The sequence below is a fragment of the Saccopteryx leptura genome, chromosome 2, assembly GCF_036850995.1.
Source record: "Saccopteryx leptura isolate mSacLep1 chromosome 2, mSacLep1_pri_phased_curated, whole genome shotgun sequence".
In the NCBI taxonomy this organism is placed as follows: Eukaryota; Metazoa; Chordata; class Mammalia; order Chiroptera; family Emballonuridae; genus Saccopteryx; species Saccopteryx leptura.
Genome location: NC_089504.1, coordinates 377428216 through 377571055, shown reverse-complemented (window position 1 = coordinate 377571055; position 142840 = coordinate 377428216). Strand labels below are relative to the sequence as shown.

The 142840-nt window shown below is 49.8% G+C and overlaps 2 protein-coding genes across 5 annotated transcripts; one reads left to right on the top strand and one right to left on the bottom strand.

The window, feature by feature from the left end:
* Nucleotides 1–65454: 65454 nt before the first annotated feature.
* B3GAT1 (beta-1,3-glucuronyltransferase 1) lies at nucleotides 65455–96094 on the top strand. 4 transcript variants are annotated; one of them, XM_066365282.1, is made up of 8 exons: nucleotides 65786–65796; nucleotides 86385–86480; nucleotides 86643–86789; nucleotides 90486–90994; nucleotides 91612–91908; nucleotides 92646–92746; nucleotides 93377–93406; nucleotides 93875–96094. In XM_066365282.1, the coding sequence occupies exons 2-6, from the start codon at nucleotides 86477–86479 to the stop codon at nucleotides 92730–92732; spliced, it is 1044 nt and encodes a 347-aa protein (XP_066221379.1). In that variant the 5' UTR covers nucleotides 65786–65796; nucleotides 86385–86476; the 3' UTR covers nucleotides 92733–92746; nucleotides 93377–93406; nucleotides 93875–96094. The 4 variants fall into 4 exon arrangements, with proteins under 4 accessions (XP_066221381.1, XP_066221379.1, XP_066221382.1 ...); XM_066365284.1 differs by lacking the exon at nucleotides 93377–93406 and having other exon boundaries at nucleotides 65455–65796; XM_066365285.1 differs by lacking the exons at nucleotides 93377–93406; nucleotides 93875–96094 and having other exon boundaries at nucleotides 91612–91667; nucleotides 91751–91908; nucleotides 92646–92733.
* A 1932-nt stretch (nucleotides 96095–98026) lies between these two features.
* On the bottom strand, nucleotides 98027–142551 carry GLB1L2 (galactosidase beta 1 like 2). Its single transcript, XM_066365287.1, has 20 exons — nucleotides 142399–142551; nucleotides 128868–128915; nucleotides 128240–128437; nucleotides 126537–126605; nucleotides 125775–125870; nucleotides 123004–123112; nucleotides 119946–120038; nucleotides 117053–117134; nucleotides 111336–111406; nucleotides 107819–107903; nucleotides 106357–106494; nucleotides 105714–105794; nucleotides 105207–105313; nucleotides 104155–104295; nucleotides 103795–103866; nucleotides 103115–103193; nucleotides 100476–100563; nucleotides 99975–100086; nucleotides 99387–99503; nucleotides 98027–99105 (listed from the first exon to the last, which is right to left on the bottom strand). Exons 1-20 carry the CDS (start codon nucleotides 142482–142484, stop codon nucleotides 99019–99021), a joined length of 1959 nt encoding a protein of 652 aa, XP_066221384.1. The 5' UTR covers nucleotides 142485–142551; the 3' UTR covers nucleotides 98027–99018.
* Between the last annotated feature and the right edge of the window lie 289 nt (nucleotides 142552–142840).

The window sequence follows — 142840 nt, the reverse complement described above, 5'->3', positions numbered from 1 at the left end:
AAACTTAGGCGATAGACTTCTTGGAACAGATGAGCTACTAGGAGGTTCCCCATAGGCCCATAGGCCATAGGGGAAGGAGAGAGGTGGTCCAGGCCGGCCTGCAACAGAGGCAGGAGACCAGCACATTTCCTCGGGTGCTGGAGAGAGGAAAGGGTGATTCAGGCATCTTACATGGCCCTAAAGAATAGGCATTCTCATGGACACAGCTGAGACCCCAACAGCAGGGAACGCACGTTCTTTCTCCATCCTTCAACTTTTGGGCCATGAGCACAAAGCTTACACCAGGGGAGAAGTGAGCTAACAGATGGGAAAGCAGTCCTGAGAGGAAGACTCGGGAGGGAAGAGGAAAAGGCAGGCACAGCACATTCTCAGGGACTCCTAAAGACTCAGTCTCCTGAACCCCGGACCCATGGTTTCTTTGGGAAGAGCTGGGGAGAGAGGGTGGGGGAGTGCCTCCTCCTGAGAGCAGGAGGGTCAGGGCTCTTGCCAGAGCCTTTGCCTGCATTGGGGGCCCTCCCCTTTCTCAGCATGAAATGACTTCCTCTTTTCTTCCCTCTTGGGCACTGTCTTTCTCCCCCTATATTCAGTTCCCTCCTCCCGACTACATTCCGAGCCCACAGCTGGGAGTGATGCCAGAGGGGCACATGGCCCGCGCAATGGCTTGCCCTCCAAGTCCCCTTCTACATCCATTTCCTTTCCACCCTTCCTCTCCTCCTCCTCCTCTTCTTCAACATCCTCCTCCTTCTTCCTCCTCTGACCCTCCCTTTTGCAAAGATTGCACCCTCTGCTGCTTGTGTCATCCCTTCTTCTGGAATTCCCCCACCACACCACTGCATTGTATCCACTTGTGACCAAAGCCCACTTCAAATCCCAGCCCCTCTCAGGTTGGTACAGTTCACTTCCTCCTCTGTCCTCTGAACCCTGCACTGGTGATGGCTCTTCCCAGAGCAGGGTCAGATGACAGTGTTTGCGCCCCACCCTTCCCTGAGTGTCAGCTCCTGAGGACCGGGTCAGGGTTTACTGGTCTACCCCCAGGGTGTCTGGTGCACTGCCAAGCAGAACGTCACAACCAAGCCAGCCCATGGGTTTCAGGAGCTTTCTTTGCTGGACAGTTCTCTGTCTCTCTTGCCATTTTTCCCCCCTCTTTGGCAATAATTCCTTAGAAGTGCATAGTCATTGCTCATCTTTACTCTGAGAGGAGAGATATACAAGCAAAACACCAGAATGGAAAACTCTCAGGTCCCTGGAATCACAGGGGGTCAATTTAACTTACTTTTTCAATAGCCCTTTTCTTCTCTAAATACAGTATCTGATAAAATGATGGAGGGAAGATACCTTTTCCCTAAAGGCTTTTATGAACCAGAATGCCAGAACTGATAACATCTTTCAGAAATCATTTAGTCCCAAATGCACAGTTTATAGATGATGAAGCTGAGGCCCAATGTGGCCAAAAGATGCACCCATAGCCCTGGCCGGTTGGCTCAGCGGTAGAGCGTCGGCCTAGCGTGCGGAGGACCCGGGTTCGATTCCCGGCCAGGGCAAACAGGAGAAGCGCCCATTTGCTTCTCCACCCCTCCGCCGCGCTTTCCTCTCTGTCTCTCTCTTCCCCTCCCGCAGCCAAGGCTCCATTGGAGCAAAGATGGCCCGGGCGCTGGGGATGGCTCTGTGGCCTCTGCCCCAGGCGCTAGAGTGGCTCTGGTCGCAACATGGCGACGCCCAGGATGGGCAGAGCATCACCCCCTGGTGGGCAGAGCGTCGCCCCTGGTGGGCGTGCCGGGTGGATCCCGGTCGGGCGCATGCGGGAGTCTGTCTGACTGTCTCTCCCTGTTTCCAGCTTCAGAAAAATGAAAAAAAAAAAAAAAAAGATGCACCCATGATCCCACGGTACAGTCAATATCAATTCCGATGCCATATACACAGGCCTCTGTTCTAGAATGCTCTCTCTTGCTCCACTCTCCAGTGGAGACACATCGTCACCAGGGGCTTCCCTGTCTCAGCTTTGCCCTGTCCTCCACACCTTTCTCTCCCATCTCATTGTCTTTTAATAAGCACAAGATACCTTTATCCTTGCTAAGTACATAACTGAGAGCAAACAGCTCCTAGTGGCCCCTTCTCGGTGAGCCTGGGTTCTAATAAGGGCAGATACTCAACCACAGTAATAAATCCTGAAGGTCTGATGCCAGTACCTTGGCAGCTGTCCTGCAGGGGGGTTTCCTTGGGATCCATTTAATCATGGCACAGATTGTATAGATCATGTTGCATATTATGTAATGGCATGGTGGTGCTCGATGCCTCCTTCTCCAGCTGTCTGAGATGAAGACTGTTGGTTCTAATTCCCTGAGCACTAAGGCCCTGGGGAAGATGGTTTTTGGCAGGGAAGCCCTCTGAAATCTTGGCAATGCATTAAGTTACCTCTATGGGCAACTGAGGGCTGCAGACTGTTGTTAACTTCAGCAAGAAGCCACCACTGGAGTGGAGGCACCTATGGCTTTGCCTCTTCACCATCATCATTTTCAAAATCACTATGGTGCCATGCTTCAGCTTCCTTCTGTTTCCCAGGAGCACCTCACAGAGCCCCCCTTAAGCATCTACAGGGAGAATTCCACTTCAATGGGAGAAATGGTTCATCGGAAAGTCCGGGGAACAGTTAAACTAGATCTAAAGCTGAGCCCACCAAGGAGGATGGAACCACCAAATTTCACCCACAGACTTGTGCTGCTCTCTCTTCCCTGCCTTCTCTTTTAACAGATGTGTACTAAATCCCATCAACAGCCACTCACCAGCCTGAGCTACAAACAAGCCAAGCTTCATAGAGAAGTAGGGGATGTTGCCCCTAGTTGGTGTGGAGACTGAAAGAGGGGAGAAGCAGCAATCACAACAGTGGCTTGAACTCTTAGACAGTCTGGCCATCTTCTTCAAATGACCTAGTGGGCTGAGGAGGTGAGGACAGGAATGGAAGACAGTCTTCCATCACGCCCTGGGCAAATCTTCTGAGCCTGCACATGATTCAAAGGAGAACTCCAATGAGAGCTCAGGGGAGAAAGAGGAGGAGACAGAGCAGGAAGTACACTCAACCTAGACGCAGGTAATTAGGTTCAAAACCCAGCTCCTTCACCTACTAACGACATGATGGTGGCTTAACCTCTCTGTGCCTCTGTTGCCACATCTGTAAAACATGGGCAAAGCATATAGAGTTTGTTCTAAGCACTAAAGTGAGATGGTCTATTCAAACTGTCCAGCGCAGTGCCTAGCTCCAAGTAGGCACTCAACAAACATTAGCCCCTCCTTTCTTCCAGCTGAGGAGGCTTCTTCCCCACCGTTACCTCCCAGCAGGCAAGCACAAACTCCACACTTCTGTAGCTCGATACAAACCAGTGCCAAGGAGCACTTTCCAGCTGATTTCCCTGACCTACGCTAACAGAGACAAGCTGAGGGTTAAGTTGTCTGCATCCCAACACCCTCATGCCCAGAGATCCCGCCCTCTCTGAGGCTGAGGACAGGGTTCCCAGCCAGGGCTCAAGTCACATCTCATCCCTGGTTCTCTAAGATTTTGCATTGGCAGGCAAAGAAGGGACTCCAAGTCCAGAGGACATAGGGCCTGGAAAATCTGTCCTCCATTCTGGTTCCCTCTCTCTGCATCCTCAACACCAGGCCAAAGACAGAGCAGAGATCTGAATGGGCTTGTCCAGGGATTCTGGTCTCTTGCAGGATGCCTGCAACACCCTGGCCAGGCAGTCAGGTCCTCCCCAACGTAGTCCTGGCCTTCCTTTCTCACCAGCACCTGTCCCAGGGCTCTTGCACACAAACTCCGGTCCCTTGATATGGCAGACCGCTCATCCCAGACTCGCCCATATCTGTCTTTGCCCAGCCTGTGTCCTCAATCGAGGGTGCTATTCCTAGCTTCTCTGACCCCTGAAATTTTTAATCCACAAGTTCTCCTCTCTAACTTCTCTGATTCCCACATCAGCAACGATCGCACCATCCTGAACGCTCCGATATTGCTATCTACACTCCCAATATAGCACTCGTTGGCTTTACTTCTTCACGCATCCAAAAATATTTTCTGAAGCTTACTGTGAGCTGGATTTGATGTCAGTTGTGCACAAATCCCTGCCGTTCCCCACTGGCGTCGGCATCCCTGTTCATCTCAACACCCTCCCCTCCCAGCACAGGACCCATGGGCTAGAAGGTGCTCAGTAAACGGATAAAATACCTTTTACCCCATCAACTCAGTCTGAGCCATGTATGTGTTTGCAAACAATTTCTTTTTATCCTTAGGAGGGCTCAGAGCTACCAGTTCTGCCCTCACACCCAACTGTGAAAACCACACTCTGGAAGCCTTACAAACAGAACTCAGGGTGACAGCAGCATGGAATAGCCTCACCAAGTGGGGTTTTATCAGAGCAGTCTTCCCAACAAGGCACTGAGGTGTCCATGAACCTAGGAAGTTAGTGGACCTTGATAATGGCATACACACTCCCATACCGCCTAATGCTCAAGCCCAGCAACGATTGCACTGCTCAGTTTAGGAGTCTTTGCCCCTTAAAAGCAAATGCCTTGATGTGTCCAAGTGCTGGAACAGGTGGTCCTACACAGTTAAGGAGAAAGCAGTGAGCTGGGAGTCGTGCCCACCCCGCCTGGCCTGGGCCGAGCCAGCCCACCCCTTGGTGAATAGTGCCTCATTTATCAGACGAGGGGCCTCCTGCTGCTTCCAGGCCTTTCCTCTCAATTATTCCAGACTTTTCTGTTTTTTTATTACTGCCTTATGTTTCAAAGAATTGTTTTCTGGGCTTTCTTTATTGCTTTGTCTCCCATATCTTTAAGCAAGTCAGTGGATAGTATAAGTGTCCATTAGAGTTGCTGATTGGTATGAGAGAACCACACCAAGCCACTGTAATTCAGACCCAAATTAGAGACTTTGACATTTCGGTCAGCCTTTGTCATCTTAACATGGATCTCAGCACAATTTTTATTAGACTTTTTGAAATATTGGCAAAAGATCCCAGAATTCCCGTTGCTATCAAAGGCCCGGAGAAGTCTGGAAGCCCCAGGTGAAGGAGTTTCCCTGGAAGCCACAGCCCTGAGCTCAGAGCATGAGTGGCAGGAGGTGGAGGAGCTACGTGATCTTCCCAAACCTCCTTTCCGAACAGGCCATGGGGAGCAATTGAAAGCTTTTATGAAGGAAGTGACCAAGTTCAGATCTGCATTTTAGCTAAATTACTTTGGCAACAGAAGGAGGATGAATTGTTGATTGATTAAGTCTGCAGGGCCAAGACATCGGATGCAGTGGGGTGGTGAATGCCAGAGGAAAAAAATCAAAAGCTCTGGCTTCCAGCCCAGTGTCCCTAGGCTTTGGCCGCATGAAGTGCGGTGGCAGCAGGTAAGCGTGTGACAGCTGAGGGGGAAGCAAGCTCATCACCCACTCAAACACCAGGAAAGAGTCACTGCGGAGCCCTGCTCGGGCCCTGGCCCTGGGCTCCCAGGCTCTGGTTCACAGCGCTCCTCTGCCCACCCACTTCCGTGCTTGCGCGGTGAGTGGGCACCAGCTCTGCTCATGCCCCTCCCACCTCCCCCATGGGGCGGGACCTGTGCTCACTTTCCCTGGGCTCGCAGACTGGACATCTCTCAGGGACCCCTAGGGTCCTCACCGTTAGACAGAGGAAGGCCTGAGGGGCCTTGTCCAAACAGGAAAAGTTCAGGCTCGCCACCACAGCTTAATAACTTCATCCCCTAGGAACTTCCTCTGCTTACAAAAGGAGAAGATTCTACAGCTGAAGATCTAAATGGGTCTATTAGTTGAAAAAGACAGACATCCCAACAAAGAGCTGCAGAGATTGAGACAAGTCGAGCCCCTTCCCTCTGCAGCAATTGGCCATACCTCCCTGTGTGCACCCGTCAGAGCATCCGGAAACGCCCCAGACCCCTGGATAACAGTGCTCACCATTCAGTGAAGGGATTTGGTGGTTTTATTTTCTTCTTTGTACCTCTTGGCATTCTATTTTATAATCATTTGCGGGGGAAATGATTTATATAGAAAATGACACTGTTCTCTTCCTAAATAATGCTTTAAGGTTTCTTTTAATTCCTTGTACCTAGGAACTGTTTTCCCAGGTCTAGGCATGAGGCTTTCTGCTATAATGAAAGCTTCCTTCCCCACCCCCACTGAGGACAAGGCCCCAACCAGACAGAGGACACCAGGGAAGTGGGAGTTCCCCCACTTGGCTGCACCTGTAGCCCACCCACGACCACAGGACTCCCAGCTTTGCTTCCTTCTTTCCAACAGCCAGGATCATGGCCTTCTCAGCCTCAATATGTCCCCCATATGGCATGTCTGGGTCATCCTCGCAGCTGCCAAGCCAGCCAGAGCTCACCAGAGGAAGTGTGTCCCCGGTCCCTTGCACTGTCTGTTCTGTGGGATTGCAGAGGGAGACTGTGAGGAGCACTATGGCCCCAAGTGCTGCAGCCCTGGTCAGCCATAGTGCTTCCTGGGATCAGGAGGGTCCCCATGTTCTTTGTACCAACTTCCATGAGGAAAGGTGCCTAGACCCTTAGACAAAAGGCTGTATTTTCCTTCTTGATCTTCTGGCTCATCTCAAAATGGTACTCCCTATGGGGACCTCCTCACATACCGGGCTGGCTACCTACTCGGAGTCATGGTGGGGAAAAAAGAGAGAAGATAGTGATATGTTTGTGAAACGTTAAATGGAATAAAATATTTTAAAATCCCAGACTAATACATGTCACATAATTGCTGAGTTAATAGAAACTTAATGCATTTACCACTATTACTATTATCATCATTATTATTTTACAGTTATTAGTGACAGTTTGAACCAGGATTCAAAACCAGGTATTTTAACAGCCAAGCCCTTGTGTTTACATTTTATAATTATACTAGTTCTTAACACCTTGCCATTAGCTATGAAGAGACTCAAAGCACCAGAACAGAGGCTAGGAATATCTTGTTCGAGGCCAAGCCAAGCATCAGGAGGGTTCACCGCAAGCAGCAGAAAGAGCTTAGAGAGAAGTCACCAAGCTTTTACCATAAAGGGCCTGATAATAAACAGTTTGGCTTTGAGGGCCATGCCATCTCTACAGCAGCTGCTCAACATTGCAGTCACGGCTCAGGGCAGTGACAGGCAGTATTTAAATGAATACACACAGCTGCATTCCAATAAAACTTTATTTACAAAGACAGGCAATAGTTGGGCATGGCCAGAGGACTGTGGTTTCCTGGTTTCGCGGGCTGCTCTGTGAGCAGAGACATGAAACAGGCCGGGAGGAGTGTCTAGTTCTGTAGTCATGATTCCTGAGGTGCTGAGTGGGGGATGGCGGTCCATGACTTCTCCTGCTGTCCTCTTTGTACTGTTCCTGGGGCACTTAGGACAAGTTTTATCCAGTCCACACATCCCTGGCATTGGGCACTTTCATTCATCACTTCCCACTTTGTCTCATCTCTCTAACTACTGTTCATCTTTCAATTCTAGCCTAGACACTTACATATCACATATTTCAGAAAACCTTTCTGGCCCATGCTTGGGTGAGGAGCCCTGGCCAGTGGTTCCCCATCACACTGGCTGTCTCGCCATCAGGCTGTCACAAACATTGTGCATAGGTGTTGAGAGGATTTGGCATCATGGCGTGGTCATTGCACTCAGAGATAATCAGGTGTGTCTCCTGGGAAAGGTAAGCTTTACACCAAAAATCAGTTAAGAGGTGGAGCTTGGCTGGGGTCTCAGGGCCAGAACTGGGATGCAGATCAGCCCCCAGCCCCGGTGGGTGGCATCTGCCCATCTCAGCTTTGTGGGAACCCTTCCAGAAGGAGCTGCCGTCAGCAGGCTGTTAACCTCGATGATGAAAAGTACAACTTTATGAGCAACAGAAATTGGCTAGAATCATTAATTTTATTCATAATAGAAAATTAATGCCTGGGATGACTGAGCCAGTATCAATGAGGATCTTTGGCTTCCAGTAAGAAAGGGAAAGCATGGAGTCATTTCCTGATGTTGAGGGAAGTAAATTTTAACTGTATTCTATTTTGTGGGAGGAATATTGTGCTTTTCAATCCTAGGAATTTTGTTTTTAACTGGAGGAAGAACGAAAGACGCTCATAACGGCCGATTCTGGCTGGCCCCTCTCCTGCTATTCATTCTCTCCCCTTCCACATGTCCCTAGAATGAAGGGACGTATTGGTGCCTTGGTCCTGTCTCCAGCAATTGGGGAGCTTTGGTCAAGGCTTCTGTGGCATTTGTGCAGCCCACGGGGTCCAGCCTTTTCTCACATTGTCTTAACCTATCAAATACCATCTGGGTCTAGAGGCTGAACCTTGGAGAGTGGAGTGGGAAAAGGAAAACAGAAATGGAGGATAGAAGAATGGAAAGGGGGAAGGAAAGAGAGAGGAGGGAATGAAGGAGAAAGGAAGGTGGTAATAAGTAGCATTTACTGAGAGCTGAGCACATTAGGGGCTTCACCTCTTTTACCTCCTTGAATTTTTGCAATAATCCTTTATGATGAGAATAATTTCCTCTACTTTGGAGTGGGGGGGGGGAGGTAAGTAAAGTCAGAAAGCCTATGATTGAAATCAGGCCTGTGTGATTGCACCCCATGCTGGCCTTCTGCCTGTCCCTGCCCCCCACGCCTGCCCTCACCACAGCCCTCCCGCTCTGACTGCACTGTAGCACCCAGGCCCTTCCAGGAGACAAGGAGACAGTGGCTCCAAGCAAAGGCACTGCTGGGTAGTATCATCACAGGCTATATCATCAAGGGGAAGCAGGTCTCCAAAGAAGAGCAAGTGCAGATTTGTAGGAGCTTTGTACCATCCACACAAATGTGACCAGGTCCCTCTGAGGGGTTGGGACTGCAAGGCCATCATTCTGTGGCCGGTTGCACCCCATCGGCATGGCTTTATGCTGGACATTTGCACAGACACAGGAGGTAACAGCAGCTGCTAGACATGCTGAGATCACCTCCGGTGGCGACTCCAGGTCACAGCAAGCCTCTTTGAGAGGTCCATGGAGCAGCCAGAAATGGTGACTTTGGGAGAAGGAAACATGTTTGTTTGATGAGGAACTGTTTCCCAGTGTCTCCTATCAAGAGCCGCTAGGACCACGCCCCAGATGTGTGGAGAAGCTTTGAGCCTGCCTTGTTGAATGTGATGTTTAGGTTCTTCGCTCTTGTTCTCATAGACCATTTCTCTTCTGTGAGCGAATCAGTGTAGCATTCAAATCCGGAAGGAATGATCTTGGATTCCCCTTGTAAGCCACCAGGAGCTTAAGAAATTGGTTGACAATTTCCTGTTGTCAAATTGTTTTAACAGCATGAATGCTTCCAATTAGAATCTCCCTGGTGCGAACTGGCCTGAAAGCGTTTACACCATCCTTGTGCAAGGAAGACGACAAGCTTCTTTGTGAAAGAGTGAGAGGAGCTACTCGTTCACAATGTCCCTTCCAGGTGTGTGCTCACTGCTAGCAAGCAGGGTGTCAGGCGGCTTAACACTTCAGCAAAAGATTCTGAAAAGGATCTCTTCGATTATGGCCATGTCACAGACAGGGCTGATTCCTACCCTATTCTCAAAGCCCCAGGGAATGCTCTTGCAAACATATAGCACTGAGAATCATCCTAATATAGCCTTCTTCACTTAACTCTCATAGGGCTCATTAAGGTCATCTCTGTGCCAATCTCTCCATTTTTTTCTGATGGATCTTAAATGCCATTTAACCCTCAGGTGGCTCTTCTGACCATAGGATTTGTTCTCTGCAGTCTTCAATCTATTCTGAAAGGGAGAGTGTACACCTTCAAATGTCTTGAGCCCACTATGAAAACAATATGGTGTACAGAGATATGGTATAGAATTGGGCACCTGAAATCTGTGTAGTTATGGTAGCTAGTATCACACTAATAAAAAATAAATAATTAATTTTGAAAATAACAATTATAATCTGGGAATTTTGAGTGCCCACATTACTTGGAGTTAACTGATCCTTGTTTTAAAATGTACCCAGGATTTGTTATAGTCAGGCATAGGAAGGCCAGCAGAACAGGAGATTACCATTGAAAAGACAGTTTGTTACTCATAGTTTCCAAGAGGAGGGCACATGCCACGCCACACAGGGTCACATGGGGAAGCTCCAGTACCCTCAGGAGTGAGAGGGAGCCAGAGGAAAACAACAGGGACTAAACTCTTTACTGTGGTTATTGCAAGAAGGAAAAGCGAGGCAGAAGAAGCAGCTGAGCAGGCTGAGGACTGGATGGTTAGACTTCAGGCAGGCTCTGAACTATGGAGGTGGTCTCTAGCTGTCAAGCCCTGTAATGACTTAAGATAAAAGGATAGTGTCCCGGACTGGTGTAACCTGATAAAAAAAATAACATAATAATAAAAATAAATTTAAAAAGAAGGTAAGTGGGAGCCTGGACTCTGGATTTGTTGGTTTGCATATCAAGGATGTGCTCTAGACAAGTTATTTGCCCTCATTAAGAATTAACTAACCCTGGAGGAGCAGGATCCACAAGGCTCCAAGATACCCAAGCATCATAAAGTACAGAAAACAAGACGTGACTCATACAGCCCTTTGCAATTGCTTGCTATCTTTTGGTCACATTTGCATTTGAATTATAAAGTATTTTGTTAGTGATGTTATTAGTATTAGCATGGCTATAGACAGTCTTTCTGTCTACAGGCTTCCTTTGCGTCCTTAGCAATATAATGGTTGATTTGGTCAACAGGAAGAAATAGATTGCTCTCTACCTAAGTCTTGGCAAGGTAGGCCTGCATCTTCTCATCCTGTGATTCTTGAGAGTGCAGGTGGAGGTAAAAGTGTGCGGTTCTGCCCTGGAAGCAGTCCTGCTTTCAGAGAGCTGTTGGTTCTGTCTGGAAAAGCTATTTCTCTGTATTGCCTGATGCTGCAGGTAAGAGACATACTTTCAGCAAAACCAACACCCATTGATTCTTGGATCAAAGGAGGGATACAGAGAGAAATGAGATGTAAGCAATGGCCTAATGACAGGTTTGGTTCCTCAGACCAGGAAAAGCCAGCCCACCCCTCTTTCGGCCCTTCATTTTCTTTGCTGAGAGAATTGGAGGGGGAGGTGGGACTCCTCTGTGTCTGAACCTCAGGAACCTGGATGGCCAGGAACATACCTTTCACACACCTCATAGCAATGCTTTTGACCCTGGAGATCACATTTTCCCTCACAAACACGTCATCACATGAACATTTATGAAATTTTCATTATTTCAGAAAATAACACTCAACATCCTACGTTTATTTTGTCTTATCTGTACCTGTCACCTAAAGAATTGATTTCACAACCTGTAATGGATTTAACCTACAGTTCAAAAGATTCAGTTCCAAGGAAATGCAAAGCCTTCCAGAACACTCAACTAGAAACCATGGCCAATGTCTTTCTGGCAGTTTATTTTAATTAAAAATCTTTATTGTTTGTATTAAAGGGATACCTTCTGGATGCAAAAATTCAAAAAACATGAAATTTGCCTCCCAAAAGGAGAGAAAATAATCTCCCACATGTGGAGAAATCTACCATTTACTCTTTCGTGACTCTCCTTCCGGAATATCGCCTTGTACATGCGCACGTACGCATGCGTATAACTTTCTACTAACAGTGTCATGCCATACAAGCTGTTCTATGATCTTGTTTCATGCAAAATATTATTTAAGTGTTTTCACTCTAATAACCATCATTAAGAGTTGCTTCATTTTATTGTAAGGATCTTCCATAATTTGCTCTACCAACTCACTATTCATGGGCATTCTAGCTGTTTACATTGTTTTATTACTATAAACAATACCTTTGTGTGCATCTTTGAGGATTTATGTTTTTACATGACTGTAATTTTCTACTTACAGTGAACCTGGAGGCAGAGTTTGTCTCAATGGGTAAGTACATTTACATTTGACACTTGTTACCAAGCTGCCCCAAAATGTCATGACAACCACTACTAACAACATTTGAGATCATCTGAATTCTCACAACATCTCTAATATTGCATTTTGGTCGTTTTTTTAGTTTTTTTAATATGATAATGGGAAATTATCTCATTGTGGCTGTAATTTGCATTTATTTAAATTTTAATAAAGATAAAAATTTTGCATAGGTTTATTATGCATCTATATTTCTTTTGTGTGTGTGCGCATGCTAATTACTTGCTTAAACACTTTACTTTTCTATTCAGTTGTTCTTTTCATTCTTGTTGACTTGGAAAAGGCAGTAATGTTCAGTGGTTTAAGAGCTCCAGCTTCAAAGTCAAACTGCCCAGGTTCAACCTTGCTCCACCTTTTTCAAGCTGTATACCTCTGGGCAAGAGTAGACCTCCATGTATCTATTTCTTCATTTGTAATGTTGGATAGTAATAATATAATATGCTCTTCCTGGAGTCATTGTGAGGATTATATGAGGTAGGGAGCCTAACATACATAGGACAGTGCTGGGCACAGAACAAGCATTTAGTAATATTATGTTAAGGATGGGGTGAAATTCAAAATCGTTTGACAATTGTGTAATTTGGGCATCAACCAATTAGGATGAAAATCAGCTGCAGCCTCCAATAGTCATTAATTGGCAAATCCCTGGCCCCAAGGTTGCTGGTGAGAGAGAACACACATTCAGAGGCTAGGGGAAGCAGCTCTTTCTCAGCTGGTACACAAGACATTAGTATTCTGCTTGATGTTCAGAGGCACCGCCCTGGCTGGGGGCTCAGCTAGCAACATGCCACCTGGGAGGCAGGAGGCTTCCGGTTGCTCAAGTGTCTTTCAGTTTCATCCATGCTTTCCTAAAGTTTTCAAATTTTATGTGATCAGATTATCATTCTTTTTTTTTTTTATGCTTTTGAAAGTTCTCACTAAAAGATTATATAAACATTTACCCACATTTTTTTCTAGGATGTTTCTGGACTCTTTTAACATGGAAAATCTTTAAGATGAATTCACATTCTCTGTCGCTGTTCAGCTTTTTATTTTTTTATTTTTTTTTATTTTTTAACAGAGACAGAGAGAGAGTCAGAGAGAGGGATAGACAGGGACAGACAGACAGGAACGGAGAGAGATGAGAAGCATCAACCATCAGTTTTTCGTTGTGACGCCTTAGTTGTTCATTGATTGCTTTCTCATATGTGCCTTGACCGTGGGGCTACAGTAGACTGAGTAACCCCTTGCTCAAGCCAGCGACCTTGGGTCAACCTGGTGAGCTTTGCTCAAACCAGATGAGCCTGTGCTCAAGCTGGTGACCTCCGGGTCTTGAACCTGGGTCCTCTGCATCCCAGTCTGACGCTCCATCCACTGCGCCACCGCGTGGTCAGGCATTGTTCAGCTTTTAAAACTCATTGTTATTGCCAGAAATCATACCCTTTGGATTGCAATTTAATATACATATGTGTGTGCATACATACACACACACACACACGGCGGGGCAAAATAGGTTTAGAGTTGTGAGTACACAAACCAGAGTTTATTCTTGTATTATTATTTATTAATTATTGCATTATTTTCCATACAAACAACTATAAACCTATATATATTTATGTATGTATTTGCATATATAAATATACCAACAGTAAAGAACAAAAGATCTTTAATTGCTCCACGTTGCTGTGCTGCCTGCCCAAACCTCCATGGACCATAGAAGAAACTGGGCCCAGGTAACTCTCACAGCTCCCTGTACCCTTCTCCTTTCCCTTTTTTTGTTTGTTTTTCTCCCTGTCCCCTTCTCAAGCACAGGGTCTAATTACATACTTGAAGGCTTACTTGATTAATGGCTGTCTCTCCCACACACTTGAGTGAATTCTATGAGGACAAGGATAAGACAGCACCACAGATATTTATTGAATGAATGAGTTAAAAAGGAGAGAGGGGAGAGAGAGAGGTCAGCTTGTGTTTCCTAGTCTTTGTAGTCTCTGCTTTTCCACACCTCCAGTCCATCACTCCATTTCCCAGAAATAAGTGCTCCAACACAGATGGTTGAATTAAACTAAACAGAGTCGAATTAAAAAGGGTTTGTTTGGCTCCCTGATCACAGAGCACAGAAGCACTCTTATGACTGACCTCCTAGGCAGTCTCAAAGCCCAGTTATCTCTCTTATTAGGCTAGAAGCTCCTTGAAAACAAGAACTATTTATTATCCAGTGTTAGATCCCAACTCTCCTCATACCAAGTTGGAGCTCAGAAGATGTTTGGTGAGTGGAAGAGGAACCCTGGACACCCCATGGTGAGCCTCAGGCAGCAAAACTGCCTGAACCCCACCTCCAGGGCTCCCAGCTGTTAAGAGATGGCTCTCTCATGAGGTTTCTCTCCCACCCCAGTCACGTTACCTATGCCTATTATTGGATGTGTAAATTACTTTCGATGAAGTGACAAAGACTCAATTATAGAAGGAAATCTGAAGTCAAAGCTGTCACATCAGAGAATTCAGGCCTGACAAAGAGATGACAACAGCAGCTCTCTGCAGGGCAAGAGCCCCAGAGTTGAGCACCTGGAGGAATCCCTTCCCTTGGTCCCCAGGCCCCCCCTTTTGTGCCTGGAGAAGAACTGAATTCATTAGAGTCTGTTTTCATCTCTCTATTTGTGGGACCTGTGGCAGGCCTGGGCCCTGCTGGGCTTTGCCTGGCCCAGTGTCCTGGACCAACTGTGAGCAGGGGCTAGGAGCAGGCGGAGGGCCCTTTGCTGCTTCCGCCATTCTGGGGGCCTTCCAGGAAAATGGATTCTAAGGGGACCCCTGGAGAACTCTGTCACATATGAGACAGCCAACCTCCAGAGTAAGGAGGCCCTTCTTGGAGGTGATCACTGCTTCTGGCTGCATCACAGTTGCTGGGTGTCAACACTAAGCCAAACAGTAGTGATAGAGCAGAAACAAGACTTGGACCTAGCAGCAAGGTGACCACACCTCTCTGGTGCTGACCACAGGGTGACCGAAATGGAGTCCCTCTCTTCTCCCTGCTTTCCATTACTGGAAAGAACCAAGGACTCCGAGTCAGTGCTGACCTGGCACCTGCTGATCACCAATAGGCTTAGGCCAGGCTCTCCCCCCACCTGGGCCCTGTTTTATATTCCCTGTTTCTCCCATTCTGCCGGCAAGAATTATGGCCCTCACTTCGTGCTCAAAAGTCTTCCAAGGCTCCCTATTGCTATCAAATGCAGTTCAATTTTCCTAGGCTGTCATTTCAAAACCTTCCTTCTTCTCAGTTCCCAAAGAACTGCTTGATCTCATTACCCCACCCCTCTGTGCCTGCTATGTTCCAACCACTGCAGACCACTTTTCATTCCCTTAAATAATACTTATGATTCTCATCAGATTTAATTGTCCCTTTTATGTGGAATCCCATAGCAAATTTTATCTCTACGCTTCTTATATTATGTTATTTTATATATATAGTTTACATTTTTATATTTTATATTTTTATATTACTATTGTCAAATGCTAGAATTATTTCCCCTTCTTTCAGGAGAAATTCTGGCATAATACATTTCCCAAAAGTCTCAGCCTAATAAATGAATGGGGTGGAGGAATAAAGAGGGAAAAGGTGGGTGTCTCTCAAAGGGCCCAAACAGAAGGGGATCGGTTCAGAGACAGGAGCCAGTTAGAGTTATTAGAGATCCCCGCCATCTGGGCTGTTTTCGAGCTCTTGGCCTCATAGCCGTGGGGCTGAGCACCGAACCAAGAGTGCGGCTCCAGCGTCAGTGAGACAGAGAGGGATTCATTCTCAGTCCGGAGGCGGTTTCTCCCAGCCGATGGAGAGGAGGGTTGGGAAGAGCCCTGCAGTTCCTCTCAGCCCCGTCACTGAGAATTAAGAGGGCACCGAAAGGGCTGATTGGAAGGCCGAACGTACCTGAAGTCCATCTCTTTTCCAATGTCCTGGCTGTCTGCAATACTAGCCGAGACTACGAGGTTCTGGTTTCACACAGGAACCTTCATTTGCTATGGTTGCAAATTAAGGATTTCCGCAGTTTTTCTTTCAGGGTGTGAGCGAGCTGATCTGCCCAACTGACCAAATCTAGAGTGTATGTGGTCTCCTCTTCCATCCTGGTCCTCTTAACTAAAAGACAAAGATCTCTGTTCACGCAGTTCATAAACATAGAGTGTCTGAAGGGAGACCAGAATTTTTTTGAAAATAATCTGAAGGTAATTATAATAGTCATGAACAGATTCATTAGTCTTTGGCAAGCCAACTTGAATTCTGTTCCAATCAACAGGCTTTGGGAAAGCCTTAGGAATCGCCCAGTGAAGTTTCTTAGGGCTTGCCTGAGCCTGGTCATATAACCAGTCAGGGCGTAGATCTTTCAGTTATTGTTCTAGAGACCTTATAGGACCTTCCCACTCAGCAGTTGTCAATCAATGCCCAGCCTGGCCTTCACCCACAAGTATATGAACTAGCTGATAGAAGTAAGGAAACCAGATTGATAAATTTGAACGACTGTATTAAATTCCTCAGTCAATCTCTGGGGATCCTCAGCTACTTTAAGAAAATCTTTGACTATGGTTCACCTTTCAGCTTTAGTACCGGGAATATAAGAAATTAGGGGTTTAGTATTTTGGTCCTCAGAAGGCCTGATTTTAAAGAGACAGGCTGTGACAGGTTCAAAGGAGGAAAGAGGAAGCAGGAAGAGATGCAGAAGAAGAGGAAGATGCCCCAGGAGGTGGAGCCGGAGACGGGGAGAGGACATGAGGCTTCAGGAGCCATCTTGTCTCTCTTTAATGGTTTGTTTGCCTCAGTTAATCTAAAATTTTATTTTGCAAAGAGACAATGTTAGGTTCCTGCTAACATTTGGGAGCTTCAAAACGCCAATGAAAATAGCTATTCCATTTAGTTTTGACGATTTCAAAGCTATGGTTGTCCAATTTAGTTTTAAGAAAAGTATGTTTGGGGAGTTCAAAGTTCCCCATAATGGCCATTGGTATCCTAAATTACTTTTGGTCAAATCTGTCTGTTTAGTTAGAAATGTACATAAAAACAGACCACAGCTTCTAAACATAAAATCAGCTGAGGTTCATGAATGGGGGCACTCTCAAAATATTTAGATAACATTTTTCAGAGGCTTCCTCTCCAGAGCAAAAGCCTAAACAGACTGCAGGCCAAATGCCAGCACAATCCCTTTAGGAACCGTCCGATTTTCAGAAAGTCAGACCAAATGCTGAACAGCACGATCTATAGGAACAATCTGATTCCACGAGGAATTGGACTGAAGACCAACACAGTTCCAATGAAATAGCCTGATTTCAAAAAAGTCAAGCCAAAGTGCCAACCAAGAACTTGTGCACAAAACAAGGTCTTAACCAGAAAAGGTTGAAGCCCTGAGGTAGATCCTGAAGGGAGCTTGGAGGGCCACAAAGCACGGAGAACAGAAGCTCGGATCCAGGGGACAGACTTAACCTCCAACATGAGGTGGTAGTGAGCTCTCAGCTCTGTGGACACCACACCTTTCTACTCACCAGCTTAGGAGTTATCAAGGGTCTTTTCTGAGTTCCTGTATGAGCCACTAAGTAATGTTGGTCTTAAAGAAATACACAGGCAGATATTTTCCAGCAAAATGTGTTTATTTGGAAATGACAAAGAACTACAATTTGGGACATACAGTCTGGTGGCGAACCACGTGCTAGTCCAGAGACACAAAGGGCAGTAATATTCTTTCACAGTCTTGGGAGGGACTGTTGGTAAGTGAAGAGGTCACTGTAGAAAAGTGAATGTTTGAAGAATGGAGACTTTTCACTGGCTGAGTGATGGCAATCTCTCATTGGCTGAGCTGTTACTGGATAAGGAGGAATCTTTTCTTCCTCCTGTTGATGGTAAAGTAATATCACTTCCTGTGCAAGACGCAAGGTAGGTCTCTTCCTGTTGGGGCCAGTAATGTGAGTTGGGTGACATACAAGTGAGAGTTCTTTCTTCCAGTTTCCCAACTCCAATTACATGGGGTGCCTCTTTATTAATTTTCACACTGTATTTTATTTTACCCACTGTATTATGCAATCCTAGAGGACATTACTTACACAATTTAGCTCAGGGATATGTACATATTATATCCTCAGTGAATATTTCTCAAATAAATGAATGAATAAACTTAAACTACCTTGTTCATATCTACAGTAAAGGAATTGCAATGAATGCCTCACAGAGTTGATGCGAGGGGCAAATGTGGCATACTGAATAAAAGTGCTTTGCAACTTGAAAATAAATATTCAGATGTGGATGACTACTGAAGTTATCAGTTATAGCCTCTCTCCCTCGCTGTGTCCTCTGGCGGTAAGGATATTGTGACAGCAGAGCTATGGAAGACCTTAGGTGGAAAGGAGACATTTAAAATTCAGCTTTTGATTCCCCTGGCCAGGTTGGTTAGAGCATCATCCGTACATCAAGGCTGCAGGTTCTATTCCTGGTCAGGGCACATACAAAGATTCAACTAATGCATGCATAAATAAGTGGAACAACAAATCAATGTTTCTCTCTCTCTCCTTCTCTCCCTCCCTTTGTATCTCTCTAAAATCAATTTTTAAAAAAACACAGCTTTTGAGTCCCACTGAAACAGTGGGGTTTTTTGTTTTTGTTTTTTCAGTTTGGTTTGGTTTTTCAAGCAGGTTACCTTCTGAATAATTTTTCTATCCTTAAGATTACAGTCTCTTCCTGCATATCACTGAGGCCTCTGCCATGTCCAGGGGTGTCTGAAAAATAGACAAACTAGAGACCTGAAAAAGAGAAATGGGAGCAATGTGAAGACTACATCCATAGTGCTGGAGGTACGAGCAAAGTTTCATAAAGGATGACTGGGAACCTCCCCACCACAAGGAAGACTGCCTCCCCTCTGTACACCACCAGAGGGGGCTCTCAATTCCCCACCTTTCTTTCTAGCCAGCATTGTCTTCCAAAGACCCTTTGAGGGGGACACGGGGGAGAAGGGATGCATTCGAGGGGACACTAGAATCTATGTAAACACAATAAATTAAAATAAAAAATAAATAAATAAATAAATTTTTTTAAAAAAACAAGAAATATATAAATAAGTGGAGAGGTTATGCAGAAAGGACTAGTCAGCTTGAACTCTTCATGGATGGAAGGGAAGTTCCAGATATGAGGTAAAACAATTTAGCTGGAGGATGGAGCTATTTCTTCCCTCTTGGAAACTGCTGGAATATCCAGCTAGGAAAACCAGGCCCTGCAGTACATTTCTTCATAATAATAATAATAGAAGCCTTTCCTTAGCTGGGGAATGCTCATCCTCCAAGTGTGAGGCAGGGACACCTGCTGTGCCCAGAAATCTCTGGGAACACAACTGAAGAAGAGCTAGGGGCCCTGGCCGGTTGGCTCAGCGGTAGAGCGTCGGCCTGGCGTGCAGAAGTCCCAGGTTCGATTCCCGGCCAGGGCACACAGGAGAAGCGCCCATCTGTTTCTCCACCCCTCCCCCTCTCCTTCCTCTCTGTCTCTCTCTTCCCCTCCTGCAGCCAAGGCTCCATTGGAGCAAAGATGGCCCGGGCGCTGGGGATGGCTCCTTGGCCTCTGCCCCAGGCGCTAGAGTGGCTCTGGTCCTGGCAGAGCGACGCCCCGGAGGGGCAGAGCATCGCCCCCTGGTGGGCAGAGCGTCGCCCCTGGTGGGTGTACCGGGTGGATCCCGGTCGGGCGCATGCGGGAGTCTGTCTGACTGTCTCTCCCCGTTTCCAGCTTCAGAAAAATAAAACAAAAAAAAACAAAAAAAAATAGAAGAGCTAGGAGGAAGTCACAGCTTCAACCCCTGGGAGCCCCTTGTTTATTTGGGGATGTGGACAATTCCTTAGGCTCATGTGAGGAGCACGACACTCACAGGCACAATGAAATAGCCATCGGGTGTCCAATAGATACTGCCAAACTGGAGTAAAAAGAGGTAGTCACATCATAAATGCACTATGTGCCTCCCCTCTTAGGTTGCATTAAATTGAATCTTACTGGTGAACACCTATGAAATCAGATGTGCCTTACAATTGAGATCTAGGGAAACTTGCCAGACAGCAGGTAGAGAAATAAGTCTGAACAAAGTTGTCATTGCCTGTGTGTGTAGGAAGACACAGAAAAATACAAAGCATCCATCTACCCAATAGATATTTTAATTGGTTGTATGCTTAGGACACATCACATGTGGAGTATTCTCTTTAAATATGTATCCATAATTTTCACCTGGAATGTCTTTAGGAAGTCTACCCCCATGACAGACAGAGCATGGGAGGGAAAAGTGATCAGACATCCTGGAGATAACCATTCATTTAGCTGTGATGCTTGACAGGCACCTGAAGCTGCCAAGCCTCATCACAGACTGCAGCATTTTCAGAGCTGGGGAGGGAGTGGTGGGGACCGCGACACGCGTCCCCAGGGGCTGTCATTCAGGAGTGGGGCAGCATCTGTCAAAGGCATGAGACTCATTCTCCAGACAGGCGGTTTTACTTCCAGCGATAAATGAGTCAATATAGAAAAGAAAAAAGAAAAGAAAAGCTGAATTTAACCACATAGCAAAAGCAGACAAACCCTGGTATTTTTCAATAATCTCGAAATTACATCAGCCATCCTGAAGTGGTCCAGAGGTCCTCGTCCAGCGTGTCCTGGGAAACGCAGTGGCCATCATGAGACTGCAGAACTGTTGACACAGCTCCCAAGGTAGAGAAGAAAGTTCACACTCCACATGTAACAAAAGCAGATCCACACATTAATCCTGGTCCTTCCTAAAGAACACATGCCGTGGCTTGGATGATATTTGATTAGTCAAAAATAAGCGTACAGTTAATATGGTACTTCCATTTTCTCCTACAATGTGAGAAGATGGCATATCATCATCAAGTATGCAATTTCCTTAGACTCAAGAAAATACAGAATAGTATTTAATATCGATGAAGCCCCGGAACCAGCCATGGTTCTCGCCCTCCAGGAGCTCACAGACCCATGGGAGGGACAGATGAGTAAGCAGGTTATCCAAGAGCAGTGTGCAGGGGTTGGAATGGAGATGCACAGGCAGTCTCCAGAAGCACCTGGCAGGGACACCCATGCAGGTGCTGAAGAAGCTGATGTCCAAGCCAAGCTTGGAAGGCTGGAGTTGGTCAAAGCAAGAGGGGAGAAGAATAACAGGCAGAGGGAATAGAAGATGCAAATGCCCAAGAAAAGAAGAGAGTACGGCATTTGGGGAGGAGCTACCAGGAGTTTCATTTGGCTGGAGGCCTTGGCAGTGGAGAGAGATGGGAATGATGTTGTGGACATCAGTCAAGTTCAGATCTTGAAAGGTCCAGAAGATTGCCTTAGACTTTGTCACACAGACAATGGGAAGTCACTAAAAAATTTAGACCAGAAGGATGATGTGAACAGATGCACAAACGGAACAAGAGTTCAGGAATCAGTTAGGAAGCTGATGCAATAAATAGGCAAAAAATTATGGTGACTGGACTGTGGTTGAGATGGAGAGGAGTGAACAGATTTGAGGTTCACTGAGGAGGTAAAACCTGCAGGCATTGAAAAGTGATTGGCATGGAGGGCGAGTGGTGAAAAGATGCCCTCGGGAATAAATATAGAGCAGCACTCACCAAGATTAGGAGAAACAGGCTTGGGAGACAGTATATGTTTCAACCTGCTATTTGTCCTACCTGTGGCTTGAAATCCATTTATTCAGACAGCACAGACTGAGCAGTACACTGTACTAGGCCCCGTGCTGCTCACGGGGCCAGAATAGATCAGCCCCTGAAGGAGTTCTTGGGATCAGAGGAAACGCAGCCCTTGGACTCTGCTTTCTGCTGCCAAGCTAACCTCAACTGGCCACCCCTTCAGGCTGGGGCAGCTTCCCTGCTGTCCGTCCTGGTAGGCCCAGGGTCCAGGCCCATTCCCTCTCCTTCATAATGCAGACCTGGACTTTCAATGAGCTTCCGTGCCTTGTTAGTTGGCTCTGAGATCAGTCAATTTGAAGGAGAAAAGGCTTCTGTGACTCCATAAATATGTTTGGGATTCCCCACCTTCTGTCCTGGACTGTAGGTAACAATTCCAGAATAGGCATCCCCAGTTAACGTGGACCTGGGCAGCGAGGCTCTCCTCCCCTGCTCTCTCCATCCTAACAGTATGAGAGCTCACACCCAGATGTGCACCTCCCTCCCACAGCAGGGATACAGTATCTCTAAAACTCATGGCACCAACAGATTGTCTCCTTGTTCACTCATCACCCTCTTCCCTTATTCCTTAGTTTGGAACCTCCAAGGCCCATGTTTAAAGTAACAGGATTTCAGATCTGTAAGGATCTTGTGTAATCTGAAGCAACTTTTTCTTCCACACATGCACACGCAGAAGCTCCTACGAGCCTGCCCCAACCTTCTTTGCCTCTGAGGCCAATGGACTTTCCCACCCTATAAACCAGATGTGCATTTCTTTCTCTCCCAACAGGGTCAGAGGGCATTCCTGGGAGTTGTCTAATGATTATCTTGAGTCATCCTATATCCACGTGTTGACGAGGCCCCTCCCAGTTCCCCTGCAGACACAGTGCTGGCCAGGGTGTCACCAAGCAGACAGGCTCTCTGCCTTTGGATGAAGCGTGCTGCTCGGTTACTGCAACAGCTACAGCAAGAGCGTTCAGGGCCAGTCCGCTGGTTTGGCTGGAGTAGATTCCCAGTCCCCCAGCCCCTTCTTTGGCCTCCCTGCGCATCTTCCGCTTCTTCAAGTCTCCCAGCTAGGGCCCCCAAACACCATGGCCAACAAGCAGCCTCCTGCTTTTCTCCCTCTGGCTGAAGTAAGACCTAAGGAGGGCTCGCCGACAGGGCGGCTCTCCCCACATAGGAGCCGTCTCCTTAGGAGCTGCCATCAGGGGCAAAGTGAATTTTGCACCTCTGCCCCCAAAAAAGAAATGGGTGGGTGAAGCCTTCTGAAAACAGCTCTTTCCTGGTACTCATTCAGTGGAGCTGGCCAGGGGCTGAATGAACTTCTAGCTGCAGTCTGAGCATCTTCGTGAGGTTGGAAGAGAGGGTTTCCAAAATGCAGAACAAAGCGGGCCTCTCCAGACAGCATTGGAGACGAGGAGACAGAGGTTGTTGATGTTCAAGATCAACCTACAAGGCCAAATCTGAGCTTGTTCTTTGGCAGAAGCCTCAGTTTGCAGATCAGAGTCCCTCGCAACGGAGCCTAGGCTGCAGGGGGTATTTCTGTATTGAGATGCCTTTACACAACACAATTTGGGAATGGCCCAAAATGAAATTAAATGGCAGTTCAGTTACACTTTAATCACTACAAGCCGGCGGAGATGCCGCTGTAATTACGACAAAGGAATCTATATTTATTGTCTTCTGGGGATTTGCATTGAAGATGCAGTGATCTTTCTGCAAGGCACCCAATTTGTGTGTAAAGTCCTAGCAAGGCATTGCAACTGTGAGTCACTCAAGTGTGTCTGCCTTCTGCCTCACAGAGCCAGGAGCTGGGAGACGGAGCCCCTTCCCCTCCATGGTCTTCTCTAGTAGGGCCCTGGTCTAGAGGATTCGGGAAGAGCCAGAAATCCAGCCCTTAGCAGAGGGGAGCAGGGTGAGGGCCGAGCCACTTTACATCAGCTTGTCACGAGCATGGAGAGACTGGGTTGTCCTTCGCTATTAACTATAGAAGAGAAACAAACCCCTGATAATGCTGATGTGAAGACAAAGACCCTCACAGGCTGTTCCAGGATTGAGAAAAAGGAAGTTCTAAGTCTCTTTGATTTTCTTTGCTTGTGCCCATGTGTGACACATGATTGAAAATGTCTGTCATTGAATAGGCATTCATAAAATGCCTACACTGTGCCTGACTTGGACTAAGAAAGTGTGGGAGGAGGAGAACTTGGCCACCATGGTGGGTAAAATGCCACCCAGCAGGGGGTACAATGAGAGCTTAGCCACATAGGATCTCAGAGGTTCTGGGGCTGTGGCATGGGCCCAGCAAACCAACCAATGCCACTGCTGCCTCCGGACCTATGCAAGGACTTAGAAAGAAAGTAGCTGGGAGAACCAGCATCCTCAGCCTGGCCCCATCTGACAGCTGGGATGGAGTGAGAAGTAGCTAATGAGGGGGTAGGTTTTCAACCACCAAGCAAACTCAACACCATCACTGCTTATCCACCTCTGCCCAGGGATAAGAAACCCACTCAGATTCACCCCTGAGAGACCACTGGGTGCTTCTTGTGAACTCCGAATTCAGTGACCCGCCCTGGAAACTTACAATCAGCCATTACTGGAAACTCAGTTTGTCAAACAGCTGGCTGCCTGCACATGAGGACACTGGGCACTTCTCCCTCAGCCAGTGAGGAAGCAGAGCTGCCATGAGGGCTGCCTGTATCCTGTGCGGCATTGTCTCAGACTCAGTGGGCAGCAGAGGAACCACAGCAGGCTGCGAGTTAGGAGGCCGTGTCTGCAACCCCTTTAGTCTCTGAAAGAGGAAAGAATTGAACTGGATGCTCTGAGATCACTTCTAACTCACACATTGTGGCTCAGACTTCTACTTCCTCCACCCCTATTGCCATCTCAGCGCCCCCCCTCCAGGTGTGGGATCCCCCCTTTGCTGCTTGGGCACTGGCAGTTTCCCTTCTGTCCCTCCTCCAACTCCTGCCCATGGACAGGTAGAAATCCCACCCCCTTAATGTGATTAAGCCCTCTGAAACCATTTGGCTGGATTATTGGCCAAAGAGTGTTAAATAGGTATTGGACGCAGAACACTTGAGACATCCAGGGTGACAGGAGACAACAGGCTGTCTGATCTGTTGTTCAGCAATAGATTGTAATTCTAAACACGATGTTCATTATTCCACTGTGTAGATTCTAATTAACTGTCAGAAATGCATCGTTGAGGGGATGATGGATTATGCTAGGGAAACTATTAATACAGCTCATTCACCTCTGCCCACGTGCAGTCCAAGCTCAGAGCAATTGACTCTGGAGGTGCTGAGCTGCAGTGAGCTGGCCACTCCACACCTGCCATGTGAAGGGGATCAGCACCACCACACCTGCGTAGGCAGCAGTCACAAACCCCAGCCCGCCCAGGTCCCAACTGCAGCAGACATGAGGGTGGCATCAAACAATAGCTCCCTGAGTAGTAAAGGATGCCTACAGCCTGAAGCAATGGGCGCAATTCAGCAAAATAGAAACTACTTGAGATAGACATATGGGTCTGTAAGTGGCTCTGCCGAAACCAGTTACATGATGATGGGGAAGATGTGGTGTTTGGAATGAGAGTCACAAAGTAGACTCAACATACCACCTAAAACACTGCTACAAAAACAATCTGCATTGAGCAATATACAAAACACATATCATAGAGATGTACACTGAAAACCTGTATGATCTTATTAACCAATGTCACCCCAACACATTTAATTTTTTTTAAAAATGTTTTTAAATAATCTGCATTGAGAAAAGTAAGTCTTCTCTACCTAGAACTCTATAAGGCTGCCCTTCTCCTTTGCTTTATATTAGTCATATTTTTCAATTCTATCCAATATATACTAATAGATCGTATTAGTCTGGGTTCTCCAGAAATATAAAGCCAACAGGAAAAAGAAGGAGAGATCTCTTTTAAGAAATTGGCTCCTATGATTGTAGGGGCTGGCAAGTCCAGTATCCATAGTGCAGGACATCAGGTTGGAAACCCAGGTAAGAGTCGATGCTGCAGTCTTGAAGCAGAATACCTTCTTAGGCAGGAAAACTCATTTTGGGGTCTAAGGGCCTTTTCCTGACTGAATCAGCCCTCTCCTTGCCCCCACATTATGGAAGATCATTTGTTTTACTTCTTTATAGTCAACTGACTGCCAATGTTAATCACATCTACAAAGCACCTCCGCCACGACATCTAGACTGGCCCATGACCAAACCCCTGGACACCATAGCCTAACCAAACACAGAAAAAATTAACCCCCGCAAAGAAACTGATAAGCCAACCTGAACTCATTGAGAGGAAAGAAAACACAATCCCGTGACCATGTCATATGAGAATCACTTAAAAGAACCACCAATAGCTGTAATTTACCTAATATTGTATTTCACTGAATCCAAGACACCAATAATTATATTGTATTTTTAATGTTATGTACTGTTTATTAAGAAAGAAAAGACTTCCAGTTAAGCTAGAACATAATGCATCCTTATAATGTAATTTTTATTTTCTATTTATTTAAACAGCTTTGTAAGCATATCTGGCAATTTTTTTATTATATATTATTTTACATATGTCAAAAGAAAAATACCAGTTAAATAAACAGTAAGATATTAAAACTTCTTCCCATTCAGAAGCCAACTCTTCTGTATCACGTCTGATGCGGATCTGGCAACGTTCGGGTACCATCTGTGCCGTCATCAGCATGGCTGGTGCGAGATTTTTAAAGGAAACTATACGAGAAGAGAAAGCCTTGAAAAGAAGGTTTTGCAATAATGTAGTGCTGACCAGCTTTGACTTTTGCTTTGTGAAGGTTGCTAAACTTTCTTTTTTCTTTGCTTTTTATTTATTTATTTTTATTTTTCCAAGTGAGGGGAGGGGAGATAGATAGACAGACTCCTGCATGTGTCCTGACCAGGATCCAACTGATAACTCCCATCTGGGGCTGATGCTTTGCCCATCTGGGGCCATGCTCACAACTGAGCTATTTTTAGCACCTGAGGTGGAGGTTCCACGAAGCCATCCTCTGCACCTGGGCCAATGCACTAGGACCAATCAAGCCATGGCTGTGAGAGAGGAAGAGAGAGAGAATAAGAGAAAAGGAAAGGGGAAGGATAGAGAAGCAGATGGTTGCTTCTCCTGTGTGCCCTGACCGGGAATTGAATCTGGAACATCCGCACTCCAGGCCAACGCTCTACCGCTGAGCAAACTGGCCAGGGCTGCTAAACTTCCTTAATTCATCATCTCCCACAACCGTTTAATTCTTATGGGTTAGGAAAAAAATCCACCTATCTTGTCCCCTGGGTGGTTTTTCTAGGCCACTGACACCCAGTCCACAAGTTTGGAGGCTGGAATATTGGATGCCACACATGGGCAATGAACATGGTGTTGTGACTCACCTAGCTAAAGCCACCGTGAGTTGTGGCACTTTCCTATGGCCAAGATGTTGAATTTGGGAGCAAATGCACCTTTTGAATCAGTGAAACACATTTATATCCAATAATTATTGGCTCTTGCGACATGGCAGTCACCATCCACAAGCCCCTGCTCATTGCCAAATCTAATCACACAACAACCATGTTGAAGTGGGGCTAGCACCAACCCACTTACAGATGACATAAACAAGCTTTAGAGAGGTTAAGCAATTTGCTAGGTTTACGCCCACCGGGAAGGAAAGTGAGCAATAACCTAGGCGTGCCCGATGAGAGACTAGTGCTCACTCTCCCCAAGCCTCTCAGAGGAGATATTGCCTCTTGGAGGAGAGGATAGTGGTCCACCGCGCTTTAAGGGCTCTCCTGTGAAGAAGTCCTGATGATCCCGTTAAAATTGATGGAGGAAGAGATCAGAACTTAAGAGTGGAACCTTACAAGGAAAGAGTTGAATCTGAGGTCAGTGGGTGCCCCCATCACTGTACTCAGATGTGTGCAATCTGGGACAGGTCTCTGCATTACTGTCCCCTGGAGTGGTGATAGGATTAAATGAGGGCACATGCAAACGAATAACATCTGCCACACCAGCATAAAACAAGCTGAGTTAACATGTATTTGCAGTTCTGGGAATTGCTTTCTACGTTTCCCTTTCTGGGCAAGTAGCTCCCACCCCAAATGAGAGAATACTTCACATCAGTAGTAGAGGAAGAAAATCAGCGTCTCACCTGACAAAAAGACCATTCATGATTTATTCCCCTGGATAAACACTATAAAATCCTTATTGATCTTAAATATGTTTCTGGACAAATATATGATATATATTTCAAAACATGGCTGTTTAGAAATTTGCTCACTGATAATACAAAGTTTCTTTTTCTCTTACCTTTAGAATATCAATCACAGGGTCCTCTCTCTCTCCAACCTGAACTGACCACAAAGAAATTCTTGGAGGGGTCTCAGACTGAACTTTTATATGAACAGAAGCTCATATGTGTGGTGGTCCCCAGCATCTGGCTGATAAGCCTGCCCCTCTCTATTCTTTAAATGTAGTTCCAACATATAACAAAGTCTTACTTTAAAATTCAGTAGATTTTTCCCCTGACCATGGACTCATAATTAAGCAGGGTCTGCAACCCAGATATCTATGTAAAATGATACCTGGAGGAGTTGTTTAAATCAGGACCTTAGGAAGAGAGCAAAAGCACTTGCTGGGCATGCTCATGTTCTATAAGGAGAAGTGTGTAACAGCTTATTTTATAAGGTTATGTACAGCAATGATAAAGACAACCAGTGGTTTCTGATGTTGGCCCCCAGTTCACTAAGACAATGTAAATGCTTCTTTTATATTTGTTGAAAGTTCTCTTATGCTCGCATATTTGGCAAGATAGTCTCTGATCCATTGAGGACCCCTTCTGGGAGCCCACACAGTCTGCACTGTGCTAACAATGGCCCTTCAACATATAGACCCAAAGCGCAGCTGTTAGGTGCCATGGCTTTATCAACCGAGATCCGTCAAAAGCTTGGTCTAAGCCTGACCTGTGGTGGCGCAGTGGATAAAGTGTCGACCTGGAATGCTGAGGTCGCCGGTTCGAAACCCTGGGCTTGCCTGGTCAATGCACATATGGGAGTTGAAGCTTTCTGCTCCTCCTCCCCTTCTCTCTCTGTCTCTCACTCCTCTCTCTCCCTCTCTCTCTCTCCTCTCTAAAAATGAATAAATAAAAAAATAAAAATTATTAGCCCTGGCCGGTTGGCTCAGTGGTAGAGCGTCGGCCTGGCATGCAGAAGTCCCGGGTTTGATTCCCAGCCAGGGCACACAGGAGAAGCGCCCATCTGCTTCTCCACTCCTCTCCCTCTCCTTCCTCTCTGTCTCTCTCTTCCCCTCCCGCAGCCGAGGCTCCATTGGAGCAAAGATGGCCCGGGCACTGGGGATGGCTCCTTGGCCTCTGCCCCAGGCGCTAGAGTGGCTCTGGTCGCGGCAGAGGGACGCCCCGGAGGGGCAGAGCATCGCCCCCTGGTGGGCAGAGCATCGCCCCCTGGTGGGCAGAGCGTCGCCCCCTGGTGGACGTGCCGGGTGGATCCCGGTCGGGCGCATGCGGGGAGTCTGTCTGACTGTCTCTCCCCGTTTCCAGCTTCAGAAAAATACAAAAAAAAAAAAAAAAAAGATTCTCATTTCATTTAAATCACTGGTCTGAAAGCCAGAACCTGATTGCTAACCTGTTCTCCATAATGTTTTAAACAAACACAGAGCACATTTCTGTGGCTAAGGATGCTCACTCCCTGTGATGTGTAGAGAGAAAATGCAAAGGGAAAAATGCAAAGGTAACTAAGTAGAAGTCTTTGAACCTGGGTGTCCTGAAGACTTGGTTCCTCCTGTCTTTCCCTGCCAGCCACTTCAGAGGCCATGGTGGGAGGGTCCCGGGGAGGTAGCTGTGGTGTTACTGAGACAGGGAGGAGCATGGCAGGAATAAAGAGTTCCTAGTGTCTGATTACACAGAGAGGCCGAGGGGGAGGAGGTGCCATTGAGCGACCTTGCAGAAAGCAGTGTCCGCAGTGTGGTGAGTGTGGGAGGCAGAGGGGTGAGGTTGAAGCCTGAGTAGCCAGGAGGGCCAGAGGGAGACCAGCAGCAGATAAGCCAGCAGGAGCAGCAAGTGGACGTCAGAACAGGGAGCAGAGGTTGTTCACAGAGAAGAGGGGCTTGGGGAGTGTGTCAGAGGACACGAGCAAGCAGAGAGAGATGTGGACGATGCTGAGTCCTCGCTCACCCCCTGTGCCAGGCCCTGCTGCCCCCAGCAGGAAAAACCTGTCTTCCTCTCCACTGTCCGCGCCATGCATGCCCATTCCCGACAGCATGTCCAGCCTAAATGGAGGGACGTGCATTTAAATACTTGCAAGTGAAAATAGAGTGAGCGAAACATAAAAGGGAGGTGAGAAATGGAGATCTGAGATATAAAACAAGGGAAATAAGGGTTTTCACTGAATAATCTCAATTTTCTCAGTAGAGTAGGAGAGAAATGTCATCTGCTCAAAATGAGACAGATGGAGAAAGTGCTGGAGGACTAACTAAGCAACGCGGAGAGGGAGCTACAGAGCCGCCTCTGGGAGCAATCTGCTAAGCAGGGCTTCCCAGTCAGGGACAGGGAAGGGCAGTGCACCATGGGACTGTGGGCACCAGCCCTGGACAGAGGACCAGGCAACCCCTGGAGGCCCAAACAGCCCAGAGGGCTTCTCAAGGGTGGCTCGGCACAGTGGAGTCACGGGCATGGGACATGCAGCATGTGCTGCTCAGTGTGATGTTCTGAGTGTGGCCGTGGAGGTGCTGGTTACAGGACACCTGCGCCAGCAGCCCCCGGTCCTGGGCAACAGGGGCCCACGGGGAGATCTGTGTCCCATCACCAGGGCATGGCCTGCAGCCAAGGGGCAGTCAGTTGTGGTAAGAGCAGGAGGGGACCAGCAGGGGCCGCTGGAGGCAAAGGTCCCCCACATCCGTGTCTACCTACTATTTGTGCCGACCCGCCTTCAACAGTGTCTGAACTGGCAGGCCGAATGGTGCGTGCACAGTCATTATTTCAAAATGCTTGATATGAGAAAGGCCAATAAAAATCCATTCAAATTATTACAAGAAATTCCAACATTGCTCTTTACCAGGGAAAGAAAAAGAAGAACGATGTGAGCCTTTTAATATAATTTCAACTGTTAGAAGTGTTTGAAGACTGATTAAAAAATTGTTTTAAAACTTTAATCACCTACTTGGGTGAACCAAGTTTCTAGTCAATGGTGCCGACTTGGAGTTTGAACAAATTACCAGTAATTCTGAGGCATAAATTGCATTCTAGTTACAATAAACATCAAAACTGATATCTAAAAAAGGCTACGCTCCTAGAAGCCAGCTCAACTTTCTCATTTGAAAATTGTTATAAATTTCTAGAACTCTTATACAAAGTTATTCCAGGAGATCCTCGGATTACAACACAGTTCTGTTCCTACGACAGTGACGTAACCTGAATTTTGGTGTAAGTCGAAACACACCCTAGCCTAACACAAACGGAACACGTGTGCTTTTAACAGTCCAAAACGGGTTAGGTAAACATACTGGGGGATGCCAACTCCCACACACACACACGGCGTTACTGCATACTCTTCCACCACGCACAACCAAACTAGCTCATCCACGTAATCTATAAGTACGACACAAATGACATAAGCTGAAACACTCACATCTCAATATTTTTTTAAGTTTTCATGGGACTGAGTCATAAACTCGAAATGTTGTATGTCGATACTGTGGTAACCCAAAGACCCTTATTTTATTAAATTGCGTATTTTATCATTTCTCATCAACCTTAAGTAACATAAGAAGAATGTAATGAATATTTTAGCAGGCCCCACATAGGTGCCCTCAAACCCCTCTAGCTTGCTCCAGGGCCCCGGTCAAGTATTATTGTCTCTGTATACCATGACATGAGGAAGCAGCGAGGTCAGAGCAACATGGGAAGGGATCAAAGAGAAATGAATAGAGCAAAATGCATATGTGGTGGGCCAGTCTAGCCACAAGTCAATAGTTTTCCCAGTAAAGTTGTGTGTACAAGGAGCAGGCCCTCAGGTGGGATCAGCATGGGGGTGCCCAGAAGGAGGCTATGGGGGACAAGGCCCCTGAAGTGTAATCCAAGGCACCATGAGTCTAGCTGGGCTAGAGGATAAGGGTAGTGGGGGGGAGGGCCGTTTAAGCTACCTGGGAGTCTAGATTTCAGTTCAAATTCAATCCAGGTGGAATTTGTCAAGATTGACCCCATAGTCACTGGCTTGAGCCCAAAGGTTGCTGGCTTGAAGCCCAAGGTTACTGGCTTAAGCAAGGGGTCACTGGCTCAGCTAGAGTCCCCCCAGTCAAAGCACGTATGAGAAACCAATCAATGAACAACTAAGGTGCTGCAATTTCCTATCTGTCTATCACTGTCTGTCACTCAGTCTCTCTCGCCTTAAAAAAACAAAACAAACAAAAAAAAACATCATCTCCTCTCCTCTGCAAACTAAGTTCCAGCCTCACGAGCCTACTGAGACTTCTCAGGCAGGCAGGTCTGTTCAGTTTAGGGCCTCTGCCTGGAAGGCCCTCCTCTTACACATGTGCATGCACAGGGCAACCCCCTTTCCTTCAAGTCTTTGTCTGAATGTCACCTTCTCGGAGAGAACTTCCCTGACCACCCTTCGTAACATCGCCACTCCTCCCCACCCTGCCCTGGCATTTTCTGCCCTTCTCTGTTGTTTTCTTTGCCTTTACCACCTTCCAGGATCCAATATATTTCCTTTTCCATCTGTTTATAATCCCTTTCATCTTGTTAATAAGCTCCATAAGAGAGCTATTATCTGTCTCGGTCTAACTGGACCCCCAGAGCCTAAAACAGTCCCTCAAAACAAACAAGCACTCAATAAGCATTTGTGGGGTTCCAGTATTCATGCAAAGTCATTTTTCAAGCAGCTACTATCAGGGCCTCCGCTTTACACATGTCCCCGTCAGAGTATGCTTTCCAGTCCACCTGGTGGGAGAGGCCCTGGACACTGCTCAGGCAGGAAGCACAGAGACAAAGGAATAGGACATCCAGTGGAGGTTGGTACCAACCCAAGTAATAACAACATGGCGAGGCAGGCATGCATCCATGGAAGTTCAACATATCGTGAGATCATACCTCACTTCATCATCTCGTGTCTATGGTGACATCACAGGCCATCGTGCATGTCCTTGGCCTTGACAGGCACACGCAGTAAAGAGCAAGCCTCCCCCACGAGGCCCAGAATGCAGGCGTGTGATGATTCAGAAAGGTTTTTCTAACAGCAGTATCTTGAGCAGCCCAATATTCTTGCCACCTTGTTGCAGAACTGGGTTAGTCCATCTCAGACCGTCAGTCACATGCCACCCATCAGCTAAGAGCTGGGTGCCCACGTCCCCTGCTCCAGCTCACCAGAAGCCAGGGGCAGTGAGCTGGAGCCGGCCATGGGTGGTGGCTGCCTCCCCTGTGCTCGTGTAACTGAGCAGACTCAGCCTGATGAGAAGAAGGGTATTTGTTACCAGTTACGAGGGTGTCTCTCCTCTTGGCTTCCAAACCCACATTCCCGCTCTCTGGCCCCCCCTGAAGATGCAGCACGCAGCTAAAATGAAAGCAATTAATCGAGGCCTTTTTACTGACACCAAAGCTTTTTATTCCCTGTGTAGTATCAAGCTTAATTATTTCATGGCATGGACAGCCAACCACACGGCCGCTCCTCAAAGGGAAGGATGCTCCAGATCGGCTGCATTGCCTCAAGAAGCCCAGAGGCCAAATGCAAGTTTGGACACACAGGTGCCTCTCAGTGCCTTGCCCCTATGCAGCCTGGGAGGGCTGTCATCTCTGCCTGAACTGACTGTCCACTTGCCCCCACTACACGGACCAGTTAAGATTTCCTCCTCCTTAATTCAGGACGGTGAGGGCAGCAGAACCTGCTGGACTCTGCTCATTCTGATCCTGCCATAAATGGGTTGCTTTCAGGGGCGTTAGTGAGAGAAGAAGGCGGAGCCATTACCAAGCTTATGGTCAGTTCCCCATGTGGTCGGTAGGTGCTCCATCCCATAGTCCCCATAATCACCAGGCACAGGGCTTTAGTAGTGAATTAGCACCAACTGAACAGAACTCCTGGAGTACTTATGGTCACATCACACCCTGCACTGCCAAGAAGGATTTTAAATAGAATCCATGCACTCAAGCATATGTGGACAAACTAGTTGAGAAAATAAGCATCACTCACATGAACACATGCAAGTGTGGGTGGGAGGCACCTTAAAAGCACACAGTGGGCGATTCAAAGAGTCTGGGGACCAGAAGACAGAAGCCACAGTAAGCCAAGGTAGTCAAGGGAGGCTTCCCAGAGAAAATGAAGAGGAGCTCTGCTTCCTGGATAATCAGGACTTGCCAAAGCGCTCCAGTGGGTAAGGAGAGGTGAGACGTGCACAGGTAGGGCACACATGTGGGGTGTCAAGGGAACAACCAGCAGACCCCCTTCGCCTAGGACAACAGACTTACACAAACAAAATACAGGTAGCCTCACCAGGCGGCGGCGCAGTGGATAGAGCGTCGCACTGGGATGCGGAGGACCCAGGTTTGAGACCCCGAGGTCGCCAGCTTGAGTGTGGGCTCATCTGGTTTGAGCAAAGCTCACCAGCTTGGACCCAAGGTCGCTGGCTTGAACAAGGGGTTACCCGGTCTGCTAAAGGCCCACGGTCAAGGTGCATATAAGAAATCAATCAATGAACAACTAGGGTGCCACAATGAAAAAATTGATGATTGATGCTTCTCATCGCTCTCCATTCCTGTCTGTCTGTCCCTATCTATGCCTCTCTCTAACCCTCTCTGTCTTTGTAAAATAAATAAGTAAACAAACAAAATACAGGAAGCAGGTTTAAAACAAAGCAACCCAGAGGGCCAGCTGGTCAGCATGCCAACCCAGACCATCCATTCAACATCAATGTGCCCACAGGACCGTACCACTTCCAACCTTAACCACTCAGGAACACTCACTGACTAAGCACTTTTCAGTTCCGAGTCATTTATTCAAACCAGCAACCCCATGGCCTAGACACCATTTTATACCCATTTTACAAATGAGAAAACAGAAGCCCAGACAGGGAAAGTGACTGGGCCGAGCTCACACAGCCAGTAAGTGTTAGAGCCAGGTTTTGAACTCAGGGAGTCTGGCCCAGGCCCCACCAGATTGCTTTTATTCCCAGGGCCTTTATTTCTTTAGAAGTGTTGTCTTTTTAACTATTGCTCTCTGTGGCAGCAACAAAATAGGGCTTTAATAGAAACCAACCACCCAGAGCCCAACTGCCGCAAATCAGAACTGTGGGTCCTAGTTCCTGTTTCCATTTAGTCCTTATCACTAAGGCATGTTTGCTCCCACACTGACTGGGTAATAGCTGCTGCTGAACCCCGTCTCTCTGCCTCTTCTAGCCTTTCCCTAGGACCCCCAGGGTACCCTCCAGCCACCAGAAGATGAATACTTGACAGCGCACCACTGCTACTACAGTGATGTATTACCTCTTGCCGATAAGTGCTGATGGTGTCCAGAGGGAGCGATTACTTATCCCTCTTGAGCAAAATAAGCAGGAGGCAACTTCAGGCTCTAGATGGTTCCCAGGAGAAAACAGGCCTCGATGGAGTCAGCAGCGGCAATGTGGGATCAGACCCAGGAGAGGACATCTTCCAAAGCACCTGCTCAGTGCTCAGCACCCAACCCTTCCTACCACCTGCTACCCCCTGTCCTGGGTGATACTATCATGCACTGCTGTGGAAAATGTGGGACCTTCTGGGATGATGAAACTCTTGATGGGTTGCACTAAAAGTATCTGCAAAGGTGGTTGAGACTGAACATGACTGGATGCTTAAATGCTTTCTTTGTGTGTCTATAAAAGTGGTATCATCAGAGCACCATCTTGGGACCATTAATCTGCCTGCAGTCTGCAGGGAGCCCAAGCAGGGATTATGGTCTCAGCCCAGAGATGCCAAGTCTGGACCATGGATCTAGAAGCCAGGGTGCGGGCTGGAACTGAGAAGGCACTATCGGCAGGACATGAAGACTTGATGGGGTTTGAGATGTGAGAATAGAAAGGCCAGAAGTCAATAGGAAAGTTAGAAGACAATGGGTTTTATTTGGAATTATGATGAGTTAGAGGTACAGGCCAACCTGGGACTTAGGAGAGAAGGAAAAGCCAATGTCTGATCTGAGTTTGAGAGTAGGGCCGTGCCCTGTTCACTGTGATATTCTCAGCGGTGGGGAATGGGGTCTTTGAAATTGCAGATAAAGGGATAAGCTCTGTGTGGGAACATATGTAGAAAACAGCAGGGCAGTGAGGAGAAGTCCTCTGGGCTCCCCACACCTGGAAGACAGAAAGGACAAAGAGGCGGAAGACAGATCTGCCAGGGGAGCGACAGGGACCAGACTGCGGTCTGCTGCAAGCTCCAACTGCCACGCACGCGTCCAGTGCCGGCGGACTTCCCACCCATCAACACTGCAGAGGCCCCGAGTCAGGGGTCCCCAAACTTTTTACACAGGGGGCCAGTTCACTGTACCTCAGACTGTTGGAGGGTCGGACTATAAAAAAGACTATGAACAAATCCCTATGCACACTGCACATATCTTATTTTAAAGTAAAAAAACAAAACGGGAACAAATACAATATTTAAAATAAAGAACAAGTAAATTTCAACAAACTGACCAGTATTTCAATGGGAACTATGGGCCTGCTTTTGGCTAATGAGATGGTCAATGTCCAGTTCTATATCTGTCACTGCTAGCCGTAACAAGTGATATGACGACGCACTTCCGTAGCTGTGACATGTGCATCCCGCGTCACCAGAAGTAGTACTGTATGTGAGCGACGCCGCGCTTTGCATCCGCATCCTGTGCTCCTCTCACTGACCACCAATGAAAGAGGTGCCCCTTCCGGAAGTGCGGCAGGGGCCGGATAAATGGCCTCAGGGGGCCACAGTTTGGGGACCCCTGCACTGAGTGATGCCCTAAAATGGAAATGATCCTTCTAAGGCATATCGGGATGTATTAACTTGTTCTTCCTCTGATTCTCTGCACGGGGATGGGAAGATGGACAGTGGTTCTGTGCGGTGCCCAGAACCTCGAGCAGGGCTGGGGCCTCTGCTCTCTCTGGGCACCTCCATCACTTACCATCAGGCCCTGGGCCTTTCTTCTTCTGTGGACTGTGATGGGGTCTGCCTGGGGGGTATATATTCTCTCTCTGTTTCTTTTTCATCCTTAAATTCGCTGTCAGGCAGACAAATTCACCAGCACCCACCCCCTCCCCCTACCACCTAGACAGCAAAGCAAGAGTGGCAGTTCCCTGCGGCAAACCACAGAGCTGGGAGGGGTGGTGGTGAGCTTGGGAAGGGGAAGGCCCACCTGGATGGCACAAATGAGCTTAAATGCTTCCTGGCTGTGCCTATTGAGTCAGATGTGAGGTTCGTCATCCAGGTTTGTGAGGACACAAGAGAAGGGTCTGACTGTTAGGACCCTGTCAGTTCTCCGGTCATAAATATGAGCTGCCTGATCTAATGACTGCAGTACAAAGGCCAGAAGCATATACAAGCTCATCAGAATTTTTCTGGAAGCTCCCAACATGGCCCCCCACCCACACTCCCCTATAGACAGCTCCATCAGAGAGCAGAACTCCGGAGTCACAGCCATTTATAAAGGAGCTTAGGTCCTCACTAATGCGCTCTGTTGCCACAGGGAAGAGCAGCTGAGGCTTCGGGGAAAATACAGAGTTTAGATCCAGGCTTTCTTATCTCAATGACCCAGAGGGTCATTGAGAGGTCTGCTGTTACCCGAAGGGCTGGCTCATGGTCACAACTTTAAATATCCAGAACTTCAGAGTCTAGACCTCCTGACCCAAACATACCCTGGGAAATCTCCTGACCCGACTGGGGTGTGACTGTGGAGACGCTGCTCCCCGTCCAGGCTTACAACAAAGCACCCGGTCCGCTTCATTCCCCAAAGGCAGAGCTCTGTGTTTCACACTCTCTCAGCATCACAGAGGTGGGTCAGAATGGACCAGATAAAATGTCACTCCAGAAACCACCGTGGCTGCCTCAGAACCAGTGGCGTGCCATGCCCACTAACTGGGTAGCAGAGGTGAGGGCAACCAGCCAGTGAGCTCTGTGCTCTCGGAGGACCCATCCAGGGCTTCACCGCAAAAGGGCTTCCTCCAAGTGATCTGACTGGACCCTCAAACTATGCTCATTTGATAAATAAGGAAACAGAAATTCAGAAAGTTTCAATGAATAGTCTAAGAAATAAGGGGAAATCCCATGTTAACATAGCAAAGGGGAGCTTTGCCACAGAAACATGACCGAGGCCCAGACTTCTGCCCTCCCAGTCAGGTCCCGTCAGGGTGGAGGAAGGGCCAGCCCCCTTACCATAAACCTAGCTCAAGAATCAGCCTAGGACACCCAGGAAAGAAGGGAGAGCCAGCCCTGGCCGGTTGGCTCAGCGGTAGAGCGTCGGCCTGGCGTGCAGAGGTCCCGGGTTCAATTCCCGGCCAGGGCACACAGGAGAAGCGCCCATTTGCTTCTCCACCCCTCTGCCGTGCTTTCCTCTCTGTCTCTCTCTTCCCCTCCCGCAGCCAAGGCTCCATTGGAGCAAAGATGGCCCGGGCGCTGGGGATGGCTCTGTGGCCTCTGCCTCAGGCGCTAGAGTGGCTCTGGTCGCAACATGGCGACCCCCAGGATGGGCACAGCATCGCCCCCTGGTGGGCGTGCCGGGTGGATCCCGGTCGGGCGCATGAGGGAGTCTGTCTGACTGTCTCTCCCTGTTTCCAGCTTCAGAAAAATGAAAAAAAAAAAAAAAAAAAAAAAAAAAAAAAGGGGGAGAGCCATATGCCATCGGATGTCCCAGAATCTTTCCTGATCCAAAATGGACGAAAGTGATTTATTTATTCCCCACAATGGTGGGTAGAAGGAGGAATCGCGTGCATTGAGAAATTCAATTGCATTTCACTCAGTCCCATCAGGCTTGCTTCCTTATGTAACCAGAAGTATCTCCATCTACCTCTCTCCTGCATTCTTCCATCATCCAGTGACTGCTGTTTCCTGCTTCCTCCTCACCTCTGCAGTCCTGATCCCTTTTGCTGAGTGGCCCTGGATCTACCCTCAGGTCCTTTATAACTCAGTCACCCAACAATGCTGGACCCAAAACAAGCACGATCCAAACCCATCACAGAGGCTTGCCCCAGACCCAGGACTGGCTGGCGGCTGGGACCACCCCAGAGACAGCCCACTTTACCTTTGCCTATGACCAGGCACACAGCCCAGGGCCCGTGCTAAGGACGGAGGAGAAAGCCTGGGAAACTCTCCCTGCAGAAGCTGCTCTCAGAGAGGGAGAGGAGGGCTCTGTGCAGCTATGATGCCTCAGCAACTGCAAAAGGCAATTATCTCTACACCACACTTCTCTCTGAGAGTTGCCGGGATCAAAAGAACGGCTTTACTCGGGGGAGAAAAGAAAACAAGGGACAGAAATTGTCGGGATAAATACAGCCAGTCAGACAGCGTGGTTCTGCTGAGCTGGAGTTTTGGGGTTTTGTTTTCTTTTTCCTTTCTTTTTGTTAAGATGTGTAGTGGATCTACAGCTGAGTTCCTTGGATGTGTAAATTTATGACTTTCAATAAATTTGTGGCATGGTCAGCTATCCATTTCTTCAAATATATTTTTTTTCTTCATTGATATCATTCTCCTTTGACTGGGAATTCATAACATAAATTGTCTCAAAAAAAAAAAAAAAAGGATGCTTAGTGGAACAGCCATGGGGCAAAGACAGCTCCTCCCTCTACGATTATTATGCAGGAGAAGGGAGGGAAGAGCCACCAGCTCCTAAAAACATCTCCATAAACTATGGAGGTTGAGATCAGGCTCGGAGCTCAGAATCTTGTTTTAACAGGCAAGTCAGAGCAGCAAATATGGATCCCCAACTGGTACCTGGTTCTACTCACCCTAGAATTGTTCAGGTATTTCTATTGCTCTTGCATTCCTGTTTTCCACAGTCCACAGTTGAGTGCATCATGCAGGCAAGTAGGCGGAAGCTACTGCCACCCGAAGCCTGGGATGGAAGTCCTATTTCTTGTCTTACTTCCAGTGGGGGGCTTTGTGAAAGTTCCTTGCTGTGGACAGCAGCTGAACACCAGGCAGGGAACCCTCCCCCAGATGAAGACAGGGGTGGGATTTCAATCCAGCTGCTTTATCTACTGCCCTATATGAATAGGATTACCCCCAGAAGGAAGTTCTCTGACCAAAGAAAGAGAGAAAAACAAATCAACCACCTACGTCTCACAGACGTCTGTCTAGGATGGCAGTGTTGACAAATAATGTTAACAATAAAGTTACCCATACATACATACACACACACACACACACACACACACACACACACACACATACAGCCACGTGCCACATAATGACATTCCGGTCAACAACAAGCCACAGTAGTCTGGAAGAACATGTGGATTAGGAGGAATATTTTCCCCTCTGATGGGAGCAATACCCGTGGAGCTTGGTGACAGATTCCCTCTCACTCACAGCACCCCAGCTGTGAGTGCACAAATTACATCCCAGTTGGTCAGCCACTGACCAGTGTCAGCACAGACAAGCCTGTCCCCCCAGCACTCCATATTCAGAGGGTGTGGCAGCCCTCCCCGGTCTGGCTTCACGGTCTCCGGAGTACATTGCTGTAAATTCTTTCTTGAGGACCTAAGATCCTGTACAAGGCCACTGGTCCACAGGAACTAGCTTAACAAGTATTAGATGCCACTGTCACTTTAGTAAGGCTTTCTGTGATAGTGTGAAGACAGCCTGTCCCTGTGCTTCAGAAATATTTTCAGGCTATAATAATGAAAAGCATAGATAACTTTCATTTCTCCCATCAGTTCAATGTCGGAAAGAGTCCTTTGTGCCAGACAGGATCAATTGAAACCAAAAACAAATTTCCAAAGTCAAAATATTGATTCCTCGCTTCTATACCCTCTCCATGCTAAACACATTTTTAAATGAATATTGCAAAGGTTCCTAATCTCAGCACTGCTCCCACATGCACTAATCAAAACCACATTGCCATGATAATCCCCCATGTTCCTTTATCTCTCCATCTTCATATTTTTTTATTCTCAGGCCACCTATCACTCCCTCCTGACAGTCACTGTCATTCTGATGTACGTACGCCTTACCAAGATAATTTCTCCTTGGTATGTCCAGTCGACCCAGCCCACATCCCTGTCTGTGGAGCACTGACAGCTTCCCTGTAGGAAGGAAGCCGGGGAGGGCTGTGGGGCAGTGTTTACAAAGTCTACAGTAGTGAACACCATGTTCCAAACCACTCACCACCCACTCACTGGCTCATGGAGACCGACGTCCAGTTCTGTTAGCGTCACTCGTGGTAAGTGTCCTAGAACACGCGTACTATTGTTTTCTTTATCTTTTATAGCATACTTTATTGTACTTTTTCTTTGTTTAGGTATGTTCATATACCCAAATACTATTTTGTTATAATCATTAAAAGTACTTTGTACAATAACGTACTATATAGGCTCACAATCTAGAACTAATAGGCTAGACCGTCCTGAGTAAGGGTGCAGTAGGCTGTACCATCTCGGTTTGTAGGGGTACACTCTGTTATGTTCACACAATGATGAAATTGCCTAAAGATGCATTTCTTGGAATGTATCCTGTTGTTAAGCAATGTCTATCTCAATAAAGCATTGCATATTCATTAAGCACCTGTGATATGCACAGTACTTTCTGCGCAATATGAAAAACAAACCATAACAGCCAACCTATAACATCAAAACTGTCTTCATTCATGCATCCACTCAGCATTTAAGTGCACCACCTGTTAGGCCCCAGCTCTGAAGTAGGCACCTTGAGGAATGCTACAATAACTCAGATATAGTTTCTAACCTTACAGGAAATACATTGCAATGGATAAAAAGTGAATTATTGGCCCTGGCCAGTTGGCTCAGCAGTAGAGCATCAGCCTAGCATGTAGAAGTTCGGGTTGAATTCCCAGTCAGGGCACACAAGAGAAGCACCCATCTGCTTCTCCACCCCTCCTCTCTCTCTCTCTCTCTCTCTCTCTCTCTCTCTCTCTCTCCCTCCCTCCCACAGCCATGGTTCGAATGGTTTGAGCAAAGTTGGCCCCAGGTGCTGAGGATGGCTCCATGGTCTTGCTTCAGGTGCTAAAATATCTTGGTTACTGAGCAACAGCCCCAGATGGGCAGAGCATCATCTGGTAGGGGGCTTTCCAGGTGTATCCTAGTCAGGGAACATGAAGGAGTTTGTCTTTCTGCCTACTTGCCTCTCACTTAATAATTAAAAAAAAAAAGGAATTATTATTCACAAAAAGCCAGAGTGAAGCTGAGAGTGGGGTACCTTCGAGCTGGGCCTGGGAGGGCTCAGTAGGAACTCAACAGACAGGAAGGGGAACGGATTGCCTTCTCAGGGAAGAGAACAGAATTATGCTTCGGGGAGGAGAGTTGCAAACACAGAAACAAATAACTGGCAATAAAGGGCAGAACGTGGTATGTGTCAAGTGAGTGTTTTTGACAGTAAATGCCAGCCAAGTGAGAGAAAAATGCCTGTTTGAACTGGCGTGGTCAGGAGAAACTGGACAGAGAAGTGAGGTTTTTAACAGGTCTTATAAAATGAGTAGGCTTCTCCTGGGCAGCTGGAGAGAAAGGAGCACATTCGAGATGGAAAACAGGTCAAGGAGGGCCGCATTTCAGGACATCGGAAATCCGTGGCCACAGAGTTGGGAGTTTGTCCTTAGAAAATGGACAGTGGCGAAATGTTAGACCAGAGGAGTGGCTGGAGCTGAGGCTTGTTTTCCCCGTTAAGAAGCAGAAGATTTGAAGTTGCAGTGGTGTGACACCTGGGGCAAGCTCAGAGGGGCGAAGCATAGCCCAGAGAAGCACCTGGTACAGGAGGAGGGCTCCTTGCTGGTCAGCTGCTTAAATAACACTCTCTCCCACTCAGTCCTCCAACAGCATTCACACCACGTGGAGAACAGTCTTTATTCACATAGAGGCTTTTCCATCAAAACCAAAATGGAAACATCAAGGTCTCTTTAACACAGCTTATCTTCAAAATGTAATTTTCCACTTTCTCTCTGTGGGTGGTGAGGGCTCCTTTCTTCTTTCTGTATTGCTCTGGGCACTTTTCTACCTAACAAGATGTGCTATTTGTTTCTCTCTCTCTCTCTCCCTCTCTCTCTCTCTCTCTCTCTCTCTCTCTCTCTGTGTGTGTGTGTGTGTGTGTGTGTTACATATATGTTTCTGGTTAATTCCTTCACCTTCTTTCATCCAGTCCCTTCCCGCCTTCCCCTCTGATAGCTGTCAGTCTGTTCCATGTATCCACGCCTCTGTTTCTATTTTGTTCATCAGTTTATCTTGTTCATTAGATTCTACCTATAAGTGAGAGACTATGGTACTTGTCTTCCTCTGACTGGCTTATTTCTCTTGAAGTCTTTGGAATTCAGATGACCCCCTCTTATGTTTTGTGCTACAACAGCCCAGTGGCCGAGCCTCAGGACTCCCCAGGGGTTACCAGGGGAGACCTGGGAGGAGAAGGCAGTGTTCAAACAATCTGTGACCTGACTTGCTCAGAAGGGACTAAAGCAGAAAGCAAAGATCCCATATAACCCCACCAACCACTGCTAACATTTTAGTGTACTTCATCCTGATATGTTTTTTACAGATGTTTATACCATTGATGTCATGTTATGCACACAGTTGTTTAGCCTGCCTTTCCTTAGGCACTTCGCTACATCTCTTTGTAGCACTGTTCCCTTCCAATCTCTTGGTCTGGTAACTCCCTCTCTTTTATTCTTGGTGTCTCAGCTTAGATGGCCTTTCTTCCTTGAAGAATTCTCTGACCTCTCCCATCTCAGGTAATGGCCTCTCTTAGGGACTACCTTAGACCTGTACTTCTACCAGAGTCCTCATCCACAGTTTTCTGGTAATACGAGGGCCATGAGGGCAGGATATGTATTTGTTTTGACAGTTGTATCCTCTATGCTTAGCATAGTTCCTGGTGCATGTTAGGTATTCAATAATTATTTTTTGAATGGATGGATGAATGGGTTTCAATACTTATAGAAATCACATTTAATGATACATAATATTTTATTATAAGGATATACCATAATTGTTGAACAAATTTTTTTTCCAATTTTATTGAGCTATAATTGCCATATAACATTGTATTAGTCTTAGGTGTACAACATAGTGATTTGATATAAATATATATTGTGAAATAACTACCAAACTAGTTTAGTCAACATCCATCACTTCAATTTTATTTTCTTTATGATGATAGACATCCTTTATTGTTAACTCTCTTGTTTCTTGTCTCCCCCACTAAATTATGTTTCACAAAGTGCTTAAACTATGCACTTTCTATTCATCAATGTGTTCCCTACATCTAAGACAGTATTTAGAAGATAGCAGATCTTGGTATTTATTGACTAAATGATTTTTAAAATGAATGAACATTTGGGTTGCAATCCTAATAAACAACACTGTGATGAACATCCTTGTGCATGAAACTGAAACACAAAGGAGAATTATATAATCAAATTGTCTGAACATATGTAAAGACTTCTAATACATGTGCTCATACTGTTTCAGGTAAAGGTAGTACCATTTATCTTCCCACCAGCAGTCAGTATAGAAGGCTACTAGTATGTCTTTGTCTCATTGAAACACATGAAAAGTATATCTTTTAAATACTTGCTCATTTGGTAGATTAAAATAGTACTTCATTTTTGTTAATTTGCATTTATTTGATTTCTAGAAAAAAATGAACACTTTTATATGTTTTCCAGTCTTTGATATTTCAACCTGCCCACTTATGACCTTTATTTTCCTATTGGGATTTTAATATTTTTCTTACAAACATAGGCAAGAGCCCTTCAGATCACTTATTCTTTGTTTTTTCATAGCCATAACTCTACCACTACATTTGCCTTTTTATTCTAGAATACTTTTGATGTCAAGAATTTTTTTAACATAATCAATTCATTGTTATTTATTCTATTATTTTTATGCTTAGAATACCCTTTTTTCATTTAGAGGAAGGCACAGACTTACATTATCTTCTACTTTCAATATGGTTTGATTTTTTGCCACTAAAATAATATATTCCTTTTAATACATGGGATGAAGTGAGGTTCTAAACTGCTGATGTTTCCTAAGCAGCAAGCCATTTATTCTATCACCGCCTCTTCCCACACCGAGACGCCATTCCTCCTATATTATATGAAGAGCCCTTATCTGGGCTACCCCACGTTGTAAATCTATCTCTTCCTCTTTAACTACTATACTGTCTCAGTAATGATTTATCATATGTCCTAACGTGTAGTAAAACAAATCCCCCTCATTCAAACAGCTCTGTCATAATTCTTAGCTCTTTTTACCCATGTGTTTTTTTCAAATGAACATGAAAATTATTTGGTCAAGTCTTCCCCTCTCCCAAGAAAAAAAAAATCAGAGTTTGAGGGAAAAGGTGAACCTATGAGTTAATGTAGGGATAATTGATAGCTTCATGATATCCAGCTTTCTCGTTTTCTGTTTTTATTTAGGCTCTCCCTGCATGTGCTGTGTTGTGTCTGATGGGCATGAGGGCAGGTGGCAGGTGTGCCCACTCTGGGGAGCACTTAGCCCCCCCAGAGGCGGAGGGCACACGACAGAGCTCTCTGCCCATGCTGGCGCTGAGGGCTCCCTGTCGCTGAGGGGCTTTCTGAGTGAGATCCACACAGCAATTATTCAGCTAATTTATAGCCCGAATGAACATTTTGATCTGAAATAATTTGGTAATTGGGCCAAAATGAAGATGAGAAATAGGATACAGAAAGTAGCAACATCATGGCATAATTAAAATTAAAAAAAAAAAAGTAAATGTGAATCCAATCTCGGTTCTGCTGCTCACCAGCTGCATAACTAGAGACATTCATCACTCCCCCCTCCAAGCCCTGGTTTTTGCATCTGTGAAGTGAACTAGACCATCCTTAAATGCCTTTTGTTCTCTGAAATTCTATTAGCCAATTTGCAAACTATTGTGTTTCATTTGCTTACCACTAGCAAAAAACAAAAAAAAAAATTTTTTTGACGGAGGCAGAGAGTCAGAAAGAGGAAAGAGGAACAGTTAGGAATAGACAGAAAGGGAGAGGGATGAAAAGCATCAATTCTTCGTTGCGACACTTTAGTTGTTCATTGATTGCTTTCTCATATGTGCCTTGACTGGGGGGTCTACAGCAGAACAAGTGACCCCTTGCTCAAGCCAGAGACCTTGGGCTCAAGCCAGCAACCTTGGGCTTTAAGCCAGTGATCATGGAGTCATGTCTATGGGCCCACACTCAAGCCGGCGACCTCGGGGTTTCAAACCTGAGTCCTACATGTCCCAGTCCAATGTTCTATCCACTGTGCCTGCGCCACCTCCTGGTCCAGCACCACTAGCAAAACTTAAAAGATCCCACTCACTGGCCCCTGACTCTCATTATCTGAAATACAATTTAACCACAGCATTACCTTCCATGACCTTTAGGGTCCCACTTAAGACATCTACAGGGCACTGAGTCAGATTCCTAGGACGTCTGTCCCATACTGAGGCAGTGTATGGGAACATGTAGCTAAGGGTCCTCCCATTGGCCACTGGTCTTTGGGATCAAGGCTGAATAACAAAGGTCTGGCCAATCTCCTTTCTTCCATGGCCAGTGGAATGGACCCAGGTGGGGACCACAGCCAAAATCACAGATCTCAGGAGGTTCTGGGAGGAGCAGGCAGACGGGCAGCTGATCACCGACAGAAGGCAGCAGACTGAGGGCCGGCTCATGGCTTCTGGAGTAAGCCTCCAAACCCCTCCAAAGACTATAGTCAGATCTTCAGTGACTTCTAGGACTAGGGCCCATTCCCCAGGTCCTCACCACTGCAGAGCTGAGTTCTAATTCTGAGGCACCCACCAACCCAAATGGACAAGGCTTTGCAGAGGGCCCGCCAAGTGTGGTTCTGGCTTAAATAAGTGAGTAATACACACATACACTATATGGCAGCATCCCCTGCAAGGCTCAACTGTGTGGGCTGAAGGAAGCTACACAGTGTCTGAACCCACAGAGGAGCAGTTAAAAAGGAACACAGCCCTGTACCAGGACCAGAAATAATTGGGACCATTCCAGTGGAAGGGCAGTTAGATCTGCAGCCACATACCAGCTCACAATTCAGCAGCTGTTCAACAGGGGATGCATTGTTTAACATCTCTGAGCCTCAGTCTCTTCACTTAGAGCTTGGGTAGCATTAATTACATGAGTTTGCATGACAGGCAGTCAGCAAATGTTATTTTCTCCCTTTCCTTTCCTCAACCCAGAAGCAGAGATAAACTAGAAAGACACATGGTATATATATAAAAAAAAATTCAAACCCCAATCACTCACCTATTACCAGTGTAAATTTGATCCTCTCTTAAATCTTCCCTTCCACACTAGTGAAACGGGAATGGCAATGCCCACAGCAAATAAGGGGTCAGTAAGATGTGAACCTCTTTATCCACTGAAATGCCCCACAAAAAGGTAAGCTAAGACTCCAGTTTTTACAGACTGGAGAAGGGCACCTCTCTAATGATCACAAGCCTGCGGTTGCGGTGTGTCTGCATGGGGGGGGGGGGGGCTTCATGATAATTAGCACCCAATTCCCATCATTAGAGCGGCCCCAGCGGGCAGCCTGCGCCTGGGACAGGAGCCCTCTGCCTGCTGAAGCTAATGACGGTGTTCCTGTTAACCTTCCCCGAGGGTGTTCTCCATCACTGGGCAGCCAGAAGATGAGCTGTTCTCTGGTGTGGCTTTGCCTCTCCCAGCTGGACAGCCTCCTCTGGGCTGGAGCCACCCCCGGCGGTTTTTCTTCATTGCAATATGATTTTCGAAGAAAACAGGATCAGAGGTTTCAGATACACTCCCTGGCTCTCCGAGAAAAATTCAATGTAGATGACAGGCCCCTTGGGTCCCCTGGGCATACTGCTAACATATCCTCTTCCCCACGGGCGTGCTAAACCCTCCAGGGCAGACCATATCTTACTCATGTCTGTGTCTCCAGTGCCTGGCTCCTAATAGGCACTGGGTGAAAAACAAACTTAAACAGATCTCAACTCCACCAAAGGTCTACAAGCTGCAGAGGGCTGACCTTAGGGTGGGGAGGGAGGTGGAGGAGCAAAGCTTGGGGACACTGAGAAGAAGAGGGGAAGAGAGCGGCCGGAAAAGTGGGTGCTTCTGCAGCAAGACACTCCCCTGACCCTGGCATGCCATCCCAGGGTAGGGACAGGGGCCCCGCTTTTGCCTACATTTTGACTTCCTCCACCTACAGCAATCATATTTTCTACACCAAAAATCTGGAAAATGAGGATAAAAAAAATTAAATAGCACGTGGTGGCCCATTTAAGGAATCTCTTTTATTAAGGCAAATACAATCATGAGAAATCAAGAGAGTTTTAAAGCCAGCACCTATAACTATACCAGAAAAAGGCTTTTAGAGGGGAAGGGTCAATTAGCTTCATTGTATTTTCCATTGAGTTATAAAGAGCCAATCATAAGCAAAGTTGATTAGGCCTTTTGCAGGTTAATGGACCGGCAGCTGGTTCTGGGTCCTCATCAACCCTGCTGCAGGGGCCGTGAAGGGATGCAGACTCACCTGCCTCATGTTCCAGGGGTTCTGCAGAGAAAAAACTTTTCTTAGATCCCGTTTCAGTTGGTCAGGCTTACTCGTTTGACCCACTAAAGACAGAGAACTGGAAGCCAAAAGACTTGGGTTCTTTTCAGAACTCTCAGATAGTATGCAATCTTGGGCAAATCACTTCTAGCCTTAGTCTCTATGTCCATAAAATGGGGGCATCTTCAGTGGGTTTTTAGCACATTCTGAGGAGCACAGGCGGTCCCCTGGGGTACTTGGAAAGCCACGTGGATGTTCTCCAAGCCCTGCACCCACCCCACCCCCCATGGTTTCACCTCCCTTGAAGCAGGAATAGCAACTCTCTTTTCTATTCTAAATACTAAAGCTCATCATATGATTTTGTTTGGAAAATTCAAGTGTGTAAACCACTGGACTGGATGATCTCTAAGAGTTTTTCTGGCTCTTATTCCCACAGCTCATCTCCTCAGTGGAACTGGAGAGCCAAGCAGAGCCAGGCAGCCACATAAAGGGACATGTCTCAGGAGGAGGTGGACTTCTGGTGGAATAAAAAGGTCAGAGATGAGGTCATGTTTTCCCCCCTGAGCCAGACGGCCTGAACCAGAACCACATGGGACCTATTGCTCTCCCATGATAGCTATGTGTCCTTGGCCAGGTGCTATAGATTCTCTGACCCTTAGTTTCCTCATCTATTGCTAACTCATAAGAAAACGCCTCCCTAAAGGCTGTGCTGACACTTGGAAGCACAGGACACACGGAAGAGCCTCCCGGGAGCAGACCTCCTCCTCCCTTTCCCACTGGAAGGAAAGGACACTGGCTTGCTGCTCTTTAAAAAATGACATTCCTTCATTTAGAATTCTGGTTTTGGTTTATTTATTCATAGAGGCTTAATTGGGATATATATATATATATAACCTTGTATTATTACTAAAACTATCAGTTAATCCTGCTGTGAAGAACAGCAATTTACTTGGGAGGTTCTCAGGAGCAGTGGTCAGACCTCCAGAGCAATCTATCATTGGTCCATAAGTCCTCCAGCCTGCTAGCTTCCAGCTGGCATGCCACCATCCCTGCTGATGGGCTGTGTGCTGGGGAAGGCATGGAGCAGTGTGCCCACTGCCCCTGCTGAGCCCCACCCGTTATCCTGGGTGAGCACCACCTGCCTCACCCAACAGGAGTCCTGCCTAATAAGCATCCAAAAAAGAGGAGGTGGGTTTGGTCCTTTCCTCACGGAGAGTCACTGCTCAAGATGCTTAAGTCCCACGAGCAGCCCTGCTCACAGGGGTGTATGAGAACCTGCGTGCCCTGCCCACTGTGTGCTCAGCAGCAGCTCAAACCTCCCCTCCTCTTCACCCTCCTGGGGAGTCAGTCTGTTCTCTTCTCAGCACATGCTTTCCTCCAGGACTGGTACACCCCTGTGTACCCCAATCCCTTCCACAGACTAGGAAACTTCCATACATACAGTAAGTCTCCTTCTCCAGCTGCCAGACCTTCCTGGGTCAGCTGCCTGCCAGCCTGACCCTCTGGGCTCCTCTGTGCCAAGCTCCCCCATCTGCCAAGCTGCTAGCCTGACTCAACTTCCTATGGCCTCAGTGACCCATATGGCTGGCTTCCTGCCTCTAAAACTGTCCTAGGCTGCCCTGCTCTGCTCAGTCTCTCTCTCTCTCTTTTAATTTTCCATTGATTAGAGAGAAAGAAGAATGGGGAGAAAGGGAAAGAGAGAGAGAGAGAGAGAGCACTCACTTGATTGCTTCTGGGATGTGCCCTGACTGGGGATCAAACCCACTACCACAGTGCCCGGGGACACTGCTTTATCCACTGCGCCACCCAGCCAGGGCCTCTGCTCAGTCTGTTAACCCCACCATCCCCAGGTGTACTTGCTGCCAAAAAAACCTCAGATCTAAGAGACTTCAGGTCCAGACTCTGCCCAATTCCCTTTGAATGTTATCAAGTCCATCACCATGCCTAGCTTATCTGAAGACCAAGGTTCTTTATCACTGTCATGCTCAACTGACAATACCAAACTAATTCATTGCAGAATTACTAAGAAGTAATTAAGTTTAGACATAGCCACCGTGCAAATCAAAGGCATTTAGAATTAACAAAAAAAAATCTTAAACATTGCTCATCTAGCCCAACCACCCCATTTAAAAGACTCAAGCTCAGAGGGGGAAAGTGATTGCTAGTGGACGCAGAGCAATCCAATCACTCAGAAAGGTAACAGCGGTTCCTCTGGACACAGAAGGGCGATGGAGACGGTCTCGGTGTGGTCTTGCTTGGAGACAGCTGCAAGCGTAAATGGCAGGGGTGGAAGTGAGGGGTCAGCAGCAGGAAAATGGGAGAGATATTTGGATAACCGTTAACTTCCCTGACCCCTTCAAAGTCGGTGTTGACAAAGAACTTAGGTCCCAGGAGATAAAAGGAAGGTTCTAAAAAATTTTTTTCTAGGTCACTGTCCCTTCTCCTTCCCTTGAATTCAAGCCACCTAACATGGGCCAACACAGTGTGGCAAATGGGCCCATAAACAAAGGCCAGCCAGGTCTGGTTCCCACTTCCTACACACTCACAGAGTGCGGGCATTCAGAGGCACGTGAGAGAGGATTTGTACCTCGGAGCATCCCCGGCTTCCTAGCTGGTCCTGGGTCCTGAGCGGCACCCCCAGGGCAGTAAGAGGAAGGAGGAGGACAGCAGACTTGGCCAAAGGAACAACTTGTGCTCCTGGTCTTTCTTTTGTGAGGGGCCTCAGGGTCCGCGTGTCTGGTGGCGGTGCTGGGATGATCGGCTGTGGAACAGGAACGGGACGCCCACGTGACAGACGGATCCTGCTCACTCGGCAGCTTGCACTGAAGAGCTAAATGACACGTAATTCAGTTAAAGGAGAAGCAGGCAAACCTCATCACAACAGTTGAAAACACGAAAACAACAAATAAACATCTGCTTTGAGCTGGCAACAAGGAGGCCAATTTGATCTTCGCAGGAAGAAAAGTAGCATCTCGCGGGTGTGCGAGTGTGCAGGGAGGGGTGGCTCTCTCCAAGAAGCTGCAGCTGCGGCGGTTCGCAGCTCGGAGCACAGCGCTCACCGAGTTCCAGGAAGAGTTTGCTAGGTTAGAGCTACCCCATTCACAGCACACACAGTAGGTCTCATTGCAATAAGAACAGGCTGTACCACATACATGCCCCTCCACACACACACACACACACACACACACACACACACACACACACACACACACCCTGTGGAATGAAGGTTGGTTGTAGGGGGAAATTTTTGGACTCAGAGGCAGAAGTCTTTTTTTTTAATTGATTTTAATTTATTGTGTTTACATAGATTCTAGTGTTGCCCCGAATATATCCTCCCTCCCCCATCTTCCCCTCAACATCTCCCTTGCCCCCCTCCCCATAGCGCCCTCCCCCCTTCCCTTCCGGTTTATCCCATCCTATCATCCCCCTTCTGTTCTCTTTTCCTCTGGTCCCTTGCACTTGAAAATGCTCTCTAACATTCCCACCCATCAGCCGCTGGTGAGCTGAGACAAATAGCATCGCGTTCCCATTCGATGTGTAATAGGCAAACGACCTGTCACAGAACCACAGAGCACGGATTTAAAATGAAGGCTCCTGGAGCCCTCTCTAGAATTAGTAGATCGGAGTCTCCTGGGGTCCCCTGAGTCTGTGCTTTAGCACGACCCTCAGTGATTCTTCCGCACACAAGAGTGGAGGAAGTATCAGGGCACTGTCTCTAAGAGCAGCCGTTCGCTATGGCTGTAATAATGCTGCCTAATGAAAACAAACCCACAAAACCTCAGTGGTTTCAAGCAACAGATCAGCAGGCCATAGAGGTTGCTCAGCTTCGAGCCGTAGGTCTGCAAGTGCTGGGGGGTCCAGGCTGAAGGGGAAAACCCATCTCATAGCCATGGAGAAAGTGAAAAAGGCAAAGATCTACAGGGCCTCTTAAGGCCTGGCATCCAAATGGCTTGCTGTCACTTCCATCCCATTCTGATGTCCAAAGTGAGTTACGTGAACAAGCCCAGAATCGAAGAAAAAGGAAATATATATATATATATTGCCCATAGTAAGACCATGACAAGGGTATTGATTCAGGAAAGGGTGAAGAATTGGGGCCAACTGACCCTCAGTTTCTCACATTCTTTATCTACAAACAGCCTCAACTCTCAATTCTGTCCTCTCTATAAAAAGGGTATATTGTAATTCATGCCTGTCTATATCGTGGAAGTATGGCAAGGATGTTACATAATCATAATAAGGAAATAACATATTTTACAGTGATTTCTACACTGTCTGAAATGATGTGCACATTAGCTAACATGACTATTATTTCTCATCCAGAAAAGTGGGAGAGAGGGGTCGACTAGATGATCTCTATATTCTAACAGGTTCTCTAAATCAATGTCATACACGGATTGTGTGCACTCCCTACCTCAGCCATCTACTCACCCTGCCTGCTGTCACCTCTCAGCACAGTGGAGAACACTACAGGGAGAGAGCACATAGAGGTGTCTCTGTGGCCAGCCACGTGAGCCCTGTGCCTCCAGGACCCATCACTGTGGCACATCACTCCAACACCCCATCCTTAGTTACCATCATACCCTGCTCCTAAGGACTTTTCATCATTGGGTCGTGAGAATGCACAGATCTGGGCTGGTCAAGAGTTATATCTCTCTCAGGTGTCCCAAGCCCCAGCGCTTTTTACAAAGGTCTCTTCTGCTTGATGGATTTTCTCTGGTCTCCGCCTATTTTGTTCCAAAGAGCTCTGCCTGGTCCCTTAATCTCAGAGAAGACACAAACCAAGGCTAATGCAATACATTAATCATTCTATGCCTTCCCTTTTAACCAAGCCTTGCCCACAGCACTGGGACCACTTACTAGAGCACTCAGAGACTCTGGAACCCGTGCACCTGCAAGCCAATGTACAGGCTGGCTGAAGAAAAGCCCACGTCTGCAACACGCCCATTTCCCTCAGTTTATCCAGCCTAGCATACACCCACCTTCCTCTTTAGCATGGCCCTGGGATTTGGTTCCTCATGTGTCTCTGTGGATACAAGGATGTCAGGCCTGGGTCCTGCCACTAACAGCAGGACTGTGGTCTCAAGCCACTCCCTTTCCCCTGTTGTCCCTTCCCCTACTGGTGGGACCTGTTGAATCAGAGTCCCCAAAGTACTTCTGAGGGACAGTGTTAATGGTGCCAACATGCTTGGATAAAGACTCTCATCTCTCTAGAACTGAGGGGGATGTTGTAAAGATGAAGATGTATGTTTTTCACTTTTCCCAATATACGCCTGGGTGGAAGATTTTTGTCCGTTTCACATAGCAACCAATGAGCTTTTCCTATCTCCGGACTAGTTTTTTGAGAAAAAAAAAAAATCCTGTATTATTTCTTTATTTATTGCTTCTCCATCTGTTCTTTTTTTCCTTTTAGGAGTCTTACTATTTACATGTGAAATCTCCAGAATCCGTTCTCCAAATATCTTATCTCTTTCCTCCTCCTAATTTACAACTCTTTACTTTTTTTTTTCTCTTTATCTTCTAAACCACTAATCTACTTCTCAGGATTTGCTATCTTCTTCTTTAATTCAGCTACTGATTTTTTTTCAACTTGGAACATGTGCCTTTTAGCTCCAGAAACTTTCCGCTACTGTAGTCTCCTCACTCTCAGGGCTCTGAGTTTGTATTTACATGTGTTAATTGTCCTCTGTATCCCACCTACTCTGGGTGTCCTGGTTCTTTCTTTCTTTCATACTGAGGAGTCCTCTTAGGTGTGTTTCAATTTTCCATTTCCAAGGTCCCATGTTTATCTACCGTGTGGGCCTTCCCAAGCCCTGAGGACTCTGAGCAGTGGTGGCCTGGATGTCCTGTGAGTTCTAGCTGTGAGCTGTCAGTACTCCATCTAAGCTCCAGAAAAAACGTTCTGTGCCTGTATCCCAGTGGCACCTGGTGTAGCACTTGCTTGGCTACAAGGGTGGGAAGGGACTCAGGCTCCCCTACAGCCTCTACCAGCTTCTCCGGATCCAAGGAGACCAGCCATATTCAACTGTCCACTCAGAATCCTTCCTCAAATATCTAATGTTCATCAGAAACTTAATGTCCAAAACAGACCTCTTGGATTTTCCTAAAATATCCAATTCTTTGCCCATTATTCCCCTACTTCTTTGATGTACAAACCTAGGAGTTCTCCTTGACCCATCAATTTCTACCATCATGCACGTCCAAAAGTCTTCTTAGTTATCCCAGGTCTAATTAGCACATTTTCCTATCAATATACTTTTCTTATATCTACGGTAATCAAGCTTTCTTTATTGGGCTGTACAGTTTTAGATTTTGACTTGCTACTTCTAATTATCCAGGGTTTATGCATTCTAAAAATGTATTAAATGTCTACTGTCTGCCAGGCCCTGGGTTGGGTTTGGGAAATAATGGTGAACAAGTCATGGTTCTCACCTACAAGATGCTTGTTGTATATAGGTGGGAAGATGCATAAGTTACCAGGAAATATTGCAAGAGGGCTAAGTGCTATGTCAGGGGAAGGGACAAGTATTGAGGGAATGGAAAGGAAAAGTGCTTATGTTCTCTGATACATGTTAAGTGAGGCAATCCTTTCTTACCTCCACCTGCAGTATCTCTTCCTATTCAACAGGGCTTTCTAGTAGCCTAGGATTCTCCCTGTCTTGTCTCTCCTTCAGCATTTCTCTACTCTCTTGATTGATGCGTTCCTCCTTGCTCATGTCTCTCCTCCCATGTTTCCAAGCAGGAGTTACCCCTATTATTCTGAATCCTGAGGGGTATCACTCAGAGGACCACCTCTCCTGGGCTTCTGCTTCTCATGCAGCTGGGGACCGCATTTTATCACCTTCTCTTAACTGCTCTTCCCACTTTCAATATCTGAAGCCAGCACAGTTGAAGAGAAAAAGATGCTGCCTCAGTAAACCTTAATTCTAGCTATGGCTCTGCCAGCGTTATGATGTTAGGCAAATCTCCGGACCTACATGGGTCTCGGGTTCCTCATTCGTAAAATAAATTTTTTTTAAAATGGATGCAATCTCTTTTGAAGAAGGTATCTTCTAGACTTAGCATTGTATGAATTTATAAAACATGATTACTATTAATTTAATGGAATGTACTTTTATCTTGGTGAAAAGAAATCAAAAGATGAACATTACTGCTGCTTTCAAACTTTATTCCTGTCTTGAACCTTTGCTACTCAAAGTGAGCTTAGGGACCCATGGCAACAGCATAACCTTAGAAATTTTTTGAAATGCAGGATCTAGGGCCTACTGAGTCAGAACCTACGTTTCAATCAGATTTTAATCAGAATCAGGAGTTTCCTAAGTGTTTTAAAGCTTGAGAAGCACTGCTCACAGTTTGAGAAACATAGCCCAAAGAGTAAAAGGGAAGCAGTTTTCAGTTTCAATAGAAAAAACTTACTAATTTAGGGAACAGACCAAAGGTGGAATAGAATGTTTAAAAGGCAACAGGGCCTCTGGCATTGTATTAAAACAGAAATAGAATAGGCACCTCTCAGGATGTGCTTGGAGGAAACTGTAGGGGGTTGGATGAATGATCTGTGGTTCCTTCTAACTCTGAGGTGTAAAGGGATTAAATTCTACCTCTGTCCTTTGCCTTAGTTTTCTAGCCAGGGGGGCCAGTGGAGCCATAATGAAGCCAACTCCTCAGCTGGTTTTGAGATACCGTTACCAAGGCAGATGTGGGGTGGAAGGGCACATGGTTGGGCAGAAGAAAGTGACAGGGGCCCACCCGAGATGTACATTACCTGCTCTTCACCTAGAGAACTTTTCCGGAAGAGCCATTGAGCCTATTGCAGGCCTACAACCCTCCTTCCCTCCTGGACTGCACAAACATTCTTTTCTCCCTTCCTGGTCAAGAGCTTGGATTCTCAATTTAGAAGCTAATTCTGGATCAAATTAGTTCATCTCACAGATAGAATTAGAAGCTGGGCGATGATTTGGAAAATACAATCAATTTAGTTCAATTGTTCTTGCATGTCAGCTCCATCCAATAATGGAGAATGTGCTTCTCAGGCTCTTGTGCTGACGGGGAGCCATTATCCACGAGAGTGGGGTTAGCTGGATTGAATACAGGAACAAAATGGGCTGTATTCAGCCCCAAGCAAAGGCACCATTCAGGGCCAAAAAGGAGGCAGAAGCAGGGAGGCTAGTGATCAGATTCCGCCCATGAAAAAAAAAAAAAAAAAACAGACAAGAGCAGGGAAATCACCTCTATGAGGTCTGCAAAGATTGAATCTCACAAGACAAGGTTAGAATAAGACCCATGTGTGCCTCAGTTTTCTTAGATATAATTGGAGGGTAATGAGACCTATACCACCCAACTCATGGGGTTACATTTAAGAATGACAGAATCTATGTAAAACTTCATCTATTTGTTCATTTACTCATTCTTTTTTTTAATAAACATTTATAACTTCTAATATTTGTTAGGCATCTAGCATGTACCAAACACTGTGTTAGCTAAAAGAGATGACTTAATGGATAAAACAGTCTGAACTCCCGTGGAACTCATATAACCAAATAAATAGTATAGACGGTGGTGATAATGATGGTTGTGGTTATGATGATGTGATGATGATGATGGTGATTGATGTTGATGATGAGGATAATGATAGGCCTTTACCCCAGAAGATACCGCTGGCCAGTGCCTGATTTTAATGTGTAGTGAAGGATTGTTCTTCTCATTGTTCATCTTGGCTATGAGTTAAGAGAGATTAAAGTGCTTTTATACGAAGCAATATACATATTTTATGAAATACATTTCTCTGCCTGTTTAATTGTGGGATCTTCAAGCAAGGCAGTGAGATTCGCTGTTTACCACGGAAATAAATGGTTCGAGTTTCAGCCTTCAGCCCCAGAAGGTCCCCTGACCACTGTGCTGTCCTGGTTCTCCAGGACTGAGGGTCAGAACATGCAGGAAGAATGGTGATCATGTCATGTGGGGAGGGAAGCTTTGTTTCCTTCATGGGCCTCAGTGGCCACAGCTCTAATGCTTAACTGTCCACTGTCCCATTGCTTAAGGTTCCTTAAGTCTAATTTAGCCCATACAAATTTTGCAAGATTCACAAAGAAGATAGTGATTTACCAGAGAACAAGGAGAAAGATCATTAGAGATGGCCTACCTTAACAACTCTGGTGGTCTTCCCAAGTCCTCATTGCCACAACACTCCCGTGCTTCCCCTTAAACCTTAATCTGGAATGTGGACATTCTAGTACCTCCCTTCAAAAGAAATAATAAAGGTGCTTTAAAGATAGTTTCAAATGGGGATATGCTGGGCCTTCTTGTATACCGAATGTGGACTTCTACCTGGAGGTCTGTGTGTGACCATATAGCCAAGCCAAGCCTAGCAGAGGACTTTGTGATTGTCCTAGCTACATCACAGGCAAATGTCACACATCCAGGTGGATTTACCAGAAAACTGATGGCCCAGATTTTGGGACCTCTCTTTTGGACCTCAGAGCTAAGTTGTGGAAAACTCACTTTCAAATTCTGCTAGTGTTTAGAGAGCATTGTGATCTGATTTGGGTGATTTGGGTGATCTATTGTGCCAAGCCTTTATCATCCCTTCACGACATTAAGAACATGCCATCAATTGCCGCAGAACACTGCCTTTATCCCACTATATTGTATCGCTTTAGTTGTCCCTTTCCACAATTAGACTGTAAGCTCATTGAGGGTAGACTAAGTAAAATGGATTTCCCAGTAACAGGCACCTAGCAGGCACTCAATAAATGTCAGATGAATGAGTAAACAAATAAGATTCTATTTTTTAAATATAGAATTGAAAAAAGAGAACATACAAAACCACCAATTTTTAAAGGCATATAATCCTACAAGTTAAAAGGATCTCAGCTATCACCTAGTTAGCAGAAATGGTCATCACTGTGTTACCACCTACTCAAGGCAACATCACTAAAGGGCCATGGCCCTCTGTCCTGCTCGCCACAGATGTGGCTTCAGAACATGTCACACAGCACTTCGCACATCCACAAGCAATTTACTGAAACTGGCATGCAAAATAAAATTGGTTTGCCATCCTTGACCTAATTCAATCCTCTCATTTTAAATACGGGCCCTATTAACCTTCTTCAACCTTCCCCTAGTTATCTGCTTTTATTCAGATGCTTTATCAGCTGTCACTTTAAAGAAGATCCTGTCTTTTTCGAAGACACGGAGCTACAGGGCCTAGACACAGGGTTCTATGTGAATGTCAGCCTGGCTTCCACAATAGGATGCCTTCCTGCCAAGCCCAAGCTGGACTTCCAGAGCCCTGCTACTGCTGATGTCCAGATGCGAGAACATACGCTGCTCACGAGTGGCGCTGGCCTTGGTGCTGAAACATAGATATGTATATATGAAACTGCAAATCCTACATTACTGAGGATTTAAGGTGTTGGCTTTGCTGAATGAGGAATTAGAGACCAGAAAGCCCAAAATGACCATCCATTTACAGAAAAGAGAACTGGAAAAGTAAAACTTTTACATGTGTGGTCTAACCCAGAGGGCGCCTTAATAAGAACTCTCCCTAACTCTTTATCATATCACTAGGCTGTGGGAGGGCACATTACCAGATCCCTTACAGAGACCCTGAATGTATGCAGGCAGGAAGTAACCATCAGATAAAATGCAGTTTTTCCAGTTTCGGGCCTGGGTGCAGCCATCTCTGGGGCATGGCAGCTGATAAGCAACCACACTGGCCTGCGGGTTAATTAATCAGGGCAAGAGCTCAGGACTACCATCTTTGGGTATTACCAGCAGGACTGCTGCTGAGCAGTGTCAAGGTTTTCAAGTGGCCTTGTCCCCATCATTACTGCCCAAATTCTGAGGAGAAGCTTGGTCTTCAACACTCAACACCCTTTCCGTTCATACGCCCATGTCTCCTTCTCGCTTCCCAGAAATCTTGACAGACTCTTGCTTGCTTCATAAGGCCAACAGGGAGATGGACCTGAGCCCCTTCAGCTTCCAATGATCCATGAGGCTGTCAGAGAGTGTTCAGCGTGAGCTTTCTCTTTTCCATTCTGCCAGAACACATCGATTAGGCCACACGCAGGCAGATGGTCAAGTCTACTAACTCTGAGTGTCCTCGTCACCCACTTGGCTCAAGAAAGAAAAGAAAGAAAGAAAGAAAGAAAGAAAGAAAGAAAGAAAGAAAGAAAGAAAGAAAGAAAGAAAGAGGAAGGGAAGGGAAGGGAAGGGAAGGGAAGGGAAGGGAAGGGAAGGGAAGGGAAGGGAAGGGAGGGAGGGAGGGAGGGAAGGAGAGAGGGAAGGAGGGAGGAAGAAGAGAGAGAGAGAGAAAATTGTACAGGACTAAGGAATCTTCAAAGGCAGGAGAGAAATTTATCTCTTATATACTGAGCACAAAAAAAAGAGTTCTTTTAACACAAACTTTTATTTTGTAATGTGCCTACACTAAATTGGAAGTTTAGCTGTTACACTCTTATCTTTCTCTCCTACCCCCCAAAAAGTCATCATACACAGCATCTGGGGTGATGACAAAAAGCACTTGAAGGTCATGCCCACCCTCCTCCTGTCCTGCTTCCTGCCATGTGCAGGAGCCCGTGCCCAGGTCTCTGCCTCCCCACAGACAACCGACCTGTCTACCCAGCTCTTCTTTGCTTCAGAAGAATCCAGTAGGGCACATGGGGAAAGGCATGGGTGAAACCTAAACACAGAAACCCCAGGCTTGAAAGGACCACCAGACTGCAAGCAGGAGCCTGATCTTCCATTTCTCTATTTCAGCACCTAGAAGAGCTCCTGGCATGGTATAGACTCTTAGAAATGTGGTGGAATGAATGAATAAATTAATGAAATCAAAGAATCATTTAAAACTCCTAGCTTCTTCTTTACATCTTTCAATCTCAAAAAGAAAGAGAGAGAGTGGTTCCGGGGCAGGGAGTAACTTCTGCAGAAGCTCTGCTAACATCAAAGGTCTCAGATACGTGCCCAGCACCCTGGCTGTGGCGGGGAGTCTAAGCAGGAAATTCAGAGACTACATCCATCATATTTATTGACCAGCTCCTCTCCAGAAGACGCTAGTGCGGAGGTCAGTCATGCACACAAATCCTCAAACTCTGAAAAGGCCCCTCTTACTTCACACTGCTCTGTCCTTGCTTTCCACGCTCCAGCCTCAGTGGCTCACTTTTGTTTCTCAAATACATTGAGCCTTTTGCTGCTTTTCCAGCTTTGCCTATTGCTGTTCCCTCAGCTAGGGCCTCTGTTCTCCAACTCAGCACGCAGCTGGCCCTTCTCATCCTGTAGGTTGCGGCTCAACTGTGACCTGGTGACAGAGGTTTTCCCTGACCTCCGCTGTAAAAAGCCCCTCCAGGACTCTCCCTAGCTCTGCACCCTGTTGATATCTTCTATATCTCTTTCAACATCTGTGTTTATGCATTTGTTCACTGGCCTGTTACACCCATTGGCATATAACCCCGAGGTATTCTCATCAACAGCATGAGTTCTGGAACTAGACTGTCTGCATCAAATGTCAACTTTGTCACTTATTAAACCTGTGATCATGATTAAGTTACCTAAATACTATGCTCCAGATTCCTGACCTATACAGTGGAACCGTATCATTATAGGTAACTCATGAATAATATCTTATGTCATGAAATTAGTTAATGCACATAAAACCTTAGAACATAAAGGGCCCAATTGAAGTTAACTTTTCTAACTGCAGTTATTTACTGCTATATGTATTATTAACATTATTACTGCTACATCTCTTGTGCCCAGCACAGTGCCTGGCATATAACAGAAGCTCACATAATAGGAGCTGATGAAAAGCATATAATATTAGCTGAACTAATAAAAGCATGCACCTGTGAATATTAGCTTCCAGAGAAATTCAGAGAAAGCGCGATGGGACTGAGAGGAAGGGCAATTCACTTCCTGGGGGTTTCTGGGAATCAGGAAAGGCTACAGGAAGAAGGCAACAGGGCCAGAGCAGAGTCTGGAAGAAACTGGGGGAGCCCCTAGGGTTTGCTCTGCAATGGTCCCAGGTTGTCAGGGGCTCTGGAGGGACTTGGGGGTAATGAGCTCTGGGGAGTAGTTGGGGAGGTCAAGGAGCAATCTGGGTTGTTTTCACATCTCTAAGAGGACAGAGGATAGTCCCACACTTGTAAGAGGGAGGTGCTGCACCAAGTCACAAGGCTCTGTCCTCATCACATCTCATGCTTCCATCACGGGAAAAACAGCGCAAAACACAAATTATGTCACTTACATGGTGTAAAGCAATGCAACTGAGCCCTTCCCACAGGTGCAGAGATTGCCGAGGCGCAGGCTCAGTCCTCTAGCTCAGGAAGAATTCTAGCTCTGCTGAAGAAGGATGGAGAGGGACAGAGGGGCAGCTGGGGGTCCTAGTAACCAAAGGACCATTTCTCATTTGTTTTGGAGAAGCAAGAAGATTTGAGATCCAAAGCTCTGACCAGAAACTTCCTAATGAAGGGGCCATGAGCTCAACCACCCAAAACAGCATGTGTACACACACCCAGTGAGAGGCACTGGGGGAGAATTTATGCATGCCTGGCACACACTGCAAGACTGGGGCCCTGGGGAGTTCGTCCTGCCCTCCTCCCTTCCACTCCCACCACTTTCTGGTGAGAGAGAATCCCACGTGCTGTGTGGGGGAGAAGGGTCCCCTTGGACCTTACACTCACACCAGCAAAATCACTGCTGTGCATTGTGGGGGTGGGGCTCCCTAGAAACACAGGCCCTAACAATTACTTAAAACAGGCCCCAGACAGGCAGGCAGCAGTGTTCTGACCCCCTCTCTGAGGTGGTGAGCTGAGAAGTCAGGGTTGGTCAGGGAAGGAGGCATCATCACAAATCAGAAGCAGACTAAAGCTCCTGCTGAAGAGGCAGAGGCAGAGAGAACCCACAAGGGGAACAATGAATTGATCAGAGTAAACTAATTGTTATTCATATTAAATTAAGGCACAGTGATGAGGGGGGGAACCTACAGACTCTCCCAGGTGTGGTGTGAGTTTTGCATTGCAGATGATGGCTTTATGGGACCCTTCTGGGAATCAGATTGTAGGAGCTGGTCCAGGACTAGAGTGGGGGCAGGGTTTTCATCCTGCTTAACTGCACAATAAACACATAACAGCTTGTCCCAGAGGGAAGTATTCTTTGCATACTAAGCACTTTGGTGCTAGGCTTTGGGGGCCTCTGAGAAGAGGGGCTCACTTCTGGCAGGGGAAAAGAGAGGAGGGCAAGATCAGTCATTCAGGAAAACCCAGTGCTGTTCCAGATGTTTGCAGCAGGGGCTAAGCCACAGGGATGCACTAAATCCAGTACGTGGAAGAAAGAATTTCAGAGCTGCAGAGGCCAACGGGAAGACAAAGGAAAGGGGTAGGAAGGCAGTAGCTATGGCCCACCACCTTGTGGGGACTGGTGTATATGTGCACTTGCATCTCTGTATGTATGCAGGTGGGCGCAGGAACACACGTGTACATGCATGTCTATGCACACCTAAGGTGTAGGCAGGTACGGTTGTGTTTGCATGTGCGCCTGCCTCTGGGTGCATGTTTTGTGGCTACATAGCTGTTTGCGTATTTGTTTGCGTTCACACACTTGGGGTGTTGCCAAAACTTCCCACTAAACCTAATGGCAGGCTGTTCTATCTTCACTGAGCTTTATCATGTTAATTTTAATCCCACATTATTGTTTTAAGTTGGCTTTAAAAATTAATATTAAAAAACTTTCTAAACAGAGGCTGGGGCTAAATTGCAAGCCGTGTTTTATTATCACCATTGTTCTTATAAGAATGGTAAGGGTAAAACTTGTCACCCTTCTTGTTCCATCTGGTTAACCTTTCAATGGCTAAAAGGACAGCACCCAAGAACACCTGCAGAGAGGGTCCAACTGGCCACCGCCTGTCAGGACCGGACAGGACTAGACCGTTTGCCCAAGCCCTGGTTTTATTATTACTGAAGAGACTAGCCGTGATGGGACAGGAGTGCCTTCAGCATTCACCTGAAACTCTGGTGTCCTCATTGTCTTCCTGAGCTCACCATTGGGGCAGTGCCCTGTCCTGGGGGGCCCGAAAGAGAAATGAGTGTGAGCTTCTCATACACTTACACATATACCCCACACAATGCTGACGGTCCCTCTGTGGGTCACAGTTTCCTTGTTTATAAAATGAGGGGCTGCTCCTAGAAACTCTTCAAGGTCATTTCTGCCCTACCATTTGGTGATTTTTTTTACTAGGACTGGATGCAGAAGGAGGCATTTCATACTCCATGCAAACAAGGGCTCTGCTCCCTATCCTCTCCTGCTCCTGCACCTGCCCTTCCCCTCCCTCCAGTGGTGTGGAGTCCTAGTGGGGAGCAGAGTGTAGAGGCAAGAAAAGCCTGGGCTCAGGAAAGGCTCCCTTAGCAGAGTCTGAAGGAGCAAGGGTTATTCCACTAGGGGAAGGAAAAACAGAGTAGGGCTTGCTGTAATCCATGCTTCCTTAAGAGAAAGAGGAAATGGTCCTGCACTGTAGCAGGAGGTACTCAGGTCAGATTTGGAAGAACTTCCTTACTGGCAACGAGAGCTATTAAACACAGAAACTGGGAGAGGCAGTGAAAGGACAGCTGTCCCTAGAGGCAGTAATTATTAATTATATTGTCAAATGTCTGTGGGATGGTGTGGGTGCTTGCAGCTCCTTCCTGACCTCAATGTCTTTACCAAAATGGCTGATTCTAAAGCCACTGCCCCTACCCTCCATCCCTCAGCCACCACACACACTCAAGCTACTCTCAGGAAAGAGCAGGGTCCGGCTTGGTACTAAGCAGGGCACAGAAGATGATAGGGGAAGGGGTCCTGTGACTCTCAGCATCAGCACACAGTCCACAGAAACACTTTGCCTGGTGGTACCGCTTTGATTCAGCACTGCCCGACAGCAGGTCTAGAGCTGGTCACGGGGTGAGGGAAGGAAGCATCAGACCTTGTGAGAGTTTCAGCTACTGAAAAGCACTTACATCCTCCAGGTCAGCGGGGCCAGAACCCCAGCTACAGGAACTGGCCTTCAATGTGGCTGTGAAGAAGACACAGGGTGGCCTCCGAGTACAGGTGTCCAGGATACGGACCAACCAGGGGGTGCAAACCCTTAAAACATATGAGGACAGCTTCTAAGTCTCTGGTAACTTTGACGAAAGAGCATTTGGAAGTATCTCCATAGATGGCTACATCTGCAGCCCATACATACAAAAATGCTCACACATGTGCATACACGGAGACTCATGGTCACACAGCCCCCAGCCCACTCTGCACACATAGGCAGGAGACAAACAAGGACTCCTTTGCCTAAGGCGCCCTGGGAAATTCCTGGATAGCCTGCTGTACACTTTTGCTCCATCTCCGCTTCTCCATTGTCCCCTTCCAGCTCGCTCTCCACCCCATGCATTGCCTCCTTCCTCCTCTCTGGAATGTTCAGGGCACTGTGGGAGTGGGCTGAGGCTGGCACTCAGCAGCGTGACATGCCCTTGGCAATGCAGCAGTGCCTACAGGTGGGGCTGCCCTACAGGCTGGCACCTGAGGACCCTATCTCCACTCCACACAGGTACCCCTGCACCCTGGCAGGTACCATCTGCACCCCCACCAGTCCTCTCCCATTGAGGGGTGCCTGAAGCCAAGGAGAGGCCGCACCCTCCCCGCTCCTCATCTGCGCTGCTCGGCCCCAGAGAACCGCCCCCCAACCACCCAGCCCGGAAACAATCACCCTTTGAGAAAGGCTGCCAAGCTGGGCGCCAGGAACAGCCAGGATGGAGGCGGGGTGGGATGGGGGTGCAGGCAGCGGGCCGGGCGAGCTTTAACTCTCGAGAGCCAAGGCCCGCGCTGCGTTCGGCCGCCGCCGGCAGCCCCTGCTTCCGCGCCCGAAGCTGAAGCCGCCTCCGCGGGGAAGGGTGCTGGGGGGGTAAGAAGGGAGGTGGTACCAATCCCGGGAGGAGGGTCCTTGCCGGCCTCCCTCCCCGCGCCCCCCGCCCTAGCTGGCGAGGTTGGTACCGACCATCAGCAGCGGGTCCCGCCGGCAGCTTGCGCTCGCTCGGGGGCGGGGAGTGGGGGAGGGGGCGGGGCAGGAGGCGCTGTCAGAGCCGCGACCGCACCGGCGCAGCCGCCGCCGAGGAGGGGACTCGGAGCCGGCCCGGTCGGCTCTGCTCCGGCCGCGCGTCCCGGCTCCCTCTGCGTCCCGCCCCGCGCCTCCCCGCCCGGCCCCCGCGCCCCGCGCCCCGCGCTCCCTGCCCGCGCCTCCCGCGCGCTCCCAGGCTCCGGCCGCCGCCTCGCAGAGCCTAGGAGGAGCCGGGCCGGGCGGCGGGGCCGGGCCGGGGTGGCGGGCGGGCGCGCGGGCGCTCGGACCCCGCGGCTATGAAGTGGCCCTCGGGGGCCCGCAACCCGAGATCCCCCGGGGAGGGAGGCGTGCGTGGCCCAGGGCAGCAGCTTGGGGGCGCCGGGGTTTAGGGGCGGCCGCCCGGAATGAACCGCGCCGGGGACGATCCAGACTCTCAGCTTCAGGTCAGTGACCCCCGCGGCCCCCGCGGGCGCCGCCGCAGCGCACAGAGCCCCTTTATGCGTCCCCATCAGTACCCACGCCATGTCCTCCCGGGTGTATGCGCGCGCGCGCGCGCGTTTGTGTGTGTCTGTGTGTGTGGTTGTGCGCGCAGCGGGGACAGCTGGAAAGGGGGCCGGAAAGGCTGGGGCTGGGAGCCGCTGCCTGCTGCCCAGGGGCTTCCAAACAAAACCTGGGTGATGTCTGCCTTCCTCAGCCCAGCATTAAGGGAAGAGCTGGTTCTCAGTCGCTTCTAACAACTGGTCCAGGCTCTTAGCTTTCCTGTCCCTTTCTGCCTCAGCAGGTGGTTCCTAGTGGCCCAGATGAGTCAGGGCTAGCAACCCCGCTGCACCCCTGCTCCCTAGCAGTCACCCCAAATGGCTCTGAGGCTCCAGACCATGGCAAGTGAACTCCTCAGGGGACCCAAGCTCTGCAGCTCTGCTGGGGAGGCAGAGAGACTGAGAGGTGGCAAGGGTGGCAAAGGGTCCTTGGGACCTTCAGTATAGCAACGAGGCAGGAGGCATGACCAAGTTTATCACCCACTCCTCTGCAGCTGGGCTCATGCCTGAGGTCAGGATTCCTTTAAAGTCAGAGCACACAACTTCCAAAAAGGAAGCTGAGAGGTGAGGCAGACAGGGAGAAGGAGCCACAGGATCTAACAGTGCCCAGAAAAGGAGGTGACAGCCTGGTACCAAGCAGCTAAGGTCAAGAAACACACACACACACACACACACACACACACACACCACAAATAAATAAGATCTTGACTAGCTTCCCCTTCCTATTCCTCACCTGTCCTGGCCTGGACTCAGCCATGTACTATTCAGATGCATTCTTGTAGAAGCTAGAACTGAGTGACTCTGAGGATTTCCAGTGCCTTTGCTGAGAGATGCTAGCCCCATGCTGGTGGGGGCAGCTCTACCTGCATGAGTACCAGTCTGGGTGGTGTACCCTTTGGAACCCTGAGCTTGAGTTGTGTGGCATGCACTCTTTAAAAAGATTGGTTGGATGGGGATATCCTCACTCATACAGTACCGTGAAGTTATTGTGTGTGCGGGTGTGGAAACAGGGGACACACAGCTTCTTAAGTGACTGGGGCCGAGGGGACTGTGGCCTCACAGGACTGTTACTCCAGGGTTTTCTAAGATTTGTCTCTGTGTCTCCTGTCTCCCTACTTCTGCCAATAGCCACCACAGAGATAGAGACATTTCCCCCCAGAACCTGCTTAGTGCTGACCATTGACCTCACTGGACTTACATCGAGTCTCCCTTTATTCATATGGAACGAAGACCCTTCAGAGACTCTCCACTCTGCCCCGTCCATGCCCAGCACTCCCAGCATCTCTGGGGCTGCATGCCATTTTTCTCTACTCCTTTTGGTTGGAGCAAGAAGCTTTGCTAGGGCCAGTGGAATGAGGTGGGGGCGGGGGTAATGGAATTGTGCCCTATACAGCCCAGGAGCCATGCGGCTTGCTGTGCCCGGTTCTGTACCTGACCCGTACAGGCCTGGGCTCACTCCGTGTTCAGGCATGTTGGAAGCGCAAATGTACTGGGTTGAATATGTTCATATAAGTTTCTGGATGAGCAGGCACTAACCGATCTGGTGCAGGCAAACCACCAAGTGGGACAGCTCCAGAGACAAGCCTAGAGCCTGTATCAGAGAACAGTGCCTGTGGGGCTAGCCCAGTTCCCTGCCTCAGGCCTCTGGTTCGAGCGGGACTTCGCCACAGCCGTTTTGAGGGGTGAAAGGACCACGTCGGCTGTACTTCTCCTGGGTGTGGAGCACAGGGTAGTGAGGCAGGTTGGGAGCTGTGCAAGTGTGAGAATGCAGTAGGGTAAGGTCACAGGGAGTCGGGCTCTTGAACAGGGGAGAATGGTGGGTTAACTTGGCTGGAAAAGAGGGGTGAGCTGGCACCGAGATGCCCAAGAGCTGCCCTCTGCTGAGAACTGGAGAAGAGAGGCAGGACTGAGGAAGAGAATGAACCAGAGGGAGTCTGAGACAGGCAGAAGAGCCCGCGTGAGACAACAGACAAAAGACACAGAAGCACCCTCACAGAGCAGCACAACAGGGGGGGGGCCCAAAAGTGATGTCCGGCTCGCCCAGTGGTGCGTGTGGGATCGGCCCAAGCACCCTCCTTTCCAAGGTCCCCAGTGTCCGCAGTCATCCTCCAGGACAGAGAGACTCTAGGTGGAGCAGTCGACTCGGAAGGAAAACTCTTCTGTGGCTTTGATGAATGCAAGAGTAATTCAGAGGGATCCCTGGAGGCAGAAAGGGGACAGGGTGTGATATCAGGGATCTTCAAGGGGACCTTCTCTCCCAGGCTCATCCCTCACTAACCCTGCCCCCTCCCAACTCCTGGCCCCTGCCCCCTACTTCTCCTGGTCCTGCAACACAGTGGGATGAGGAAGAGTGTGGACTCTGAACAGACGCGGCATCTGGGGAGAAGGAAAAGAAAACCCTCTTTCATGCACACCCCAGGCCTCCAGGCAAGAAGAGCTTTGGGGACCCTGCTGAAGAGCGTTAGGGTGCAGGGAAGAAGGGCGGTGCAGAGCACTGGCTCTCAGCCAGGCCGAGGGCCATGCCTCGCTCCTCCAAGGACCAGCTGAGTGGACTTGGTGAAAATCTGAGGCCTCTAGGTCCTGGCCTCCCTAAGGCCTGGAAATTGCCAAACCCTCTTCCCAACGGGCTGTTTTTAGGTGAAGTGCTAAATGAGTGTTAATGTAATGTATTTATATTTAGTTTGTATACCTTCCCCCATATTCCTCCAAAATCTGGATGGGTCTAGAATTCAGAGTAGCAATTCCCTGGCCAGCCCTGGAGGCTCCCCCACTTCCCACACTACCCCACCCCATCTGATTCCCCACAACCCCAGACGCCTGGCCTTCTTAAGGCACACCTGGGGCATGCCTCTGTCTCAGGGACACTCGCAGTGTCCCCTTGCTGAACAACAGCAACCACAACATTCACGTTTAAATGGTGGTGAATATAATGAATCCCATTTATTAGCCGATGCTTGTCTAAAAAACTCCATGCAACTTGCAAGGACTCTAGATCTGTGGCCTCTTCTTATCCACGCCGGAAGAGGTCGAAGTGGACAGAGATCACACAAAATTCCTCTCACTTCCACAGATATTGACTGAGCCCCTACTGTGTTCCAGGCTCTGAAGCAGGGCCGGGAACAATTAGCATCAAATAATCCAAAATCAAGGTTTTCTATTTAGCTTTGGAAGGGGTGTGTGGGTTGCTGCTTTTTTTTTTTTTTCTTTTCTTTTTGCAGCTACAGCAAATTTACTTTTCTAATGAGGTTTAGCTCCAGCCAATATTAAAATGAGTCTGCGCTCCCTGTGCACACCAGCTGACAGCAGGGCCAGCAGCCTCCCAGCCAAGTGCCTGACAGGGATTAGGGTTTTGCCATTGACAAGCCCCAAAGTGGAGAGTCTCAGTCTGCATTCCCAGGAGTTGACTGGGTTCAGGTATAAACCTCGCCCATGGGGCTGTGGGTCCCACAGCTCAGAGTCAGAGCCATGGGCAGGGTCCCTCTCTTCTTGTATGTGGGAAACTTGAGCTGTATTGTTGCCCCATGAAGGAGAGAGGGAAGAGGAGCCGAAAGAGCAGAGACGAGAAAGCATAGCCCTGGGTTTTAGTGGTGGACCAGACCCGAGACTGGGGTCCTGGTTCTGCCGATATCCCCTGACTGGCGCATCCCATGACCTCTCCCTTCACTACTCTCCATCTTGCTTTCTTCTTCACAAGGCAGTTGAGCAATCTGGCCTCTGAGACAGGAGTCTCTTTAGCCTCAAGCCCCTGGGCTATTCATTTGACCATCATTCAGAACCCTGAGAGCCCAACACAAAGTATGGGATGCACTGCTTTGCCTGCCATGGTGGGCAGTTCCTTATCACATCAGCCACATCTTTAGAGCTCAGTAGACACACGTGACTAGTGGCTGCCATCTTGGACAGCCCAGGTACAGGACATCCCAGCATCACAGTAGGTTCTACTGACAGTGCTGTTCTTGACTTTACCTGGTGTAGCAAGGTGGTTAAGAGCATGGATTCTGGAGCCCAACTGTCTGGACTCAAATCCCAGCTCTGTCGCTTACTGCTGTGTGGCCCTGGGACATTACTTAACCTCTCTGTGCCTCCCATTCTCATCTCTGTAATGGGGGTAATAATGGGATGTTCGTGAGGAAGGAATGACTCATTACAGTTAATCACGGTAATCACTCAGAACATTCAATAAGCGGTAAATGCTTTGCTTAGCAAATTTTAGTATTCATTTAGTTAACAATTCCCTTAATAAACAGTTTATTAAACAACCCGCTTTATGCCATATGTGCTACTAGATGCTGGGCTGTCAGTGAGCAGCAGGGGTTCCTGCTTATACTCCGGCCCTTCCTCAGTTTCCTCACCTGCAATGAGAATGTGGCCAGATAGTAACCCCTGCAGCGCTCAGCCTCGGTGAGATAAAATGAGATGAGGAACGTGCCCTCCTTTATGAGTGAACCGTGCCAGGTAAACAGGTTAACATTGTAGGAAGTGGGTTCAACTGCAGTCTGTTTTACTGGAGCCATTTCCTGAGCCTCCATCCATTCAAAATAAAAAAAGCAAATGAGGTCGCAGCTACCACCAGCTTCTTATTGGAGGAGGTTGGAGTGGGGACTTGAGGGGCTCTTGTCTGAGCTCAACCCACCCCTGGTCCTGAGGGAAACAAAGGTAGGAGCCATTGCCCTGAGCCCACCAGGGGGGAAGCAGCCAAGAAGGACAAGGGCCCTTGCTTGGCCTTGAAGGATTTAGACATCAGCTGGCCAGCCCCAGTTCTAGTCGTAGCTGCATCAGCAACTCACTGGGAGGCAGAATCTCGTAGAGCCTGTCTCCTCTTCCGAAATATGAGGAACATAAATATATGCACATTTCTTCACCCACATTATACCGCTTACCTTGGTGAGCTCTCCACAAAACACCACAGGGGCAGGAGGCACAAGGAGGAAGGGGGCCGACCAGCCAAGTCGCTAGAAGGCAGAAAGGGCAAGAAGATGGCTCTGAGGAGCAAGAACTTGCCATCAGGAATCACAGACTACTGAGTGGACACGGAAGACTGGTCTGCAAGGCCTGTCCCAGAATTAGGATTCTTTGACTTTAGGTTGCCTCCTTCTTTTCATAAATAAGGAAACCAGTGCTCAGAGAGGTTCCACTCTTATCTTGGGTCACACAGCACTTTAGTGCCTTGTTCTAGAGTATGACCGAAGTCTCCCAACTCCCTGTTCCTCCCTGTCTGGCAAGCTGCCTGTCCTCTTGGCAGGACAGAGAGATGCAGAGGACGCAAGTAAAGCCTCCCTGAGGCTCGGAGGTAAGAGGCGGGCACTAAGACCCCAAAGCACCTTTCACCTGGGCTGGGACAGGCCATCTCTCTCCTCTGACCACAGGCCCAGGGGAACCAACTTAAACTGTCTTTGAAAGAACCACAAGGAAGGTCAGACCTTTCAGGCCACAGGCAATGCATTAAAAATACATAGAAAACCTTAATTAAATCAATGAATCATTAGCCTGCTATAGTAGGTCCATGCACACTCTGACCAGAGGAGTAAGGTCAGCCACGAAATCATCAGGCTGGGGGAGCTGTTGGGGGCCCTCGCTGGCTTGAGACTTGGTTTCTGTGGCTGCCTGGCTCCCAGTCAGCCCAGGCCTGAGGTTCCATGGGTCCCCATTAATTGATTAAGAGCACCCACAAGAGTGTCCTCAAGATTATCCTCAGCCCAGTTCCCCCAGGACCAACGTCCTGATGCCCTTAGAGGTAAGTGCCGGCTCTCAGAGCTGTTAGCACTATGTCCCCTGGGAGGCACAACTAAGGGAGTCATACCACCCTAGCCAGCAGGCCACACTAGTGACTTTTAGAAGACACCACCTTCGAGTGGCAATCCCGGGTATAGATTTAGTTCCCCCAACTCAGTCCCCTGTGCTGTTGCTGACTTCTCCCCTGCCCCTCATGAGCATAGCACAGAGCAAAGGGACAGCCCCTTGTTCCCCAGGGAAGTCCTGGCCAGCACCCACGTGGATTGACCAGCACAGGCCCAGGACCTCGCTCCTGAGTGGCAAGAGGCTCGCACCAGCAGCCTGCTTAAGTTGATGGACAGCCTCTGGGCATATTATTTTCTTTTTCCGTCAGTTTCTGAATTTAAGCTGAAGTATTACTCACCTAACTCATTGCTTGTCAATATTAACCCCTTCTCCTACTGGTAAATCTCTCTCCGGGGACAAGCATCCTAACTGTCCTCAGTCTCCATTCTTCTTATGACCCCATGACTAGGAGACACAGTGGGCTGCCGTGGGGGGGGGGGGTGTACATGCTTGCGCGCATGTGCGCGCGCGCGCGCACACACACACACACACACACACACACACACACTCCTCCAGATAAGTCCTGCTCATTCCTTACAGCACGTCTGGAACCTCTGGGAGGTGCTCTCCTAGGCAGGCCCTGTTACTGTTTCCTCACGGTGACACTCCCAAATGACAGCCAGCAGACAGGTGCACCCAGCAGCCCACCTGACACCTCACACAGGTGCCCACCCAGCCCTGCTGCAGAGAAAGCCTCTGACACCCCCAACTCAGTGTCCCAGACTTAAGGAGTATGTCACTGTTGAGAGATGACAGTTTTTTTGTTGTTGTGATGGTAAAAACAAAAAAACATAAAAACCCATAAAATGTACCATTTTAACTGTGTTTAAGTGCTTCGTGGTGTTAAGTACATTCATATTGTTGTGCAGCCATCCATGTCCAGACCTTTCCACCTTGCGAATTGGAACCTATGTTTATTAAACAACAACTTCCCGCTTCCCCCTCCCCCCAGCTCCAGGTCACCGCCGTTCCACTTTGCCTCTCTGAGCTGACTACCTTAGGTACCGGCTATAAGTGGTACCATAGAGCGACTGTCCTTTGGTGGCTGGCTTATTTCCCTTAGCACGACGTCCTCAAGGTGCGGCCATGCTGCAGCGGGTGTCAGGATTCCCTTTCTTGCTCAGGCTGGTGGTAGTTGATGGCACACGGTTTGTTTATCCAGTTCGCACGTTCTTTGACGTCAGGCCAAGAGCAAAAAGGGCTCAATACTGTGGTTCTCCCCACTCTCCCTCCCACTCAAGGGTAGGGGCCCAGCAGAGGCCCGCGTGCTCTGAGTTAATTCGGTACCAGACACCGCGAGCACACAGAGGAAGGAGCCCCATTTTATTTGAGGAGGATGGGGTGAGGTTTGAACCTCTGGTTGCTTCCTTCACTGTCCAGTGCTGACTGAACATCCTTAGTGCCTAGCCCCTGTGACAGTCCGCGGCGTGCATGCACCTGCCAAGTCCTGACATGCCAAGCAGGAGCTCAGCTGGTGGAGGCAGAGTGAGGGGAGAGCATTCCAGATGGTGACACTTGTGTTCTGTTCTAGATCACTCCCTATCCTGCCAATTGCCTGAGGCCCTGGGAGAGTAATCTATCCCCTACCCCCAGAACACCCCCTGGGGTCCAGAGCCCTGGGGGACCCCCAAAACCCCTATGGATGTGGCAAACCTGCATTAGCAGGCACCTTTGCAGTGCTCAGACTCCCTCTCAGCAGTCCACAGTGCCCCGCTGCTCGCTGTGTAGTCCACGGCCCATGGCACAGTGTCAGTGTAATCTACCGTCCAGGGGATTGAGAGGTAGGGACTCTCAGTTCATCACGTTCACACCTGCTTGTTTGCAGGGGGGGGTGGGCACTTCTCAGGCTGGTCTGTCCCACCCAATCCCCGTCAACGCCTTTCATTAACGATTTCTCATCTAGGCAGCGGGATTAGCTGATTCCACAGGAGGAACTGAAGGGACAGAGCAGAAGTAACAGCTGGAGGGAGAGGCGGGGGGCCGGGGGGGGGGGGGGCAGGAAATGATAGGACCCTGCCGATGGCCAACTGTCAGCCCCAAGGCCGTGTGAGGGGAGTCTCAGTGCCCTGACAGTTCTGGAGGCAGAGGAAGGGATGGAGAGGGGACGCCTGACCTTCGGAAACCCCAGGCCTTCCCTGGGTGTCAGTCTCTGGGCAGGGACCTGGGACTCACAGAGGACAGGGGAAGAGGCAGCGGGAGATGTCCCAGCACCAGAGCAGGCCTGGACTGTCCGCCTGAGGCAAGGCCTTTCGGTCCCCAGCTGGGTTTCTAGATCTATAAACCAGGGAGACGGGCAGTGCCCGCCCGGTGGGCTGTGCGAGGCCACAGTGGGAAACCTTAGTGAGAGTGCCACTGAGAGAGCCGCTGGGCCTGGGGACCGAGAGGGCAGGGAGGGTGAGGCCGAGTTCCAGGGGCTTGGCCTCCCCGCATGTGGTAAACCTCCCTTCTCTAAGTGCTTCCGCCACTGCACACACACCCAGTTTATCCCACTGCTACATGCCAATGTGCCTGCTTCCCATGGAGCCCGGGCCTGGCATGGCCTCGCCCTTAGAGACGGGAAACACTGTCCCAAAGGCCAGTGAGTGCTGACCCATCAGGAAGGAGGTGAACTGGCCTTTGCTCTTCCCTTCTCTTCCTGGCACATGGGTTCAGCTGCATTTTAAAACCAGGTGGTGGTGGTTATACTTACAATTACATTTTATATTAGCAAACATTTTTATTTTTATTGTTTTTATTCAAACCATTATTCATTGAATACCTACTGAATGCAAAGAACTAGCTGGGAAAATTAGCAAGTGGATGGATGTTGGTCTTGAGGCCTGGCATGATCTTTTTCTCTCTTTTTTTTTTAATTGAATGTATTGGGGTGACACTGGTTAACGATTATACAGGTTTCAGATGCCCAATTCTGCAACACATCTCTATGCACCGTATTATGTGTTCAGCCCAAGTCAAGTCTTTGTCCATCACACGTATCCCCCCATACCCTCCTGCACCTCCCTCCCTCCCCGCAAACCACACTATTGTCTGTGTTCGTGAGTTTTTTCTTTTTCTTTTTCTTTTCTTTTTTTTTTTTTTTTTTTTTTTTTTTTTTTTTTTTTTGGTCCTTTTTCCATATCACTGAATGTTTTTAGTGCTGTGTGCCAGATCTCATGCTAGATGTTTTCCATGGATTCCCTCAATTGATCCTCCAAATAGCTGGTTAGAGTTACAGATAAGGAAACTGAGTCACAGAGATATGGGTGCCCCTTGTGCTTTGGGTCAGGCCCTGGGCCCTGTGTTGGGATCCAGAAGCCAGTAAGGCCTGGTGCCTCCAGAAGAGCCCACGGCCTGGGAGCTGGGGATAAAGATGGAAACCCACAGGTGCACAGCAGGTCACAGGGTCGGACATTTGCTGCGTGGGGCCTGGGAACAGTCCGGCCTGGGGAAGAACATGGCTGGGAAAGGCTTCAGAGAGGGACCCAAAGCTCAGGAGAGCCTCACCTTGTCAGCACCATCACCCGGACCACATAGACACCAACGGAAACTGAGGCAGCGAGAGCCAAACAACGTGAGGGTGGAAAGGATAGCGCTGTGGGACAGCTGTCACCGGCTGCTCGTACCCTCCCTTCCTCCAGAGTATCCGAGTCCTGGCCTCACCAGGGTCAGAGAAGCTCTGTGTGGTTCTCTCAGACCACCCACGCTGCAGACCCCTCAGTACCAGGGCCAACCCACCAGGTTACTTGGCCTGCTCGGTTCTGGTACCCAGACCTTGCCAAGACCACACGCCTTGCCCTCTGGCCTGCTGTGTCCAGTGGGTCCCAGTCAGCACGACCTGTGCCAGATCCCACCCTGCAGGTGCATGTTACAACGAGCACTCGGCACCCGGCTCAGGTCGCACCGTCTTCAGATGAGTCGGATGAGATGAGGGCTGTGCCCCTCCCAGCTCCCAGAGCCCAGGATGCCAGGGTGCCGCTGCCTGCCCGCCCGTCCCCACCCCACGCCGACTCCGGCCCGTGCTGGGCAGCCTGCAGAGACGGAGGCTGCCCTCGTGGCTCTCAATGCCACTGTTCACGGGGAGCCGTTGGTTTGCTTTCTGGCCCCTGCTGCTGATCTTGTATCAGGATGCGCTGAGCCCTCCGCTCCTGCTCCCTTCGCCCTGCACAGGCGGACCTGCGGTGGCCTTTGCCACTTGGTGGCATAGAGCGACTGTCCTTGGTGGCTGGCTTATTTCCCTTAGCACGACGTCCTCAAGGTGCGGCCGTGCTGCAGCGGGTGTCAGGATTCCCTTCCTTGCTCAGGCTGGGTGGTAGTTGATGGTACATGGTTTGTTTATCCAGTTCGCACGTTCTTTGACGCCAGGCCAAGAGCAAAAAGGGCTCAATACCTGTGGTTCTCCCCACAACTGACATCTGAGCTGCCCCACAACCAGGCACCAGGCAGTGCAGGAAGCTGAGCCCTGAGCGGGAATGGTAGGTGCGTTAAAGAGCATTTTGCCGTAACCATATGCAGAATCCAGGGCAGGACCGTGTCCTGGTGTGGCCTCGACCTGTGCTAGAGGGCTATGCACTGCCAGTCCTCATCAGCGTGTCTCCAAGGGGGTGGGGCCAAGCTGGGGATGCTCCCAGGCTCCATAATTCACGGGCACATGAGCCATGATGGGTTTGTTCACAGCAGTTGACCACTGCCCACTGCACCCAGATCAGGTCCTGACCTTGCCTGTTGCTGATGCGATTACTCCTGCTATTGTTTCATTGGCTCAGCACACCCTCAGAGGGCCCTGGTTTGAATAGCAAATTACATGGTCACACCCACTCTAATGAACAAGGTGGGGAGTGGGGGACGATGGCAGCACCAACACCCGGTGCAGGGACCCAGGCTAGGAGAAGAAACTCATGCTTCCACTGAGCCCAGTGCTGAGGCAGGAGAATGCCCCTGGCAAGAGCCAGTAGGGACCTCAGGCTAAGAGAGGTGGCAGCCACACTGTCAGGGCCCCTGCTACCCAGGGAGCAGACCTCGATCAGTATTTGACCGGGCCACTGTCTGACTAGACCCAGGACACCTGAGACTCAACCCTGTCATGTCTCAGTTTCTTCATCTGTAAAACAAGAATGAAGCTTTGAAATGACATGGTTTAGTGATTAAATGAGGTGACCCATGTGAAACCACGTGGGAAGTCACGAGTCACTCCTGAGTGTAAGTTGTTGTGTTAGCAGTAGTTTTGGGGAGAGGCTGCCCACCCCCCCCACATTACAGAAAAAGTGAACTGGCCTCTGCTCATCTGTGTTCTAGGATCTGAGCTCTCATTTGAACAGAGACTCACTCACACGATTTTCCAACAGGGCTCAGAAGTAATAAACCCAGCCGAGAGTGTGCATACACATGCCCATGAACACATGTGTACTTTCTCAGACGGGGTGCTGGCTGTGAGCACACGTGTGCATGCGCATGTGAGTGAAGAAGGGAGCTCTGCCCCGTGAAGTCACTCAGAAAGAGGGTCTGTAGTTGGGTGAGTCAGCCTCGAGGAGATGTTGGAAGGGAAGTAAGTCTCAGTCACCGCCGTTAATCCTAAGTGAAACTAAGGGAGCAACCTCATTCAGCTTAGGCAGGTGCACACACACCAGCCTGATGCTCAGATCTTTCTCCAGAGCAAGGACCTTTAACAGCCAGCAGGCCCAGGTCCCCATGCGTCCCCACTCTGGGCGATGGCAGATGTCTAGCAAGAGGAGCAGCAGGGTTCAGAGGTGAAGTAAGGAACCTGGAAGGAAGGAAAGAAAGAAGGGGGGAGGTTAGCTTGTCTGGACCTTGACTCTAAACTGAGTCCTCTTCCCCTTGGGTTGGCCCCGACCCTGGCTCCGGGTAGAAATAAGGGATTACTGTACCGTCTGAATGGACCACGCAAGTCCACTTACTTCCAGCTGTCACAGGCACTGCAGGGGTGGAAGAGGCGCTGTGCTGGACTGCAGAGGTCAGAGGCTGTCATGCACGGAAGGCAGATAGGAAGCAGGAGAGGAGGCAATTAGAGCAATAGGGTGAGGCCATGGCAAAGCCTTGAATGCTGAGCTAGGTAAGTTGCAATAAGGGGGTGGGGGAGGGATGCAGAAGGTTTTGAACAAGAGAAAATTAGTGAGTGGGGTGGACTCTGAAGAAAGATAACCGTGGGAGACTATGGAAGCAAAGGTCTGACCTGGGCCAGTATCAGAGGCAGTCTTCCCAAGGCCTGGGAGCCGACCAGGCCAAAGGAGCAGAGGCCCCGTTGATGAAGGAGGAATTGAGAACAACACTGGGTTTCATGTTGGGCGCCCAGACCAATGACAGAAAGAAAGAAGCCTTCTGGGGAGAAAGATGACGGTTGGACCTCCTCATGTTGAATTTAAGATCACAGTGGAATATGCCAGGCGATAAACCAGACATGCTGCTCCACACTGGGCAGGGAGGAACTAAGGCCAAGAGAAGTCAAGCGGCCGCACACCGAAAAGAGCCACCATTAGTCCATGACATAGGGAGGTGTCCTTTCTAAGTATCCCAGTCACTCTTCCTCACCACCTCTTCTTCTGGAGGTGAAATGAGACTTTCAGGGTCTGCAGCTTCCATCTGACCTTCTAGCAGCTGTAAGTCCAGCTGGAGGGGCTTAGAGGGAATAAGGCCACCAGGCTCCCTCCAGGCCCCCTCCAGGTTAGGAATTCCAATAGCTTCTGTTTATTGGCATCAGTAATGTGCCAGATAGTTTATTCTGATTTTTTTCTAATCGCTCTAAAGGCCTAAAGAGAAAGCACTATTTCTATTCCCATTTTACAGATGGGCAAACCAAGGCTCAGTGAGGTTACTTTGCCCAGGTCACACAGCAGAGGAAGAGAGGCTCCAGAACGGTGCCCAGGGCTGTCTGACTTCAGGGCCCAGATCTCTCCGTGTGCCACTCTTTCGGACAGAGCAGAGCAAAAGAAGACGGGAGGAATGTGACAAAAGGCTGTGGCTGTGGTCAGGTTCTGCTGTTGACCTCAGCAGCTGTGGGGGCCAGACAGGAGCTGAGAGCCAGGAGGTGACCTGGCCTTGTTGTGGTGGACAGACTCTAAGATGTCCCACAGTCCCTGACTCCTGCTGCCCACGCCTTTGTGTGAGGGCATCCCGCTCGGTGTGGATGGCACCTGTGCCTAGACCCTCACCAACAGAATGTGGCGGAGGTGACGGGCTGTCACTCCTGCCATTACGTTATGTTAGGTAGGACTCTCTCTCCTTAGCAGACTTACTCCAGATTCCCCCCTTGCTGGCTTGATGCAGTAAGTGGCCACATTGGAGAAACCCGCATGGCAAGGACCTGCAGGTAGCCTCTAGGAGCTCAGGGCAGCCAACAGTCAGCAGGGAGTGTGGCCCTCTGTCCCATGACCACCAGGTAGTGAGCTCCGCCAAACCCTGAGCAAGCATGGAAGCAGGCTCTCCCCCAGCCAGCCCTCTGGAGGACAGCGCGCAGCAGTACTTTGCAGCCTGTGGGGCCCTGAGCAGAGGCCCCTGCTAAGCGTACCTGGGCTCCTGACCCTCCGAAACAGGAGATAATAGATGCATGTCTTTCTAAGCTGTCAAGGCAATAGTAACTTGTTAGGCAGCAGTAGAAAACTAATGCACTTGTTTTGGGAGCAGTGACTTTCTTTTTTATTTTTATTTTTTCTTTCAAAAAGCTGTTATAGCCACTAGAATGGACCTGGGGCAAGGATGAAAATATAGCAAGGAAAAAAGGAAGATGTGGCAGAGGTGACACTTTCCAAGACCAAACGTCTCCCCTGACCTGGTCCAACCCAAATGCCACCTGGGTTGCAAGGGTCTCTGCAGGGACTGCTCCCCAACCCCACAAACTCCAGAGCTAGTCCTGACCGTCTCTAAGTGGCCATGTACTGCTCTCTGTCAGTCTGATTGGGACTGTCCACTGTCCTGTGGGTGGTCATTATGTTCCTGATAGACACCTTCCCTCAGGCTGTCCTGCATGGCCACCCCACCAGACCCACTGCGTGGTAGCTCTCGTAGGGGAAGCTCCACGAGCCTGGCCGACCGTTGTCTGACTGCAGTTCTTTACCGGGTCTGTGTCCTCCAGCTAGCTGTCTCCACTGCACCCTACTCGGTCCCCACTTTTGAGGAGCTAGGCCACCTGTGTGCTCAGGCCCCAGCCTAGAGCTGCACATGATGCCCCACAAGCAAAGCACCCGATTTCTGCTCTAAGGGCCTCCTCCATGGAGGCTTGTGGTGAACGGACACCCTTCGGCCTGGAGACTGTGAGCTACGTGATTCGGAGAACTTCAGTAAGCTCCGCTGGGGCCAGTATGTCATTCTGTTCCAGTTCCTGCAGCGAACCAGAATGGACGTTCACTCGCACAGTTCCACATGGAACCAAACCCCCATTCTCCTTCTCTACTGCACCAGAATCTAAATCTAATCCAAGGGCTGTATCTGAAAATAACAAAAAAGAAAGAAAGAAAAAACAAAGGAACTACCTAAAACAAACAAACAATGAATTGCATTTTCTGACACTGTTGGGCTGGAAGAAAACCAAAGCATAAATATATGCTTTGCACCAGGCCTGAACTAAACGAGCGCTTCCTCTGCCCAAGCCCTTGGCCTGGTGTCCCCGGTTAGAAGGGAACAAGATGGGGCTCGGTCTGTAATGCACCCTGCCGCCACCCTTCCTATCAGCAGTATTGAGGAGTGAGGGCCAAGAGGCAGGACACGGACCTCCCAGGGCCTGGGCCCTCCCCTCCTCGTCAGTGCTACGAAAGCCAGGGGGCCCCTTCCTGGAGCACCCTGCCTGAGCTCCAGCTGTCAGGGCAGAGTCAGGGCCCCGCAAGCTCAGGGAGCTCTGGCCCCAAGCAGCTGGCCTGGAAGACCAGAAGCACGTGCTGGATCTGCAGTGGGGGAGGCAGCGGAGATGGGGTTGCACCAGCTCTGAGTCCGGAGGCCTGGGCTCGAGCCGCTCTGGCAGCTCCAGGACCCTGAGCTGATCACACGGCCCTGCTGAGCCTCAGTTTCCTCATATGTGATCTCCCTGCCTGCCCCACAGGGCTGTTGTGAAGATCAAAAAACCAGGCTTTATGAAAAAAAATAAATCCTGCTGGCCCAGCACAGGGATGTTACTGAGAAAGCTTGCAATTCTGACTAAATGTCCCCTGAGGACCTCGCTTCACTTCTTTGAGTGGAATGCGTTATTGGGCCTCTGTCCCCCACTCTCCCTGCCCTCCAGGTGGTGGGGGCAGGGGAGAGGAAGAGGAACAGGGGGCCTGGGATGGTGAGTGGGGAGAGGCCATGCCTGTGCCCACACCCCCAGTGGGGACTGGTGGCCGGAAGCCAGGGCCAGCTGGGGGTAGAGTAGGCGGTGGCCAGGGTTGCACGAGGACAGGGCTGCGTTGATGAAGGATGGACTGACTGGGCCGGGAGCTGATAGCCCTGGCACGGGGCTTTTCCTGAGCAGAGGCAGAAAAATCAATACTGATCCCTTGATCCATTTAGGGGGTCCTGGGACAAATCCGTGCCTTTTGATGGGGAAACTGTCTGGAGCTGGAACCGGAGCTTTGACTAGCATCATCCCCCATCTTCCTGTTTAAATTTCCCCTCCTGCCTCCTGTCGCCACATCCCTGCTCTCATACCCAGAAGGCCGGTACCTTCCCCAGTGCCCCCGTCCTCACTCCTCCAGGGCCTGACCAGCGGAGCAGTGGAACTGGTTTTGCTCCCCCAGGAGGAGGCTCCATCACCTGTCTCATCCACTCCTGAGGGACTCAGGCTCTCAGATGATGGAGACCGGCTTTTCCTCCATCACACGTACAGCAAATGTTCTCCTTGACCCCCTGCTCTACTTTGCACACTGACCGTTCTCCATTTCATCCGCCAAGCACTCCAACAGGTATTCGTGCAAGTGTGCTCTGGCTGTCCCCTCCCCGCCGGTAGCCGGCTCCTACTCACGCCAGTTGAGTCACATGCTGGCCTAGGGTCCGTGGGTCCGTAATGTTTGTTCCCAACCTGTTATCAGAGGTCGTGCCTGTGATTGCCCATGGCAGAATATTATATAAACCATGAAACATGGCCTGGAAAGAAAGAAATGTGTTGTTTCTAATGAAAATTTAAGTTGAAGACTCTCAAAAGACTCCATAAGGTAGGTCTGGGAGAAAAGAAAAAAAAAGTTCTTCACATTATGTAAAGATTGGTAGAAAAAATAAAAAATTCTAAGGGATACTGCACGCAGATCACACACCAAGTGTCCTTCAGGTTTGGCTCACTGTAAAAACATCGACGTGGAGGCCACCGGGGTGCACTACTGCAGCGACCACGCCGGAACGCCAGCAGGGCTCCCCAGGGGACTGTCAGCGCAAGAAAAGCCGACACCCTGCCCCGAGAAAGTGGAAGTACTGCAAGCTAGCCGGCGATGATGGTTTGGATTTGGGGGGAAATGACCTCGTATAGGGCAATAAGGAGAAAGCATCATCTTCTGAACCTCTGCTTCTTTAAAGGTTGCTTAAGCTGAAAGCATGCATCACGTGTACATAACATTTTGAAGGATTCTTCACTTAAACAGACTCCGTTGGCTAACAAGCTAACTGCTCTTCCTGGTCTTAGTGACACGGCTTTACGATCTATCAGAGACAGGTGTCTTGGATGGTGTCTAGGCTTGTGTGTGACTGACCTTCATCACACTCAACACACATGCGCACACACACACTCAATCTCTGCAGCGTTAGTGCTCTTCACCCCTCGGCCTGCGCTGAGTGAGCTTCTCCCTCCCTCTGGGCTCCCTCGCCCAGACTGCTGCATTGCCCATAGAATCTGCCTGCCCACTGTGGGTGCTGAATTATTATTTGTTGAATGTCCTCTTCAAGAACTAGGGGCATTCATTGTGAGGTGTCCATTTGAACACCTGCAGACTCAGTAGAAAGCCTCTCCATGCATTTGGAATAGCCCAGCCTCGAAGCCAACCTCATACCCCAGACATCTCCTAGTTCTCCTGCACAGCTCGTGATACCTTAAAACCCTTGGGCTCCTAAAAATAGATCTTTCCAGATGTGGCCAATCTCCCTGGGTAATTGACCCTCAAATTATGACTGAGTTTTATAGAAAGCTGTTATTTGGCCTCTTGCCTTGACTTTGCCTTAGAATGACCACCTGACCTCCATTTTTCTCACATAGAACATTTCTTTATCCTCACAGAGCTTTAACTATTGCTAAAATGGCAAACTGAACATTTATTTGAACTTTTCCAGTCCAGCCTCCATATTTTAAAGATGAAAAGTATAGACCGAGGCAGGCAAGCAGGGGTCCTCATGCTCCAGTGGGAGCTGACCAGAACACTGTCCAGGCCACTTCTTCCCCACCTTCCTACCACTGCCTCCCAGCACTCTGCTTCTGTGGCCAAGTGACCATCCCACTCTCGTCCACATGATCTACCCACAGTATAGCCTTCTACTGTGTCCAGTGGAGGCTTCTGAGAGCACTCAGGCTTTGGGGAAATGCCTCCTCACATCTGCACTTGTTGAAGACAAATGACAGTTGAGGCTGGTCACAGACGTGAGTGACCACAGTAGACCCTGGGTCCCCACACTCACTCAGGCCTGCATGGTTTGCTTCCACTGCCCCTGGCTGACTCCTCCAAACATCTCATTCTCCTGCCCTGGCCCCTCTCCTGGCTTCTGGGTGAGGCCAAGCCCCTCCTCTGTCTGGGTGTTGGTTCTTCTGCCTGCTCCCACCAGAGGCCCGGCACATTTCCAGGGTCTATGGTGGACGCAGCTTGCAGGCCTGAGCCTATGACCACAGACAAGCTGCCACCCTTCCCCCAAGGCCCAGGCAGAAGAAGAAGACTGTGGTGGGCTAGGCATCCCTGAAGCCTCATCTCAGACTTGGACCTCCAATCTGAGGTTGGGGTAGGTACAGCCTCCCCCCTGCCCCAGGCCTCCCCACAGGTCCCCTGCCCCAGGCTCCCCGGCCCCAGGCACACCCTGCCACCAATCATATCCTCCCCAGGCCCCCCCCAGCCTCAGGACCACTACAGCCCTAGCCTCCCCCGAGCCCCGCCTGCTCCCAGACCCAGGCCCCATTTCCCACAGACCCGCCCCTGCTGGCCAGCTGGCTTTCTCTAAGACTGGGGGCTCTTGTCCTGCTTTATAACCGCCTGGTAATTAGCTCCACGGTTTTGCTACTATGCTTATAATAGCCTCCATTAAAGTTATGGGATTTTCAACTGTAATGACTTCCAGAGTAATTAATGCACAACTGGGTTTATTGCTAAGTTTATTTTTAGAGTTTTTCTCCCTCATCCTCGCTCCCTTTCCTTTCATAGATGTCTTGGCCGAAAAGACAAAATAGGACAGAACTGTCTCCCCACGGCCACCTCGCAGCCTTGTCCCCATCTTTCCTGCTCCCATCTCCAGGAAGGTGCTGGGACAGCAGTAAAGGTGGCTTTTGTGAAGGAAGGTGGCACTATGCCATGGCCTGTGTGTGTCCCTGTGCTCGCCCCATGCCTGACCAGGTTCCCCCGGAGCCTGGAACCTCCTTTCCCATGCACCTGTTTGCAGCACAGGACCAGAGCGCCTGGCTTCATGTCGAGCTCCACCATGTCCTGGCTGCGACCTTGGGCAAGCCACTCATCCTCGCTGGCCTCCTCAGTTCCACATGACACGGCAATAAGAACAGCATGAGCTCCCCCCGCCACCACCACCACCAGGGTTGTTGTGATACTGACCATGAACCGTGGAGTGGCATCTTTGAACACCATGAGTGCTACCTAACAGCTATTATTACTAACCACAGCCTGGCAGACAAGCGGGGGGCTGAGCAGGCGTGAGAGGTGGAGGGGCGGAGTACAGAGGCTGCCCAGGGAAAGAGCGAAGCAGCCGAGTGAGCACACGACAAGCTAGACAAGCCCACCGGAGCGCTCAGAGCACACCTGGCCCTTGGCTTCTCACCCAGAACTCAGAGCCCTCCCCGAGATGAAGGGCGTTTGGAAAAGCTCCAGGAGAAGCCAGAGGAAATCTCCCAGCCGGGCCTTATAGAAGCTCCCCTGTCTTCCATCCAACGTGGCCAAGATCAGCCAGCCAAACTGAGGCTTTGGTCAGCCCTTTGCAGCCCGTTGGTGGTCCAGAAGTGGGGGTATGAGACTAGGGCTAGAGGTGTGGCGTAAGGTCACTCTGCTTCATCACACTCAGCACGGGAGACCCAGACAGGTATCTGGGGTGGGACATTGGCCTCTGTCACCTACTGAGGCCATGGAAAAACTTTGTAGGAGACATAGCACACATACCCCAGGATTATTCTCCCCATTCTGCATGCCCATTGTTAGTCTTTGCCTGTAACCTTGAGCCCCAGTGGGTCTTCCATCTCCTTGAGGAAATGAGGGGCAGCCTGTCTACATCTGCCCACCAGGAGACTGCAAGGCAGAGCAGGCCTGCTGGCAGGGCAGCAGCAAGGGTTTGGGGGCATGCTGGAGATCACTTCTATTGACATCTACAAAAAGTCTTGTCCCCCAAACATCTCATTTGTCTTCAAAGGCTCACCCTAATGCCAACCCCTTTATCTGGGTTATGAAAAAACCATCTGGGCGCAAACACGTGAACAGCACACAGAGACCACTGTTTTCCTGGAAGACAGCACCTGGTTCTTCCACAAAATGTCAGAACCGTTTGGAGCAAGGACCCCACCAGGAAAGGAACCCAGTTTCCAAATGCAGGGGACAAAAACACTCCTCATCCACACTCTCGGCTCTGCCGGGGGTGGGGGGGAACACAGGCTACCTGGGGCTGGTGCAGGCAGCTGGCCTCGGGGGTTGTCCCTGTCATGCTGGCATGCATCCTGAGTGGCACTCAGCACAGAAGTAGGAGGAAGAAGGAGAGTAAGATGCAATAATTGCCACGGTGGTCACAGAGCTCTGTGCCCACCCTCCTTGTCACACGAGAGAGCAGGACCCTGAGGAGGATGCTGCCAGCAGATCTGAGGCGACTGGAGCAGGCTCATCTCTCACAGGGGCCGCCGCTCTTGTGAGCACTGCCTCCCAGGATGTGGCTGTCCCTATGGCAACCATTCCTTCTCTCTGGTACTGAGCCCCAGCACCAGTGCTCTGTCCTGTCCACAGTGGGTGTCCACAGGAACTTCTGTTGACATTGACCAAGAGCCTGTCCCCCAAACTTCTTGTTTGTCCTCAAAGGCTCATCCCAATGCCAACCCCTTTATCTGGGTATAAAAAAAAAATCTGGGCCCAATCACGTGGACAACACGATCTTGAGCACTCAGTAGGTACAATTCAGGCACCACCCTAAGGGTTTTATGGGGGCTGACTTATTTAATTCTCAGAACCACCTTGTAAGGAGGTACTGATAGTACCCTATTTCACAGATGAGAAAACTGAGGCACAGAGTTGCTGTAACTTGGCAATGGAAGTACTGCCTGTTGGTGGCAGAGTTGGTGTTTAAACCAAGGCAGGTGTATCTGAAGTCTGTGCCCTTAATTTCTGCATCCTGCTGAGCACACAGGGTGGACAGTGCCATGTCCCCATTTTGTAGGGAACAGAGGCTCAGTCACCCAGGCAGGCAGGCAGAAGAGGTCCTCAGGGCAATGGCAGTCTGGGCTCCATTGTGAAAACCCAGAGGCTGGCCTGGCCCTTCTGGATGCCCATCCCCCACCCAGGTCTCTGGCCATCCTCTTCTGCTCTCTCTTGCAGGTGTGCATGTCACAGGGTTCCTGAATGCGCCCCTGAACAGCCACCCCTTCTCAGTCTCTGGTCGGTCTGGACTCCGCAAACCTGCTTCCGCAATGGGTGGGTTGTGAGCGCTGGTAAGACCTGCTAGCCAACATGCGGCTTCTTTGCTATGCCTGTGTCTGGCCTGTCCGGCCCATTCCTGTTCTTTTCTCCCCTGTGCTCACCACTGTGCTGCTACCACCCCCGGTGCTGTCCCTCTCCTGACTTGCCGCTGCCCAGGTAACGAGGAGCTGTGGGCCCAGCCAGCCTTGGAGATGCCGAAGAGACGGGACATCCTTGCAATTGTCCTCATCGTGCTGCCCTGGACGCTGCTTGTCACCGTGTGGCACCAGAGTACCATCGCGCCTTTGCTCACGGCACACAAGGGTGAGCCCCCACCCCAGCCCCTGCCCTGGCTCGGCCAGGTGCCAGTAACAAGAGTGAGCACAGCCAGTGCTGGTGGAGTTCTGATGTTCATTACCAGGCAGCTGGGAGGAGCCATAGGATGACCCAGGCCATTAACTTGACCCTTGTAGGGATCTTGTCCCCTCTGAGAATCTGATGAATGCTACCATGCAGGCATGCACGCATGCACACATGCATTGAGACATAAATGCACCAATTCCATGTCCAATCCCAGGACTGCAAGGGCTGGGAGCACGCAGCAGCAGTGGGGAGGGGTGGGTGAAGAGGGTCCTTGGTCTGTATTGTGTTTTAAAACCTTTCAAGGAGAGTATATCATTCGCCCCTCTCTTCCTGGTTAGGCAGCCCTGATCTAGTTCAACCAGGTGAACACAGGCCTCATCCCTTCCTCCTCCCCTTTGCACTCACAGACTCAATATTCTGGGGCAGCAATTCTCTCACTGAAAGGTGCTCAGTGTGACACAAGAAGCATGACAAAACATGAAGGCACCCTGGCCCATCTCAGCAAGAGATGACGAGGGCCCAGGGTAGAGCTTGGGAATCCATATGTATCCATTACCCCAAGGGGCTGGGATGCAGCGTAGCCAAGAATCACAGTCTGAGGTCGGCTGCTCCATGCAGTTACGCATCTGGTCCTCAGTGCCAGCAGTTCCCAAAGCTTCCATGGGGAAGGACCACGCTACACATCACTAACTTCCCACTGCCAAATGCTGAGCCCTTAGGGCCTGTGCGCCCAAGAGTTATCCTCTCCTCCCAACTCCAACCTTTCTCTTTGGCGCTTGCCGCTTTAGAACTGCTGCTCTTGTACAACCGCATCATCGCAGAGGGGTTAAAACTACCACATAAAAAGTGACACGATAGCACGTGGCAGAGCCCTAAGGTCAGAGATGTCAGGCTGTTTTGCTAAGCACGGATATTGCTGCCTGAGGAGGAGGGCTGCCATCCTATTTCCCCAGAGCAGGCCAAAAGGGAGTGAATGAAAGCCACAGTGAAATACAGTCCCAGTCCCAGGAAAGCCTTTATGACTCAAAGGTTGCAGGAACCGTAAAGCCAGCAGGAAGGGCTGAGCTCAGGCTATGGCTAAACCTAAAGCATGGAGGACGTTCCCAGGGCACAGATCCACCTGTTTGGGAGGATTTGAGTGGCAAAAAAATGGAGGAAATGGCTCTAAATCTCCTGCCCAGGTCTCTGTTTTCAAAACCTTACTGACTGCAGGATAAATCAATCCTTATAGCCTGCCCATGTGGTAGCACAGTGGATAGAGTGTCGAACTGGGACACGGAGGACCCAGGTTCAAGACCCTGAGGTTGCCAGCTTGAGCGTGGGTTCATCTGATTTGAGCAAAAGCTCACCATCTTGGACCCAAGGTCGCTGGCTTGAGCATGAGTTCACTTAGTCTGCTGTAGGTCGAGGCACATATGAGAAAGCAATCAATGAAAAACTAAAGTGCCGCAACGAAAAAAATTGATGGTTCTCATCTCTTTCCCTGTCTGTCTATCCCTATCTGTCCCTTTCTCTGACTCTCTCTCTGTCTCTGTCAAAAAAAAAGAAAGAAAGAAATGTTCCTTAAGCTTGTTTGTTCTCTTTTCACAGTTTGACCCAAAACTCCTCCAAAAAGTAACCATTGAGCAACTGCACATGTGCTAGTCTTTCACCCCTGCCCTCACACACCTGTGACATCGTGTCCACAGCCCACAGAGGGGGCTCCCAGCTTTTGCTGTGTGCCTTGTTGCTCCATTAGCTTGTGCAGATTTCCTAGGAGCCTGGAGCAGGTCTCCCGGGTTCATTGTTATGTCCACCGAGAGCCCAGCGTCAGACCTCTCACAAGCACCCCGCATACCCCATGTGCTAACAGAAACGGTGGAAAAGAGGGGAAGCGACAGATGGCTGATTCACAGCATCCTCCCCGGGACCCCACTGCAGCCCTTCCAGGTGGTTTTCAGCACATCCCTTCCAGAGTTGAATGAAACCATGAGGAAGTGGGGCTGGCTACTGTCCTCCTCTGCACAAGGAAATGACAGTACCTGCCTCGCAGTGTTCTGAAACCTTCCCTAAGCCAGATTGTAACTCAATAAAGTCAGTACTACGATTAGCTCCCTTCTACACTTGCACAAATTGAGAAATCAGAAGCTGAGTGACAGAATAGGGCAGCGTGTTAGCCCAAGCATGAGGATTCTCAGGTCTGTCCTCTGACCACCATCACCTCCTCCTGAGACGGCAGGAGAGAGGGAAGGGCCACACAGGTATTTACACAGAAAGGTATAACGTGGAGAGAGGGGGCTCATTAAACACATGACCACCAATGACCCTGATTTCTCCTCTTGACGGACTACTAGCTTCACTTGAGGGGAAAGTGTCCAGGAGGTACGGAAAAGCTTGGTCATTGGAGAGATCCCAACTGGAGCAGGTTGCCACCCTGAAGGGCTGGCTTCCCCCGCCTGGGAGTATGTCACCTGAGACCAGGCCTCTGCACGTTTTCACACAGTGTCCTTGGGAAGATATGGGAAAACATTAGCTGGATGCTGGGACAATGAGGGTCAGGAGAGAGATAATCTAATGAGTATTTCCAAAAAGTGAAGATGAAGAGATTGGCATGAAACGAGCAGAAGAGCTGAAGCAGGCCTCCACCCATCCCTTTGGGTATGCCAAAATGTAGGAACAGCTAAAATCAGAAAGGACAGGTTCGGGACTCAAAATTATCTTGAAAACTATGGGCAAAACCCTGAAATAAAATGTTGTAGTTAAATATTAAATTCTGCACAGAGATTCAAAGGATAGATCAGTGGACCCCAACCGTTTTTGGGCCACGGACTGGTTTAATGTCAGAAAATATTTTCACAGACTGGCCTTTAGGGTGGGATGGGTAAATGTATCAGGTGACCGAGACAAGCATCAAGAGTGAGTCTTAGATGGATGTAACAGAGGGAATCTGGTCATTTTTTTTAAATAAAACATCGTTCAGACTTAAATATAAATAAAATGGAAATAATGTAAGTTATTTATTCTTTCTCTGCAGACTGGTACCAAATGGCCCATGGACCGGTACCGGTCCAAGGCCCGGGGTTGGGGACCACTGGGATAGATGACATAAGGCCAAGAGGGAAGAGACCCTATTTGACGAGAGGATTTGTGAAAAATCAGGGTGCGCTAACCTCACACTCTTCAGCGTCCACAGTGTGCTTCCACCGTGAATGTGCCACTCCTGCTGTTGGGCACTGCAGTGGCTGCGCCACAGGGTGGCAGTGCCAGGGTGCTCTGTAACCCCCACCCTGTGTGTCAGTGCAGTCAGCTCTGACCAGGTGAAGAGGGCACTTGGTGCTGAGGGTCGGACACTTTGTCATATGAAGAGGCATTTAGGAACTGCAGGTGCGGTGTTGTACTCTGGGCAGCTGCGTGCAGGTGGCTTACAGAGCTGTCAGATGGAGGAGGCAGAGGTCACCTCAGCTGTCTGGGAGTCAGAACTGGGAGAATGCGGGAGAACTGCAGGGATGCTGCCATCATGGTCTGTTCTAACAGACAGAGCCTCAGGCAGGGACTGGATGGCATTCCCGAGGAGGGGCAGAGGGCAGGTTTGTCGTGGCAGGGTGGGCAGCATCCTGCCCAGTACCCGGGGCCAGAGCCGGCTCGCGTCCCCACACCGCCTCTCTCCCAACCCCACAGATGATGGCAGTGACCCTCGGCGGGCCGCACCACCAGGCGTGGACCCCAGGGAGTACTGCATGTCGGACCGTGACATCGTGGAGGTGGTGCGCACCGAGTACGTGTACACGCGGCCTCCGCCGTGGTCCGACACGCTGCCTACCATCCATGTGGTGACGCCCACCTACAGCCGCCCGGTGCAGAAGGCAGAGCTCACACGCCTGGCCAACACGCTGCTGCACGTGCCCAACCTGCACTGGCTGGTGGTGGAGGACGCGCCCCGCCGCACGCCGCTGACCGCGCGCCTGCTGCGCGACACCGGCCTCAACTACACACACCTTCATGTGGAGACGCCCCGCAACTACAAGCTGCGAGGCGACGCCCGCGACCCACGCATCCCACGGGGCACCATGCAGCGCAACCTGGCTCTGCGCTGGCTGCGCGAGACCTTCCCCCGCAACTACAGCCAGCCGGGCGTGGTGTACTTCGCTGACGATGACAACACCTACAGTTTGGAGCTCTTTGAGGAGGTATGCACCAGGTAGAGGGCAGGGAAGGGGTGAGTGGATGCGGGGCATCTGGGTTGGGCAATGAAGACGCTCCTGCGGAGGCGGGACTCCCACGGAGGGGCCCTTTGGGTCGGGGACACACCAGGAAACCGTCAGGAGGGGTGCCAGGCCAGGGTCAGTGCAGACTGCCAGAGCCAGAGAAGGGATGGAAAGACTAGCTGGGGACCGGAGCAGCGCTCTGGTTAAAAGAGAATAAGGTGGTGTTGGAGCTGCTAGACCACAGTCCTGCCTTACAGGCATGGTCTGAAGTAGGTGTGGCCAGTTTCAGTGTCCTTGGGGCTTGTGAGTCATGGTAGTCTGGGGGAGGGGTCAGACTCCAAACTGGGAGGACAGAGCAAGGAACAGAGTGGCAGCAGGGCATGAGGGAGGAGAGATCAGCTGGTTGAGAGGCCAGGTTCCTCCCCAGGTGCCCAGCACAGGAGCTCATATGGAGACGGGCCTAGTCTGAGTCCCCTGCGGTAGCTTCACATGGCCTGTGAGCCCAGAGTTAATTGATGATTTCACCTTCCATGGGGACGGGCATCACATCGCTCCCTGTCAGCAGTCCCAGGTGTCCTGACTCTGGGTCCCCCTTGTAGATGCGCAGCACCAGGAGGGTGTCCGTGTGGCCCGTCGCCTTCGTCGGCGGCCTTCGGTACGAGGCCCCACGGGTCAACGGGGCAGGGAAGGTGGTCGGCTGGAAGACAGTGTTTGACCCCCACCGACCGTTTGCAATAGACATGGCTGGGTTTGCGGTCAACCTGCGGCTCATTCTACAGCGAAGCCAGGCCTACTTCAAGCTGCGCGGCGTGAAGGGAGGCTACCAGGAAAGCAGCCTCCTCCGAGAACTTGTCACCCTCAATGACCTGGAGCCCAAGGCAGCCAACTGTACCAAGGTAAGGCCCTCAGTAGAACCAACAGCAGTCATGCAAGCGTTTCCAAGCCTGTCCAGACACTCCCTACCTATCAGGGAGCAGGAAACAAAGGCCTCCAAACAGCTTTGCAAAGAAGAACCAGCCTAGAGCCACGCTTTCCTAGAACACCCAGCCAGGAAGGCAGTTCATCGCCTGTCAGAGAGCCACACAAAAAAAAAAAGTCAAGCAGGGAGATGGTGAGGGTGGCAGAGACCAGGATCATGTCCCCTCCCTCATTTCAAAAGAGCTGGGCTCTACAACCTCCCTACCAAACACACGTACATGTGTGCACACATGGACAAACATGCACATGCACTGTTCCTAGTTTGAACTTCTCCAGAGAGGGCCCGGGCTATCCCTTGTCTGAGCTGACGACTCCTGAACAACTTTCTCCCAGTCTAGAGAGACCCACTAAGAAATACAGGGGAGGATGAAAAGCAAGAGAAAGTCTTCGGATTTATTTCTCTACGTATTTTTCTGTAGTTGTAGACTTTCTTTTTCCAAGAGCTATTTTGAATGCGTCCTATGTACAGACAGCAAGAGTGAGGGGGTGGGTAGAAATAAAGAACAACGGGGAGAATCCTGATGGAACAAGGGCGGAATGGGAGGGGGCACGGGAAATACTTGAGGAGTGTGGGTGGGAGCAGAAGGTGGCAGGGTGAGCTCGGGGGTTGGGGGGGGGGGCTGCCCCATGTGGTGTCATGTCTCTGGACACACAGATCCTGGTCTGGCACACGCGGACAGAGAAGCCAGTGCTGGTGAACGAGGGGAAAAAAGGCTTCACTGACCCCACTGTGGAAATCTGAACCCCAGGATACAGGTACAGCAAGGACGAGGGCAACGATGCCCTGGGCAGGGGCATGCCGGGCTTGGACACAGAATAAGTTCGCCAAGACGGTTCCTCTTGGTTTTTAATTGTGGGAGGACAGGGACATGCTTGCACGAGGAGAAGAGACATGGCTGCAGTCCCCTTCCCATTGAGCTGTCTGGAAATAAACAGGAGCCAATTCCCCCTACGCAGCCGGTCCTTCTGTCACCACTCCTTGGAAGGCTCTCCTTCCAGACATCACCTGATTACTACTATGATTCTGGCCGTGACACCTGTCCCATTGCATGGCACTGCTGTGTACTCTCCCCAGGCTGTCTTGCCCTGCGGATTCCTGTTCGGTCATGCTGCTGTGACAAAGACCCTCCCTCTCTGCTTCCGCCTCACGTAACATGTCCACGTGCCTCTCCCTAGTAACAGTGTAGTGCAGTGGTGGAAGTGTGGACCCCGCAGCTGCTTCCGCTCCCAGCCTACTGCTTTTTACTGTTTGACTGTTCTTTCTCTATGTTTCCGTTTCTTCGTCTGTAAAATGGGTTGGAGGGGATATCAAGAAGAGTCTCTGTCATGTAATAAGCCCTATATAAGTGTTTCTGTTCTTTCATTCTCTAAAACCCTCTGCTGAAGTGGGCCACAGGATCTACTTACACTTTAGAGGTAAAGAAATGATGCTCAGAAAAGCTCAATGACATGAATTGTGCCAGGTGTTTGGCAAAGCCAAGAGTTTCCTCTGGGCATTTCTGTGATGTCATCCCAGAGTTGGGAGCTTGAACAACGGGACACATCTGAACTGAGCCCTGGAGTTCATTGTCCGTTTCTCTGTCACGTTTGCAAGTGCCCTGGCCACCAGGGACCCTAGGGTGTCAATTTGCCTGTTTTGTCCCCTCAACCTAACAATCATCTGGGCCCGTGCCACTGAGATCCATCAGTACAGAGCCATGTTCCCTGCCTCCTTCCCTCACCAGGCCCCTACTCACCTCCCAAAGGCACCACAGCAGACCCTGGGGATTGGGCTCTGCACAGCCAGCTCCTCAGTGAACCCTGTTGGGGACTGAGGGTTGGGTAGCTTGGCCAGACCGGCTGCTTGGTCACCTGCTTCACCCCTTGCTCCTTTCCCCTTCACAGGAGCCTCTTCTCAGACCCTGTTCCTGGCCTTCCATCCTCTCCCCATGGTTGATGCCCCCTCCGAGGCAAACTCCAAAGGAACGGCCACCACCATCGTTTCTATTCTGGGGCTTCAGAGAGAGCCCAGCCCGATGCCAGGACAAAGGACGGAGAACCTAAAGCACAGAAATCCACAATACGGTCTCTTCCATCCCGTGTGGCCAGGGCCCAGCTGCTCGCCAAGCCCCCAGCCAGCGCACCGGTGCCCAGCACTCCCACCCCACCACCAGAGCTTCCTGCATCCACAGGCCTGCAGGAACAGACGCATGGGGTTCACCCACGCCCCAGATTGATGCCCGTCTGGGAGGGGGATGAAAGACTCGGCAGTCACGTGGAGGGTGGTCCTCCCCGGCCCCCTGCTCCTGGCCAGCCAGAGAATTCTGAAGACCAGAGAGCAGGCCCTGCTGGGCATCAGGAATACCCGCCCCCTCCTCGGAGAGTTGCTCCTAAGTATACACGCCTCTGTGGCTTTCCTTCAGTTCCTGTGTCCAGAGCATAAGTCTAGCTTTGATCCCAACAGGAGGCCAGCCCTGCATGAGGGGAGCCTGGGCCTGCCAGTAGGCTCCCCTGTACCTCAGGCTGTGGTGGGAGAAGAGCCCCTGCCCCCTGGCCTGCTCCTCAAGCCTGCTCCTTGCAGCACAGAGAAGCAGGTGGGCCTTGAGCCAGCACAGGTCAGAAACTGACCTGGATTAAGACCATGTGGGCCCCTACCCCCACATTGCCACCCCCGCTGCCCACTGGGCCAGGACGGGGAGGGCAGGAGCCCTCTTCCTGAAGCCCTTGAGAACCACAGACCTCAGTGGCTCACATGAGCCAGGGGCAGGAGACTCGGAAAGAGGAGGGAGGCAGGGGCAACTCCAAGACTCCTTCCTGCCCCCGGCTCAAGGGCCAGGAGACTTTGCATTAACAGAGGGATTCATGGAAAAGGGGCAGAGATCCTTTGGACACTGAGTGGAGAGGAGACGTGAGCACACACTACTTTGGAAATCATTCTATTTTAAACACAAAATGGAAAAGAAAATCTCACTTCTCCCGAGGTGGGGGCCATGCAGAGCAAGCCTGCCTCAGGCCCAGCTGCGCCCTTTCCTCCCCAAAGAACAGTGCATACGCCAGCTGCTCCCTCCGCCACGGGGAGGAAAGCCTGTCCCATTCTGCAGGCCACGGACCTCCTGGCTTTGTGACTAGGGACAGCGCCCTCTGGTGGTTACCTCACTCATGCTCCTGAAAGTCGGAAGCACAATTTTCTTCCCCAGTGGAGGAAAAAGGAAAGGCCTGAGCCTACTGACAAGGTGTTTATTTTTTAACCGCTAACAGCACCCACTTCATTTAAACTCACAGGACCAGTCTGAGGACCACGGAGAACCCACTGATGGGTGGGTTGGGGTTGGGAGGGGGGTATGACTTAGGCCGGCAACCTAAACATTCAAACAATAGCATTGGCTGCCTATTTTGAAATGGATTGAATTTACCACAGTAGTTCATGAACCCATCTGATGTGATCCTATCCCTGAGAACCCTGAGCCACCTTGCAGGACATCTCCTAACCTCTTACATTGTCAGTGGTTGCATTGGACATCCCCCCACCTCGGAATCAAGGGGCATGGCCGGGGAGAAGGGAGGGGGTGGCACAGGGCAACCATCAGGTGCGTGAATTCAGGCCCAGACCTCCGCCGTCTCCTCACTGAAGGCAGCCCTGAATGCTCAGGTGAGCTTGACTGGTCTTAGGCCACATTCTTGGCCAAAAAAAACAAACACACACAAAAAAACCCAGGGCTCATTTTCAGGAAATTAATAATGAACAACAAAATGAGGTATTTTCTCTTTCTCTCTCTCTCATTTTTTTATTTATTTTTTTATTTTTTGGCAGATGCTAGTTGTTTTCACCCAATGCTCTGTTTTAGCTGCATGTGTATTTATTTATAATGATAACCCTGGTGGACTGCAGCGTCCATCTTTGTTGGGAATGAGTTTGTTATGAATCAGAATTGGGTCCATGACGACAATTGGTTTTCCAAACTCAGTCTGTCCCCTACGCCCCATGATGGAGGAGTGAAGCTGGGGGGCGGGGAGTCCCACACAGATGGGGGGAGGGTGCAGCCCCTGCAATGGCACCATCTGGTCTGTTTTAATTTAACTGTATTTAATTTGTTTTCAAAATTAAAAGTCAAATATGGTTTTTAACAGTCCTAATCTTCCTCATCCCTGCTTCATTTTATTCCCCTTTACGGCTTCACCCCCCATCCACCAAATACATGTCAGGGGCCTATTTCTCTAGGAGTCAGCACGGAGCAGTGAAACCCCACGCACTAGTCTGCCTGGGGGTTAGCTTCTCCTGAGAGCACATGGACGGAGAGCAGGCAAGTCTAGTATTTTAGATGGGATCTGGTCCAGGGCCAAGAATGAGGCTGGGTGGGGGAGACAGAGTGCAGCTGTGGAGTGAACCTGACCCCTACCCTGGGTGGTCAGAAAGGTCACCCTGATACGGTGACATCTGTGCAAAAGAGCAGCATGCAGACATGCCATTATCTGGGTCAGAGTATTCCAGAATAGGGAAACTTAAAAAAAAAATTATTGATTGTACAGCGAGAGGAGAGAAGGGGGAGGGGACTGAGAAGTATCAACTCATAGTTGCTTCACTTTAGTTGTTCACTGATTGCTTGTCGTATGTGCCTTGACTAGCCAAGCCCAGGGTCTCAAAGCAAAGACCTCAGGACTTCAGCACCTCAGTGTTCCAGGCTGACGCTCTATCCACTGCGCCTGCACAGGCCAGGCTAGAAGAGGGAACTTCAAAAGCCAATGTGACCACCCCTGACTGGGAAAGTAGGAAGGGGTCAGCAGTGGGAGATGGGAAGGACGTGGAAGTGGTGGGCAAAGACGATGTTGGTTGGTCCTGGGAACCAGAGTAAAGTGTTTTGGCTTCCGAGAGGGAAGCCATTGGAGAGTTAGAAGCAGAGGACAGACATGACAGAACTCGGTGTTCCTCAACTGAAAAACTGGTCTGCAGACGGGTCCGCCAGAAATTTCTTGCGGTCCATGAAAGCATTAACCACCACGATGCGGTATGAAGGTTATAGACCCAATGATCTTAAGGTGAATTCCCTTACGCTCCCAGTGATTTCTGCCTTAGCAGTCCTCCTATTGTTACCGGTCCCCAACTGTACAAAGGTTGAAACCAACTGATTTAGAGGTTGGGTTCTGAGGAGTCTTCGAGAGATGGAGAGGAGGCCACCCAGTTGGGGAGATCCAGACAAACCATGGGTAAGCCCTGAGGATGGTCACTGACAGGGGTTTTGACAGGGAAGCCACCGGTTCTCTAGCAGGTAGGAGAGTCAGGAACAGGAAGCTGTGCAGAACTTTCCAACAGAAGCCAACCAACATGCAACTTTGCAGAAACACGGTCTGGTGTCAAGCCAGGGCAGACGATACTGTCCCCGCACTGGCCATGCCCAGGTCGTCCCGGTCGCCTCCACGTCTGAGCTCTGTGCTCTCCCGTCCAGAGCAGCTCATGAACAGTTGGTACGTGTGGCCCAGATCAGGACTGTGTCCCCCCGGCTGCCCAGCCACTGTCCATGCTTTCCACTTTAATGTGCCCCACTTCCCTGCCCCCAGCGGGACCCTGGGGCCCAGCCGTGTGACCGTCTGTCCTTGACCCGGCTCGGCTCCGGGGCCCAGTGGCTGCCTACCACAGCTGCTCCCCCACCCCCGTGTGGAACCCTGCCTGAACCAAGCCAGGGATGCCAGACTGGCAGGCTGCTGCGAGCCTCGTGACAGGCTACTCCCACCGCCTCTATGGGCCCTGGTGTGGACGCTGCCCTGGGGAGGTGTCTGCTCTCTGACTTGACTATCATCGAAGATAATTAGTTCACGGCAGTAAAACCCAGATGACATTTGTGAAGGGGACTCGCTCACGGAGGCTGACTCCCACGGACAGCGCCTGGCTGTCCTGCCAACCCTCCTCCTCCACCCACCGACTGCTCTCCAGTCCGCACTGGCATTTCGGGGAGAGGGAGGTCAGGAGGGACGTGGGAAGGAGTCAGCGCCTGGCCGGGCCCTGCCTTTGCCTCCGGCTCACGGCGGCGCAGACGGGATCAGGGGGACTAGCACCAGAGAGGAGTGGATTCAACTCTATTGCTTTATTGCAAATCATGACAGCGACTATGAGCCAAACCACTGGCCCGGATCCCCAGAACGCGTGCCTCAGTTTTGGCAAGCGCCTCAGTTTTGGACAGACGAGTGCGCAGGAAGGAAGACAACTGCCTCGCCCTCCGGTGCTTGGTCACCGGAAACTGAGGGACAGACAGCGTCTGCACTCGGCCTGCAGGCCCCACAGTGACCCACCCGGGGGCACCCTCTGATAGGGTTGTGGTCTCTGCTAGGACCTACATTCCCTCCGCTTCTCACAGTAAAACTGGAAATACTCTCTACTTCAGGAAAATAAGGGGCTGAGTAAGTCTGTTTCTCTTAAGCTCGGCTGGTCTTCCTGTCAGATGCAATTAGAGTGGGAATGGAAAGAAGAAAACCTGTGTCTCTCTCAGATGGAGTTTCTTCCAGAATCCCAGAGAAGGCTCAGGGAGGGCTGTGAGGAAACCAGTCGGCTCAGCTGAGACACTCTGCCCTTCCCTGCCCTTCACAAACGGCAACAAGGCCACTACTTCAGAAACATCACGGGCCCTGCGGGGTGTGGCCAGGCCGGGTGAGGACATCTGGAGAGCACGCCTGTGGGCAGCCGTGCCCAGCTGCTCAGGCCGTCTCCTGCGGCCCAGGTGTTGCCAAGCGGAGCTCTGACTACCCTGTCTCACCCCAGACAGACAACCGTCTGTCCCCTCCCAGAAGAGCAGGGAATGGGCAAGGGGCCATCCTCAGAGCCCAGTGAAGGACCCACACCCGCCCCCCTCGCCACCCTCCCCCGCCTTCGGCTCTGTCAGGGCAGGGTCTGGGGCTGAAGCGGTGCGCAGACATGGCCCTTGGCTCCCTGAGGTTGATATGAAGGAAACTCCTTAAGGAGTGGGGGTCGGGGGAAGCACACCACGCCCCCAGTCAGCAGTGGGGAAGGGGCACTCTCCTGTCCCGTCCCCCCCTGCCCAGAACACACTGGGAGGCACTGCTCACTTCAGGTACCGATTCCGGCCCAGCTGGGGGGTTTCAGTGAACTGGATCATAGGGCCTGCCATCTTCTCCTCGAAAACAATGACCTGCGGGAGAGAAAAGCTGGGTAGGACAGCAGCTGAAGTCTGTCCTGGAGCCTTAAGGGAAGGGGTTGGGAACTGGGCCAGAAGGAACAGGGACCCACAACTCACGAGGACCAGGAAGGAGCAGAGAAGAAACTGGTCAACACCTCTGCCTCTCTCCTGCCCTAATCAGCCCTAATAGACTGTGAAGAGGACACTCCTCCCTCCCCCGAGAGACATGTGATACCAGGAAGGGCGGGAATAAGGGGCCCGGGAAAAGAGGAAGGGGCTACTGGTGCCCCCACCTGGTTCATGCCTTGCTCCAACCAGGCACCTGGGAGGTAGAGCGTCTCCTGGGGTCCAATGTTCCAGTAGCGTCCAAGGTTTTGGCCATTGATGAACACAACCCCCTTCTCCCAGCCCTTTAAGCAGAGCAGGGAAAGTGTTCGTCAGTCACCCACGTGTGCCAGCAAATGTAACATCCCGCAGGAAGGCAGGGACAGTCAGTGCATGCTCTGCGTTCTCCCCTCAACTTCCAAACAGCCAACGTGAACGGATATTCTGACGAGCATGAGACTACCGGGTGGGGTGTTCTACCTCTCTTTCCCAATAGCTCTAACTTCTCAGGCAGCGTCCCCAAGCTCAGACTGGACGGAGGGACCTTGAGAAGTAGCACCAGGTGGTTCTTCCGTTTCAAGCCCACCCGCTGCACTCCAGGGAGGCCCCACGGGCCCTTCTGGAGAGGGCAACACAAAGGCAGGACCCCCTAGGCGCAGGTGAGCGAGTGGGCTCCTGCCAGGCTTAGGAGGGCCTCGTGGCAGTCTGTCCATCCTCAGCTCAGGTGCGGAGCTCCCGGGGCCCGATGAGAACCTGGGCAGGGCGGGGCTACAAACCTCCAGCTTCATAAAGGTGTCCAAAGGGGAAAGGGCCACAGACAAGACACCCAGGAAGAAAGCAGGGAACGTCGGTGCTTCGGGGACAGAGGTCCACGTGTTGGAGCTGAACCTATGGACGGAACAGAAGACAAGGAAGGGAGGAGGGCAGTTTCTCAAACCTGGGCTCTGTCCTGCATCTGACTGCAAAGGCGTCTGTCAACCAGGGCACCGAAATGGCAGCAGGGGGCATCGTGGGAATTCCCTAGCATCCAGTGCTGGAACTGCCCCTACCTGGGCAGGGTGCTGTGGGCTCTGGTCTGTTCCCACGCGAGTGAGAGGAGGGTGAGGCCAGAGCAGCACAGGACCTCCCTGGCTCTTCCCTGGAGGGGGCTGATCCCAGGACCCAGGAAGCCCCCAGTGAGGGTCCACATGGCTTCCCTGGAAGGCAGGCAGGCGGGCAGCACAAGTTTCCTTGTGAGACTTATAGGAGTTCACACACCGCCCTGGGCGGGGACCCACCTCTGAAAGAAGTTCTTTTTCATTTCTAGGCTGTAGATTTTGAAGTCTCTCAGTGGTGAATTATTCAGATAGATATCTCCAATTAAACCTGCGGGAAGGAGGCAAGGAACATGAGCAAGGTCAAAGGCAGGGGGACAATTGACGTGGCTGCTGCAGGCACATACATGGAGAGTCTCTGGGAACTTCAAGTGCAGATTTCTCCTGCAGTTTATACTCCCTGAGGGGCTCGTCACATGGCATGAAACCTTCCCCATAAGCCCCAAAGGGGACGAGAATGAGTAATACCGTATCTGCCAGGCCCTAGGATGTGCATGGAAGAACACATCAAGGGCAATGACAGAGCTGAGGATGTCCAGGGGCGAGAACAGTCTCTGGCCTCTCTGAGGGGGAAGCTCCCTTTAGGGGTCTGAGAATTCCAACACAATAAAATGAGGTCCGAGGAGCACATGACGCACCAGGAAGTCCCAGCAGTTCTAGCCTAGCTTCACAGTCAGTTTTGGTGGGGTCCCAGACTAAACAGACCTAAAACCTCAGACAGGAATCTTCTACCTGATCTAGGATTAAAGATACATTTTTTAAAGTATTTCAATTGTTAGCAAATGGCAATACACTTGGGCGTCCAAGCCTGGGGAACTGCACACGCTTGCACTGCAATTCCTTAGTGCTGGAAGGAACGGGTCAGCTCTGTGGTCCTGGAGCAGACCCCTGGCCCTCGAGACCCTGCAACTGCCGAGTTGCCAGAGTGGGAATTTAGGTAGGCTGGGGATGAGCACAGGTTCCATGGGGCCTGCGGCCCCTCTGAAACCTCAGACCCAGGTGCGGGGGGGACACACATTTCTGGGGCGGAGGTCTGTGACTTAGGAACACTGAACTGTCCCAGAGGATGGCAACGCCACAGTGAGCGCCCAGGGCATACCTGGGTCAGGGGCCTGGGGAGGCGTGGCTGGCAGAGTCAGGCTGGACATCCCATCCCACAGAGGAAGTGAAGACCAGCCAGGAGGAGAGAGACCCCGTGAGGGAAGAAGCTGGGACCAGGGAGGAACCCTGGGAGACTGACTAGGGAAAAGGGAGCGAAAGCCTGGATAGTGACAGAAGCTACTCAGAGGCCCTTCCGGAGGGGCTGATCCCAGGACCCAGGAAGCCCCCAGTGAGGGTCCTCACGGCTTCCCTGGAAGGCAGGCAGGCAGGCAGCACAAGTTTCTTCATTATAAAGGCAGACACCTGTGAGAGAGGTGGTGAGTCACCAACATCCTTCACCACAGTAGGATTTGTCTGTTCTTATTTTATAGCTTACATGAAAAACCAGTATTTTCCCTGGCCGGTTTGCTCAGTGGTAGAGCGTCGGCCTGGCGTGCAGGAGTCCGGGTTCGATTCCCGGCCAAGGCACACAGGAAAAGCGCCCATCTGCTTCTCCACCCCTCCCCCTCTCCTTCCTCTCTGTCTCTCTCTTCCTCCCGCAGCCGAGGCTCCATTGGAGCAAAGTTGGCCTTGGCGCTGAGGATGGCTCCATGGCCTCTGCCTCAGGCGCTAGAGTGGTTCTGGTTGCAACAGAGCAATGCCCCAGACGGGGAGAGCATCGCCCCCTGGTGGGTGTGCCAGGTGGATCCCGGTCAGGCGCATGCAGGAGTCTGTCTGACTGCCTCCCGTTTCCAACTTCAGAAAAAAAACAAACAAAACACAACAGTATTTTAATAGATAACAAGGAAGAGGCAAATTTAGGCAGAGAAGGTTTAAAAAGCCAGAAGAAATGAAATAAATAGGCAGAATATTCCTAGGGGGGCCATCAGCAAGAGGACTTTGTTTTCGTGTATCCTACAGTCTCCTCCCTCCCACAAATGAGGTCCTCAGTGCCTTTCCAAGGGGGATCCAGAAAATAAACTCGGGGTGGAGGCCTAAGAAGGTAGGAGTTTTCTGCCTTTCCTTGGATTTCTGGGTATCCCCTTGCTTGCCCCTCCCACCCCCACCAAACAGACTGTGCCAGGCTGAAGTCCAGGGACCTGGGGAGGCCAGCTCGGTGCTCACTGTGTATTCCCCACAGGCACGCAGACAAAACACACAGGCAGTGATGACAGACAAGAGGGCAGAACCCAGGTGTGCTATTCAGACCCAATTCTACCTCCCCGCAGTGGGCCTCCAGGACTCACCTCAGTGCAATGACTGTCTATGTCCCACTATCCTCCAATTGGTCTCCATGTCCCACCTCTCTCCAGTGGTCCTCCAGGACCCACCCCCTGCCCTGGGCCTCCAGGACCCACCCCCTGCCCTGGGCCTCCAGGTCCCACCCCCTGCCCTGGGCCTCCAGGACCCACCCCCCTGCCCTGGGCCTCCAGGACCCACCCCCCTGCCCTGGGCCTCCAGGTCCCACCCCCCTGCCCTGGGCCTCCAGGACCCACCCCCCTGCCCTGGGCCTCCAGGTCCCACCCCCTGCCCTGGGCCTCCAGACCCCACCCCCCTGCCCTGGGCCTCCAGGTCCCACCCCCTGCCCTGGGCCTCCAGACCCCACCCCCCTGCCCTGGGCCTCCAGGACCCACCTCCCTCCCATGGGCCTCATGGCCTGCTGAGGAGCTGGCATGGAGAAAGGGTAGCCAAGCATATGCTGAGTGGTAGCAGCTCTTCTCTCACCCTGCGCTGTGACCCACCTTTGCGCTGGTCATCGATATTATCCCCATAGTTGACTCGCCCGCAATTCTCCACCAAGATCCTCAGCATGGCGTAACCCTGCCAGGAACACAGCAGTCGGTGATGACTTCCTGACCACCAAGCCCGAAGGCCACAACTGCACCTTGTGGAACTCCAGCTCTCCCCTAAGCTCGGAGGACAGGAGAGAAAACGTCCCTGACCGTCAGAAAGCCATGCTCTGCCCTGAGCTCCGTGCACCGCTCTGGTCAGGGAGCCTCCAGTACACCAGCTCTTCCTCTTGCATTCCCACCAAACCTGGATCAGGAAGTGGCCGGCGCTCACCACCGCCCAGGGACTAACCTGGATCAGGAAGTGGCCAGCGCTCACCACCACCCGGGGACTAACCTGGATCAGGAAGTGGCCGGCGCTCACCACCGCCCGGGGACTAACCTGGATCAGGAAGTGGCCGGCGCTCACCACCGCCCGGGGACTAACCTGGATCAGGAAGTGGCCGGCGCTCACCACCGCCCGGGGACTAACCTGGATCAGGAAGTGGCCGGCGCTCACCACCGCCCGGGGACTAACCTGGATCAGGAAGTGGCCGGCGCTCACCACCACCCGGGGACTAACCTGGATCAGGAAGTGGCCGGCGCTCACCACCACCCGGGAACTAACCTGGATCACTCCCCAGGAAACAAACCTGGATCGAGGGAATAACAATCTCCTTCTTCTCGTAGTACAAGAACCCAATAGACACCGTGTCCACAAAAACCTGCCAGATAAACAGACAGAAAGCACCCGTGGGCTGACAGGAGGGAGGAGCAAGTGGAATCTCTGCGAAGTGAAGACAGAGGTCCCACTGCATCTGTGTGTGTGCCAAGGAGGGATCAGTCAGGCAGAGAGGGGAACACGTGCCCACAGTTACAACTGAAGAGGGCGGCACAGCTGAGGGTGATGGCCCATCACAACACATAGAAAACAGCTCAGGGGAGGGACAGTCGGGTATAGTGTAAGACTTGACCTCTACAAGGTCCTAGGGAGTAAGAGGAGATAGTCCTACCTGTCCCCGGTCACAAACAAGACCTCTGAGAACACCGGAGGAGTCAATGGTTGTCTCGTACAGAATGTACCCAAAGGACTGGCCATTTTTGTCATTTATCGGTAGGTTCTCCATGTTGATGGGCTTTTCAGAACTGATTGGCTGTAGACAGAGAAGACAGGAGGAGGCACAGAGCTAGGCGGAGGAGGAAAACGGCAGCAACCTTATCTGGACCCTGCAGGGGGAGTGCAGGGCAGCAGATAAACCTCACCGGGGTGCAGGACACTGGCAGGGAAGGGACCTCTAACATCTGTTTCTGTTTTGATTTCTCATGGCTTCCCGAGTCACAGGGAAGGGGACGTGAAAAAGATGTAAAAATAAGCCCTGCAATCCAGTGGCCGTTAGCTTTTTAATCCACCATCATTTTGGATCACAGGGTCCCCCTGAATCAGCTATGGGAGGGGCACCATCTTCTCAGAGGAGGTGGAGCCCACCTGACCAGGTGGTGGCTCAATGGATAGAGTGTCAGCCTGGGATGCTGAGGACCCAGGTTCAAAACCTCAAGGTCACCGGCTTGAGCACGGACTCGCTAGCTTGAGCGTGGGATCATAGACATGAACCCAAGGTCGCTGACTTGAGCAAGGGGTCACTGGCTCAGCTAAAGTCCCCCAGCCAAGGCACATATGAGAAGCAATCAATGAACAACTGAAGTGCCATGAGTTGGTGCTTCTCATCTCTCTCCCTTCCTGTCTGTCAATCTCTCTCTCTCTGCTAAAAAAAAAAAAAAAAAGCTGAGGGGAGGTGGAGCGGACTCCCCCACCTCCTCAGCCTCCTTGCCCACTGAGGCTGTGGAACGGCAGCCCATTGTGTTACCTAGCTTTTCTTCAGGCTCTTTTTGTTCTTTGCCACTTCCTACTCCAGCACAAGCTTGTTCTCTTTACTCTGAGTTCTAAAGTCGGCAAGTGGAACTCAAGGTTAGCAAGAGCTGGTTGTCTCTTCCTCCACAACAGCTGCTGGGGGGGCTTCCTGACCTTGCCCCGCCTGCCGCCCCCACCCCGCCGCGCGGCACTCACCTCCTCCATGTAGTCGAGGGCGTCCCACAGTGACAGGTAGAGCACGGGCTGCAGGGACTGATACGCAGCCTTGGGCAGAAGGTCGGGTGGAGGAGGAAGAGGGCCACCTGCCACACAGACCACAAGGCCACCCCCAAAGGACCCAACGGTCACGACCTCCTCCAGCCCCCCGCCCCCAACCCCGGGCTCCTATCCAATGTGCTCCTTCATCCTAGCGCCACAAGGAGACAGGCCACCTCAGACACACCTGGGCCCCACCGGGAGGGAGCACCAGGGGAGGACAGGGGGCTTTCTCGAACCCTCAGGAGTCTTAACATACATACAAAGGCAAATCTGGCCCGACTCAGCCATGATGAACACAAACTTGCCTATCCCTGTCATTCTTGCACACAGATCAACTGGGGGTGGGGCTGGGGTGGGGGAGTGAAGACATAACTCTGCAGGGGGTCTCTGAGCAAAAGCAAGGGCCCAAGCTGGCGCTCGAGTCTGCTGCTGTTCGCCAGGTACCTGAGATGGAGCCAAAGAACTCTCGGAGCTTGACGTACTTGGCTGTGTAGTCCCCAGCCTCTGTCAGCACCGCGTCATAGTCTGCAAGACACCAGGGCACTGTCACAGGCCACTCGTGTCCCAGGGTCTGTGGCAGCAAAAGGAGAGGGGAGAAGCTGGGATCGGGCAGCATGGTCCTCGTCCCACGGATTTAGGAGGCAAAACACTTCGTACAGGCTGCCAGTCAGAAGACTGTAAATAGTAAACACTATAAAATGCCAACAGAACTGCCATGACCACGACATAACCCTAAACTTCCAGGCACTGCTCCTGCCTCTGCGGAGGGCAGGGTCACACCATCTCCAGTGCCTGAGCAGGGAGAAGAGGCTGCTCTCACTGAGGACCTTCCTTGCCTGCTGGTGCCCCTCACTCCCACCCACCCCCATCACCGCCACTGGCTTCCAAAGTCTCACAGGCATGTCAGCAAGCTGCAGTCTCCCACTACCCTGGAAGGTTAAAGGTGACAAGGCAGACCAAACCTCCACCTTCCCCTGGGCGCTCCAGAGCCAAAGACATGAACAGAGGCAGAGCTGTCTCCCTTTAAAAGGCCCAGACACACAAAGCTTGGGGAGTTCCAGGGAGGGTCAGCTGTGGGGATACTTGCCATAGCTGGTGACGTCAGACTTATACTCGTGATAATGCATGGCTCCGTTGATAAAGCCAAAATTGGTGCCTCCGTGAAACATGTAGAGGTTAATGGAAGAGCCAGTGTCGATGATGGCAGACACCGTCTTCAACACCTCTGCAGGGGGAGGGGAGAGAGGGGGCCATGCAGGGTGAGGGAGGGTCTGACACAAGCCATGAATCATCCCATTCCCCCCCCACACGGGCGTCTCACCTTTCCCCGTCCCTCCTCAGATTCAACCCCGCAGCTTGCTCCTTCAGCTTCCACTAAAACCCCAGTCACAGGAGGAGGAAGGGAAATCGCCAGAGTACTGGTCCCAGAGTGTGGGCCTTCCCGCTGTTCTTTTAAATCACAGCCAAGCCTCGTTGACTACAACGTGGACAGCCCTCAGCCTCCCTCTGGCATGCTTCTCAGCTGTTACTCCCACTTAGCTAAGATGCAAAAAGACTGGACTCAAAATTAGAGTCACAGTGCTCAAGACCTCCCCAATCCCACCTTTATTAGAGAATGAACCAAGGACATGGAAAGACAGTATCAAAGGAGAAATATAAAGGGTTAATACACACATGCACGTGCACACACACACCCCTCGGTATTGGTCAAAGAAATGTGGAATAACCATGACCCTATCAGATTGGCAAGTATTAAAAATTATTTTAATCCTCAGTGTGGATGAATCTGTGGGAAATGAGTATTCTCCTTTAATAACAGAGAGTTAAGAATGGCTACAATCTTTCTGGAGAGCGATTTTGTAAATAGACATCAAAACTGAATTCATAGAGCAACTGTATTGCTAGGAACTTCTCACAGGGAAAAAATATGGCTGTATGCAAACTGGATGTTAAAGAATGCTCACTGAAATGGTATTCAATTAGCAAAAAACACTGGAAACAACTGAAGTGTTCATCGATAAGAGCTTGGGTGAATAAACTGTGATTCAGTCACCAATACACTGGGCTTCTCTGCATTCTTTCAAACAGTGGTGGGATTTCTATCTGATAGGATGGGAAGCTGTGCGTTGGTGTCATTCACTGGCACAGGCAGGTGCTCCGTTCTGCACAAAGAACAGATAGGACGGCATCTGTCCGCACCTCTGTGAGTTCACACAGGGCTGCAGAGAGAGAGACGGAGAGAATCGCCTGGACAGTGGATGTCACACTGTTTTCTCTGGCCTCTAGCATTTTTATTTCTTGTTTACACATCTTCTCTATTTGCTGGATGTATGCAATAGACACATGTTACCTACCCAATTACAAAAACATAATAAAGCAATGTTGAAAGCCCTACTGTTCACGTCAAATGTCAAGACAAATGATTCTAGAGTAGCAAGCGTGGACTACTACATGCAAATAACCCCAGAACCAATTAGCAGATTATCGGAACTTATTCCTACATCTTAGGCCAGCACCCATGTTGGGTGGAGGTCCTGCAAAGCACTTACCAGAAGAATCCAGGATGTTGTGTGGGCCTCCCCAGGAGTCAAACCACCCTGTCCAGTACTCCATCACCATCTTGGGCTTAACCCCCTGGGCACCACGAAATGAGAAGTTAGCTGGTCAAAAGAGGCAGACAGAGGGGAGCTCTGCCTGGAGTGGGATGCCATCCCCTCGGTCCTGCCAACACTTCCCCTGGCCTCAGTGGCCGTTGAAAGCAGAGCACAGGTGAAGACAAATGCCCCTGCACCAGCCCAGCCTCCATGTGTGGCCTCCACTTTGCAGGTGGAGCGTGGAACGACCTCCCTAAGGTGGTCAGTGGACCCTGCTGCCTACGGTCTGCTGAGAGCAAGGGGATCTGTCCAAAGTTAAGTCTTTATTAGAATTCAGACCCTGCTTTGCGAGTCTTTGCCTACACTGATTTGCTTCCTGGATCAGGCCAAGCTTTGCCTATCCTCTCCCAAGAAAGGCAATGGTCTACCGGGATAACTGATAGACTTCTGGGTGGCACACTGTGGACGCAAAGACTCCATGGCTTCTTCCTTTTAGCTCGAAGAGCCAGAAGGCTGCAGAGTGGGGCCCCCTCCAAGGTCCAGTTTAGCTTTAATAGAAGTTTATAAAACTGGAGTCGAAGAGCGGGGCCTTACAGTGCAGCTCTTCACAGAGCAGGCTCTGCAGCCATGATGTCTGGCTTCATAGTTTGCCTAAGGTATTCAGGAAGTCTTAAGTATTATTCCAGAATTCTAACGCTGGCACAGGATTGCCCCAGGGATGCAGACACTGTGCCCAGGACCCTGCTCTACTCTGCCAGGTTTGCAGAAGCACCAGAACAGCCCCTGGAGGGTGCGGGGTGGGGGTAAGACGGATATGCTGGTATTTCAGGTTCCTCATTCATCAGGTATCTTCCCTGTTACTGACAGCAATTCATTTAGAGGCAACTGAACACGAAGCAACAACACCGGATCCAAGGTGATGGGGCGGATTTACGAGCCACTGGCTACAAAGTACCAACCATGCCAGTGAAAAGGCCAAAGTCGAGCAATGATTTTTTTTGGCAAGACTGGTGGCGTGGTTTTCTTTACAGCTGTCTACCTCCCAAAAAGGGGCATACTCTACAGCGTTTAAGTCACTAGAAAGGGGAGGCAGATTGTAAGTCCCACATGTCAGTAGGGACATACTCTATGGCGTTTAAGTCACTAGAAAGGGGAGGTAGATTGTAAGTCCCACATGTCAGTAGGGACATACTCTATGGTGTTTAAGTCACTAGAAAGGAGAAGTAGATTGTAAGTCCCGCATGTCAGTAGCCTCCAGTGCCAGGAGGAGACCGAGGGTAGAGGGTGTCCCCAATGGTCCAGGTCACTGCTCCGCACCATGTGGTTCAAGCTGGAGCTGCACACTCATTCAGACTGCTGTGCCCCTAACCTGTCACTTCCTGCTGGCTACTTGATCCGTTCTATAAATCTGTCTCCTTAACCATAAAATGGTAGTAACTGTAGCCAGCTCACAAGCACACTGGGAAAACTGAATGAGATAATGCACATAAGTGTCAGCCCACAGTGCCTGACACTTAGGAAGTGCTGAAGAAACATTCGCCTTCGTTATCTTCCCCACTGAACGTGGACGGGGAGGACTGGCGAGGTGCAACTCAACACCCCAACGGGAAGCATGGCTGGGCCTGTGCTATTGGCCACTCAAAGGAGCCTTTGATCTAAACGAGGAAGCATCCACGTCCCCGTCCTTGAGGAAAGCAGACAGCACTGAACTGTAGGCCAGGAGGCCTTGAGCAGTACCGTTCTGTCAACAGGATGACCCAGCCCAGGGCACACAGGGGTGGCCACCTCTCCAGTGCAGCACTGCTGTCCCGGGTGCTTTCCGACACTGCCTCACGTGGCCCTCCAGCAACCCTCAGAGCCCGCACTATCAGCCCCCTGCTCCGGAAGAGGAAACGGAAGCGCAGGGCAGGCACACCGCGGGGACAGCGGGGCTGCTCACGACCACCTGTCCTGCTCCTAGACAGCACTGCAGTGCGCTCCTACTTCATTACTGGTCAAGTGTCCATTCAATACGTCTCTTCCCAGGTGGGTTTCGCTCCACGGAGGCAGAGGCTCTGCCATCCTAGTCCCTGCAGGTGCACTCCAGGCACAGAGCAGGCGCTCAGTAAACACGGGGGGAAGGGAGGAAAAGAGAAAGGGGCTGGTCGTGGGCCCCCTGTACCCATTGTCTCTCCCCTGACCTGCCCAACAGAGTCTGCCTGGGGTCAGGTCCCAACTGTCCCATCACTTCCAGGGCAACTTCCCTGCCCCCTCTTCTTGTCCCCCTAAACTCCAGTAGTAGCTGCCTCATACACCCAGGTGGCCTTCATCCTACATGACTTTATGCTGCCATGGTGACTTCACGTGGCTGTGTCTTGGGTCACTACCTCTACTCTGGAAGACAAACAGCCGGGACACGAAACAAGTCCAGCATCGCCACATGGCGTCCATTTACAGGGGACACACCCAGCTTGCTCTAGGCCCAGGGGTCAGGTGCACATCCAACTGGGATGACAGCATGGGGCACTCACCCCATCAGTAACACAGGTGAGTGATGGAGCCTCCACTCTGTGAACGGGCCACAGCTGCCTTGGCCAGATCACACCTGTCTCCTCAGGAGAGAGACACAAACCCAAGAAAAGAGAACACAGTAGAATCACAGTAGAATTTAACTGTAAATTCCCACCCAGAACTCCTCGCTCCTTCAGACCTGGAATAGACCAGACTTCCTATCTTGCTGGTGACACTATCCTTCTAGACCCAGAGGGGCCTTACAGGGTAAGGTCAGAGGTGCACAGTGCAGAGCAGGAAGTATTTCTCCCTCAGTCCCAGGGCCTGTGCTCAGCAGTCCAGACCTCATTGAATCCACAGAATTCTAGTCAAGAGGCCTCTGTGAGTGCACCAAGCCGAGAGCAAAAACGACTTTTTTCTGCCCCTTTTCAAGAGGCAGAAACCACATTCATGCATCGGCCCACAGAGGGACACCTCAGAGCAATTTCCACACTGCACCCCCTGCCGGAGGAGGCAGGGCAGCATGGTGCACAGGGTAGGGCCTGCGGTGCGTCATGGTGCACAGGGGTGGGGCCGGAGTGCATCATGGTGCACAGGGTGGGGCCTGTGGTGCGTCATGGTGCACAGGGGTGGGGCCTGAGTGCGTCATGGTGCACAGGGTGGGGCCTGCGGTGCGTCATGGTGCACAAGGGTGGGGCCTGAGTGCGTCATGGTGCACAGGGTGGGGCCTGCGGTGCGTCATGGTGCACAGGGTGGGGCCTGCGGTGCGTCATGGTGCACAGGGTGGGGCCTGCGGTGCGTCAGAAGCGCTGTGCCCGCAAGGCTGCCTGAGCCAGGAGGCCCTCTCCCTCAGTGGGAACCCCAAGCCTGCAGCAGGCACTGAAAAGACCAGCCAACTCCTGGACCAAGAGGCTCAGCTTCACTCGTTTTTAGAACTCCTCATGCTGTGTAGGCTGGACTGCCTTCCCTGGGCCAGACTTACCTGGACACTTAAGAGAAAGGGGGTTAACAGATGCAGCTCATGTTGCGACTGTAAGTTGATGGTGGCCAGCACTGGGGATAGAAAGGAGAAAAAAGAAACTAAAGTATTGTCTTAAAGCCAGGAAGACTTGCTGATTTATGCGAGACCTCACTTAATTCACCAGCAAAATAAATGAATCTCAATCCTGGGAACCCTTGAAGTTGTTTCCCACCTCTAATTAGAGTCTAGTCCTTCTGATGTCAGATTTACCTTGTTCATCTGGACAATTCCACCAGTCGGCACAGACCTCAGACCTTATAGAGCAATCACTCACCAAACACCTGTGCTTGGTTCATGTCATTTCCACAACCAGTGTATACATTTTTGCTCATTCTTCTTTTGTAGGAGCCTATACTAGAGTCTTGACCTGTACTATGAACCTCAAGCATCTAGCACAGGATAACAATCTAAATAAAGATTACCCTTTTATTTATTAGGTGAGGGCTAATTTCCAATTCTACCCAAGAATATTTTTTAAAATTATTTAAAATGGGCCTGACTTGCAGTGGCGTAGTAAATAAAGTGTCGACCTGTAACGCTGAGGTCGCCAGTTCAAAACCCTGGGCTTGCCTGGTTAAGGCACATATGAGAGTTGATGCTTCCTGTTCCTCCCTCCCTTCTCTCTCTTTCTCTCTATCTCTCTCTTCCCCCCTCTCTAAAATGAATAAAGTCTTAAAAAATTATTTTAAAAATACTTAAAATACTATTTTAAGTAGCTCTCCATCAGTGAAAGGTATACCCAAGAAAGACATGTTACATCTGGCCTATGGCCATGGATCCCTGGCCCATCCCAGCCATAGAACTTGACTCTGAGGCTCCCTGGCTACTGCTATCTGCCAGGCAGTGGGCCTCACACGCCCCGGCCGTGGCCTGCGGTCCAGTGGTCCTGGGAAGGACGAGAGGTACGGAGCTGGCCTAGCCAGCTAGCCACCACTTCATGCTTTCCTGTCGGACATGAGCCCCTTATTACCAGTGATTTAAAGCCAACAAGAGCTGAAGTTCCCAAGGCTAAATCACCTGCCTCAAGGTCACACACTGGTGAGCAGCAGAGCAGATCTGCCACTCCAGGCCCACCGGCCACTGACCCATTGTCCTGTGATGTCACTGTCCTCCAGAAACCCCCATACTTCTCCTCACCTAAAGTGGAAACTCCTGGAAGACAGGACGCCTGTCTGAAACTGACCAGGCAGAAATGTCAGAGGTCACCAGGATTAGCATGGCTAACAGAACGTGGCGCCTGTTCCTATTTTTCCTGACACTGCACTAAAATAAAAATAGAGGGATGAAAAGGCAGAAGGGCATAAGGAATAAGAACTGGAGAGGAGACAGAGCAGAGATGGTCTCAAGAGCATCTCAGGAGACTGAAAAAGGGAGTGGGTTGGAATGGCTGAGGAAAGTAGGACATGAGACTCATCATGTTGCACCCAAGGCTCCGTGAGAGTGGGGGGAGGCACCCTCCCCTGCCTCCTGCACTCCCCAAGCCTCTCTCCCCACCCGTGCCATCTCTAGGCGTGGAGGGCCAGGCAAGGCAGAGTGTGGGGAAGAGACATGAGGATAATGTACAAGGGGCGTCCTGCCAAGTCCTCCCAGAATAACTGTAGCAATACACCCAAGGATTCTTCCTGGAAATATCTGAAGAGCTAAAGACAACATCTCCAAACGCCAGCATTTGGGTTTCCTTCATTGAAGCAGCAGCGCACCACGGCCCGTCACCCCAGAGCAGCACCCTGTCACCAGCCTCTCCCAGTACTGGTTCCCAAGCGGCCAGTTAGTGCCTCTTCCTTAAACTGTTCAGTCAAGAGCCAGGGAACTGAGAAAATCCCCTCATGTGGAAGAATGGAGCAGAACAGGTAAATGTTAAAAAAAAAAAAAAAAAAAAAAAGTAAAGTATCTTCAGAGAGAGAAAAGATAGTGCCCATTTAAAAAGTATGCCCTGGACAAAGATATACCCAAGAAAACCGGTTCCAGAAAATCACAAAACTGGAAGATTAAAAACTGAGGAAGTCACCCAGAAAGTAGATAAAAGGGCAAAAAGATAAAAAAGCAAAAAGATAAGCGACTCAGAGTCGATAGGAGAGTCCAACCATGAATAACAGGAATGACACAAGATCAGAAGAAAGAGGGAAAACATATATAAGATATTTATTTCTTAAAAAAAAAAAGAGACATAAAAAAACCCAAAAGAAATGCAACTGATGTCCCACCCTGATGCCCATGACTGTGCCAGTTCCAGCGACCCACAGAAGTGCCACAAAATGGAAGAGTCCTTCCATCAAAGAGCAGCACTGTGAAATACCAGAATATCGGGGATAAAGGAAATTCTAAAACTTTCCAGAAGTAGGAGAAGGAAAAACAAACGGAACATATAAAAGGGTCCGGAACCGGAATGTCCTTGCTCAGCAGCAGCGACAATGGATGCTCAACAACAACGGAGCAAAGCCTTCCAAGTGCCAGAGCGGTGGGTCAGCAGGAGACACAAAGGTCAATCTCAAGGGAGCCATGCAGAGGCCTCCCTGCAGGTCAGGGACAGCGAGGTCGCAGACAGTGTGATCACGCTTGATACAGTCTGATACGCACAGGCACTGGAAAACCACCGTGACAGAGGTGTGGAATGTGTTTGGTAAAGCCTCTAAGGGAAAGTGGGAAGGGAAGGAAGAGAACTGAAGAGAAAAAGGAATGGGTTAATTACATTGCAAGTTACAACTAAGCACAATAAAAGTGATAAGAATAAAAGTGAGTCGATTCACAGATACCGCACAGACCGTGGGGCGCACGCAGGCCTGTCTGAGGATACGCGGTCAGTCACACTGACTGCGTTGTCAGGAGGCACTGGAGAGGGGGCACACTGCCAGGAAGGCATGGGCGGGTGAGGTGGCAGACAGAACCAGACCTCGACCAGAGCAAGGAGTCGGGAGACGGCCTTCCGAAGTAATGTATTTGGAACAGTGAAGGAAAATGCCAGGAGAAAAGGTAGACTTCAAAATGGTCATTTCCGAGGAGTGGGAAGAGGGAGGCTACACAGTATTTCTTGATAAGCATTTCTATGATTTGACTTGTATACCTTGTGAATGTGTAACTTTAATCACATTTTAATTAACTGGAGGGGAAATCATTCCAGGCGCAGCAGCAGACCAGCAGGCAGTGCTGAGGCCAGAGGGGAGGCGGGGGTGGAGGCGCCCAGCACCCACGCAAGGCTCTCTCCTGCAGAATGGCTGCGTACTGAAAATCTGCGCACTGAGGGTCTAGCCTCCCTCCCAGCACTGCCACTGCTCAGCCCCACTATCCACCCCAGGCCCGACCAGACGGGAGCTGGAAGCCCTGAAATCAGCTATGAGGAGAGAGCACCACCCCGTGGAAACAACAGGAATGGCTACTGGTCCTCCTCAGGAGACAGGGTCTGGGTGCCTGAAGGACTCTCCCTGCCTGGAGACCAAGCCCATTCAGCCAACAATCCCTCCAGACTGCCAGCCTCACGCACACCAGGTGGTGGGCCTCGGGCTATAGAGGTGCAATTCCCTTCTTCAGACAGTAGAGGACAGCACAGAAGGAACAGCAGTGTGGCCTGTGCTGCAGCAGGACCCCTGCAGACCAGTGCAGCAGGCCCGCAGGAGGGCTGGCAGTGGGCAGGCATCCTTTCAGTGCAAGTGTCCAGGCATGGAGCACGGCCCAACCAGACAGACAGAAGCCAGGCGCAGCACAGCTCACTGCTGTGGGGAAACAGGTAAATATGACAAAGAAAATATGACAAAGAAACTACCCAGGAAGTCAGAAGGGAAACCAAGCAAAGCAGAGCTCCAGGGTGAGCTGCGATTTCAATGGGTGTTCGAAGGAAGCCTCACTTTGAGGTGACGTCAGAGACAAGTCAGGAGGACATGGAACAACCATGCCCTGCACACCTGGCAGAAGGCGGGGGATGTCCAGTCTGTGTGAGGAACAGCCAGGAGGCCAGGAGGGAGGAGCAGGTGGGCCAGGGGAAAGCAGGAGACAGCCGGCCAGGAAACAGAGGCCGTGGGGTGGCCCTTCCGGGTCATTCCCAGACTTTACACTTCACTCTGTGCGAGACAAGGCGCACCTGGAGCTCAGGTGCAGGCTGAGATGATCTGACTGACGTTTTAAAAGACTGCTTCATGGTGAAAGAGTGTGAAGGAGTCAACAGTGAAAAAAAAACACACAAAGATCCCATGCTGTTGTAATATGCAAATGAGAACTTAAAGTCTTAGTTGAGGTGGCAGAACTTATTCGGCTTCCCAACAAATTCTGAAGGTAATGATAAAGATAGAAAGGATTTGCTGATGGCTGTGTGTTTAGTGTATGGAAGGAGAGAAGTGGAGAGTGACTACAAGGTTTCCGGCCTGTGCACTTGGGGGGAAACGGAGTTGCAATTCACTGAGAGAAGGAAGTGGGGTGGGTTCTAGGAGGGAAATGGACAGGTTCAGGTGTCTGATGGCTCCTCTGAAACTGGTGGCCTCCCCGAAGGTGTGCCCAGTAGGCAGAGGGAAGGCAGGAGTTAGGCAAGGTCCCTGATGGAAACAGACATCTCAGACTCATCAATGCACAGGTTATATTGAAAGTTATGTGGGTGGCCTCATCACGTGTCCCCAGAGAGAGAATTCATCCAAGGAGTGAGCCATAAAGCATCTGAACAGTAGCGCTCAGGCAGAGAGCAGTGACCAGAATAAAACACCAAGAAGGCGCTGCCCTTGAGGTCAGAGAGAAACTGGGAAATGGTGACACTAGATGAAGGGAAAGTCTCAAGGAAGAGAGAGGGATGATTGCTAACAAATAAAATCAGACAGGTCAGAGGCCACAAGGACTAGCAAGTTAAATTCATAACCTGGAAGTCACCAGGACCTTTGAAGAGCTATGTCAGTGAGGATGGTAGTGTTCCCGGCAGTTTGAGAGCAATCGGGAGGAAAGGGACGGGGGAGCCAGTGAGCATGAACATGAGATTTGTTGAAAGGGGAGCAGAGAAACAGAACAGCCTCTGGACAGGGAAAGGAGTCAAAAGATTGTTTTGTAAGAAGAGAGAAATACCAACATGTGTATATGCAAGTGGAAATGGCCCGAGAGAGAGATCCAGGGCCCGAGGATCCAGGGCCAGAGGGGGAGTTGCTGAGCAAGCCCTTGGGCAGGTGGGAGAAGAACTCAGTGCGCACGTGGGGGGGGGGGGGGGCTGAGACAGGAGCTGGGCCAGCGCACCTACAGCGACAGGGGTTGGCAGGGGAAGGTGCGGTGCTGGGGGACGGGGAGCTGCCGTGGTTGGCGACAGTACACTCGCTGCCTAGCCTGCTCTCTGTCACTGGGGTGGGGGGCCACTCAGACCCTGGGAACGGTCAGGCGCCTCTACAGTTTTGACAGGACTGGACTAGGCCACCCTCACTGCACGTCCAATGCTTCATCTGTTCGGCCTCTTTGGAGCCCTCAGAGCCCTCAGAGCCCAGCCGATGCTCCGTGTGTCCTGCAGTCTGCAGAGCACTGCTAGTGTAAGTGCACAATAGAAAGAAGGCCAAGGACAGATCTGGCCACAGCAAGCCCGTCTCCGACCCAGAAGCTCCAGCTCTCCGAGACCCAGAGCTTTGGGCCCAGCGCCACGCAAAGGGGGAGGACAGGCATCAGAGCTGAGGCCATCAGGGCGGGCACACCCAGGCCAGGGCACTGCCCCGCCTCCGCGCAGGTACCTCCGTCGAGGAACCCCTTGCTCAGGCCATCCTTGTTGTCTGAAGTCAGGAGCAGCTCCACAATCCCTCGGTCCTCCAGGGCCTATCGGGGGAAATGAGAGCAGTCAAAGTCCATCATTCCTCAGAGCTCCTGCCGACCACACAGCTGGGAATGAGGCAGCAGTAAAAGAAAGAGGAAGAGATTCAAATAAAGCATTTGTGTCTCCGCAGAAAACAGAGACCCACCGAGTCTGTGGGCACCATGTTCAGCATAGCTCCCATCAGCTGGAAGTCCAGCTGCAGCCAGGCCGGGCGGTCGGGCAGGGTGCCCAGTCTGGCTGCCGTGCTGCTCCTGCACAGGACTACTCAGAGGCGAGCTCGGCAAGGCCAGCCGCCATACTGTCACCCAGCAAGAGAGCACAGGGACCAAGAGTGGGTCAGGACCTCAGGGAAAGCCCACTCCTCCCCCTGCACTCTCACCAGAAGCAAGCCGCCCACCCCCTCCCCACACCCCGCAGGCTGGGCTCTGCTCCCCAGCCATGCCACTGTCACGTCCCTCAGGGCGCTGCACATCCCCAGTAGGACAGTAAGTGCTTCTTGAGGTTGTACATCACATGATGAAGAGGAGGAAGGAACACACACTGTGCTGAGGGGCAATGGCCGTTTTCCCAAGCAAACCAACTCAGACTGTGGATGGAGCCTTTACAATCATCCAGGTCTTCTGCTAAGCCCTTTATGTACAGACTGTCCGACTCGGTCTTCACAATTAGCATCTGAACTGTACAGATGCAGAGCCTCACAGATAGCGTTACGGGGACAGAGCTGATATGCAAGCCTAGACCTGAACCCAGAGTCTGTCCACCTCCAAAGGCCCTGCGCTGGGGCTGCAGGCAATGTGGGATCAGAAACCCCAGCCAGGGGGACTGGCCTGGCCTTCCCTGCAGATATTGCACAAGACTGCTTCTTCCAACCCAATTCTTTTGGAAACGGGAGACAGAGGGAAAGCCCAATGGATAAATAGAACTCACGTCTGATCCCAGATGCTGGTAAGGAAGGAGCAGAGGGGCCCTTTCCTAATTCTCAGGACAACAGAAGCTGTGGGAGTTTAATCCACTAGGCAAGGTGAGATTTTTCTCAAACCCTGACATAATTCTCTAGTCACTAACTAACACATAACAGACTTTTCTGAGGTTCCCACCATATGCATACAGCATCATGGGTGATGGGAGGCTGACAACATGGACAATGCCTGTCTTTCAGTTTACCCTTCACACATGGCCTTCCCTGGGCAATGAATCACTGGTCATACACAGTAAGGGATGATCCTTGCTTGCAGTCTGGGCCTTGAGCCTGTTACCCCACCATGTTCCCAACGTAGCCTTAGAGAAAGGCATTCCTGTCTCCACTTGTGCATGACAAAGTAAGGCTCAGAAAAGTCATCTATGCTGATGGTGTCCACACACCCAGGAGAAATTGAGTGGCAGCTCAGAGGAGCATCCTCCCAAGATCTCCATGACGACAGAGGCTGGGCACTGCTGCTTCTCTCTGCCCACCAGGCTCACTTGTGGATGCCTCTCCCAGACACCAGGGCAAGAGGACTGAGTAGGAGAGGTCCGTGCTGGGGCTGTACTCACCTCTGTCACCCTCAGTGGAGCCCTCTTCCTCTGCAGCTCAGTAACCGAGTAAACACTGGTTAAGAAGCCCCACCGCCCAGAGACAAGCAGAGGCAGTGAGGTGAAGCAGGAGGAGCTCGCCTGTCCTGCGCCCCAGCTGGCATCTTTCCAGCCAATTCAAAGACAAAGAGAAAGCTGGAGGTGTGGTCTAACCTAGCCTGTGGCGAGACGTGAGCATCAGGACTAAATCCTCCACTTTCCAGCTTTAGGAAGGTCACTCTTTCTAGAGACAGCCTTTGCTCCCTACACAGAGAGCATTCTGCACGTGAAGAAGGGTGGGAAGAGTGAATAAGAATCTACAAGCTGATGTGCTCAAGCCTCAGTCTACCTGTCTGCAGGGATGGAGCAATTTCCAGATGGAAGACGAATCTGCCTGTAACCACAGAACAGATGCTGCCCAGGACGTTAAGAGCCAAAGCCAAAGCAGGTTTAATTAGATGAACTCAGAGGCCCCTTAACATTCCTTCAACTCACACCATGGCCAGCCCTGCTAAGTACTCCTAAACCAATGCCAGTGATGCTATCAAAGTCTATTCACTGACTACCATACACATAGAACAGTACTCAGCCATATGACTTCACTTATATGCGTGCTTCAGACAGACAAATAATCTCATTAGTCCCACTCTATAGAGGAAAAATTGGAGGTTTAGAAAAATTAAGGCATTTTTCAAGGTCTCAGCTACTAAGTGACAGAAACCAGAGTTGGGTTCTCTTAAGTGTCCTTTTAAGTGTCCCTCAAGCCCTGCCCTGCTCTGCCGTGTATTAAAACAACAGTTCGCCACCTCAGCCACACACTGAAATCAGATGTCTGAGTGCTGCTATCCCAGAGATTGTTAAACTGGTATGGTACATGGCCGGGGCACAGGGGTATTTCTAATTCTCCAGAAGAAGCCAATGAGCCGTCAAAGCTGGGAACCACCGCTTTAGATGCTGGAAGGAGAGCAATCTCTCCAGGAAAACGTCTCCAATCACCAGCACGCAGTTAAGTCAGTTCCTTTCTTCTCTGCCCCTGTAACCCCAGGTATATATTGTCATCCCCGTTACACTAAATCAGTAGAGGGGAAACAAGTGATAGCCCTACTGAAATAAAAGTATGGAGAAAGAATCTGCTAATTAATACATGGTACTGAGAGATGTGGTATTAACAGGAGAAAAGTAATAGACGCATTTGTGACACCATCACCTCTAAGACATTCTGGAGGAAGGAATATGAAGAAATGACTCAAGTTGACACTTACTTTCTTGATGTAAGGCATATAGGCAGGGTCTCTGTTATAGGAACCGTATTCATTCTCCACCTGCACTGCAATGATGGGTCCCCCATGCTTGTACTGAGGGGAAGAGAGAAACAATCAGAAGCTGAGTCTGTAGTGGGAAACTGTACTGTCTGATTTGACTACATCTACCATCAATTACTAGCAAAAAATCTCATTTGAAAGCAAGAATCTCAGAGGTCTGGTATGTAAGCTAGAGCAATGTCAGTAAGACACAGAGCTCCAAGCCTGTGTTGGCTAAGAAAACATCATATACAACTGCATCCTGACCAAAACAACTGTATAGGAGCTCTGGAAGCCAAGCAAATGTTTAAGCAAATGAATAAGTGCTTAACCAAGAAAGAGACATTCAAAATGGTATGAAATTCCATGGTGTTTTGCTTGTCCTTGCCCTGCCCATTCCTGGCATAGCATGGTGCAGTCAGGAAAAAAGTCCTTATTCCCAGTTCTCTTCCTCAAGATAAAAGAAGAAAAATGGAACTTGCTTGCAACGCTCTGGGCTGTCCAGTGGACCAGTTTCTGTCTCATCTGATTGGGAGCTGACACAGGAAATGTCATGTCAGCAGTTTGGAAGTTGGGTGTGTGTCTTTAGAAACTGTTTCCAGAGATTCATTTTGTTCCTTTGAATGAGTCATGTTTCCCTGTTTCTCGTATGTCTTGTATTTTTTGTGGTTGCTATTGAAAACTGGGCATTTGTAAAAACAGTCACCTCTCTCAGTCTTCATAGATTTGAGGGGAATACCTTCACTATTTAATGGGTTCCTAAACCTTGAGATCAGCTCAGGATGAAGGCTCAAGATCTCCTCAGATATTTTCTGAGCACTTGTCCTGTCTTGTGTGTGTGTGTGTGTGTGTGTGTGTGTCCATTTGAATGCGTTTATTTCACCAGCTGCTTTTACACATCTTAATTTCTCAGAGTCTCACCCCAGCTTCTTCTGGTGGCCTTACATGTTCTATAATATTCTTCTGCCTTCACACCCTTTTCCCCAAGCATCCATGAGTCTGCAGTCTTCCCTGAGGTTTTCACATGCTGTGACCCACCACTGCCTTTAGGGACTTACTAGACAAAAATATTGTTAAATTAAACAACTGCCATAATATGCTCAAAGAGCTAGAGAGAGTCATGGACAAAGAAATCAGGAAAAGGATATATGAACAATATTAATAATAAGAAACTTACTACAAAGCTATGGTAATCAAAAGAGTATGGTACCAGCATAAAGACAGACATATAAACCAATAGAATAGAATAGAATAGAATAGAATAGAATAGAATAGAATAGAATAGAATAGAATAGAGGCCAAATATAAACTCTAACATGTATGGTCAAATAGTTTTCAACAAGAGTGACAAGATCACTCATCTTTTCAACAAAAGGTTGTGGGAACAACTGGATATCCACTTTAAAAAATATAAAACTGTCCCTTACCTTATACTATATACAAAAATTAACTCAAAATAAATACACTGGATAAACAAAATCTGGTACACACAATGGAAAACTATTCAGCCTTTTTTTAAAAAAAGAAAATTCTGACAGATGCTACCACACAGATAAAACGTGAAGACATCATGCTAAGTAAAAGAAGCCAGTCACAAAAGGACAAACACTGTATAATTCTACCTACATGAGGTCCTTAAAGTAGTCACGTTCATAAAGACAGGAAATAGAACGGTGGCTGCCGGGGCCCATAAGAGGGGACGCAGGTTGTTAGTCACTAAGGGGGACAGAGTGTCAGCTGGGGAAAATGAAGAAGTTCTGAAAATAAATGGCAGTGATGTTTGCACAAAAAAGTGATGGACTTAATGCTACTGAACTGTACACTTAAAAAATGGTTAATTTTGTTATAATTTACCACAGTAAAAAACTAAAATAGTTATGTTATACTCAGAAAAAAATACTTTTATTTTAAATAGATTTGGTAAGCAACTGCATATTTAAGAATGCTTCTGAGCCATATATCTGGCATGGCCTTGCCTAGTGTCCCGCCCCTCCCTCCACCACCCAATGTCCTGAGTCACCTCAGTATCCCAGCTTCCTTGCAGAAATCTAGGCTAATAACTTCTCCCACGATTAGGACTATCTTATTTAGTAAAGAAAAATACAACGCACCCTGTCATACTTGAATTTACAATTAATAATTTTTTATATAAACAATGAGTATTTTTAATGTATTTCCCATGTAATATTTAGGACATAGTCATACTTCTAAAAAAAAAAGTTATTCCTTGTTTATCTAACATTCACACGTAACTAGGTTCCTGTGGTTTATTTGCCCAGCCTACAAATAATCAAACAGTTCCCTTGATCTCTGTGTGCTCTGTTTATTCAACACCATTGACTCAAGAGCTATTTTTATTGGTGTACAAAGTTTTATTCACATAGTAGTTTGTTGATGTATTAATCAGTGTCGCTCTTATTTCCACATAGCAATTGGGTTAATTATTCCCTTTTCTGCTTTCTTACCACTTTCAACTATTACATGTAATGTTAAGATACCTGCTCCCCCCAAATCATGTTAACTCATATGCTTTGCATAATAAATGTGTGCCATGCAGCACCTTTTTGATAGCAGAAGGCTGTACCTCGAAAACTCATCAATTGTAATTTTGTAATTACAAAAAGTCCTACTGCCTTACAGGCACGGGCCTATCTATACATGTTCCCGTCGGTGTACAATTGAGCCTCTGGGACCCGGCTACTGGGACCTTGACAGGTGATCTCAGTTGCCAAGGCATCGAGCGCAGCAGCCTTGGCACGGTATGGAGCAACGTGAGCCCTCACACCTGTCGACCCCCCCCCCCCCAGCACACTGCCACCTAAGACAACACTGAGACAGACACATCTTTACAAGGACAACCAGTGCAAGCCCCTCCAGTTATAGGCCGCAGGCTGCAGGAAAAAATGTGTTCCTGTGTTGAAAGGAACTGTGAGCCCCTTGATCTGAGAGCTAACCTAGGACTATTTACTACCGGCAGGAAGACAGGTGAAGATGAAAGCGGAGTCTGGCTTGCTTTTACCTGGAGGGGCACCACCCTGGCCATCAGGTGGTCAAAATAAAGATCCACTGCTTCGGTGAAGCCCTTGTAAGTTGTTCTCAGCCTCATGCCAGAGTCCTGGAGTAACCAGCTTGAATAAAAAAGGGGGTGGTGGTCATTAGTTCCACTGTTTGTGGGTTGGCTCGGGCAGGGCGACAGTGGAGTGGACAGGAAGCAGCTTCGGAGTGCTCAGGAATGAGGCTGGAGACCGCTCCCTCCCCATGCCTGCACTCAGCCAGAGAGGCACTGACAGAGGACACCAGCCCTGGTGGCAATTTAGGTCCAGCTTTGTGGCTATAGGTTCTGGCTGCCAGGCCCAGTTTTCAAGCATTTATTCCACAATCTCATTGCCAAGGGTAAAGCCAAAGACACTGGGCCGGGACTGAAGAAGAATACAGAGGCGACCTCCAGAGTCACCGAGACAAACAAGCCTGAAACAGAGGCCATGAGAGGCTGATTGTGCCTGTGGCTGCTGTGGTCCAGCTGTGATCCAGGCTGACCTGGCTCATTTGCATCATCTGCATCATTTGCATCAGCTATTGGGAGCTCAGGTCAGGGGAGGAGCTGGTGAGCAAGAAGATGAATTCTTCCTACAGCCTGTCTGTTGCGATCCACCGTCACCATATAAACACGGAGCATCAGTTCCCAAGCTAGGGTCAAGGTATTTTCCCAACTCATTTGAAATTCTGAAAGCCCTGGCTGGATAGCTCGGTTGGTTGGAGCATCTTCCTAGAGCAAGGGTCGGGAACCATTTTGGCTGAGAGAGCCATGAACGCCACATATTTTAAAATGTAATTCCATGAGAGCCATACAACGACCCGTGTATATTATGCGTTATTCAATAAAAATTTGGTGTTGTCCCAGAGGGCAGCTGTGATTGGCTCCAGCCACCCGCAACCATGAACATGAGCAGTAGGAAATGAATGGATTGTAATACATGAGAATGTTTTATATTTTTAACGTTATTATTATTTTTATTAAAGATTTGTCTGAGAACCAGATGCAGCCATCAAAAGAGCCACATCTGGCTCATGAGCCATGGGTTCCTGACCCGTCCTAGAGCATGGGGGTTGCCAGTTCAATTCCCCAGTCAGGTCACATACAGAAGCAACTCGGTGTTTTTTTCTCTCTCTTTCTCTCTCTCTCTCTCTCTGTCTTTCTTGCCTGACCTGGTGGCACAGTGGATAAAGCATCAACCTGGAACGCTGAGGTTGTGGTTTGAAACCCTGGGCTTGCCCGGTCAAGGCACATACAGGAAACAACTACTATGAGTTGATGCTTCCCACTTCTCTCTCGCTCTCTCTTCTCTCTCCTCTCTCTAAAAATTAACCAATTAAAACATTTTTAAAAAACATTTTTAAAAATTCTGAAAAAACACATATTTTCTTACAAAGGTTCTGAAAAAACACATATTTCCTTACAAAGGTTCTTACAAAAGGTCCTGATTTAGAAGTCCTGAATGGGGTCAGAAGATTACCCATCTATATTAGGTCAAGAAGGAGGAGGGAGAGCAGCCTCCTCTAGAGTGACACCTGCCCTTGCTATCCCACATGGAGCACGTCCAGCTTCGCACTCCCACCGGCATTCTGCCCGTTTCCCAGGGCTCCCCACTCAGCCTGCCCAGGTCTTGCCCGGTACCCACTGTCTATGCGAACAGGGCCTGAAGGGACAGGCGCTGCACAAGGTCTGAGAGCTGCAGCTTCCAAGCTAAGTAAGACGCAAATCCCGTCCAACTCCCATGTCACTCTGGCTGAGCCAGAGCTTTCTCGCTGACACGCAGATTTCTAATCCCCAGGTGTGGGGGAGGCCACTGTCTGCATTCACAGCCTTGCGGAGGGCACTCTCGCCCAGCTGACTAGCACAGCGACAGAGAAGCGATTGATCGATCAATCGATTGTGGGTAGGGAAGGAGATGGAGACAGAGCCTGCCTGTGCCCCTGGGGCAGGGCGGGTAGTGCTGGAAACAGGAAAAACAAGACAGAGGCTGGGGGGGCACTAAGGGGAGAAGCCCATCCCACAGGAGACAGCACAGCAAACAGGATCAGACTTCCTCTCCCTCGGGGCAGCAAGGGTTGGGGGAAGCACAGATCGGACCCTCTGGAATGCAGTGAGGATGGGAACAATTACCCCTAATCACAAGAATATCTTTTTTGAAAATTAAGGCAATAGTGATGACGATGAGGAATGACTGTGGTCCCCGGTTATTCTCGTCCAGATTTCTACTCCAGCCACACAGCACTCCACTGATGTCAGTGGACTACATATCCTAAGATAACTCATGAGGGCCTGAAATTTGAAGATTAAGAGATAAAACACAAGCAATAATTTGTTTCTCTTATACTTTCTCAAAATACTTGGACCTTAGGAAATAAATGCTGATCACATGCCTAAGAAACACAGACCGGTGTGACTGTTCCCATTCTGTAGACAGGAAAGTGAGGCCCAGGGCAGATGAATGACCTGACCGAGGGCCCGACTCACAGCAGAACCCTGACAGAGGGAATGACGTAGGAATGGCCAGCCCTTCTGCTCTGCTTGCCTCAAACCACGTGGAATTTAACAAGGACAATAATGGTGACATTTAAAATGAATCCCCCTCACTTTGGGTGTTACCTACTCTGAAAAGGAACTTCAGTATGAAATGAAAAAACATACTTTAAAAGCAAAAATAAAGCTACATTTGTGATTCACATGTTACATAAGCACACAGGACAGCTCAAGCTGTGGCCAGAGGCCCTCACGGCGCCGCTCACCTGGGCAAGCCCCCGAGGTCGATCTCACTGCAGATGTAGGGGCCCGGACGCAGAATCACCCACAGCCCAACCTCTGCAGCCGTCAGGACAAAGGTCCTAGGAAGGTCAATGTCGGCAACTCTCAGGACATCCGAGCGGAGGTGGGCACGAGCCCAGCACGCTTCACAGGTGGCAGAACTGCCCGGATCCTCTGCTCACCTGCCTTCCTCTCCCAACCAGAGGCAGGGGGTGAGTGAAGGAAGGCCGAGCCCCCACCCCAGCAGAGCAGGTACTCCTACACCCGTGGTCATAGGCCAGAGGCCCTGGCAGCTGGGTTCTCACTGGCTCCCAGCCTAGGACCCTCCGCACAGCCCACTGGGTCATCAGGAGGAAGGGCATCAGACAGGGGACAGGGGTCCTAACAATGGACCTGACCCCAACGGCCTTGCTATCCTCGAGGGGCAACCCCTGTCTCAGCACGGGTGGCTGGACCCCACTGCAGAGCAGGGCTGACCCTGGGCACCAGGCACCTCTGGGCTGCAGTGAGGACAGCTGGGCTCTGAGGAGACAGGCCTGGACCCCTGGGAGTACCAGGTTCACAGCTGGAGAGCAACTGGTCCTGGTGCAGAGCCTGTCACAGCGTCCTGAGAACAAGGCTCGGAGCCCAGTCTCCCTCCGGTCCTCCAAGCAGCGCTGAGGTGCCGCTGTGGTCCCTCTTCAGCCCAGCAGCCCCTTCCTGCCTCCCCAGCCCAGGCCGGGTCACAGACCAGCAACGGCACGTACTCCAGATCCAGGTTCCCAGAGAAGTCGAATGTGCCCCTTTGTGGCTCGTGGAGGTTCCATGGAACGTAGCTGTAATGGGAGAGACAATGACAGGCATGACTTTTCTTCATTTATTCCACTTCATCTCCCAGATTACCTTCTTTATCCCTAAAACCCCTTATGATGGTTGAAGATATATTTCCTAGGTAGAATGTCTTAATGACATCAGGACTGGAACCAAGAACTCAGTGGAGATGTAGGAGACTTAGGAGAACCTAGAGCCAGTCCTAGGGAACTAAGAGCTCCCCTCCTGAGGGGGAAGGAGGGGAGGCCAACAAGATGTGAGGATGTGAGTGATTCACAGACATGCCCACAGAGCAGCCTGGGCTGTGCTTCTGTCTTCCTGCCCTCCTGCCCTCTCTCTCTGCATTGCAGAAGAAGAAGTAACTTCACAGGAAAAACAGTTACAAGCAGAGTAAGAGGTTGCCTTAACTATCAGCTCTACTTTTTAATGAAGCATCGAACTGCGAACCCTAAAACAGAACGAGGCTTCTAACCCTAAAGACAAGATGAGAAAATGAAATAGGTTCGTTAAGGGGCCCATCCAAGAGACAGAAGTATGGACTGACAGATGGTAATAGTAATGACAGCTGGCCCTCCCCAGGACTCCCACCCACGCACGGCTCCTGGCGGGCGCTCTCCCACTGCACGGAATGTGCATGGGCCAAGTGGACGGGGAGAATTGCTTGCTTCTGATTCAAACTCAGGAGTTCCGTGTTTAAGCAAATGTAGATTATTCTGCTTTCGTGATTGCCCCGCAATATTCCTACAAGCTAACATGTGAATGTATCCCCAGGATCAGAACTTACATAGGCAAATAAAGTGGATCCTTTTTAATAATTCTAGGAAATTAGACCATCTGTTTCAACTATGCTGTCATAGCTCAGAATATTCCTGTAAGCCTTTTTAGAAATGGTCTTCAAAGCCAGTTCATAAACCACCCAAGAAAATCCATATTCTTGATTCGTAACCACATTTCTTTTTTGCCTGCAACTAGAATATAGCCTGATAACCTGCTTTCTTTCTTCAGCTTGGATCCAAATATCTTTTGGCAATTTTGAAAAATACATCCAAGAAAAGATCCAATTTTGTTCACAACTGAGCCTAACTTTTCACGAATTCACACATTCCACATCTTACTGAGTGCCCACCATGTCCCAGTCCCTGTGCGAGAGGCCAGAATGAAAACTGCAGCATGCAGAAGATAATCCTAAAAAGGAATGACGAAAACTGATGACAGGTGTTTTGCTTTGTTTTATTTTTGAAGTTTTATTCGTTTAGCTTTATTTTGAAGAAGACTACACTCGTTTGCTATATAAATTGGGGGTGGAGTGTTCATTTTAAAAATTAGTTATGATATTTCAATCATCTCCTGCATCTACACTCTCCTCCTTTGTACACCGTTGCTCTCTCTGGTCCCCAGATGAGATTTCCACTTCCCATCTCTCATCCCACTAATGAGGAGCGCTGCAGAGATCAGGAAGAAGGGAGGCTGTTTCCTATCAGAGGCTGTGCAGATTTAGGATGTGCCAGGGCTCACCACCCAGGCAGGCTGGGGGCCCCCAGGCTGGGATCCCACAAAGATCTGGGGGCCCAGATGTGGAGGAGCCCCCCTCCTCCCGCAGGGGAACAAGGCTTGGTGGTGGGGGTAGGGCAGCACTCACGTGGTGAGGGTGTTCAAGCCACAGGCTTTCATCTTCAGTAAGCGGTCCCTCCAGTAAGCCCTGGGCACACGAAAATAGTGCACGGAGCCCCCAAAGATCCAGATGGTAGAGTCGTCCAGCATGAAGTTCTGGCCCTTGGTATGCAGCCCCAACTGCCGGTGTCTCAGCCAAGGAGGGATCAGATTGTGCCAGTTCAACCTACAAAAGGGAAAGGGGGCCAGAAAGCCTCGAAGCTCGCCCTCAGCAGCGTGCGGGAGCGCCAGAAGAGAGGGGCCTCCTCTCCTCCTTCGCAGGCCCTCAGCATTTCTTTCCAAGGAGGGCCTGTTTTCCAGTGCATTCAGAAGAGGCTCCCACCCTCCAACTTAGCCCAACCTTGGAAGGAGCTCTTCAGCACCACTGACTCAGCCGACCCGCCTACCCTCAGAACGAGACAAACACAACATCCGACATGGAGACGCACTAGCCAGAGACAGGACGCAGCGGGCGCACAGTGCATGGCAAGGAAGTGCTAAGGGGCTGAGAAGCTGCCTTCGGGTGCTGGGGACTTGGGGGGACTTGGGGGGACCCAGAGGCAGGTGTCCCAGGCTATCTGACTAAACATCAAGGCACCATCTACTTCACATAGTACCTCTGAGCCACATCATGGTCACTGCTGCCCGGCTTGAAGTGCAAATACCTGCAAAGAGTTCTCTGGGTTAGAAACAGCATCTAGTCATTAACCAAATTCCCAGGTCTTAGTTATTGTCTAAAGATCAAGTGTCATGTTGGCCAAGAGATCATCCCGCATGACAGAAAAGTCCACCTAGGCAGGTTGGTGCAAAGCTTTCGTCCCTGAAAAAGCACCTCTCAACATCTCTGGAGTGGGTGGAGGGATGCCCCGTGATGGAGTGCTCCAGTCTCCTGACAGCCACAAGAGAACACCAAGCAGAGAAGCTGGGGGACCCACAGTTCCCAGCCAGGAAATTTAGGAAACTTAGAGACAGAAAACAACAGCAGGAGTGAGTCTGGCGCAAAGGGAAATTTTCGTTGGTGCCTTTTCAGTACCCACTTCTCATTACAGTTCCTGACAGGAGAGGGCATCTTGCCCAGCAAGGCTCCTCTGCATGAAAAAAAACCTCCTTCGACTGCTTCTGGTCTTTTCATTTGTAAAGGCTAGCTGAAATGGTGCCACTGAGACAAGTGTCTGGCATAAGATGCAGCTTAAGCCACTCAGTCAGCTGCTACATACAGATCGAGGGCTGTCATCTCTTAAAAGAGACATGTGGGAACCAAAAGTGCACTGGGAGAAGCCATCCTGACTCTGGAGTCAACAGTCTTCTGCACCCTCACGGGGTAGCTCCTTCACAAAGCTTCGCCAGCCACACAGACCACATCGGATCACAGGGGAACAGGGCACATGCATGCCACACACCCTCTAGCTGACCCTCCCAGTGTGCTCACGGGGTGTCCCACCGTTCCGGCTCTCCCTCCATCACAGCCATCAGCACTGTCCCCCTGCTGGGTCCTTTCCTTACGTATCCGCCAGCTTCTCCTTGACCTTCAAAGCCAAGTGCTTCAGTGCTGGACATGAATTTGCAGACCCTACACTGAAAGTAGCCAGAGCCCTGCTCTGAATGGTACCATATTCTTAACAGCACTCAGTGAAAACCCATGGCAACCTGCTCGTGCCCCTCAGGAAGCTCACACCCATCCTCCCCATGTTCCCAAACCATACGTCATAGTCCCTGTGAAGAGTTCTATACAGTCTTCTCCAACTCCCTGCACACTCAGATAATTAACAACTCAGGGTCATGAGTGCAGCTGTAAAGCGTGCACAGAGACACGACCAGGGCCAGCTCCGGGGGCGTGTGAGCCACGCAGTTGCACAGGGCCCCACACTCAGAAGGCCCCCTTGCAACAAGTGACAAGCCATCAGATCTAATGCATAGTGTAGTGAATGCAGACAACAATTCTATACTAGAATGATCTACTATAATAAACATAACTACAATGACAATCATATTACAATATACCAAGGTACTCATGGCCTCAGACAATTAGCTGTCTCAATCCTAATATTCTTAACAATTTTTAAACAAGGGCTCCGCATTTTCATGGAGCACTGGGCCCCACTAATTAGGTGGTGATGGAAGAGGACAATATAGAAGCAATTGTTGAGTGAAGAAATTATCTAACTCATCCAGGTGGAGTCATAGAAGACTTTATTCTCACTGGGTCTTGAAGGCAAGGAATATAAGAAAGCAGAGGAAATTTGGGGCAAAAACATAAAAACGTGAAAGCACATTTACTCATGGACTGGCGAGCAGACTGGCAAGAAGGTGCGGATCCAACATTCCAGCCAGCGCTCCAGGTCCGAGCTGGTTCACCACTGACTGCCTGCCGCCAGTCCATGCTCTGATGGGTACAGAAATTGAGAAACTTTTTATAGTAATGAGAGTAAGTTTATGTCTATTAAAGCTAATCATAAAAGGCTGGGTATGTTTTTTGCATACGTTTTCATTTCTTTTTTTTTTTTAGTAATTTGTTTTTATTGTGTTTTATGAAGTAACAGATTGGAATTTAAAAAAAAAAAAAATGTTTCTTGCCTGGCCAGTAGTGGTGCAGTGAATAGAACATCAACCTGGGACACTGACGTCCCAGGTTCAAAACCTCGAGGTCACTGGCTTGAGCACTGGGTCGCCAGCTTGAGCATAGGATCATAGACATGACCCCATGGTCACCAGCTTGAGCCAAAAGGTCACTGGCTTGAAGTCCAAGGTCCATGGCCTGAGCAAGGGATCACTGGCTCAGCTGGAGCCCCCTGGTCAAGGCATGTATGAAAGCAATCAATGAACAACTAAGGTGCCACAACTACAAGTTGATGCTTCTCATCTCTTTCCCTTCCTGTCTGTTTCTTTCTCACACATGGAAGGAAGGAAGGGAGGGAGGGAGGGAAGGAGGGAGGGAGGGAGGGAGGGAGGGAGGGAGGGAGGGAGGGAGGGAGGGAGGGAGGGAGGGAGGGAGGAAAAAGGATTCTTCACCACAGAGACAGAAATACTGCTCAAGATCAGAAACAACAGGGGTGTTGGACAGTTGTGATCATAGCACTGAGAAGACAAGCATATTGACTAGTTCAATTTACCAGGCTTAAAAACCAAATGTGGATGCAAGAGATGTGGGAGACACGAGAACCATGTGGAATCACTTCCGCAGCAGCTTTCCTAACACTTAACTAAAGTCCGCTACACTAGAAGGCAGGTCTGGGTTTAGCCACAATGGTTCACAAAGGTAACAGCATATTTGAATCACCAGAGAATCTTTTAAAACCAATGCGCAGCACCCACCTCAGTCCAATTCACTAGCTCTGCAGGTGGGGCACAAGTAATGGTGTTCTTTAAAATCTCTTCCAGAGATCCTAACAGACAAGGATGAAAGCTACCAGCATAGCAATAGATGTACGGGAGGGACTTGAGCACATTTGGGGGCCCTGTATGTCCTGAGACAGGAGAGGGGGATGCCAAGAAGGCAGAATGTGCCACAGACATCACTGACCACGTGGGAACTTTGTCTATGGCCACTCAAGGGCAAAGATAATGATTTTTTACTTTCTCCTTACTTCTCACAACCCCCCCAGCACCCCAAACTCATGCTATAGCTGCAGGACTATAGTTCTGCTACACTATAGTTAAAGTAGTCATTTGTGGATAACCTGGGGACCTAAATCACTTTTTTCTTTTGCTAAAGAAAAAGCACCATGTTCCAAGTGACTTATAAATGATATTTCAGAACACAATTATTCCAAAGACCTGCCTTTGGAAGAGGGACCACCTTTGGGGAAGCAACAACAAAAATAGTAGTACATGCAGGAGGAATATCAGGACATGCATGCTGGCTCCATCTTTAGGAGCGCTGCCACCTTAGGTTAATGACATTTGCTCTGTGGGCATGCACACAGAGCAAGTTTTTTCCTCTGCAAAGCAGGGCTAATGCCTGTCCTACCTGCTCACAAAGGCTGCTGTGATGACCTGATATTAATAAAATACTCTGTGATGTGCTATAAGAGTCTTATCACTACTGGAAATAAATTTATTTTAGCACGCTTTGCATATTAGAGAAAATAATCTGGCGGCATGGGGGGAGAGGCTTTTATCCCTAATATGGAATAATTGCCATCTTTCCATTCATTCCCATTTAATTTAGCAGCTGATTATATTATATGTACTAGACTTTGTGCCAAGCACTCTTATTACAATTTCTAAAATCTTATAATGAAAGATCTGTTCACTGGGATCCTATCAGACCATCCCAGCCCCTAGCCAGGGATCTGAAAACTTCAGCTGTGAACTGAATGCACCTTGCTTCCTGTCTTGTGCTGCCTGCAGGCTAAGAATGGTTCTCACATTTTCAAGTGCCTGGGAAAAAAAATCAAAAGAAAGATATTTTTCGACACATAGAAAAATTCTATGAACTCCACATTTCATTGTCCACAAACAGTTTTACTGACACACCACCAAACCCTATTCATTTAGCTACTATCTACAGCTGCTCTGGGGCACAGTGAAACTGCTGCAAAGGGACTATGTGGTCTGCAAAGCTGCAAATACTTACTATCTGGCCCTTTACAGGAAGTCCTGCCATAGGGGAGGAGGCCCTGGATACTAAAAGGAGGCCTCAGGCCCCCGAGGCCATTGTCCAGCCTCTTTCTAGCCACCTCGTTGTTCTGCCTCTTGCCACCTGGATCTCTCCGTTAGCTACAAGCTTCTGAGTCTTCTGGCTGCTCCACACCTCACACACAGCGGAGTTTGTCTCCCTTGGTTTTGACCATGACTGCTCCAAAGAACACCCTCTCCCTTCATGCTTCATGTGCTCCCCAGGCTTCTCACACTCTCCAGGCTCACCTGACGACCAGCCCCAGGCTCTCCCCAGGTGAGAAAGAACTGGATGGGCAGTCTATTCTTAAAAATAGGGACATAGTGACGTCTGGTGGTGAAAATACTCTCATTCTCTTTCTCTTTTGCTCTCTCTCTCATTGTTTTTAAAGACAATGACAATACAATTTAGCAATCACTCCAGGTAGCAATCCTTATTCATCAGCCAGACCTGTAGAAACACCCTCTGATTGTTCACCAAGCTCACATCACTGACACCCCCCTTGCTTCCCACTGCCCTGGAAGAGCCCTCCACCCCCTGCAGGGCAGAGGGGTAGGCAGGAAAGGTGGCTCTCTGTGTCTCCCTCATTCCAACACCATCCCTGCTTCTAACACACACTCCTTAATTTGTCCCCTAGTGGATAACTAATCACGAGGAAACTTCCACCTAGGTTTACGCCTCCAGGTCAACTGTTGCAAATGCAGAAACTCTGGGCCTTACCTGAGACCTGAATGAGACTGCTATATAACCGGAACCCGAGGTTAAAGTTGGAGAAGCACCAGTCTATATCTTCTCCTTTCATATATGGAAAATACACCTGCCTGGATAGAGTTTCTTTTTGCCAGGGTCTTTAAATCCTATCACTTCCTAGACTTTTCTAAAAGATATTTCCTCTCAGTGCTTATTAAACAGCAGTAAATTAACACTGCAAACAACAAAAGCTAGCAGTGATCAAATTCCAAATTCTGGAGAATTCAACTGTTTCTTTTCTGAAAACTTTCTGGTAGGTTACTAGATGAGTTTTTTTAAGTTTTTTTAAAAATTTATTTATTGATTTTAGAGAGGAAGGGAGAGAGAGAGAAAACAAGAAAGAGAAAAACAATTTGGTGTTCCACTTATTTATGCATTCATTGGTTTTTTCTTGTATGTGCTCTGACCAGGGATCAAACCTGCAACCTTGGTGTATCGGGACAATGCTTTAGCCAACTGAGCTATCCGGGATGAATTCACTGAGAAAATGAGGATAATAAATGTTGGGTTTTTGCAAGGAATTCACTGTGACAAAATGAGATGATACACATTAGAGCTTGATAAACAACAAAGCACCATACAAATGGATGTCAATACTGCAAATGATCATTAGTACTAATGATCATAATATTAATAATAACTCCCATCATTTCCTGAGTAATGAACTCAGTAATAATAAAATAAAGAAAATATGTGGTTAAATGAGGTCAGGGAGACGTTCCCTGTCAATCAGGCTCCTTACCAAGGAGCTAACCACATCGATCCCAAGGAAGGCTTTTTTTTTTACTGTTGCTTTTCTAGTGAGCAGTTCATTCCTGATGAAACTTTCTTGACAGGACCAGGGGCACTTGCCTTCTTTCTAGCCGAAGCTCATATTAACACTTTCTTCTGGAATCTCTGTTGCCTTATCTTTGCTTCATCGTAGGAAAAGTAACTTTTCAGCCCTAGAATAAACTGCACAGCAGGCCCTGGTCACAGATGGGACCGGTCCTCAGGTTTGCTCTGCTTAGAGCCCTACTTGGTGCCCAGTCCAGAGGATCCCAGAAGAAGGCGCATGTGTCAGGACTTCTGATGGGGCCTCACACAATGTAATGAGACCTCACCGTTCCTGTGCCTAACCTTCCCGTTTGGCAAGCGCAAGCTGGGGACACCACAGGTTGTAATGGAAACATTAAGCAGAAGACTTCGGTACTGAGATCTCTGTGGCATAAAACTGTCATCAGGTGGTGACTGATGAGGGAGGATGGGTAGAGGGATGAAGCCTTCTCACTTGTCAATTTATCATTGTAGTGGATCACGAGGACAGTGGGCACAGGGCAGGCTCTCACGGGCGGGACATCCCTGGACACAGTTGAAGTGCTGGGTGGGAGTGTTTGAATGGAAAAGGGCAGATGAGTGGGTGACAAGCTTACAACCTCTTTCATGTGCAATGGGCCTGTGAATTAATTCTCAGCTTCCAGGGCAACTAGGGCGGTAAAGAGCTGGATCCAGTCACCTGCTTGGATGACCTCCTTGCATGAGGTGTGCTAATCAGGACAGGTCTGAAATGTCTCTGACCATGCCAAAGGGCATGCCTGTGTCACCTATAAACCCTGCAAATATTGGTCAGTAACGGGGGTCGTGGTGGGACTGGGAAGCCACACTTGGGGTCACAGCCATCCCCTCCAGTCTTCTGTCATGCCACACACAGTCTGCCTAAACTCAGCCGGACCGGTATCCACACAACCTGACACGTCAGAGACTGCGTCACCAAATTCTGGAATGTCATACAATTTTAGGCTGGCTAAGGGTGTGGACCAGCTGGCAGATGAGGTAGGAATCTGCATAAAGACTCCTTCAGTTACCAGAACATCAGTTCTTGCTGGTCCCGAAAGTCGGTTCTTTTGGCACTATACATAATATGTACATTCTTGCTAATCTGAAACAATGATTGACAAATCCAATTTTCAAGTGCAGGCACTGTGACCCTACTAGGGCCACCCTAAGCAAAGATGCAACCCCATCTGTGTCCAGAGCCTCATATTAAAGGTGCTAACCAAGAAAACACCATCTCTCGTTCATCCAAACTGCCATGCCAGAGACCAGGAGATGGAAGACGTGTTAAACTGCCCAAAAGACATCATCACACATAGAAATGTCCTCACTTGGGTCTGGAATACAAATTTCTATTCATCACTTCCTCAAGATGCTGATGTGGTTATAGGCTTCCCAGAGGCCCAGTTTCCTTGGACATCCCTCAAATGTCCACTTGGGGATATTTCAGTCTCACCAGTCTATACCCTATACACTCTTCCCTCAGCAGGGGAGTCTGAGAGACTAAGAAAGGAATTTTCCATTCTCTGCTCCAGGCCGGTGCCCTCAATGCCTCTCTCTGCTCCAGAAGCGTACCTCTTGCATCAGTCCATGAGCCACCAAGAACTCCAGCTCCAGTGAACTGGAACTCTGGCCCAGTGTTGGCCCAGCTTCCTGGTTGTGTCCCTTGGCCTGGGCCCAATGCTTTGGTCTCCTGATTTGCTAGGAGAGGCTTTAAATCTCTCCAAAGGCCTTGAGCCTTCTATTCCAAAACCAAGTACATTCATTTTGCAGAGACGCATTTGCAGGTCCACGGCACCACTACACTTTCAGCACCTCTGTCCCTCCCTCTGGAAAGACTTCTAGGTGAGCCAGGCACTGGCCTAGCGTTCAGGCTCCAGCAAGTAGGGCCAACTGGCTGCCTACATGACGGGACGTGCTGCTAGTTCAGAGAGCAATATTTTCTGAATACTGTAGGAAGTATCCATGGGAGTAAGCATTTACTAGACCAAAACCTTGAGATCTAATTGTAAAAAATATATATACAAACTCCTAATTAGTAATCAACCACATAACAGGAATGAAAAGTGTCCTGATACTATGTGACACTGTATTTTCACTGTGGAAAATTTTTCTACCGATTGCATCATAAAGAGAAAAGGTATGCCTGACCAGGTGGTGGCACAGTGAATAGAGAGAGCATCAGCCTGGGATGCTGAAGACCCAGGTTCAAAACCCTGAGGTAGCTGGCTTGAACACAAGCTCATCCGGCTTGAGAGCAGGGTCGCTAGCTTGAGTGTGGGATCATAGACATGACCCCATGGTTGCTGGTTTGAGCCCAAAGGTCACTAACTTGAAGCCCAAGGTCACTGGCTTAGGCCCAAGGTTGCTGGCTTGAGCAAGGGGTGACTGCCTCGGCTGGAGCCCCTGATCAAGGCACGTATGAGAAAGCAATCAATGAACAACTAAAGTGCTGTAACTATGAGTTGATACTTCTCATCTCTCTCCGTTCCGGTCTGTCTCTCTTTAGCTCTCTCTCTCTAAAAACAAAAACAAAGTGTTGTATCTCAACCTAGAGAAAAGTGAAAAGTCTGTTAGATAACCCAAAGGACTCTACTGATAACAAGATTCTGATCTTAGAGATGCTGTGGGATTCGAATGAAATGATTTCACAAAATGGGGGACAATAAATATATTAAATGTTTTTTTTTAATCCACCACATTGGACTTATCTACATAGATATATGAGAAGGGGCTAGTTCTTATAAGAATCTTGCACACACAGATCAGACAGAATTTCCCCCTTAGACAATAGAGCTCACAGCCTCCTTCACATTGATCCAACAGAAATAGGATGTGCCATTTTACTCACTTATTTTAACTTATTTTCAATGTCTATCAAGATTTAAAATAACTATTTCATAAGGTCAGCAATTCTACATGCAGGAATATTTCCAACAGATATTCATTGCAATTTTGTGTGCAGCGGCTAATAGATGGCCAATAGTAGATGCCCATCAACAGGGGATGTTTAAATAAATAACATGCCAAATGGGGTCACAGACCTAACTGTCGTCTTGTATATGCACCAAATTCCTCTGAGAGAAACCATTATCGGTAATCACCTCAGGTAGTGGGGAGGTGTCTAGAGGCCAGGAGTGGAGAGTTTATTTTCCCCTGTGTATTATTTGTATCATCCTCTTTATATACTAACTATTTGCAAAATCAACTTTGTAGGAAAAACGCATGTGTTCTTGAAAGGAACAACCCTACCATCTTGCTGAGTGGGGGAGTAGGGAAGCAGCGCCACCTAACATTAAAAATACCCCGACCCTTCTATTTCAGGAGAAGTCCCACACAACGGGGCCTCTTTTTCAATATGGCCTTTAAGATCCAGAGCAATAGATTTAAGCAAAAGACAAAACTGAGTGGAGAGGAAGCAGCCAATAATATCCCCACACCAAAAGAACTCTGCTGGGTAATGGAGGGGGATGAGGGTGGCTGGACTCGAGTCCTTTTCAACTACTAAATGTTCTAAAAAGACCTCTCTAAGCTCCAGCATCTGCTGACTCCATTGGGAAAGCATTCAAGGCAATATAATAGACCTCTGAGTCATTTCATCAAAGATTAAGTGTTTATTCACTTGGCACTTCCTTGCCCTCAGTGGAGAGAATGCTCTGGCCAACTCTGGTCTTTTCTGCTGTCAAGGCTCTGTCGCTCTTTGCCTCCAATCTCCTGGATACCCCAGTCCCTTTAATCACAAATACACCAACGTTTACGTTCTGCTCCAAGGCCCTCTGGTCCCCCTTCAGCCGTTGGCTAGCATGGCACTTTAAGACTACCAGAGCCAGGGTGGCTCTGACATCCCACCTCCCCCTGGCTGAGCCACTGACCAGTGAGCCACACTTCCCCACTTGCGTCAGAAAGGACTACCTGCTGAAAAGACACTTCCCAGGTGCTCAACACTTCACTACTATAAGATGAAAGGGACAGCATTCAAAGAGCTCAAACATTCCAGGGAATATGACTCAGGCCTTAAACCCAGGAGAGCCCTAGAATAGGCAAAGCTCATAAAGTCACTGACCTCACAGAAGCCCAGGAAGTGAGGCACAATTTGTCCACATGCCCTCAGAAGACAGGACTACCAGTGTTTTGGATCAAAGAAAGGGACCTGGTCATATTGCTAAGTTATCTGCCTCCTCCGGGAATCCAGATAACACCAGCTCAGGAGCAGTGAGTGGGGCAGCTGAGTGAAAATATGAACTTGTCCTCAAAGGGGCATGATGCAGGCTGCCTACCTGGTGGCTTTCCTCTCTCCTGACCTTTGCCAGCTAAAATCTCAGGTATGAGAGATGCAGAATTAATTCAATTGCTCCGTGATGCATTAATATTAAGGAAAAAAATCATGAGTGGGAACCATGCCTTGATACTATCAAACAGGCATTCCTGTGGAGTAAGAAGAGGCTGGGGAATGAGAAAAGCAACTGGTTCAAAGACACAGTTCACATTACTACATGCATCAGTGACCTCAAAGTAATATGCTGAGTGAAAGAAGCCTCATCAAAACAGAGCACATACGTTAGGATTACATTTCTATAAAACACTAAAAAATTCAAACAAATAGGCCCTGGCCAGTTGGCTCAGTGGTAGAGCATCGGCCTGGCGTGCAGAGAAGTCCCAGGTTCGATTCCCGGCCAGGGCACACAGGAGAAGCACCCATCTGCTTCTCCACCCCTCCCGCTCTCCTTCCTCTCTGTCTCTCTCTTCCCCTCCCGCAGCCGAGGCTCCATTGGAGCAAAGATGGCCCGGGCGCTGGGGATGGCTCCTTGGCCTCTGCCCCAGGCGCTAGAGTGGCTCTGGTTGTGGCAGAGCGACGCCCCGGAGGGGCAGAGCATCGCCCCCTGGTGGGCAGAGCGTCGCCCCCTGGTGGGCGTGCCGGGTGGATCCCGGTCGGGCGCATGCAGGAGTCTTTCTGTCTCTCCCCGTTTCCAGCTTCAGAAAAATACCAAAAAAAAAAAAAAAATTTTCAAACAAATATATGGCAGTGGAAAGAAACAGATCAGGGTGCTTGGGAATGGGGCAGCAGAGGCACAGGAGAGAGAGATGCAAAGGGGCACGAGGAAATCTCTGGGGCTGACGGATACCTTCACTATGTTGATTATGGTGGTAATTTCATAGGTAGATATATATGTCAAACTGTACATGTTAAACATGCAGTTTATCACACGACAATTACACTGCAATAAAGATCATTTTTTGAAAGATCATTGTTCAAGCTAAGAAACTGAAGGTTGAAAGCTTCCTCAAAAGTCATCTTGGTCCTCCTGTTTCTTGGATAGGATGTAATCAAACAGCTCTGATTGACCAGGAACCAGCCCAAAATAAAATTCATGGAAAAAAAACAAAAGCCGCAGCCAAGCAGCCCCCTCCTCCACCCAAATACCTGCCTCTGAGGTACAGAAAAAGGGCTGACCCTCACGGCTCAGCTCCACAAAGCTGCCAGCTGAGCAGCCTGATCCCACGTGACCTATATACCACTGGCCCCAAGCACACTCCCAACAACAGCTGGGAGGGGCCCCCACCACCCACTCAGTTAATGACCCAGTCAAAGCTAGTTATATAGCAGGAAGAGGATGCAACAGTGAGTATGTTCTCCTCTGGCCTCCAGAGATAATCCTTGGTGCCCACGCCAGACAGAAAAAATCAGACAGAAAGTGCCCATGAGAGTGATACGATCAAAAAGATGCCCAAAAGACATATATCTTAAAGCAGTGGTCCCCAACCCCCGGGCCGCAGACCGTTAGCGGTCCGTGGGCCACTTGGTACCGGTCTGCAGAGAAAGAATAAATAACTTACATTATTTCCGTTTTATTTATATTTAAGTCTGAACGATGTTTTATTTTTAAGAAATGACTAGATTCCTTCTATTACATCCATCTAAGACTCACTCTTGATGCTTGTCTCGGTCACGTGATACATTTATTCATCCCACCCTAAAGGCCAGTCCATGAAAATATTTTCTGACATTAAACAGGTTCGTGGCCCAAAAAAGGTTGGGGACCACTGTCCTAAAAGACCTTAAGGAAAGGCTCTGAACTTGGTTCGGAGCTTCTCTGGCCTCTGTCTTTCCTGCTGAGAAAGAAGAAATAGAAGGAAAAACAATAATTGTCCTAAGCACTTCCACCTATTTCCACAGATTTAAGTCACAGTTATTCACTCATCTTTGCCATTCTCTGGCAACTCCATATGCTCCCAACTGACTCCTACTGCGGTCACCCCACCCAGGTGGGAACACAGTTAATTCACCTGTGAGAAGCTTAGGGTTCTTCACAGCCACTCAGCTGTCTGACCTTGCATCTTCTGTCCCACCAGACACCACCAACAAACACCCAGCCTCCTTCTCGAACCTTTTCCTGTGGACTATTAGGTGTATTTAACTGGCCCATCTCAAGCCCCTCAGTGCTGGCCCTCATAATGACCTGTGTGAGTCCCCCACATGGCTGCTATATCCTTGACCTCCAACAATAGGCAAACCACATGCTACTTGAACACCTCTAGCCCTTCTCTCTGGGGTGAGGGCTCCTTGCTACCCTGCTGTATGCCAGAGGCTCCTGCTGCCTCTGCTCTGAGTAATTCTTCTGGGATTTGCATCAGTCTTGCACCAGGAGGAGCGCTGAGCACCATACAAAAGCCAGGACCAGTCTTCAAAGAGGGAAAGGTTAGACATCATAGATAAAATGAGGGTGAAGTCCTGAAAATACCTGGGGAAACAAAATGCTTCTTGGGCTTTCTGGGCTCCAGAATGAGAAAAGCACTGTTTTCTTCTCCCAAACAATATATGACATCCTCACTCTCCCCGAAACAAAGAAGACATGTTAAGTCTTGAAAAGATATAAATTATAAGTGCAAAGCGTTTCTGAATGCATTGTTGTGGCAGCCAAAAACATTCAGATATTTAACACCATCAAACACTTCCCTCCACCTCCCAGAGGAAGCTCGGAGAAACTAAGGCTGACAGGGAAAAAGAAAAGATCAAGCTGAGGGGTAATGCACCTGCCCCCAGTGCCAGTGGCTCCACCTTCAGCCTCTTCAACACTAACTTTCAGTGTCACAGCATTAGTTACCCCCGGTCCACTTTCCCGGCAGCCCTGGAAGTTTTGAATATGGAAAATGCCAAGCAACGACCTGAAAGATATGGTCAGAGCAGTAGAATCCTCTAAATAGACACAGATTAGAAAAATTCTGAGCTGGGGCACCTACACAGGCTGTGGATAAAGCATTCTACCAGTAAACGCAATCACTTGCCACAGACATTTTGCTAAGGGAAGCTGGGGACTGCGAAAGGGACAAATAAACCCAGGGCCGATGATCTTGGAGGACCCGTAGGCAAGCGCTCTCTCATCACTGGGCTGGGCAGGCTAACACGACTTTTGTTGTCAGCACTGGAGCGCTGGGCTCTGCTGAACAGAGAAGCCTCCCAGCAGGGCTGGCTGGGGGCGGGGGCGGGAGGATGTAGGGACCTGGGAGAACAGCAGAAGCGGGTTCCCCCAGGAGGACTAGAGGCGGGGCAGGGATGGGGAACGCCTGAGAGGGATCTGAAGGCTAGTTCTGCTGACCCTCTCACAGGGCTGGGAGTATCCACAAGAAAAAGAGAGCCCGGCATCACCGACGCGGGGAAGGAGTGGTGAAGCTCTAAAGCATAGACGCCTGGGGACTGGGAGGGCAGCGTCTGTGTCGCCCATTCCCGGATCTCGAGAAAGAACAAGAGTTCCCGGAGGCGCAATGGACCACTGGGATGCTGGAGAGCTACAAAAATAAAAACAAACCAAGAAGCTGGCGGGCTGTTCCCGGCGGGAACTGGGGATTCGCGAGTCGCCTAAATGCCAACTATGGGGACTGCCTCCTTCGGGCTAGAGGGGAGCGGGAACTCGAGGTGTGGCGGATTGGGCTGTCTGCAGACGGGAAGGTGCCGGGCGAGATTCCCTCACCTGCGGAGCAGCAGGAAACTCAAAACCACCAGCAGCAGGAGTCCGACTACGCGGCACGGCCTCCGCGGGACACTACACGTGGTCATCGTGCGTTCGCACAGCGCGCAGAGACCAGGTTCTCGCTCCAGTCAGCACTCAGCCGCGCGCCCAAGGCTCGACGCGGGGGGCGGAGCCGCTAGCTGGTCGCCCGGGCAACCGGGCCGCGGGCCGCCGGCTCTCATTGGTCGCATCCCGAGGCTCCGCCCCAGCGCCGAGCTTCGGGCAACAGGGGCGGGGCTTCCGCGGGACCTCCGGGACTGCCGAGTCCACAGTTTCCAGCACAGTGGCGGCTGCGGGTTCTCTTCTGCCTGCCTTCACGGGGAGACGCTCAGAGACTGGGATGCTATTTTCCTGCACGTGATATGCAAACAGGTGCAAAAGTACTAAGCACCTGTTGCCCAGG

What these genes read in the sequence shown, in the direction of transcription:
- B3GAT1 (XM_066365284.1), top strand. An exon ending in TTTGCTCACGGCACACAAGG is followed by an intron (nt 86,790 to 90,485) that starts GTGAGCCCCCAC and finishes CCAACCCCACAG; the next exon opens with ATGATGGCAGTGACCCTCGG. An exon ending in AGGCAGCCAACTGTACCAAG is followed by an intron (nt 91,909 to 92,645) that starts GTAAGGCCCTCA and finishes CTGGACACACAG; the next exon opens with ATCCTGGTCTGGCACACGCG.
- GLB1L2 (XM_066365287.1), bottom strand. Translation starts at nt 142,484, where the DNA reads ATGACCACGTGTAGTGTCCCGCGGAGGCCGTGCCGCGTAGTCGGACTC. An exon ending in TCTGGGAACCTGGATCTGGA is followed by an intron (nt 125,871 to 126,536) that starts GTACGTGCCGTT and finishes TGACCTTCCTAG; the next exon opens with GACCTTTGTCCTGACGGCTG. An exon ending in TGGAGCAAGGCATGAACCAG is followed by an intron (nt 99,106 to 99,386) that starts GTGGGGGCACCA and finishes TCTCTCCCGCAG; the next exon opens with GTCATTGTTTTCGAGGAGAA.